General features: G+C 41.9%; 4 protein-coding genes, 1 long non-coding RNA gene and 1 other non-coding gene across 6 annotated transcripts; 1 reads left to right on the top strand and 5 right to left on the bottom strand.

The window, feature by feature from the left end:
* Positions 1–3733: 3733 nt before the first annotated feature.
* LOC142026439 (uncharacterized) lies at positions 3734–8893 on the bottom strand. The gene is made up of 3 exons (XR_012648812.1): positions 8593–8893; positions 6859–6951; positions 3734–4302 (listed from the first exon to the last, which is right to left on the bottom strand). It is a non-coding gene; the product is annotated as an uncharacterized LOC142026439 (long non-coding RNA).
* Positions 8894–9582: 689 nt separating this feature from the next.
* Positions 9583–20618, top strand: PTGER4 (prostaglandin E receptor 4). The gene is made up of 2 exons (XM_075019451.1): positions 9583–10526; positions 18467–20618. Exons 1-2 carry the CDS (start codon positions 9696–9698, stop codon positions 19058–19060), a joined length of 1425 nt encoding a protein of 474 aa, XP_074875552.1. The 5' UTR covers positions 9583–9695; the 3' UTR covers positions 19061–20618.
* Positions 20619–24146: 3528 nt separating this feature from the next.
* TTC33 (tetratricopeptide repeat domain 33) lies at positions 24147–80242 on the bottom strand. The gene is made up of 5 exons (XM_075019453.1): positions 80129–80242; positions 79217–79445; positions 46958–47039; positions 34972–35103; positions 24147–26929 (listed from the first exon to the last, which is right to left on the bottom strand). The coding sequence occupies exons 2-5, from the start codon at positions 79435–79437 to the stop codon at positions 26579–26581; spliced, it is 786 nt and encodes a 261-aa protein (XP_074875554.1). The 5' UTR covers positions 79438–79445; positions 80129–80242; the 3' UTR covers positions 24147–26578.
* Positions 80243–80983: 741 nt separating this feature from the next.
* PRKAA1 (protein kinase AMP-activated catalytic subunit alpha 1) lies at positions 80984–107208 on the bottom strand. Its single transcript, XM_075019450.1, has 9 exons — positions 107047–107208; positions 99235–99376; positions 96118–96211; positions 94248–94392; positions 92332–92419; positions 91214–91438; positions 86208–86694; positions 85706–85832; positions 80984–84213 (listed from the first exon to the last, which is right to left on the bottom strand). The coding sequence occupies exons 1-9, from the start codon at positions 107174–107176 to the stop codon at positions 83969–83971; spliced, it is 1683 nt and encodes a 560-aa protein (XP_074875551.1). The 5' UTR covers positions 107177–107208; the 3' UTR covers positions 80984–83968.
* Positions 107209–132078: 24870 nt separating this feature from the next.
* Positions 132079–135084, bottom strand: RPL37 (ribosomal protein L37). The gene is made up of 4 exons (XM_075020581.1): positions 134928–135084; positions 134044–134179; positions 133676–133760; positions 132079–132317 (listed from the first exon to the last, which is right to left on the bottom strand). The coding sequence occupies exons 1-4, from the start codon at positions 134928–134930 to the stop codon at positions 132248–132250; spliced, it is 294 nt and encodes a 97-aa protein (XP_074876682.1). The 5' UTR covers positions 134931–135084; the 3' UTR covers positions 132079–132247.
* Positions 132419–132501, bottom strand: LOC142027540 (small nucleolar RNA SNORD72). The gene has a single exon (XR_012649172.1). It is a non-coding gene; the product is annotated as a small nucleolar RNA SNORD72 (small nucleolar RNA).
* Positions 135085–144179: the final 9095 nt, after the last annotated feature.

Below are 144179 nucleotides of genomic sequence, written 5' to 3' on the forward strand. Positions count from 1 at the left end.
TCTTCTAAAATTACTACTAGGCTCAGCAGCACTGCACAAGATATCACAAGCCTGTATGATCACAGGTAAATTACTCATACTCAGTGCGATTTGAGCTTTCATCACAGTACCAAAACTGTTACAGCTGCATAGAGTAGCTGTAGCAACTGAATGTTTAGTCAAGAACACTTACATTATCTAAATGTCTCATCTGAAACGTGCACACATGTAAAATTCAGCTACAATTTAGCATGATACATACTGAAATTATATAGAAAGGAGCAGCAACAATGCCAAGGTACATAAACCAAGGTTTATCTCATGAAAAGTTACGATTCCTGTTGACATGTGGAAGTTCAGGCTGTTGCAATCAAGAGGCGTGTTTGCAAGTCTAACATTTATAATTACACAAACATTCCCCCACCCTTAATGTCAAACACACTGAATGCCTTTCCGACAGTGAGAGGCTTTCCAGCTGGTGAAGAAAACAGCATCAGGAATTCAATTTATATATTATTTAGAACTATTATCTATCTACATTTCTAAAGAGAATTGAGTTAATTTTTGTTCCAGTCTGCTACTCTACCACAGCCAGATGCTGTAATAATGGACAGGATATATAAATACCAGATCTATATATGAAGATTCACTTATAAACTGCTCAAAAATATTACTAAGCTAACACATACCTTTAATAAATGGTGAACTGTTTATTATAGAAACAAGTGGTCCAAAGTTTACTTATGCCTATTTAAAGTATATTAATTGCTAACACATCCACTGTCCATCTGTGACAAGCTTACAGTCTCAATTAATCAGACATTAGCCCTATGCAAACTGCTTACCAGCAAAACAGTATACTAAGCACATTAAATCAGCTATGAATGGGTCTGTCTCCTGCAAAGCTATTTCCACTTCAGAAGGGAACAGAGTCAACTGCAATTGCAAGGGACCAGCAAGTAACAATTCTCACACTACCCCTTTGTGTGACTTTGGAAAAGCTGTCTGGGGTGCCTCCACCTTCTTTTGTCTGTCTGATGTTTAGACAACAGCAATCTTGGATCCATGCTTAGGCCTGGAATCATCCCACGTTAGTAAGATACCTTACCAAAGCCCTTGCCTTAAGAGACTAATTGTCTAAGCTTCTATAATCAGTGGAGAGCATGACACAAATCTTCTACTGATCCATATAAAAGCTTCTCTGTATCCCTTTGCTCATGTAGAATACAGGTTTAAAAATGGAATCAAGGTAATTGGTTACAACTGTATTGCTCCAAAATAAAGAATTTAGATACATTATTCATCCCTGATACAGTCTGGGTTTTTCTCCAATAAATAGAAAACAATAATGTGTCATTTCTGAAAGCACATTCAAAGCTAGAAGAGGGGGGAAAAGGCTACAACACAGGGGGATACAGGTAGATTTGACTCACAGGCCTACTTGACTCAGACATGTATTTAAAAAAAAAACAAGAAAGAAAGAAAAAAAAGAAGTCCCATACACCACAAGGAAAACTCTGATAATAACACCAAGATCAAACTAGCCATGGAGGCATTTCCATGGACATGATTGATACTAACCATATTTATGGATTTCTTAAAGGAGTACTGCTTTTTTTTTTCCACCAGAGCAAATGATACAGATGTTCAAAATAAACATACACACCATAGTATTATATTTTATATTAGGTTTCTGACTAAGATGAATAAAATGATAAGTATTAGTTGCTGTTATTTACTGTTCAGTGAGATGGTTTATCAATGGCTGGTTTGAAAATGTCACATGCCAAATGCAAGATCTGCAGAGGCCCAAATCAGCCTGAAGTACAGACCCATACTTAGTCTTCCTTGTGGGGCTCTCAGAGCACACCCTGCCCTTTCTTCCACAATCAGTGGACCAAACTACTTGTTCTAGAAATCAGGTAAGAAGGCTGATATCCATGAGGAGCTGAACTGCTGCTTTGAATGGAACCAAATTCTGAGTAATAGGGCTTCATTGAACGATGGCAACAGAACAGCTGTGGATCCACACATCACTTCTGTTAGCCCTTCAAAGATTTGGTGGTCACTGCACTCCTTCATGCTCTCACATCAGAAAAGCTCCTGCTGCACTTCAGGGCTGACAGCCACAGAAGCTTACCAGCAGGACTGCTACCTGATGACTGATTTAAAATAAAATATCAGAGAAGACAAGAACTCAGAAGGAGTATCCCCCTAATCACCACTACTATCAGTACAGCAGAGAGCAGATGTGGGCTGGTACTATCATGACAATTCACAAACATATATTCTCCTTAACATCAGCTGCTGTAGCAGTGGGTACAGTGTCAGAAAGAAGGGTGATAGACCCCTAGCAGAACCACTCCCAACTTTGTACCAGGCTTTAAGTGGCATGTGTCTCACTACCACTGGTAAGATAGCCTTGCCCTAGAGTCAAGAGCTAAAACCAGGCACAATTGCATCAGTTCGGATCTCAAAAGAGTTTTTAAGCAATTATAAACAAGCTGAATATTCTTCAACGAGAGTGATTCTATGCATTCAGCATAAAGAAACGTTTTGTGTTATATCTGCTTTACTAGCTGACAAATGAAAGTCAAGTAGCTCTTAAGCATCAGGCTGATAATGCAACTGTTCTCAGCATAACTAAATGGCAGTAATTCTTAGCTTAGTAGCGGGACAGAAATGAGACTACCATTGAATTTGGCTGCCTTTTCCAATTCCAGCCTAAGAACATACCATAGCCTAACAGTACATTTCAGCATCTGTTAATCTGATGAGGTCAGTCTGTTGAAGTTAATTTTCATTGCCCTATCTCAAATAAAAGGAAATGGGAATCATTAAGTTACCTTTCCTGATCATTCCTTCCACACACCTAGCTTCCCAGAGGATAAACTACCCTCTGCTGGAATAACAGAGAATTTACAGGCAAGAAAACATTTCCTTAAAAATTTCTTGCAGACCTTCTTAAAAGCATTCAGCTGCAAATACAGTCTGTCATTTGCTGCAGGCTTAGTAAAGCTGGGGTTTATTCCAATGATTTTGCAGCCAGTGTCCTCTTAGTGAAAGATAACTGACTCACCTAATACATGAATCATTCCCACAAAATTAGCCTTTTTTCAATGAGCTTAAGTAGATTTTTCTAAGAATCAAGCTGCTGATTTACAGATAATATCCAGTAGTATGTTGGTTTGCATTATTTTTCTTGGTCCTGGAATCTTTCGGAATTCAAAGCTTAATGTGATATAATTCACCCCATGCGAGATTTGATTACATACAGTAGTTACATAGCGTACAAAAACTTTCTGAATAATTGCAGTGCCAAGCATTTATAAAAAGGAAAAAACTTTCCCAAAGAGCCCAGCCTGAGCATTTATTAGGAGAATTCTTCCACCAGGCAATGAATGAGCCACTGCTTTGCACTACTAATTGTTAATCCATCCTGACAGCTGGAAATGCTTTCAAGCCCAACCCCATAGTGGGCAGGATGGTACAAGAAGAAAACTTCCATTAAACTTTCAGCTGATTGTAACTCACATCTAGCCTCAAATCACATGCCCAAGCCAGCCTTCATGCTGCAGAGGTAGCATACAGCCTCAGCACATAGAATAAAGGATTCTGCCCTCTTTCCAAAGATGGTCCAGGTACCTTCACAGCAGAAAAGACATTTCACCTCAGAATTACTGACAATCTTCTTGGAGTGCTTCACCAGCACAGAAACAGAGAACACAATTTGTACAGAGGTAGTATATTTTCCAGAGAAACTTCAGTTTATTTTACAAGGAGGTGTTGAAAAAAACCCCAAAGCCAAGTATGACAACAAAGAAAGGAATGCTACAAAACCGTATCATGAGTTAAGCCACTTCCATGACTGTTAACCTGGCTGCAAAAATCATAGGTCCACTGATTTCCTCACAGGTGTCTTTGGTACACAGCTTTTAACACCTGATAAAGTTTCAACTTTCAAAACGAAATGCACAGCTTCAGTTCTTTCTTCAAAGCTACAGACTATGGCTGTTTAACACACTCCCAGGTCCCATTATCACACCTCAAGAAAAAAAAAAAAAGAAACAGAAGAAAGCCTGCCACTTCGTTGAACTTTCTGGCACACAGATACCATCACGGAATTACAGTCAGGATCCTTGGAAAGAGTCTTCAGTCTTCAGATCTCTCATGGAAAATCTGCAGAACAGCTAGGCACGAATGGGACCTGCCAGATAACTACCTCCTGTGCAATGCTGGGTTGTTTCTGCTTCCACCACAGCCGTTGACCACCGTACCTCAACACAACAAAATGAACGACCACACACAGCCAACTGCAGAAAGCTAAAACAATACAAAAATTTCCAATTGCTAGTATTTATAAAGCATATTCTAAATTTCCCTGTAAAACCAATCCAGCATATGTGCGTTCTTAAAAGATACTAGTTTACTTCAGTGAAGGTGCCACACTTTGTGCCCAAGAGAAATTTAATTCATAACATGTTTTTCTGCATAAGGTCTGACTTAGCTGTCTACTTGTAATTCATCAGAGACCTGAAATAGCCAAAATTATTTTAAGGGCTCTAAAATAAGAAAATATGTTCATGGCTAATTATTAGTCCTTTTCTATGAACTTCCCTTTTATGCTGTTGGCCTCCGAAAGTAAGAACTGCCAAACTTAAAAAAAAAAAAAAACAAAAACAAAAACAGAAAAACCAGTATAAGCAACAGTTGAGGAAGAAGCTAATTTAATCTACACTGCTCCAAAGAAATGGGTTGAAAAAAATAACTTAAAAGTATTTTAACTGTTAATGCAGACTTCGTAACTGCTAAAATAGAACTATGTACTGCTGCAGTGACAAATGTTATTACAGAGGAAAAAGTCATTCAGTGTACTATAAAGATTAACAGCATTGTTTAAACAGGAAAAAAACCCCCAAACTTCAGTAGCATGATTGACTAATATGGAACACATGACTGTGGAGTAAATTACAGAGCTGTGTTTTTTGGCATGATACTGGAGTGCAGAGGTGCCTTGTGTGCCAGCGCACCATCAGATCCCCTGGCAGGGGCAGTCTGCAGTTCTCTCCCAGACAGTCATGCAGCAAGAAGAGCGGGGGCGGCGGGGAGTGGGTGGGAACAACAACTGCTCTCGCTCCCCAGAGGAATCCCCCGCCCAGGGAAATCCCCCATTCATCAAGACGTGTTATCAGGTACAACGGAAATGTGCCAGAAGTACTGGTAATATTGCTAGTCATACTAGTAATAACCAGAACTCCTAAAATAAATTTAATACTGTTACTATCTGTGATGATTTTATATGAAAATATGTAGGCAAGAAAATATGCTTTAAAATATAAAATTTTTATCTACTTACAATGCTATTTCTATTCAAATTACATTACAGAATTCATCACTTCCTTTTAAACATTTTTTCAACTTATTCCTTGTATATTTTTTCCTTTCTAATGATTAATTAAAGCAAGACTATTATGTAACATTTGGTTCAGTCTATTTCCATTGTCTATTAATAATGATTTTATTTTGGCATACAGACAGAGTTTAGTCTAATGGTTGTCTTTTTCCGGAAAAACTTTGTGTCAAAGCTGAACAAAAATCAAGCAAAAAAGCAACAAGACAGTTTTTGCATAGCTGAATTTCCCACCAAAGGAGAAAGGCTGACAAACTGTTGAGTAAGTCAAGAATGTTACTGAACTTCAGATATTTAATGGGAGTTTGACATGCAAAATGTTTTTCAGACCTGCAGCATGTTACGAGCAGTCCAAAGTTGGCTGTATGTCCACTTTTACTGCCCGCTGAACACATAGCTCCTCTGGAAGCGGAGCTCATAGAAGCACCTCCAGAAAAGACCCATCAATTTACATACCCACATGGGCATTTTGGTGCTAAAATCACAGTTACATACAGCAGGGAGACCTTTGTGTAGTTTATTTGTCTGTATCCCAGCTGCCTGTGAGCAACGCAGGTAAGGTTTTGGAACCATCAGCTGGCTAAAGGACCTTTATAAGGGATATCACGTGGCAGCTGAGACATCCTGAATAAATATGAGCCTCTTACCACAGCACGGAAGAAAAAAAAAAGTCAAATATTTTAATTTAAAACTTTCACCAAGCTAGAAATATGACCACAGTTAGTTATACAGCTTAACTAACCAAGCTATAGTATTTGACTCATGTATTTCAGTATTAATCTTCTTACTCTGAGGCAAGTAAAAGTTTATCCTAATAATTTCCAGTGTCCACGTTTTCCATCTCGTATTTTTTAAATGAACTGAGTTTTTTTCCATATACAACTATCGCTCCAAAGCTTTTTCTTTGTGCTATTTTGACTTCTCACCTAAGTGGGTTCTGCACAAACAGAAGGTCTTTGGTGGTTACTCAATGCTACAGTGTGCAACATTGCTGCTGTGACAGCATGACTACTCATGTTGCAAGTGGGATTTCTTCAGTTTTTCAGTTCCACTTAAGTCTCTTCTTTGCTCTGAAGACTAACACTTCCATGTGATTATGCTTTTCATCTTGACTAGATGTTCTAGATATCAGAACCGTTAGTTCAAAGGGAAACTCCCAGAAGTTACTGAATTTTTCTAGTAACTCCAAAAGTTCTACACAATGGGTAGATACAGTAAGCTCACACACAACCCGTCCCACAATTCTGTGACTGATTTCTATCATATTCTCTAATTAAACAGCTAACAGTATTTCACAAAACTGATCTCACTATCCTCACACTCAAAACTGTACCTTTCTTGTTACTTCATTAATTTTCCTGGCTTCCCTGCATTTTTAATCAGTTCTTTAGACGTATCCATTGTAAGACAGACCTTATAGAACAAAAAATAGCATTGACTCCTTCACATACATACACGTGTATACGTACCCACAGAAGGATGTGAGCACCCTCTGCTATAGACTGAGTCTTCTGAAGCCACAGTTTCTTACGAGATGGTCAAAATACCTCATGAAACTGGATCTGCAGATAAGAAAAAAAGTGAAAAAAAGGCAGCAACAAAGAAACACAAATCATTTACTCTGCCCCTAGCAATTAAAAATCTTTGCACCACTTCAGGGAAGCAAGGTAATTCCTTCCCCATACTTGTAATGACTGCTGCACCTGTGTTAACTTAATCCCACATTATGGCCTCAAACACCTGAGCACCAAAGTCTCAGTGCAGGGAAGAAGGACTATTGAGAAAGCATGTGCAATTACACCACCTGAATTCAGAGCTTGCTCTGTACCTGGGTCAGTTTTCCTGGAACAGCTGGAAAATTGTTTAAAAGATAAGAAAAAACAGCCTCTGTGCTGTGCTTTCTTTTGAAAGCATTTTGAAGTGCTTATAATTTGCTTCTGACAAGCAGGCAAACTTAACTGAGCAACTTCCACTCCTACATGTGGCTTTGTGCTTGTGACAGAATGATTTTCCAATTTTGTAAAAGACTGAGAGCTGTCAATACTAGCAAAACATTAAAAAAAAAAAAAAGTTCTGCTTATTTTCTCTGAGTAGACCAGACCGCCACCACTACTATTCTTCCTTTTTATGCCTTATTTCAAAACCAACTATTTTTTCTAAGACTAAATTTTAGTTTTCAAAGCTGTTAGGTAACAACACTAAAAAGCTGATCAAATAAAAAAATCGCGTTTTTCTTCATGTCTGTTCATACAGCACTGAAAACTGAAACTCTTTGTTCTCCTTCCCACAGTACACACTCGCCCTCTCTCATGTATTTTGTTCTGTCAGTACTTTGCTGTCAGTATGCCGTGATATTATTGTGACTTTACCGAATGCTAGCAAGTCCACAGGATCACTTTCACAGGCTTATAAAAAGAGAGGGGGGAGGACAGTAAGACTGAAAAACGGTCAGACTTTTAGAATACATTTTGCCTTTCTGTCGGAGAAGAGGTTCTTGTAAGGATATGAATGCCACGCTTCGAGGCACGGGTTTTGCGTCCTTTGTAGCAACTGATGTCGCCTAACGTACAAGAAAGGGGGTTAGACCAGCTGGATCCGGGTGTCTGATCCAGTCTGACGGTGTGAAGCTTCATCCCTGACTCAACAGCACTAGGGTGGGTCACCGGCACCTTCCCCTCCAGTGGAAACACCCGTGCGCGTACCTGTTGCAGCAGTTTTTTGCGGACCTTTCTGGACTAGGGACTCAACCACCACCGCCGCCGGGGTGAACGCTGCCGCACAAACATTGCGTAAAAGCGACTGCTGTCCCTCCATCAGCCCAGCTGAAGACTGAGCCATCATGGCGAGGTTTTGCCGGCCAGTGTGACCCTATTTCCAACTGGTATGTGATCGCCTTCTTGAAACAAACAGATAAACGCTTCCCCCGATCGTACTCGCACCCTTCCTGTGTTTGGTAACCTCCCTAACAGCGGCCAGACCCAGGCGGCGGTACCTCAGGAGGTCTGCTCTTCGGCAGCGGGAGACGCCGGCCGCCCTCGCCAGACGCAGAAGCGCCCGCGGCCCGCCGCCGTGCCCTGCGGTATCCCCTCGCTGCACCTGCGCTTCTCTTCCCGATAAACGGCCCGGCCGCAGTCTCTCCCCGCCGCCCCTCGAAGGCAGCGGGGCACCAGCCCCTTCCTTCCCCGGGGACGCCGCCAGCTCACCCCCTGCACGAGGCCGCCGCGGCCCGGCCCGGTCCCCGCTCCAGGGCTCCGCGCCGGCATGTGGCGGCCCTGACCCGCGCCAGGCCAGCTCCTCGGTAAACGCGGCTCCCTCGGTCGGGGCGCCCGTCCGGCAGCGCGGCCCGGCGGGGGGGGAAGGCGGGAGGAGCCCTCGCTCCCATCCGTTACAACCGAGGGGCGGACGGGCCGAGGGGGCACAGCGGGACCCTCGGCCGGGGTGCGAGGGGGCGGCCGAGCGGGCTCCGCGCGGGCAGGTGCCCGCTGCCCGCCGCCGCCTCCTCCTCACACACACACACACACAGGCCGCCCCCCCGCCGCCTCCTCACACACACACACCGCCCCCGCCGCCACCAACGGCCGCCCGCCTCCCTCCGCCGGCAGCCCCGGGCGGAGGTGCCCGCGCCCGGCCCCGCGCAACCTGCCCTCCCCGGCGCGGCCAATGGGGCGAGAGGGCGGGGAGGAGCGGCGGGAGCTGCCCTCGCCGCCTCCGCCCTCCGCGGCGAAACTCGGCGGGAGCGCCGCGGGGAGCTAGACGGCGCCCGCGCCCCGCAAGGCACCGCACCGCGCCGGCCGGCGGGAGGGGATGAGCGGCGGCCGCCACCGCGCTCCGGCACCTTCCCGCGCCACCCCCGGCGGCACCTGGAGCCGCCGCCCGCCCGCCCAGGGCCGCCCCAGCGCTGCGCCGAGCCCTCCCCGCCGTCGGTGCGAGAGGCGGTGAGCCGGCTCGGCTCCGCTCGGCTCCGCTCGGCTCGGCTCCGCTCCGCGCTCGGGCCGCCCCGATTCCCCTCCGGGCTGGGCGGCGGAGCCTTGCGGTCTGCGCGGGGAGAGCAGCGGCGGGAGGAGGCAGCCTCGGCTCCCCCGGCTGCAGTCGGTCGCTGCCGGGCGGCACCCTGCTTCGGCTCCTTTTTGGGACTTTTTTTTTTTCTTTTTTTAACTAAAACACACCACTTCCCCCCCCCCCCTTCTCTCTCATTTGCATTTTTATTTTCACGCTAGACTACACCCTCCCCGCCTTTACCCTGCCTTTCGTTTCGGACCCGCTCTTGCCTTCCTCCGCTCGACTCCCCGGCGGCAGCGTGGGCACCATGTCCTTCGACCCCACCATCATGCCACCTGCGAACGGCTCTGCCAACGGGACCGCCAGCGGGGCCGAGGGTGGGAAGCCCCCCACCATCCCCACCGTCATGTTCATCTTCGGCGTGGTGGGCAACCTCATAGCCATCGTGGTGCTCTGCAAGTCCAGGAAGGAGCAGAAGGAGACCACTTTCTACACCCTGGTCTGCGGGCTGGCAGTCACCGATCTCTTGGGGACCTGCCTGGTGAGTCCGGTCACTATTGCCACTTACCTGCAGAACCGCTGGCCAGGAGGACCGGCGCTGTGTGAGTACAGCTCCTTCATCCTCCTCTTCTTTGGACTCTCTGGCCTCAGCATTATCTGTGCCATGTCTATAGAGAGGTACCTGGCCATCAACCATGCCTATTTCTACAACCATTACGTAGACAAGAAGCTGGCAGGGCTCACGCTCTTTGCCATCTACGCTTCCAACGTGCTGTTCTGCGCGCTCCCCAGCATGGGGCTCGGCAGATCTACCTTGCAGTACCCTTACACTTGGTGTTTCATAGACTGGCGAGCAAAGAAGGCCACCCATGCGGCATATTCCTACATGTACGCCGGCTTCAGCTCCTTCCTAATCATGGTCACGGTCATCTGCAACATCCTGGTGTGCGTGGCCCTCATTCGCATGCATCGCCAGTTCATGCGACGCACGTCCTTGGGGACAGACACCACCTCCAGCCGTTTATCTGACTTTCGCAGACGCCGGAGCTTCCGTCGGATGGCTGGAGCAGAGATCCAGATGGTTATTCTGCTCATTGCCACTTCCCTGGTGGTGGTCATCTGCTCCATTCCTCTGGTGGTGAGTAACGTTGTGCAACCCTTCTTCTTTTCCATCATCCGCACCGCTGAGCCTTTTCTCCTCCTAGTCTGTGCTTGTAGGACAGACTCCTATTTAGCTGGTGCTGCAAACTGTTATAATAACTTCAAGGCTGTCAGCATACATGCATGGTCAGAGAAGGTTGTGTTGATTTATATTTGCAAGAAAAGAAACACACTTATCCCAAGTCCTCAGCTCCTTTGATTGCTTAAAATACAGCGCCAAAAATTCTTAATCATTTTTCCACTGTTCAACTGGAATCCACACAGCAAAAATCTTAATGAGAGCTAAAAGCACTTCAAAGTTCCCTTCCAAAATTAATTTGTGATGAGTGAGGTTTGGGTCTGGCCTGCATTTCTGGATGTTTATTGTGTTTTAAAAATGTGCACACTGTTGCTGAAGGGTACAGCAGTCCTTAATGTGCGGAAGGGGGACAGAGGTCTGTTGTGTTGGCACCAGCAACACGCACAGTGCTTCACACCCAAAACCTGAACCGAGCTTCCCCTCCTGAGGGATTCAGCCACCTTATCTGGGGTAGATCCCACACAGACGTCCCTCCAGCAGCTCCCCGCTGTGGGAGGAGTAAACTCGGTGGAACCACCCGTCGGTGTAATGCTCAGTTAAATGAGAGTTGGAGGAATCTGGCCCACATAAACCTAGACATCATACCAAAATGTCAAACAAAATTACCACTAACCATTTGCTAATTTTCTGAAATGGCTGATACAATTAGTGTCATTAAATCGAACATGCAGGATCCACTTATTTCTATTCCTCCACCTTATCTCCAAGGAAGACAAAAATCCTCACCAGCTGGAGGCTCAGTTCTTGCTTGCCACCCACCATAACAAAGCTTGGCGAACTTCTCTCCTCTTCTGGCTCAGAGACATTAAACAAATATCTGGCTTGCCTTACTTGCCACCTTCCAAAATACAGCGTAGGGAGCCAAGCAGTGGTTGTCAGACAGAAGGTGTTTTTAGAAGGATTGTTTTAAGGGGGTTTGCTGTCAGTAGGGTCCTCCCTCTGTCATAGAGGGGCTACAATGTGTGTGAAATACAGCTGGCCAGCTGGGGATGTGAAACAAATCATGTATACCATGGTAAGGAAGTTTAGAGAAGTACATGTGAACAGGACTCGAGAGGTCAGCGAGTCCGTCCCCCTGTTTCGGAGGAGCTGGAATCGCAAGAGTCGGGCCAGTTTTGCCACATTACTAACATAAACAGAAGCCAGCGAAGTGTGGCTGTGCTGGAGCGCCAGCGCCCCGGCTGTCGCCGAAGGCCGTCACCCGTCCTTCAGCGTTGTCACTTTGCGTTGCGTTGTAGCGTGGCCGAGCACGGTGCGTTGCTTGACATCTGAAGGAAGTCGAGAGGTGCTGTCTGAGCTGCACACAGGGTGTCTACCGGAGGTGCACGTGCGTTAGATGGAGGAACCGCGCACAACCTGCCCTGCAGTCCAGCTGCAGAAACCACAGGGATAAGCTGACTTGCTGCACCGGGAGGCATCAGGTCATGGGGTGGCCAAAACCCCGACAGTACCGTGGGTTGACAGGACTTAATTTGATTAATCTAGTATTATAACAGCTACTTCACAAAAGAACAATATTGCGTTTTCAAAAGAGATGCTGGTAAATGCAGAGAATGAGTTCTGGGAATTAAATACAGTGTCGTAATGTGATACAGGTTATCAGCTGATGGACTTCAGCAGTCTCAGAAAAAAGCCAAACCTTATCCCGTGGAGGAGCAGCTGGAGGAAGGCTGAGAAGTCTGACTGTAAAATGCAAAATGAAATTGTTCATATCCATTTGGAGCTAGGCAGTCTTTTACAGAATATTAACAAAAAAAACAAAAAAAGGGAAGAATCAAGAGGGAGAGGTTACCAGAAAGGGAACTGGATTGTTGACAGTTAAAATTCATGAACCTGGGTGGGGCAAAACGTTTACTATTTAAACAGTAGCTAGTGAAAAACTTGTATATGGCAGAAGGTATGTGAAGGTGCAGCTGATGAAGTTGTGTAGCTCTCTCAGACCTTGACAAAGGCACAGTGTTACCTTGGGAGTGTTCATATAAGTTAGCTTTTCCCTGCTAAAGCAGCACATGTTTTCTGTATCTAAAATGAGGTAAGAGACTGTCATTTCACTTAGATGGATGACTAAGAAAAAAAAAGAAGCTTTCTTTTTAAAAAAAAACAAACACAACCACATATGTACACATCATCACAGTGTCCTGTGTGGTTAAGTTCCTTCATTGTTAAGTAGCTTTTGTAAGTCATTTGCCTCCCCCCTGCGGGAATAAGCTATAGCCATATATGCTGCTTTGTGCCATGATGTACTGCTGTGTATGCCGCTGTATTAAGCCCTTTGGTTGCGTACAGAGACTGAGGTTAAGAACTGAGATACAAACTCAGAGAAGTGACACCTTTATGCTACAAAGCCCTAGAAAGAGCCACTAGCAGAGATAAGCAAATAACTCGCGTAGATGCACCTTTTCATGACTTGTAGGAGCTTTAGGGAGCTCTTACCGAGCAAGAGGCTCATCTATAACAGGACAACCTGGCAGTCACCCAGGTCATGCAAGTGGTAAAGTGGTGGCGGCAGCAACATGATTCAGGTGCACAAAGCAGGCTCAGAGGGTGCTTTGTGACTGAAGTTTTCTGATGAGCTGACTTCCTACTGATGATTTCAGCTGAATAAACCATCACTTCGGTCAAAGCAAAGCAACTTCTGAAAGAGAGACAGAAACCTCTAAAATTTTAGAATGAACACTTTCACAACATAATAAAATAGCAGACAGAGATCCAGCTGGCTACTTTTATTAGGGTTTGACAAAAAATTTTCAAGTCTTAAAATATTAAATAGCCCTGAAATAATAAGCAAAGGCTTGCCTTGATTTAAATAGTGGTTAAAGAACAGCAAGCTGAGCCACAGTGAACAGCAGTTTTTAATAATGCAATGCTCTAGGACTCAGTTTACAAGTAGGGTTATTTAGTGTCTTAATGATTTATTAATAAAATCAGCAAAATTTTACAGTGACAACAAGTGCTGTAACAAAATTTTGGGGGATTGTGCAAAACGCTGAATGAACTTGACAGAACTGAAGGCTGATCAAATTTATCAAGGAAGGAAAAGTTGAATGAAAAATATTAGTGAAAGGAAACTTTTGATATAACCTGATGAGTTGTCAGTATGCAGAAAGTGACGTGAAAGACACAAAGAAGAATCTGACAATAGTTTAAAAATGAAATAAGGAAAATGCATAAACTGTGTGCTGTCTCTTGTCTGCACTCCACACTGGTTATCACATCTTTTAAAATACTGTGAGTTTTTAGAAAATAGAATTGGATAGAGTTAAAAGTAGGGAATAAGTTATATCAGGAGGGATTTTGTCAAGAATAGAGTAGACATTATTATCCGGTCTTTAAAAAAAACCCTAACTCTTACAAGAGTAAATAGGCACACACTACTCAAAGTCTGTAATTTACTCCAGCAGCCTGTCAGGTACTCTTAAGATTTTTAAGCGCGTGATCTTTTTCTGATCCTGACCACTGAACATTGTTGTTAAATTATGGTTAAGTGGAAAATAAAATATAATGTTTCAGGGTGTACATCCGGTCGATTGCGTGAAATAATCAGGATTTTCTAACTTAATGTTTAATTGATCTAGAAGTTTGGATTTTCTTTTGCCTTGGTTGGTTTCGACTTTGTCTTTAAATATCAGCGGCTGTCCGCAGCCAACAGCAAGGTGGCAGACATGATTTCTGAGCAATGGAGTAGACACCAAGCAGACACCAAGCCCTTGAAAGGCAAAGGTTATTGGCTTGTAGAGCTGAAAAACTTGTTCCTGCTTACTACTGTACGGTTTTTAAATTTATCCTATCAGTATGTGGGGAGATTTTGAGGGCAGGTAGAAGCTATGAAGACAATTACCAGTGAGACTGTAACTATACAAGTCACTTTATTGTACTTCATAGGATTAGAAATCATGATTTGCATCTGTAGTTAGTAAAAAGGAAAAGCAGCAAACAGCACACAGGACTCAGATCCTCCAAGTACCTATCACTTGAGCATAAACTCAGCATACCTAGGAGCTGTGTGCTTTTTGACACAATTGCAAACAAACTGTTAGTACTTCTAAGGTATGTTGCCTGAATTCTACAGCTACAAAGCTAACATACAAAACTAGTTCTTTTGAGATTTGAATTGTTCTAGTTTGCTTCTTTCTTTAATTAGGATTTCAAATTGCACAAATTCAAGCATCAGGTTAGCTAATTTAATAGTGGATTCCACTTATGCGGGACTTACTTAGAACATGCAAGGCGATATCCTTTTTCATGCTGCCTCCTACAGCAGTAGACTTGTAGCCAAAACAGGATACATACATCTTGTGCTGTTCTTGTAGATGATACATTAGTGAATGCTGTTTCACCAGTATGTGAAGAAATTATAATACTGACATTCCCACACTGATTAATTTTTACGTTATTGTGATTAAGATGTAATCCCAGCAATAGGTCTGAGTTGATAAATGCATTTGACATTCTGGGGGGCTTCTAATAAAAGACATGGGACCTTTCTGGGAAGTGGAAACAGTTTTGTACGGTCCAAAGTTCCCACTAAATAGGTCCATGTTATGGATCTTTCACCTATACGAGCTGCATTCTGTCGAAAGGAAATAATAAAGCATACAGAGATAACAAAGAGCAAGCTGCACTGTGCAATTACTGATTGTCCTTTTCAGCTACAGAGTCAGCACTTAAAGACATTTTTGTCTTTTTATGAAGTCTGCCAGGTAGACAGAGAAAGGTGAAATAGGTACCTCAATTTCATAGGCTGCTTATCAAAAGAACAATCCCACTATTAAATCACTGACGTGTAACAATAGCTCCAAGTTAAAAAAAAAAAAAAAAAAAAAAGTCAGGTCTCCGGAGTTGGACTGTGTACTTCTTCAGCTATCTTCAAAGTGTGCCTTCTGGTTCTGTGATCTGGATTAGTTGATCAGCAAATACCCCCGCCTGTCACACTTCTAATCTTCCCGGTAATGACTGCATTTAGTTGTAGGAGCTGCTAGGCGGCCTCCACTCCCTCAACACTGTCCTTTGAACTCCTGGCTCCGAGGGCATGTCCCTGTCCAGTGATCAACCGGTCAAATACAGAGACCAGCATTTACACACTTTCAGGTTGTATTCCCGTGCACAAGGAAATCTCAGTACAGAAAAAGACAAGGAGCATATGGAAAGAACGGTTGTTACGGCACAGGTTAAATCCCCCCGGGGAAATTTGACCTTTGTGTGTTTATATATTTGACCTTAGCGTACTTATACATTTGACCTTCGTATATTTAAACACTTGACCTCTTATCACTTTGGAGGGGGAAAAAATCTCACACGAGCGGTCAAGTAGGTATTTCAAGAACGGTATTTCAGCCGATGCCAGGCAACGTCTGCATCAGCTTCTTTTCCAGCTTTCCAGGTCCGGGAATCCCGACTGCCGCACTCCCGATTCAGTGCCCGCCCGCGCGTGGCTGATAGCAGCTTTACTTCCACGGGCTGGTGGAAGTTCGGACTCTCAGAACTTCTCCCCACCCGCGGAGTTTCCCTGCGCCGGCCTCTGCCGGGCTGCGGCGGCTGGCCCTCGGCGTGGGGCAGGTGGCGGAGCTGCTGCGTGGGGGGGGGGGACACCGGACACGCTGTGACCGTGGGACGGCCGGGCGGGGGACACGGGACACGGGACAGGCTGTGACCGTGGGCCTTCCGTGCCACCTAGCGGTCCGCTCGGGAAAGGGGTCCTCGAGTCAGAGGGGAGACCGGCTTCCCTGCGCGCCCCCCCCGCCCCCAGCAAATGGCGGGAGGTATTAATTCAGGGCGTTTGTTAGGGAATCATTACCAGCCAAACCGTAGGTATTGAAAAATTTTGGCCTCTGGAGGGGCTGGTCTCCTCTCAGCCAGTGATACGTGGAACGTTGTAGAGATGGACATCAGGTAGGAGGCTAATACAAAATAAATAATGGAAAAAATTTGAAGCGAGTAAAGCTTAATACAAGAAAAACCCATAAAAATAAGTTCAATATGCAGAGGAATACTCTTTGAAGTACCTGAATTGCATTTTTGGCATAACAGAAAAATAAGGCAATAAATCCGTTGTCAAAAAGGCATCTGCAGCATTAGAAATCATGAGGAAAGTAACAGAGAATAAAACTCAGATCATTATACTGCTGTATAAATTCAAGATTTTCCCATATTTTGAATTCCCTGGGCAAGTTTTGTTATCCATAAACCTAGAGAAAAGTACTGAGAAAGAAAATATGGGCAATCATCGATTTGACAGTCTGTTTGAGAGAACCTATATGCATAGGACTTCTGAAGAGGGACTCTGCATTATTTTAAACGCACGTCATTGATAGCTTTGGAGCACACTCCATCTCTGAATTCTGACAAGCTGAAAGCCAGCACATTGCCCTGCTGCAGGAAAATTTCTTGAAACAGAATTGTGAAGTTTTTCACCAGACTTGGATGGCTTCACATGCAGAACTTCTAATAAAAATGACTTAAGAGGACTGTTCTAGTTTGGCTCCTTTATTTAAGTGCTTGTTTGCCTCCTTGTCTGTAACCTCCTTGCTAGGCAAGACTTGATTTTTTTCAGGAGTCAAGGATAAGATTTTTGAAACCCCATAATTTTGCTACTAGATTTTTACTGTATCAGATAAGAAGATCATTAAGGGATTTATTTTGACTTACCTTAAGGTAAGAAAACAGCATCTTCAATTACCAATTCTTTTTGGTGGCTTTCCTAGGTCTTCCTGTAATTGGAGACTGTGTAGGTCTTGCTGAAATGGAGAACAGCTATTTGAGACTGATCAGCATGACAAACTTACATGATGCCATCCTCCTTAGCGATGCTGGAAAGATATCAATTGATATCAAAGAATTGGACAGCACCTTACTCACAGTAGCATTTACAAAAGTGGCTTCTAAACCAGGAGAGGGACTAGGTAACTATTTTTTTTTTCTTGGATTCCAAGGAAGAAGCTGAAGAAGACATGTCTGCGTAGAAGACAGCATCCTTTAGTCTTAAATTTTGTGCATGATAAACTAAAATTGCTAATTAAATAGTGACTTCATGCAGCAGCTTCAATGTCTTAAATTCTTGACCACTTCGTCAGTAGTTTTTTGCTTTTGTAAATAGAATCAAAATGCTAGCTCGTGTAGGAGAGCAGTGCACTCCCATGCTGCAATCATCTCATCATCTTGACCTATTAAAATTCTTCTACTAGCTGGGGGACCTTTCCTTCCCCCCCCCCCTTTTTTTTTTTTTAACATTTCTTTTTTCCAAACCATGCTGCAGCAAGCAAACAGTTGAGGGTATACAAACAATTCCAATAAGGACAGGTGCCATCAAGAGGCATTTCTAAATTTGGGAGTTGACAGCTCTGGACTTGTTTCCAGAGTCTAGTGCACTTAAGATTGTAATCTGTGTTTCAGTTTGTTTCTAACCAAACAATTATTAGACCTTTGCTAGAGGAACCGATTGTCCAGGTCTCCTCAGTCAGATATCTCTTTGCAGATAGCGTAGGACTCAAGGTATACCAAGGAAGCAGGATACAGCTCTACAACTTTGCTGCTGGGTTCTATCAAGAAAAAGGAATTTTTAAAAACATCAGTCAGAAGTTGGAGGTTCAAGGATTAATTATGAGGGGAAGGAGAGAGAAAGAGCCATTCCTTTCCTATCTACAACAAAGGCGGCCAATTTACAGCAGATTGATCTCTCTGATTTTTTTGCTATTTCCAGAAGTAAACTCACAGCTTTGCCAGCCTCTTCTCTTGTCGTAGCTTGCGGTAGCGAATCTTGATCTCTGCTTTGAAATGTAAACTTTGATTTACTGACGTAATTGTATAATCGTGTCTTTCTCTTCCCCCATCTCCGTGGGCAGGTCCGTGTCTTTGTGAACCAGCTGTACCAGCCGGAATCAGTGAGGGATGTGAGGCAAAACCCTGACCTGCAAGCCATCCGCATTGCCTCGGTGAACCCCATTTTGGACCCGTGGGTCTACATCCTCCTCCGCAAGACTGTGCTCAGCAAAGCCATCGAGAAGATCAAATGCCTCTTCTGCCGCATTGGAGGGGCTCGGAGACAGCACTCAGGGGGCAATTTCAACTGCGTGGATGGCCGCAGGACCTCCTCTGCTATGTCAAGTCAGTCACCCTCCTTCATCTCGCGTGAGCTGAGGGAGATCAGCAGCACCTCACAAACGCTGCTCTACCCTCCGGAGTTAAGCGAAAGCAGCGCTGGGAGTCGCGTGCCGCTTCCAGGCCCCAGTGCCAGCTTGGCTCAGCCTGATACCATGTCGGTAAGGACACTGCGCAGCTCGGAAACCTCGGACTCTTCCCAGGGACAGGATTCCGAGAGCGTCTTCCTGGTGAATGAGATCAGGTCTGGTGGCGGGGCCAGCTCTACATCCAAGGGCAGCCCGCTGCAGGTCACCTTCCCTACAGAGACATTGAATTTATCAGAAAAGTGTATATAGATAGCCGTGAAAGGCATCGACCCTGGGGATACTTCCTGGTACATTGGAAAAACTGGTGCAATAGATAGGTGTTCTGCCTGTTCGAGGGGAGAAGGGTTCAGCTGTGCTCCAAAGGGCTATTTTTCTCTTGCCATGTGATGGGTACGTTTCTTTTAGACTACTGAGGACTGTGTGGAACAGGCGCTGCACTTGGGCCCTGCCATCAGAACTGGTACAGGGCAGGTCTAGTGGGACTGGAAACGTGAACTGCCTTGTCTGGTTCTGGGACACAGGAGAGCTACTGGGCCTCTGGAAATAGAAAGACCCATCACTTTCTTTTTTCTTTCTTTCCCTTTCCAAATCTGGTAGAACTGTGTTTTCTCTCCCCATGGTTGCTCAGCTATCAAGAGTTTAAGCTTCTGGTACTAGAGCTGAATGTGAGGCAGCTGCTAGGAACTGGACACAGCTATCCTGAGAGCTGCCTGGGGCAGGATTTTAAAGTGTCTCACTAAAGCATGAAAATGTGAATTTTTACCGTTGCATATGTATCAGGATTGAAAATATTTAAAAGTCTATTCTTCTCTATGAGAAGGTTTTTTATTAATACAAGGTATATAGAAACAATTGCCAGCCTTCTCTTCCCCCAGTATTTCCTGCTGATAAGACCTTCTTGGTTTGGATTTGTTGTCCATGCTAGATTCACAGCTGATGAGGTAATTCTCTAGCTGAGAATACATAAGCACTTTCTGAGTGAAATGGGAATATGTACGCTATTAAGAGAGAAAAAGAAAACACATCCTTTCAGTTAAGAGTATTCCTTTCCAGTACATGTACATACTGAAAAGCCAGATTTTATTTATGTGCTGAGAATGTTTCTCTGTATAACACATCTGCGCCTCTCCGAGTACTTTGGCCCACAGTCTGCACACACTTAGGCACGCACTCAACTTCGCCCATCAGAGTAGTCCCTCTGCTGCCAGGGAGACTCCTTACATATAAAGTTAAGGACATATAGAAGTGCTTTCAATATCAGGGCCTAAAACTTTCAACCCCTGGTTAATAGTCTTAATATTCACTTTAGTTAAAGCATCACTGATGTAATAAAGGCATTTTTTCATAACATTTATCATTTTACTTTAAATAGTAAATAGAATTTTATGACTGTATAATCTGATACTCCATCAAATAAATGTACAAAACCATGGAAGCAGAATCATTTAAAAGTATAGGTTACATAGAACCATATCCTGGTCTTGAACCCCTTGAAAATCATTTGTTCCTAGATTTTTAATGGCAAACACATCATCAAAACCAGCTGTTAACCACTGACAAAAAGGAATTTTGTGTTTTATGTTGTAAGGGTTAGATCTTGTTCCAGAAACACTGTTTATCAAAATAATTCTGTACAAATATTTGGAGGATGTTTTGTCAAATACAAAGCATGTTATGCTGCTTAAAGTGTTTTCATGTGAATGCTTTATTGTAATGAAAATCTTGAGCCTTATGTTGATATGTTTAAGCAGTTGTACTGACCAAAGTCATTTTGGAGATCACAATTAAATGGAAATGTTCTGCTTGATCTCAGATGTTTATACAAGTCTGTCATTCAGTGCCAACTCCTCACCTTAACAAGCCTCCCATCTTGGAACGCTTTGCACTGAGCTACTGTCAAAACATACTTTGTCCTGTAAGTTTCCAAAACACCACAGCATGATCACCTTCAGCAAGAGGCAGTTGTCTTCAAAAATGTGCCCAAGAGCACCAACACAGAGCCATGAAAATTATGCAGATAAACAAACAGAAATCAAAGACATTTTCCTTTAATAGGGGAGCATTTGAGCTTATTTGCCTTGATACATGTAGAAAGTGAAGTTAAATCTCTACACAAATATTTGCAGCAGAACCCACTGTTCCACCAGTTAAGCTGGAGAACAGTATTACTCAAGTTCCTGCTGCAGCTACAGATAAAGATCTGCCTGAATTCTTTGCAATTAAACCACTTAACTATGGTCTGTTGCTTACTAGTGACCAACAAATAGAATACACTCATCGTACTTCCCAAGGCAGGAAATAGTACCTGGCAGAGCAGGAAGGTGGGACTGCCACCTGCAGATACACCACCGACACCAACACTGGTCCACACCTTTGCAGCTGGCCCAAAGCAACACACCAATGTTATTGGTACAGTATGCAATGACAGAATTCAATATCAACAGAGTATAGTAAGTATTTAAATAAGCAAGGGCTTATTATTATTTTAATTGGTATTTTATTATTATTTCTCATCATTACTGATGAGAAATACATGTATGTGGTCTGGAACAGCTTTAAGCAAGAATAGACCATCTTCAGTAGCTGATCTTCCAGCTTCCCTTAGCAAACACGTATGGTAAGCCTGAGGTGTTCTTTCTGCCCACAGCATTACTGGTCTGTCAGTAGTGGACTGGACTCGCAGCACATACCATCGACACTAACTCCCTCAGTAATGAACTCAAGGTTTCCCAACCAGCCCACAGATTACAAAGTCTCCTCAGCAACACTGGAATTGCCTGCCACAACTCAATGCCAGTGCGCAGACAAAATCCAAGCACCTCTACTGCCAAGTTGCAAACACAGATGGGTGTTCAGAAGTAGCCTGGCTAAAAGGACCAGCCAAGTGTGCCTTTTTTTTAGGGTGACAGATTTTTATGTCTCCCTCACCTGCCCAACAGTCCTGCTCAGCTTGGCACCCTCATCCATGCTGACCACAACACATCACTGAATTCTCTTCCTCAGCCTCCCTGAGCATAACAAGTCTCATAAAATAGAGTAAAAATTTGTAGAGATTAATTTGCCACATGGATGTTACAGGTTATTTTCCTGCTAGGTATTGTGAGTGAGTACTTTCCATATGTTCAAAAGGGCTTCCCTTCTCACACATTATCGCTCCCTTCCGCTCCCTAGAGATCCATATACCCCCGAAACAGCCTGTCTTCCACATCTGCATCCACCTTCCCCAGTCCTCTGTGTTCACAGAAAGTGGACCAATCTGCCATTCAAAAATTTCTCTTACCAAAATTGCATCTCCCTGACTCCATCCTGCTAGTCCTGTGACTGGCAATCCATCAGTCCGTCCTGCCCACACGTCCCTGCCCACCGCTCCACAGAACCCCTTCCACCCAGAGGCACTGCTAGACCTCCCACCTCCCTACCATGGCCCAAACCCCAGCCCCAACTCCATTTAAGCCCCTGTCCTGTGGCACAGTTGTTTCTGTGAAGATTTCTAGATCAGTTTGAATCTCTCATCAATACAATTGGGCCCAGGTTTAGGGTGTAGGATATACTGACAGAGGGCTTGGACTATAAGGGTGGGCTGTAGGGTCCTGTTTTAAATCAAGCTTATACATCTTTGCTGTCTGCAACACTGGTGCTGCCTAACCCAAATTGGTAGTATAGGCGCAATGCCAAAGCACTAACAAAATCAGTGTAATCCACTATCTTCAAATGGCATCACCCTAGCCAAGAAGCTTTCTACAAAGGTTTTAGTTCTGCTCCCAGACACAACTGCAAATCTATTGTACTTAAGGCAGATTGACTATTACAGCTACTAAATACCACTAGACCTTTCCACTCCTAGGCCTTGTTCTAGACCTGCCAGCTTTACCGGTTCTGGAAACCAAGTGGAGTCTTAATCACCTGCTTTCTGAACCCAAATAGGCAACTCATTCCCCACCTCTAATCTTTCCCTGTGGTCATTTACCCTCTATAACCCTTAGAGCTCCTGAGTTGTGGCTCTTAGAAAATCAGCCCTCAAAACCAGGCCAGCACATCTGGCAGGATCCAGCAACCATCCATGCTCACAAGCTCCTCCTGATTCTAAACTAGCCCTCTCTGGAGATACCACAGGCCAAGGACTCCACTCCATTTGAGAACACGATATTAACGTGATACCAACCTACAACAGACACAGGCTGTCTGCAACCTGCCAATAAACCAAGCCCACATGCTTCTGCTTTCCTGTGCCCCAGTCCTAACTATGCTTACTATAGTTTGATAGCTATTATATGACCTCAAAATAAATTAAGAGATCACCTGCCCTCAACACTAGTTTTTACATCCTTCCCCTTGGTTTTAGGATCTGGGTGGGACTTACCTTGTATGGCCAAGTAAGTTCCCAATGCTACCTCTAATCTTGATCCCCACACCAAGAGATATTCAGACAACTTTCAGGAACTAGAAGAGTAGAGGAAACTGTTACACTTGCCTTTTTCCCCTCCATAACTACTTTTAAAATCCAATCTCTTATGGTATTATCAAATTAGAGTCACTGTTGTGTTATCTGATCAATACTTTTTTTATCCTCTAATATTGTCAGAAAGGATTTATTCTCTCTCATTATAATCCATGTTTAAGTTTTTTAAAGACACTTATCTCCAAGAGTGGAATTCATCTGCCCTGTTTCAGCACTTGAAGTTAACTGCCCATCAGTCACCTTCAGCTTCCTTTGCAGTCAATGGAATAATTAGGCACCTTGCGAAGTTGATTCAACTCATTCTAAGATACTTATCTAACACAAGGCGTATGAATGGCCCTCTGAGGCTGTGTATTTCTTTCCAATGGATATAAAGGCATTCAAAGGGAAAAAATTGTATTTAAATATTTATTTGTAGATTTCAAATTAAGCAAAATTAATCCACTTAACCTACTGTTTCTGTTGAGACTTCCTCTTTAATGATGTTGCAACACTTTGGTGTTTTATTATACCATTCATATGGAAAGCAAACACATGGAAGCTACTGCCACTAGTGATGATGAAGAACACTAAAAACAAATGCCTGATGGCAAAGTGGGAGTGTGCTTCACAGATGTCCCATTTTTTATAACAAAGGCTTTCTCCTTTGGCTCCCTCTCATTTGGATACCCCTGAGAGGTTTAAAAGCACTGAGCACTACCTTTTATTAAACATTTTTCCTGAGATGTCTTTTTTTTTTTTTTTAACTATAACACATTAGCATTTCAGCAGAGACAGAAGCAGCCAGCTGATTAAATGAGTAACATGCTAAAGTGGTCAACGGTAACCCTTATTCTTGTTATAACCAAAAGAATGAACAGGCATCACTAAGCAGCAGAGGAGTCAGTATTTTATTCAAACAGATTCAGAAAATCCCATACATGCAAAACACGGCATGCTGTACAAAAAACAATGCTGAAATCATCATTTTTTTAACTTTTTCCAAGTTTGAGAGTAACATTGTCACAAGAACTTATCTGCTCTACAGTGCTCTACAAAACACTACAGTCTGGACAATACCTAGAATTCAGAACCTAATCTAGTCAGAATAGTACAGGGGATGGAAACAACCAGCCCTCAAATCCGGCACAGCCGTTCTGCCTGATGGTGTAGATGCACACCCCTCCATTAGATTGGCCCAGCAGTGCTGGAGTCAATAGGAATTTTGTGAATCATTTCAGTGGAAACAGATTCTATGATAACATGGACCTGTGAAAGGACAGAGGCAGTCCTTCCTGTATGAGTAAATACATAACGCTGACGCAAGTATAAAGCACAAAGAAAGAAAAGATGAGTTGGATTATAGCCACCTCCTTCAAAACGAAAACATATCTTACAGCTTCTCGCATATTTCCTTTTCTAGCCAGAGAATGTCTCTGAAGAAATCTGTCCAAATGCTTCTCATACTAACTCTTTCTATGGTTGAATAGATTGTATTAATTGTTAGGAAAAATAAGACTAAGAAATTCTTCAACTGGGACAATTTAAACTATCTATCAAACTGTATCTTAATCAAATGCCTATTCACTAAGCATTTAAGATCTACCTTTGAAGTGAATGAACAAATAAAAATGTAGCATGGTGATGTTTTACATTTCTTAATATATTTTAGTTGCTGTAATTATTTTGAATAGTCAGGAGATGTTAAAAAGTGTAAAATTTTTTGTGCGTACAGGTGCAAGAACCGATCTAAAAATTCAAATATATACAGAAATATATTCAGGAAGAACCTTGCAAAAAGTAATGAAAACTCAGTAAGTACAACATGGCAATTAAGTTTCTGAAAGGGATAATTTCTGCAAAGACTGTAAGTGTCCTCTTAAATAAAGATACTCAACTGAAAGCATGATCCAAGATAAATAATTTTTCTACAATACACTTTCTACTGGAAAAATCACTATGCTTCTCAAGCAACATTACTTCCTTTTAAAATGTGTTATTCTGAAAATAGAAAGCAGATATGAAAAATGCAAAGATGACTTATTTCAAAAGGTTTCACTTGTCTACAAAACTATTATTCAAATGTTTTTATCATGAAAAATATTATCAAAATCAAGTAGAAATGATGTGTCCCCAATCCTGAATTCTCCAGGAATTCCTCAGTTGACCTTTTTTTCCATTCCTCTTAGGAGGTGGCCATCTCTACCATTCTTCAAGACAATGAAAAAGAGCAGCCTCAGCACAGAGCAAATCAAAGAAACAGCCTGATTTTGTTTCTCTGAACTGCCTGTGTGAAGAACCAATGGCCACCTTCCCCTAAAGAAAGATGAACATTAAACAAATCTCCTACATTATGCCTCTAAGTTAATACAGTGTGAATACCCACCACAGCATCCAAAATCCAAAGAGGATAAAAAGGGAGACTCAGGCAATGCTGTCCTGAAAAACTGGTTCAACTAAGAACATACTTTAAATGGCAGGTCATAAGAAATCGGGAAAACAAATTGACTCCCTTTATCAGATTAGCGTCACTTTGAAAGAAAGGGCTAAACATAATACACTTCAGACATACCTATTTTAAATCCCACCATTTCACTTTTGGTGACGAGTGTAGCACAGCACTCAAGATAAGGAAAGGCAAGTTTCAGTCTCAGCTGAATGTTCTTTCTTCTGGTGAAACATTTAGTCATAACTAAGCATTCAGGGACTTTTTTGGTATAGCATTTCCTTTCATCTAATCAGAAAGTGTTTAACCCATTCACCTATGAAAGCAACATAAAGGTTTCTACTGATATCATCTGACTACAAATCAGATGCCAGATCTATCTTACAGACACACAAGCAAAATAATAATCCATCTCTTCTTCATAGGAAACTTCCTCATAAAAAACGTATTCTTAATGAAACTAAAGACTTCTGATAACAGAGAACAGTTCAGACTTTAAATGGAAGAAAAATAATGTTAATGCATAGAGGTTGGAATAGATTTTTAAAAAATACCTTTTTTTGCAGTTTAAATAAAAGCTTATTAATTACTGGGTAAATGTAGACATTAACTTGTAAAATTATGAAAAACAAAGATTAGATGTAGTTAAGCATTTTAATATTACATTTGTTCGTAAGATTTTTAGAATCCACTCTTGGCTTTCTTCTCCAAAAATATGGAAGGAACAACTCAGGTCATTGCTTTTTCAATTTACAAAAGAAAAATAACTTCTATTCCTTAACTTTTGTAGGCTCTCCCACTGCTTGAAAAACAAAACCAAAGCAAGCCCAATACAATAAATAACATAACTTCTTAAACCAGTATGGTAACCCGTAAGGCTGCCCTATCGCGCTCTGATGAAAAGGGTTTCATCAGGAGCTGTAGGACAATTCTCCTTCTCAGTAACAGTCTCTACTGTGCCTGAAGCAGACACAATCACTACCGTTTTAGCTGCTGAAAGAGCTTTCTCCTTCTCTGCGATAGCAGCACAGACTGCCACAATTTCATCACTTTCAAAGTCATAGTCTGGGATTGATTCTTGTGAAAGCTCCTCTTCTTTTGCCAGTGCCTGCACTGCCTCAGTCTTTGTTGCCTTCTGCTGTTCATGTAGTTTTCTTGCCCAGGAAAGGTCCTCTTTCCACACTTCAGGGTTCATTGGAAAGATGTGTAAGGATACCTGGAAACTTCGGATTGCCTATAAGCAGAATAGAGAAGAAACAAGGATTGGACACTTTAAAGCCTACATATCACACAAATTAAAAACAACCAAAAAAATTACATGTATCACTCAACCAAAGACAAAAGTGATTTTACTTCAGTCTGTCTTCAGTGGAACAATCCTCCCTCAGCTGTAAGTTCAATAGCAGCGTTACCCCCAAACAACTGTGCATACAAGTGTGCCTGAAAGTACCAAGAATGCCTGAACAAATCAGGTACCTGGCAACAAGGGCACAAATAAGAGCTTTCATGTCAAAAATAATATTGTAATTAAAAAGGTAAAAGCAAAAATAATTTTTGTTTTGATGGTTTTCTCTCCCACTTGTCTTCTATCATCAGATGCATGGGAATGCAAAAGCAGAGAGATATGGTTTAAAGAAATACAGAAAAAGGATGACTGGGATTTAAAATATCACTAATATTGCTGCTTTTAAATTAGCATGTAGTCATTTCACATACAGACCTAATACTACTGTAATCCTAGCCCTGTGATAAGCAGTTTCTGTAACAGGTTTGTCATTGCAAACACACTTACCTGAACAGTCAAAAGTGGACAAATAAACTCCCAACTTGGAGCACTGCTCTAAGAAAGAACTCCTATAATCTTATAAACCATGTAATATTAATACATTGAAGTATAGTTGATACTGTTTCTCCTATCTTTCAGCTCAATTGGGAGAAGTCTCACAAATACAAATACTCAACACATAAGTTAAATATAAAAAACCTGTGACCATCTAATCCAGTAGAAGTGATATTCAGCAATGAGAAGAGATTGCTACAGTACTGGAAAAATGCTAGACCAAGAATTACAACTGTATTGTATTTATCATTATATTAACAGTGAAAAGGTCAAGACTGACCTTACACACTCAGACTTATGTATATGTACATACAGGCATGTGTTCACATTTATTACTGTGTGGTCAGTTATGGAAATGGCCACCTGAGTGATTAAACTCTTGTGTGATGATGTACAGAAGCCTTCCTTAGGGTAGGAAAACAGTGATGATAGGGATTTGGATTATATTTGGGAAGAGTTCTAGCAACTCACATATAAAGATTTTAAAGATGTATGAACAACCATCAAATTCCATATTCTGTTGTAATTTATAAATACTTAAAGCATGCAAATTAATTTGAAAAATCAAAACCTTTCATTTGCATTGACTGAAACTGCCAATTCATCCTTCTGCTGGCACAGATTACCATACAAACTCTGCATGACGTGAATTCAGCAGACAAGAGATACAAATCAGATTTAAAAAACACTGATTATGCTATCAGTATTACTGCTGTTGTAATAGGCAGCCTTATAGTTCCAGGAAGAAAAAAAAAGTAATATTTTATTATTGGTCCATAGCCAGCTCTGAAGTGTAGGAGCATGCTGAACTTTAAACAGAGGGAGGAGTGCAGTTTAATTCTTGCAAAACAGTGTCATTTTATTCAACTTTGCTAGCTTTTAATTTCCAGGGATAGATGAGCTACAAGTAAACACTAAATGCTCTTTTTTGTACTTTTGAAAACAAAATATAAACAAACCTCATCTGCTTTGAAGCTTTCCATGAAAAAGGCCCCCTAACTAAAACCTGTCTATATAGTTATGTTCATGCACAATAAACAACCTTAAACACAGTAATCAAATATAAGGTAACATTTGGTAAGCTTAGAAGCTGCGCTGATGATTCATGCAACACAGCATAAACCGATCATCATTGTAAATCTATTAGAAAAATATTTTGTGTGACATTTTTATAAATAAGTAATAAAATACTAATAAAGTAATAAAATTTTAAGTGCTGCAAAAGATCAGAGGAATTAATTTTAAAGAAGCAATGTAATACTGAAAAATACAGAACTGTCATCCACATAAAATTTCATGTTGCCACTGTAACTGTTTCCACAGCCATTAATGTCTATTGAGACAGAAGGAAAGAAAATAACAGTGCCACTTTTAATTCTCACTCTGATGGAGATGTAAATCTCCTTCTCCAACTGCCTGTCTAGCATTACAGGAAAACGTGGTGGCACTAGGTAAACCTGGTATTTCTAGCCTTATTTTAAAGGGCAGCTGTGATCTCAGAGACCCTGCATGTAAGGACTATGGGATTTTAAATCAGTATGTAGTCACATATCTGCTTTTGCTTCTGTAGGGAAGAGTACTATGAAATCTACTGCAAGATGTTCTCACTTGCTGAATCACAATATTTGAAGAACTTGTATTTTTGAAATATTTTATGTTTCGTCTCACGATAGGGTATTCTGTAGCAAACAATCTTTCATTTGTACCATAAGCATAATCTCCTCTGCTGGCTTGCAGAGTCTTTAACTGTGAAAGGCTGTTTTGATCAGAGTAGACTTTTTATAACATGTTTTTGTAACACATGGATCTAGTAATTATCACTATACGCTGACCCCTAAAACAGGTAAGGGAGCATTTTAAGAGGTTATGCTGTTCACATCTGCCCCCAAGGTTTTTATTAGAACTTTATGCTACATCTGACAGACACTATCTGACCTATTTCAAAGGATGTCCATCAGTGAAAATACACATACATCTATAAGTAATCTTTTTCAGTGTTTAATGACCCTTAAATATGGATTTTTTTTTTAGTATTATTATTATTTTTACAGCATCCAACATTATACTTGGGGGTACTGGTGGATGAAAAGCCTGACATGAGCTGGCAATGCGCACTCGCAGCCCAGAACGCCAACCGTATCCTGGGCTGCTTCAAAAGAAGCGTGACCAGCAGGTCCAGGGAGGTGATTCTGCCCCTCTGCTCTGCTCTGGTGAGACCCCACCTGCAGTACTGCGTTCAGCTCTGGGGGTCCCCAACATAAGGAGGACATGGACCTGTTGGAGCGAGTCCAGCGGAGGGCCACAAAGATGATCAGAGGGATGGAACACCTCTCCTGTGAGGACAGGCTGAGAGAGTTGGGGTTGTTCAGCCTGGAGAAGAGAAGGCTCCAGGAAGACCTTATTGTGGCCTTTCAGTACTTGAAGTGGGCTTATAGGAAAGACAGGGACAAACTTTTGAGTAGAGCCTGTAGTGATAGAACAAGGGGTAATGCTTTTAAACTAAAAGAGGGTAGATTCAGACTAGATAGAAGGAAGAAATTTTTTCCTTTCTGAGAGGTGGTAGATGCCCCATCCCAGGAAACATTCAAGGTCAGGTTGGATGGGGCTCTGAGCAACCTGGTCTAGTTGAAGATGTCCCTGCTCATTGCAGGGGTGGATGGACAAGATGACCTTTAAAGGTCCCTTCCAACCCAAACAATTCTATGACAATATTTTATTGGAAATTAAGTCTTATTTCTTGTACTACTCACCATGATCATAAATAACTAATTTTTACAGAAACCTTTAGCATAGAGATGCTCATGAAATTTTAGTATATTTAAAGACTCATCATTACATTTATTTAAACAAGCAAAAAAAAAACCCCAAAACAAACTCACAAACAATACTTTCAGATACTTTCACTCTAGTTCAATAGTTTATATGATATAATATGAATGGTAAATATCTTCTCTATTTTAACTTTAAACTGCCAGGCTAATTTTTTCTATGCAACTTTTCTGTTGGGATTATTTCTTCTTTTCAATAAAAATTTTCTCTGGTAATTTCTTTTCAGCAAAAATAATTCTGTCTTCAAAAAAATGAGGTGAACGCTTAATATTTTCAGTTCTTATGTTTACAAAACCATTTTATTCAGTTTCTGGTGCTCTCATGTTTTGGAGAAAAGACTTGAAATATAGGAGGCAATTTTCCAGATGTGAAAGACTATTTTTGCCTCACATCTATTGGAATTTGGTCAAGTTATAAACCCGTAAAAGTCTTTGTTCCCATTTGGTAGATATCTGCGAGACTATACTAGCTTAATTCTCCTATGCTGGAGGTTCTCCACTGCAGAGAATTTATGCAGCACAGATGAAGATCTATCACTCCCAGGGGTGACTCAGCACACGTCCTCCCTGGGACGCAGTAGCCAATATGTGCCTGAGCCTGGAGGTATGAGAACAGGAATGTAATGGCCTGTGGCAACTGACAGAAAAAGATCTCCTCAGTTTTTTTGGCCCCTGGCACGCATCTCTGTACAGACCAGAGTTTCAGAAAATTTCCCATCAGTCACTGTGTGAATTTTTAAAATTGCATTGCCTCTTTTCCTTTTCATTTATGCACATAGGAAGAATAAGTATCAACTATACTAATATAATGATAAAGTTAAATATTCCATCTCTATAAAATAATCCACGCATTTTGTTGTGCTTAGAAGGAAGATTGCCACAGCAGTGTAATTAAATATTTTAATCTCATATACATCTATAAAAATAAAATCTGAGTTATTTATCCCCTCAAGTTGACAAGAACACAATCTGAAGCACAGACTTGATTGCTTTTCAACAGAAAGTCAACCATCAGTCTCCTTTGGATTACCAAAATCTTTGTTTCTACACACTTATTTTAGTAACATTTTGAAAAACTCTCAAATTCAGAATGCTATGGTAATTAGCTGGATTCCAATAAAATGCAGTAATTCCTCTCTTTACTAGTATGTAACTCCCCTCCTTACATAAAAGACCTAAAACTATTTCTTTCAAGAGAACTAAAAGAAAAGGGCTGATCTGAGGATTCATATTGTCAAGGCTTGACTCCTTTTACAAAACATAGCATCACACTTAAAAGACTGCTAAGCCACGTCCTTCAAAACTTCAAACAAAAAGCATGCACGATTGGTTCATATTTACACATCTGCCCAGTTAACTTTGCAATCTCCAGTACTTCAGATTTGACACAGAGGCCCCAGCCCACAACAGGGTAAGCTTAAATCACAGAATGGTTGAGGTTGGCTGGGACCTTCACAGGTCATCTGGGCCACCACCCTGCTCAAGCAGGGCCACCCAGAGCTGGTTGCCCATGACCACATCCAGATGCCTTATGAACCTCTTCAAGGTGGGAGACTCAGTCACTTTCAGTTGGTCTTTTTTTTTTTTTTAAATGCTGCTTTTGTTTTGTTTTGGGTTTTTTTTGTTTGCGTGTTTAGTGAAAGTGTGGGGCTTACTCTGGCTCATGGGAAGAATTGTCTAATGAAGGTATCAGTGTGAAATTGTTACTGCTTAAGCTGTCATCACCAATACAGTAAATATAATTTGTAAAAAAAACATTTACAATTAAATGAGAGAAATATTGCTAGCCTGACTGCATTTCTAGAGTGTTTACACTCACATTGCAAAGTTTACTTGGGTGTGCTCTTGCAAATTGATTTGTAGAATTTACAGAATTCTATACAGAAATAAAGTTCTGCCTGCTCACATTTAAGCATTACTGCTGAATTACACTATTTAGTAAATTCAGAAAAAAGAGCAAACAGCTTTTGTAAAAGCTAAATAAAAAGGGGCTAATTTATCTCTTTCTGTCACAAGTTTGACAAAAGCAAACCAAAACAAATCTTTCTTTGTTTGCAAGAAATGAGTATATTATGCAGCTCGTAATATAAATCAGATTTGTTTGGAAGCTGTATTTTAGACCTGGGAAACTTGAAATTAAAATACAGTAATTGTTTTTTTCCCAAGGAAAAGTGCATCATTCATTATGAAGTAATAAAAATATTTACAACAGACCATTTGACAGGATGTGGGTAGTGAAGACAGACATCGGTGGGGGACAAATGAAACAAAGAAACAGAAGCTACTCTTGAGAAGGGTAGTAATTCCCAAATCTCAAACATTACTAAAAAGCCATGACATTTATGCTTTATAAATTTTTCTTTGTAAAAAGTATAATGCAGTAAAAAATCAGAAAATCGTGGTAATGAAAGGCTAATGGGAAAAGGATAATTAAAACTTAGATCACCTGGTCAAGAAGCCTCCACAGATCCAGTAATTCTGAAATCATTTAACCTTTTAAGACTCCTCCAGTCTTAACCTTTTAAGATTCCTTAAAAAATGCTTGGTGAAAAAATTAATTATGAACATTATCCGCATTTTAGAGAAACTCCCTAAGTTCTTCTTTGTATGTGCGAACGCATTCATCAGAAGACAGTGCAATACAGAAAGGCAAAAAAGTAAAAACACCGAGTTCTAAAGCACTGGATACACCAGCAGGAGCTTACCCACCCCTGGGCTCCCTTCTCAGAGACAGACAAAAACATTAAGAGGGCAAACTACCTGGTGGTAACTCCTCCTCCCTCTCTCTTCACAGACAGTAAGGTCAATATAAACAATTACAGAGCACCTATAGTAGTGTTTTGTTTCAGATGAATAATGTGCTTTGATGCAAATCCCTAATTGTTCCGACTTAAAATGCTTTGGTTTGTATCATGGAATAGTCTCAGACTACGTAAACTAGATTCCTTTCTGATAAAGCTCAACAAGGCATTCCAAGAGAACACCTGAAGTGCTACTCTGAAGTAAAGTGAATATAATGTGAACACTGGGTGCCCAGCACTATTAACTGAAGATATCCACTCCTATTGGTGTGATGTGACTTGCCAATGTAGACAAAGCTTGTAGGATCTGGTGAGCAGACCTGGTGGTGTAACTAGTATGGGAATACTAATATCTATAATTCACATTACAGTAACTGTAGCATTTTTTATACAATAAGCAGCATCAGTTACCTAGGATCCTTGCAGGAAATAAAACTTTGAATTTCCTGAGACTAATACATTAAAAAATCTCAGACATAATTTACAGCGACAAATTCAGACACTTAAAAGGAAAAAAAAAAAAAGATTTATAGATTGTAGATCCAGACAGGACAGACCATCTACACCACAAAAGCCACGGAATGTCACCAGTTATGTGATGCAGATATGCATGGATTTATATTAAATATTTCATATTATGATACTGCAACAACAGAAGGTAGCACACAACACACCTGCAACACACAGCTTTTCTTACGTTATTCTCATCATTTGGGTTTTTTTGTTGTTGTTTTTTGTTTGTTTGTTTTTTCTAAATACTGGTCCCTACTACATTTTAAAAACAAACTGATTTTGCATGATCTCTTAGTGTCCCTCAAAAAAATCTTAATTATTTTTTTATTCTTGAAAATTTTCAACCCAAACATTGTAACTTTGCAAAAACACTCTAACATGAAAATTATTTGTATCAAACCAGCACACAGCTACTTCTATTAGAAATAAAATAAAACCATTATCTTTTTTTTATCTGAGAGCTCACAATGAATTATTTTTCTAGTGGTCTTTTGTGAACATGTCTGAATTAAAAAGTTCACTCGCTATGCTTCCGCACTAACCAGCAGAAAACTATTACACAATATTTGTTACATTATTAACAAGTGCCTAGTCTGTAGGTGGAGGGTGACCTGACATGGAGCAAGAGTCTCCCTTTGTATCACAGCATGTAGCCAAGACAGCACCACGACATACAGTTGCAGCTAGAGAAAAGATGCACTTCAGCTACTGCAGAGCATTCCAGCCTTTTTGCTATCTTATGAAGAAAAGACGCAACTTCAGCCACCAATTGGGGTCAAGGAGCCAGAGGAAAGCATGAATGAGTATACAGGATTTGCTGCACCTGAAGCAGGGGAGTAGGAGAGAGGGCAAACAAGATACTAGAATTTTATTAGCAGGCACGTATAAAACTAAGCCAGAATATCAACTGGGACTTCACATTACCTTCACCTTTAAACTATGGTGATCTGTGCTGTAGCAGTACAGTAGCCAGAATGCAGTATGTGCAGTTATGTCAACATAATTATTCTATTGCATAAAGCCACCACGTAAATATAGTATATAACACAAAAGGCTTTGAGCTAGGCAGGTCTTCCACAAGCCCAGCAAGAAAACCACACAGGGAAACACTTGTGAAAAACAACGAAGTAGAGGGAATACTGGAGATAAATAACAACCACCTTTTTCCTTGCCTACTTTCAGGTTACATAAAGATACTCAGCTACCTTGCTATTTCTGTACTTTCATTCTCTCAGACATAATTCAGAGGATGTGGTTTACAAGTTCAGTGTATTAATGTTGTTTGTTTTCCTACCAGTGCTATCTCTCCTAATCCAAGCTGGGCACGTCCCAAAGTCTGCCAGGCATCCCAGGAACGTGGGTTTCTCTGGACAGCCATTTCTGCTGCATGCACTGCTGGGAACATTTCATGTAAAGACATCAGGACCTATGACAGAAAAAGAAAAATAAGGGAAATAAGAATAAGCAAAATTGAAAACAGATTTCAGTTTTCTAGGATTACCCAGGCAACAACCATTGTTTGAATAACTAAGGACAGGTTCATCTTACCTAGCTTTTTCTAGTTTAAAAGTTAGTTGTCTAATCTCAGATAGTCATCCAGACTCATTCCATAGCCCACGGAGAGATACAGGCATGCTAGAGAATGACTCATCTGAATTATTTAAGCAACAGAAGTAAATTAAATGCTTCTGAAGGTGTCCCTCCCTCTCCCTTCCTCCCTACAAACACTACACTCTTTAAAAGCATAACAGAATACACCAAAGGACAAACACATTCAGAATTCAACACAATAAATAAGCAAGTATTGTTGAAAAACTCCTGAGTTGTACTTTTTCTTTTTAATATCAGACTGGAATCTACCAAATACAGTTGCAGTGCACATGATATAATTATAGAAACAATCCCTGTAACTGAACATGGAAACAGTTCTTAACAATGACTGCTGTATTTGGAGAGTAAGCATTCTGCAATAGCAAAGCCTAACTTAGACATGAAGTCACCTACAATGAAAAAAAAAAAGTGGTTTCTGAATGTGGAAATCTCTTTTACTCAGCAGTACAGGTTAGTGTCAGCCTGTTACCATAGTATTCTACTCCCTGCATCAAATCTCCATAACTAAGCCTATAAATCATAGTTAACAATACATAACATGGCTCAAAGCTTGCCTTATTTTTCCAAGACCACCATGAGATTGGCACATTACCTGAAGACCTGCATCACTCTGAGATCATTATTTAGACACCCACATGCTATGGTGATAGATACCAGTATAAGAAACAAATGACAACCACATTCCTACAGTATGATGAGAATGTCAACCACAAGAGTAAGACTCATGTGTGGGCAACCACTTTCATCCCAACTGACCCGCAAGTATGATGAATAATATTAGAACATATTAGAACTATTACTGAAGTTCAAAAAGCATTTATTTAAGCTTACTGTTCTATGATATAGTAAATAGACAAATATGAGTGTGGAGTAGAGGAGGATTCAAATGCAGTATTCTTGAGTATTTAATTAATATAAAGTACTTGCACAGCACTGGGGTGAGTACAGTATAAAAAATTAGTTTTACTACAGTAAGTAATCATGTACCCAAGAAACACATGAAGCATAGCTTCCGATAAACCCTTTGGATCCATGCTCCTGCTGTTTTAGTAAACCTAATTTTTTCTAAAGACTGGTCCCACAGCTTCTCTTTAATTCCATTTAATAGGTTGTACACTGGAATTTAGAAGTACCTAGAAATCTTTAAAAAACAATCCACAGCTGTATATCCTGTCATTTTGCCTTTCTTACTCAATAGTTCTCAATGACTGTGCTTTGTAAGCAAAGTTTGTAATGAATACTGTGGATTTTTCCAAAACCGTAAGTTTCAGTGCAATTTCTCTTATCTGCAGCAGATAAGCAACGTGAATTGAATCAAATTGTTACTAGTGGATAGGTGTACATTCTACCAAGTTTAAGTGATTGCACATCCATCAGCTAGCTTTTACATTAATCTCTTAATGTGTTTATTCTCATAAGAGAAAACAAATCCAAGTATACACTTACCTGAACATTTTTATGCATCCTGAGTATTCAGTATTTCTACCAGCACTTCCTACTGCAACACAATTCCAGAACAGCTACATAGGTATTTAGAAAATCTTTTGTAGTTTTTAATGAATTTTACTGCTTTGTTTACTGAATTGTGACCTCGCTAATCAAAGACGATTACTCCACTTTCATCTATTTATGACTGTTGTGTGTACTAATTTAGACAGCTGCTTTTAAAATGCTGTTCCAGATCACAGTGGTAATTACCGTGCTCCTAGTAACTGTGGCATCAGTTTCTCAAGCTACATTCAAACAAACAGAAATTTGAATGCATATATTTTGTCCAGCACAGGTGGTTTTTTTCAGTTATTAGTAAAATGACTCAGCTGTACAGTCATTATAAAAGAATAAACTTATTATGTACACTATTTTCCCACACTTTTTTTTCAGATGAAGAGATCATCAAAATGAACATACGATGGCAGACCTGAATGTGTGAAGCCTTGTCTTGGGTTACTCTACCTATGATATTATTATCAGATTAATAAAATACCTCTGCATGCTAGATACCATTGCTCCTTGAAAACAGAACCAGCAAACACTTGGTAATTCTACATCCGGAAAGTCACGTTGAAAAAGGAATAAACCACCACCAGCATAAAGTTTTCTTCTGCACAGATTTGACAAGAGGTGTTCAGTCCTTTTACTGGGGCAGTCCACACGGCCAAGACAAAACCAGACAGGAACCACATCTGCTGTAGCCTCCTTTGTCGTACAACATGTCAGTCACATGCTCAACATGCAGCCACATCAAGCATCAAATCTATGTGTATATACACATCATCCCCCAGTGACACACAGTCCAGTGTGGTCTCAATTTCACTAATATGGTAAGCACCTAAAGGGTTATTGTCACCCCTTACACGTGTGCCCCTTAGAGTGTGTCCAAAAAGGGGAGGCAACAGCCAGGTAGTAGATCATGGGAATTATAGCACTTGCCTTTATCGAAGCATAGATTTCTCATCCTGAGCTAGCTTAACATATCAGTCTAACAAAACCCCACAATCATACTTCTAATTCCATAGATAGCATTTCAAGCACAACATATACTTCAACATTTATACATACTTGAGTAATGTAATAATCTTGAGTTCTGCATGACAATATGTGAGGCTTATTTTCAAGGATGCAGCTACTCTGAAATACTACTTTCATTGCATTTCAAATCTTCTTGTATAACTCATCTCTAGTTTAACCATACCTAGAACCGAACTCCTTGCCTTCCTCCCAAATCATCTTTCTTTTATCTGTTGCGCTGTCATTACCATGACAGTATAAATTTTAATTTTCTCTTCCTTCACATAAATGTAGTCTATATTTATGGCTTGTATAAAAGCAAGGTTAATTTGCTACTTGCAAAACTCCTTCCATTGTCTTGATTATGTTCTCTTTATTGTTGGTTTCCTTGATCCCTACAATATCACACCATAATGGAGCAAAGTCCATTTGACTTAAAAAATTAGACACTCAATGAATGTTTTGTTCAAAGTCTTACTCCCACCTTCTACCATATACAACTTGATCTTCTTCTCTTGTTTTAAGAATCTGTTTTATTTGTTTCCTTTTATTTTCCTCTTTTTGAGTAAGTTACTCTTATTTTATTTGCTCCAATTTGGCATCAGCATAATGGTCTATTTTTCTGCTTCTTACAAAGGTACCCCCAGGTCTTCTTTCATTTCAGCCCATATACTTGAAATACTTGAGCTGATCAGAAAACTATTATCTTTTCATTCAGATGTGTGACTGAAACATAGATCTGGAAGCCAGTAGCAGTCTCTACACCCAATTTGAGCAGAATGCTTGCTGCTACTCTTTCCTTTGCTCAATTTTATCTCATTGTCACAGTAATTTATTTTCTTTATTAGTTTGTTTACACCTGGACATTTAACTTCAGTAACTGTTTTGAGGACATGGTTTAGTGGGCATGGTGGTCGTGGGTTGACAGTTCAACTTGATGATCTTAGAGGTCTTTCCAAACTTAATGATTCAACAAAGTTCAACAAGGCCAATGAGGTTCAACAAGGCCAAGTGCCAGGTCATGCACTTGGGTCACAACAACCTCACGCAGCGCTACAGGCTTGGGGAAGAGGGGCTGGAAAGCTGCCCAGTGGAAAAGGACCTGGGGGTGCTGGTCGACAGCCGGCTGAACACGAGCCAGCAGTGTGCCCAGGTGGCCAAGAAGGCCAACGGCATCCTGGCCTATATCAGAAATGGTGTGGCCAGCAGCAGCAGGGAGGTGGTTGTTCCCCTGTACTGGGCACTGGTGAGGCCGCCCCTCGAGTGCTGTGTTTAGTTTTGGGCCCCTCACTGCAGGAAAGACATGGAGGTGCTGGAGCGTGTCCAGAGAAGGGCAACCAAGCTGGTGAGGGACCAAGTCTTGTGAGGAGCGGCTGAGGGAGCTGGGGCTGTTTAGTCTGGAGAAGAGGAGGCTGAGGGGAGACCTTATCGCTCTCTACAACAGCTACCTGGAAGGAGGTTGTAGTGAGGTGGGTGCTGGTCTCTTCTGTCAGGTGGCTGGAGATAGGACGAGAGGAAACGGCCTCAAGTTGCACCAGGGGAGGTTTAGATTGGATATTAGGAAAAATTCCTTCACCGAAATGTTGTCAGGCATTGGACCAGGCTGCCCAGGGAAGTGGTGGAGTCACCATCCCTGGAGGTGTCCAAAAAACACATAGATGTGGCAGTTCAGGAATGGTTTAGTAGCCATGGTGGTGTTGGGTTGACAGTTAGATCTGATGATCTTAGAGGTCTTTTCCAACCTAAACAATTCTACGATTCTATGATGCTAATATATAAAGGGGCCTTATAAGAAAGATGGAGAGAGACTTTTTACCAAGGCCTGTTGTATCAGGAGAAGGGGTAATGGTTTTCATCTAAAAGAGGGTAGATTTAGATTGGATATAAGGAAGAATTTTTTTATAATGAACATGGTGAGACAGATTGCCCAGAGAAGCTGTGGATGCCCCATTCCTGGAAATGTTGAAAGGCAGGTTGGATGGGGCTTTGAGCAACCTAATCCAGTGGAAAATGTCCCTGCCCATGACAGGGGGGGTTGGAACTAGATGATCTTTGAAGGTCCTTTCCAACCCAAATCATTCGATGATTCTATGAAATAGCTATTCTGTAGAAAATAGAATAAATAAAACACACCCCCAAGGATTCCCTCCAAAATAAGCATGTTCTTTGATTTGGTTGAATTCCTTTCAAAAGAGTAAAGTGAACTCCTGTGTGGGGTGTGTTTCTTGTTGGGAGCTCTATTGTACTTAATACAACAAACTCCTGACACTCTTTTAATCCTTTAGGAACTACTTCAGTACACTTGACTCTAAGCTGCAAGGCATCATCAGCATCAATCCAGACCTGCATACAATTATATTACTTTATCTGTAATGTGGTACAATCTCTTTTCATCCAAGTTACATTTACACCAATTTCAATGTGGTTTTGGTGGGGTTTTTTTGACAGCAGAGATAATTGTCACCTTTTGCTAGTTACTGCAAAACAGTCAGATTACTGGTAAAAACAAAAACAAGCAAGCATAATTCTAAAAAGGTCACAAACCATTACAATAGAGTACTCAGATGTAACATTTCTTTTCTAAACAGATGTTTACTTTTTAGAGAAACTAATTCAGTTGCATTAAGGTATTTTTCAACAACCAGACAAATAGCATGATGTTTCACAGAGGAACTATGTGTCACTGAAAACTCCATTTAAATCACTCTTCCTCAATGTTTTAGCATCACCTTAAGAGTTTTTAGATGGCCATGCATTCAGAAAAATGCACAAATATACCCTTGTCTTTTGAGAGTATGAAGATATTAAGCTTTTACTTATCAAAATTATGCTGGGGAAAACCTTCATAGAAGAGACAATCCTACCAGCAGAATAGACCTTTAATCTATTTTGAAGCAAGCTATGACAGAAAAGGGCTATTTTGCCAAAATCACCTAAGGTAAAGATGAGGATGCGTGTGTTTGCTTATGATCACCCTTTTAAGAGCTGACACACTAAGATTCCATTTCTTTCCTGTTGCTCTTAAGGTAATTTCTCAGATGAATTTTCCTTTGCAAACTTCATTAGCAGGATGGCACTCAAGTTTCACAGTTAAGTAATTTCATTGCATATTTTTTTTCCAATTATAGTGATAGCACTTCATTAGAAAACATTCTTAAAACTAATCAAATAATTAGGAAAAAAATAATCTTACGAAGCAGAAAAAAATCTCAAGACTCTCACGCACATATATATTAAAAATGACTAGAGGGAAATGTCTTATAAAGATGTTCAGTAGGTGGATTTTCAGAACTTACTTTATTCCAACATAGACTTACCATTATCACATGCATTAAACCAAAGAAGATCCCTGTCTCTACAATGACTTAGTTTAATAGATCTAGCTTTAAAAAAAAAAAAAAATACATGAGACAGATTAGAAGAATTAGAAGAACTCAGTGGCAAAAACCCAATTAAACATAGCAACTGTCATCGGGAGACTGACCAAGTATTAAAAATCCAGGCAGCAGAATGACCCATCCCGTCCTACCCACAATATTTTGGAAGTGTTATGAATCTGAATAAGTCCTGGTTTTAGATGAGCTCAGTGGCTTGAAGCTGAATCACTATATATAGATACATTCCAAGCCCAGTGAAACTGACCCAATTCCTTCCTCCATCCAGAAACCCATTTCAAAAACACTGATGAATAAAATTCTTCCTACCCATAAGCAGTTTACATTTATCCATGGTGGAAAGCAATTACCATTGCACACACAGCACTGCTTTTTGCTATGTAGCTTTCTGGAGTTTCAACAATGTTTTGATGGTAAACTCTTCTCACTACATCCCAGCTTAAAAAAAAAAAAAAAGAAGAAGAAGAATCAGCAATTATTAGCTCTTTTGTTATAACTGGGACTTGGGATTGTGAGTCTGGTTATGTCTTATAAACCTTAAAATTGCTTAAGCAGGAAGAGAGATGGGTGGAAGTTGATATTATCTCTTCACTGACTTCAAGATTAAGAAAAGCTTTAGAAGAGGGGAAATGGAATTATTTAAATATAAGTATGATGGGTTTGGCCTACTAAAGGAAAAAAAGGAAAAAAAGGAAAAAAGGAAAAAAGGAAAAAAGGAAAAAGAAAAAAGAAAAAAGAAAAAAGAAAAAAGAAAAAAGAAAAAAGAAAAAAAAAGAAAAAAGAAAAAAAAAAGAAAAAAAGAAAAAGAGACATATATCTCAAATAGCAGCCCTGTTCAGTGAATGCAAATTGAAGATGCAGGGTTGTACAGAAACTAGATCCTCAGAAAGATGATGACAAACATCCAAAAAGCTTATTAAATGGAGATAAACCTGACTGATTGTTTACATTTATATTTACTTGTTTCTATAAATATCAGTAAACAACTATATTGTGTACTTTAGGAATCCTGTCAGTTACACAGTGTGTTATCTGAGATCTGAGGTGGAAGTTATCACTGGATGAGCAACATGAACCAGGTAAATTCTCAGAACTGCTATAGAATAGCAGAGTGCCTGATTCCCAAGAGTTTGTTATGTATCATAATGTAGTAAGTCCTTTGATATCTTTTCACCAAGAAAGAGTCCCATGTGGTCCAGCATACAAATGTTCAGACCCAAATTAAAACATTTTCTCAAAGCCTGTTCCTCCATCTTTGTAATTCAAATCAGCAATAAAATAATCCAGTCAAAGTTTAAGAAACTTAGCCAACAATGAATTTCAAGCACTATTAGCGACCGCATTAATATAGGTAGTCTTCATATACTCCTCCGAATATACTTACAATATTACTCATCTAATACTAGAATCAACACTAGGCTGTTATTGTAGTAGATTGTTTGTTCGGGTTTTTTTAAGATTGTTCTTTTTTTCCTCAACAGAAATATAGAAATGAACTGCTTGCATAAACATTTACTTGCCACTCATTGTTCTTGCAACAGAGAAGCAGTTTAGGCTGGTAATGGAATATCAAGTACAGACATTGAAGGATCTTGCATGCAAAGAATGGTTTAAGTGCACCCCTAACCTCTCCACACACCACAATAATGTTTTTAAATGGATCGAAGAGTAGCTGAGAGCAATGGAAAAAAATCTCATCAACTTTTATGGGTTTTTGAAGCAGTTGAGCAATTCCACAATTCCCATGTTTTTCTGGAAACACACTTACTGCAAGTGTCATTGACAACTGGGAACTTTAAACACTATTTCCGCTCTTCAGAAATACTGAAAGACATTTGTCCTACATCTGTTAAAATACATATCTTTAAGAACTTACAATAAATATTTACAGACTCCTACTGTGTCATTAGCATATTTATCTGAGCTGCATATTAAACAACAGGGCATTTAAAATGTTAAGTTTTCTGCTGAGAAAGGAAATACTAATGAACTGGGAAACTGCCATATAACCCAACATAAGATAATCTTAATAAATGTAGCAGGATATATAGATATTCAAGCCTATGCAAAATACTCCATCCACTGTTAATTCTCACAAGAATTTACTTCATGAGGAGACTTTTCCACACTGAAAGAAAATTAGTATAGATCATAAAGAATCTTTGTGTATCGCACAAAGTCATTCTTAACATTAATCACCTCCTCTAGTATGACTCACATACCAAGATAGTCAGATTTCCATAGGCTCAATGCTGGTCAAGCCCTTGCTGAAGTTGGTGTACAGTTCTTCCAAATCCGGAGCGAACAAAACTTTCTCATTTAGCTACACAATAATAGCTGCAGTATTTGTGCTGGTATGCTGGATTGGAATAACGTAGTCAGCTCTAAGACAGTATCATTTAAATATTAACCACAGTATTTTTTGAATGAATTACGTGTTCCTATTTTGGCAAAAATGGATTTTTACAGCTCACATTAGTGCCTTTGAAAGCAGAAAGGTATCAAATTACACATTATACTAATCAGCTTCCAGTAAGCATAAGTCATACTGCATAAAACATCTGTAATAATTATTTATGTGTACTAAAGAGATGTTACCAATTTAAATATTAGAGGTTTTGTTAAAAAGATTCAGGAAATAATTTTATAAATGCCTATTTTGTACATAAACTTTTCTTGTGTTCTCATTCACAGTATAACAGAAGTGTTATGCAATATCAGAAAGTGAAACCAAAGAGAAATAGTGCAACTGCCCAGCACTGCTCTTCTCTTCAGGAAAGGAAGCAAAGGCATGGTGGAAGCAGAGGCCCAACTTCCTTTATTCTTTCAGCTTTCATTACTCTCCAATGGTTTCATTAGACAGGCAAAGATATTTTACAAGATTAATCAGAGTCACACAGTTGGTTTCTCAGCTTCTCCTGGTCAGCAGAAAAGCTGTGTGCCTTATTCCTCCAACTCGCCTTTGCCATTTAGCCGAAATACGGGGGCTGGGGTGCCGAGTAAGCAACTACCCCTCAGTATTAGGTATTGCAGCTGGAGCACCGATTGAAGGATGTTGTAGTAAGCATCCATTTGGGTAAGTCACTGCATTATAGTTCAGATTCTGGTAAGCTAACGTAATTCCCTGTTCTCCTGTTATTTACACTGTGAAAATATTTAATTTTAGTCTAATTTCAGTTGAGTACTTGTGGAGAGCTAGCTTAATTCCTGCATTCAAATAAGACCATAATAAATGTTACAAATGAGCTATTCACTAATTTGTCCCACTGAGCATAACTGTCCTTTTCAACAGCTTTCTCTGACTTTAAGTTAAAAAAAAGAAATTCTAATTGCATAATGAAGGCTTCTTCAAAAATACCCTGGTGTTAAGGAGCCAGCATCAGAGCACATGAACCATTTCTTTCCATCCTAGAAGAAATCCTACTAGGTGGTTTGTTTTATTCAAAACAGAGTCAAATCTTTAAATGCTAGTAAAAAAAAAACTATAGGACCCATATCAGTTTCATATCTTAAAAAAATTTCTTTACTAGTGGAGTTAAAAATTAAATGTACAAATGAGCAGCTACATAAGTTAACAACCTTTACAGCAACCTGGAAAGCTGCTGATTAAAGCAGAAGTGTATTATTCTGTCTCTTCCAATAGTGCATAATTAAGATTTAGAACTCCTTGGCACATAGCTCTGCAGATGCTAAAAGTTTACATGAGAGCAGAAAGCAATGAGACAAATTTGTTGAAGAAAAATCTTTCAAGCACTTCTCAGCACAGACAAGTCCCAGGGCCAAGGCTTGCTGGAGGCTGGGAAAAGTATCATGAGGGAAGTACTGCTACATGCTTGTACCATTTGTATGATTCTTTCTCAGGCATCAACTGCTGGAAGTTGTCAGGATACTAAGTTAGACAGATCTTTCCTTTAAGCTAGCATTGATGTAAAGGCATCCAAATACAAGAAAATATTCAATGGAGGTTTACATGTTTAAGATGTTTTGTTACCATAGAACTCCAGAAGCATAATGTATAGATCCGATCCTAACCATGCCCAAATTAAGAGAAAGTACCACTGCAGAATTTCCACAAGGTTTGAACAACATGCATGAAGAGATCTTGGTTTTTTTCCTAAAAAGATATATGCCTCGTGTTTTAGAAGTTAGGAAGAAATATTGACTACAAATCTAGCCAGGTAAGAAAGCAAGGAGAACAAATGCCCGCTTTTCAGCATCCTGTAGGATACACAATGAGAGAACTGCACTAGAAAAACTCAGCAATTTAAAGTAAAAACAATTACTACCTCTATTACAAACACCATTCAAATTAACGCACCAAGTCAGAAATCAACCCTTCATACACACCCCTCCCCGAGCCTTTCCTAACAGTCTGTCTGGATCCCTTGCATACATAGGAAATGTTGACAAAACAATCCAACAACACACTTCTCCCAAAATAATTCAGAAATAAAGACCTTCAAAGCCAGAAAGTATTTCTCAAACCAAATGCAAAATCAAATAAGACCTAAACCTTCTGCAGCTATATAAAATGAAAGCCTCCTTCAGCATTACTGTATTGAAATGAGCTTTGATTATTCCATTAATTCTTTTGAAGAATCAAACCTTCTTCACTTCCCAGAGAACACTATTGTGAAGCCATGTGATAGCATCCAGAAAAAAAACAGAGCAGTCACCACACCTTGGGAAATAGCCAGCTTTGCTTCTTGGGTTTTGTTGGGGTTTCGGGGAGGGCGTGGGGGTGGGGGGCGGGTTGGGTTTGGGGTTTTTTGGTGGGGGAGGGTGGTTTGGTTTTTTTATACAAGAAAAGAATTTCAACAAAGAGTTAAAAATTAAACAATATAGCAAGCTTCCTAAAAGTTACATAACACGTTCACTGAATTACCATGGTTTTACTTTTTTTTTTCTTTTCTCATAACTTTAAACAACGTATTTCTCAGCCATATTTTGAGTAGTTATCTTCCTAAAAATAATTTTCCCCATTCTAATCTGTCCAGCTGGTTGAAAGAAGCCATACATTTCTTGTTCTCATCCTCAGTCCAAATTAAAATCATTTTTGCAGAAGAGCATTTCTATTTAATACGAAAAAAAAAAAAGTATTTTTTTACCTTTGCATACAGATGGAGACAAAAGTTTCCCAGTAGAAAGAAAATAATGGATCCTGCCATCTAAGCTATGCAAAGACACACTGAAATTACAAGCTTAATCTCATAACTTTAGTGAGGGATTGATGGCTGCAAGCTTTTTCTTCAAAACATCTTTAAAATAAAGGCTCAGATGAATTGACATCATACGTATACTCTGTTTAATGCTCTTTCCCAAGGCTAATTTATCTATGTAATACTTAATACGAAAACAGACTGGAGCATATCTTTTGCATACAGTATCCTTGTTTAAAGTTGATGGTATTAAGCCAACACTTTAGAAAGAGCAGGCAGATTTTTAATGGTCAAATTTGCAAATCTATCACAGTAAGGCTCTCCTTGCTCCTCCCAATATAATTTTTAAGTATTTCACAGTTGTTTTTTCCACATTGTAACATCCTAATTCTTGTCCTAACAAATACATTTACTGTGACTGGCTGGGATAACAGCATTATTTTAGTTCCTGTTAAAAGATGTGCAGTTGCATTGGGAAAAATGAAAAACCTAAATTGTGCTGTAGTTTACGTGCACAACAACTACACAATGTTGCATAGTATCTGTTCACAAGCACAGTGTTTTCTTTTTTAATTTCTGAACTGATAAAAGAATTGTCATGCTTTACCTGTGATTTCATCTCATAAAGCGTAGCATCCTCTGGAGTTAATTGAAGTGCTTTATCCCACTTTTGAATAGCCTCTCGGTACCTGTAGTTAAAACAATATTACAGTCTCACTATATTTAAAGATATTAGATATTTCTATTTATATCCTGACATTGTCCTAAATAAAGTGCCATGATTTTTTCTAACCATTTCCCTGTAAGACATGTTGAACTGTTTTCAGAAACTGGCTATTTGTTCTTCTGACCAAATGGATGCTAAGTACTACTGTACAACCGGCCTCAAGAGAATTTACAAGTCAACAGAGGAAACCTATGGCGAAGCAATGACTTGAAATCTTGAACTAAGTCCAATTCCCCTCATTGTCAAAATCATCCTTGGTGAGGCATAAAGAAATAGAATCTGAACCCAACATGCCTTGCTACAGTCATAATTTAAAATTTCTTTTCAGTCTGAACAGGCTGAAACATAGGAGTTACTTACCCTCTTGCATTTCTGTACTGTAAGATACTAAAGACATCTGAATAACTTTGGTATATAAATATAAGAAGGAAGTTGAAAGTAAACAACTATACTGAAATCACTCAACTTTGGGAAGGTATACAGTAGCTTCATAATATGTTGCCCTTCCCTACCAAACAGAACAAAACAGAAGAGTTGACCAAAACCAATACAAGTAGGTCTTTGTCTTGAACAAAGAAGTAAAACTTGGAGAAATGCATACTAGGGTTTCCAGAGCAGTCACATGAAGACTTTAGAAAGTTCTGAACCAATTGGGAATAGAAGAATAGATTGGAAAAGCAATGCAACTGAAGTAAAACTCTCATTATGATTCAGGTATTATTAGTTTGTAAATGACACTGATAAGTATGATGTTTAATTTGAGTGCTAAGCAAAGGCTGTTTCAATAAATTTTCACATTTCACAAGTTTAGCCACCAGCTGTGCATTTGTCATCTCAGTTCATTCCCCATGGGCAGGCATTCACACTAAAGAAAACATCACCACATTTTCTACATACATCAGCAGAAGCGTTAAGCTGTCATTTAGTTAACAAGAACTACTTTTTGAGTAGAAGACTATAGTTTTGTTCAAGACCTAGCACAGACACAGCATAATAAAACCTACATGCATAAGAAAAGTAAGGCCTCAGCTCAGTTAGGTGGTGTCATGGCTATGCAGCAAGGCACTATGTTGTGTGTGTAGCAAAAAAATTTAGAAAAAAACAATTTTGGAAAACAGAGCAAATACAGTAATGACATCAATAACCAGAAAGGAAGGAACAACACCGGCATTCTGCAAATAGAAAGATATAAGACAAAGCTGCATTTCAGGAATCTTCATTTTTACTTCTACAGAAGGAACATCATTGCTCAAACTGTCAATCTGAATGGGATAAAAACTCCTAGCAAGAACATGCTACCTCTGAAAGGAGCGCCAAATATAAGCAAATATTGCCTGAAATCCTGTCGGGTTTTGCTGCCAATTTATCAACAGTCTGCCAACAGAATATAGATGGGCAAGGGAAAAGAGGTTGTCCATTCACAGAAATGCTGTGCTAGGAGTGTTCCGTGTATGAATGCTCTCTGCCTGTGAGCCTCAGAAAGTGTGATCCAAGAGAAGTGATGACAGAATGCCGGATTCGCTTCCCGGGACTAAGGACACAATGGAAGAGGGATGGAGGTGGAAGATTTGTCTGCAGGTAGGTGCTGAACTGCCTGCTCAGAAAGACTGGCTGATGACTACCAGTTTACAGTGTGGAGATACCCACACAGCTGTGAAATAATTGATCTTCTCAGTGCACGTATTTCCTTAAAAAGAAAGTCTGATAAAACATGACTGTTCTATTCTTTTAAATGTTCAGGAAAAAAGATGTTTCCATTGTTGTTCCAGGAAAAACTAAGGACACAGTTCTTAAGAGAAACTGAGCCATGTTGCTCGCTCTAGTAATACAAATTCAGGAAAAAATTCCTTTTGATAGTACATTAATCAAAGAATCTTCTACCTCATTCTTTTGAAGGAAAAGATTATATACTGTACTAAACATCAAATGCCTTACTGAAGAAGTTGCCTGGGGATATAAGATACAGTTGTAAACTCAAGATTCCAGTAAATGTTTTATGAAAACCATAAATCTTGGCTGAAATAAGAAGTGAGCTAACACAGGCGTAGTATTGTAAAATAAATAATTTAAAAATAGTTCATTTTACTGTCTCTCAGAATCGCTTTTGACCTGAATTGTAGGACACCTTTACCATTATAAGGAGGGAGAACTAGTTTTGAAACGGAAAACTTCAATATAAATATGACATTTGCTTTGGGTTTAACTGACACATTTAATGAGCATTCCATTTGCTATTCCCATTTGTTTTCTTAGCAACTAAATAAGCTGACATACAGTTGAGTGACTAGCAGGTAGCAAGCTTGTATGCATCAGCTGAGCTGCAAAAACTGCCATGTCAGAGCTGGAAAAAGTGAAGTAATGAATTTTAGCTTAATGCTGTTCCACTAAGGTCTACCTCAGCTTCTTCCCATAAGCCTGATATGGAAAGAGCACATGTGTTCAGAACACATGCTATGGCACAGCTGATGCACAGTAATATGCATTTGAATATTATGTCTCTTCAGAAAAATGGGTATGAAACCTAGCATTGCAAAAATTAAAATAACTTGTATCAAAAGTAACAGCTCAGAAACAAGAATGAGACTCAAAAATAGCTGATCCATCCACTGGTGATGCTATAAACCTTCTTCAGAAACCTCTGACATTTATCAAAGGGCAGATTAATCCCAACCACTAGCTGGCTGGGGGCCTACTGACTGGAAAGCAGCTTTGCAGATAAAAGACCTGGGGGTCCCAGAGGACAAGAAGTTGAGTAGGAGCCAGCAGTGCCCTTGCGGCAAAGCAGCCCAACAGCATCCTGGACTGCCTTAGCATCACCAGCAGACAGAGGTGATCTACCTCAGCTCTGGTGAAACGATGCCTAGAGTCCTGGGTCCAGTTCTGGGCTGCCCAGTATGGCAGAGAGATGGACATACTGGAATGAGTCCAGCAATGGGCCACAAAGATGATTAAGGGCTTGGAGCATCTGTCATATAAGGAGAGGCTGAGAAAGATGGGACTACGCAGACTAGAGAAAGGAAGGCTCAAAGGGGACTTTTATCAACGTGTAAAAATACCCTACTTGGGGGGGGGGGGGGGGGGGCAGGTAAAGAAGATGAAACCAGACTCTTCTCAGACATGCCCAGTGACACAACAAGAAGCAACAGGCACAAACTGAAGCACAGAAAATTCTGTTTAAACATATCTCCATCATTGGAGATACCCAAAACCCAATGGAATAACATCCTGAGCAACTTGCTGTAGTTGACTTTGCTTTGAGCAGGAGTTGGGAGTAGAAAATCTTCTAGGGTTCCCTAGGATTATATGATACTAAGACGTCAACAACCTCAGTGATACATGATTTAAGATGAAATATGATTATCGCTTGGCTAAATGAAAATGAATTTTAAGCAAAATATAATCTTATAACAGACCCATTAATTTCTACATGTCTGGGATTACTGTAAAAACTTACCTAATGTAGCAGTAAAGAAGACACAGAATATTAATAATGGGCATATTTTGATTTTATAGAGTATCAAATTAATATTACCAGCAAAAGTAAAAGCCTGATCTGTATATACATTGTAACTAAGCATCTAAACTCCACTAATATAAAGCATTTTTAAGAAAAGAGTATCACATTTTGAAGTACTTAATTACTATTTATGTGAGTATAGAAATACAGTACACTTAATTTTATCTGCCCACAGTGACTTCAGTAAAATAGTACACCTCACTACAAAAAATTATACAGTTATAACCAGAATTTAATTACAATTTTCTCTTCAATGCCATAAAAAGGAATAAATTATTGAGAACTGGATACATCTGGGGTGGCTTCAGTGTAGAAGACTTGATGGATCTTGCCAACTTTTATTTAACGGCATACAAAATCCCACAGCTCCCCTAAGGTACTACAACTGCTCTCTTCAGATGTGCTACTGACCATCTGGGAGCTATACAGACTTGGCACACTTTACTACAGCTTGCTAAACGTCTGAAACAAACATCTCATGCTTACACTTCACTTTTTCAACACAACTTCTGGGAAAACAGGATCTCTTGAACTCTTAAACAAAATCCTTAAAACAAATTCATATTTCCATAAAAAATATTTAATTGGAGGCTTCTGGGTAGAAAAAAAACAAACCTTGTTCAAGTTACACAGAGATCAGTTTCTGAATGATACATATGTGTATATATAAAGCTAAAAACCATCACTGCATATCACGCAGGATCTAGAGTCCTGTAGCTTTACTCCAACATGCTTGCCACGGTTGATGCTTCAGGAACAGAGGGAATGCTCAGAGTGACACTGAAAAAATCTGAAGACATACTGAAGAGATGAGACGGTATCAAATTCAGACAAAAAGAGACAGGCCTGCAAGAGAGGCAGAGCACAGAGTACAGTGTCAAGAGAAGGGATGAGGCAACATAACTCCTGGGAATTCTTAGAGACTTGGAAGGACACTCCTACAATCAGATGTTACAGGAGGATGAGGAAAAACACAGTTAGAGCTAAGGAAGGGAAGAGGAAAACATTTTAAAAAGAATATAGCTAATTGTCAGATATTCATATCGTATCATAGAGGATGAACATGAATGGTCTGTGGCCACCAGAAACACCAGGTAGTACAATTTTAACCTAGTGCAGGGACAAATTCAGACTTTGGTGGAAGCTAGAGAAAGAGAACACTAATCAGTAATTATACAGAGTACATAAAAAGGAAAGAGAAATGAAAAGCCAAGCAGAAGCTAATTGGAGGAATACACTTCCCTTTATAAGCTTAGAGATGATGCAGGGCAGGACTGTGGGAGAAAAGATTCAAAGAACAGGTAAAAGGAGGAAACTAAAAAGAATAAAGGAGAATGAACATAACATGGCTTTTTTGTGTTTAACAACTTCAGAGTCCTCTAACCCAGCTAGGTTCTTAGACTAAAATACTTCCTCTGCTGGGGATGGTGAGTGACTTGTATGGCACTTTACAGAAGCATCCAGAGAAGAACAGCATGCAGGAACCAGCAAAAGGAAACTGTTTGCTTAAGTGCGCACAGAAAATTCTTGTCCATAGTTAGTGCCATACAGCACACTTAACCTCACTGGTAACCTTCACAAGATTAGTAGGTCTTTAAACACATGAAGTACAATAGCAAATGTTGTTCTGAAGTCTTAGCAACTCTACAATTTTTTTTTTATTGCAGACAGTTCTGATTTCTGAAACTATTGATGAATAATCATTACTGCAGCTCAAAAGCATAGATATTTTAAGGTAAATAAAGTGTCATACGTTACTTCTGATTATGCAGGGAGAAAGTTAAAACTGACTGCTTTACTATCTACTAAAACTTCCAATAAAACATTTTAATTTAACAAGCTGATTTAGGTACGGCCACACTAATCACCACAGGTGAAGAGATGCATGACAATTCTTCAATGGCACCTGACCATATACATGTTCTTGGCCCACAGTAAAGGAGAGATAAACACAAACTTGCTGTAACCACCCTTCAAGTAGGTAAACTGTACTGAATTGACCACAGGGTAAAAACAGCATGAACATAGCTAATGCACATCATTTCAAAGCGTAAGTATTCATCATACTATTCTTGCACATTTTAGATCCCTCAGTATCAGGTGTTGACATGTGGACACTAGTAGTGCATATAGTGAAAGTAAGTCTGATTTACACAGCTGAATATTTTCCTCTGCAGCAAATACAAGGTTGTGTTACAAGTAATCAGTTGAATGTACCACAAAATTAAATAGCTATGCAAGTACTTTAAAGACACTTACCTCACTTAAGAACTTCCACAGAGGAACAGATGGCAAATACCATTTCATCACATGCCAAAAGCAATTACCACCTATCATCATGCTAAATTACAAGAACAAGTTTTTAACTTAAGTTCCACTTACCATTTTCCTAATCTTTATTTCAGCTGCACATGTAAAATCAGGATTCTAGTACTGCCTCTGAGAGGCATCCTCTCTCATGTGGGCATAATACTTAATTTATTCATATACAATATGAAAAAGTAATCTCATTAAAAAATCACCCATTTCTACTTCATAATTATTTTATTGAGAACCAGGAATGGAATATATTCCAGTAAATAATTTTAACCATAAATGGCAAGAGTTAATGCAACAGTACTAGATAACAATGGGGAGTGAACAGTGCCTATATTTGAGAGTCTGCCATAAGATGTCTTTCACAAATATGTTTTATATTGAATTGTGAGCTGAAGGACCTGCTGCCTTTGACTTATTTCATACCCTTCTTTACAATCTGGTGAATCACTGATTCATGGTCCACCTCACTCAGACAGTGCACTTAGCTCTAAGGAGACAAGAAAATTGGCAACACAAATACAACACATCCAGCTGCTAATCAATTCTCTTGCTGTTAACTGAAGACCATTTTCGTTCCTGTGCTTTGTACATTGGCACTATCAGTGTGGCGATTTCAGGGCTTTGTCCTCAAGGAGGGCTTTGGAAAGCATGTATGTGCGCATGCTTGTGTTTATTCTTCAAACGTGAACTAATTATAATTACTTCAGCTCTGACTAATAGAGAATTATACAGTTGATCGACAAGCACTGGTTGAAGCAAGACCAAAGCACATATTTTTCTTTTAAAAAATCCTTTGTATTCAGGAAAAACCCAAACAAGTTGCACACTGCTAAACAAAACCTCAGTCAAACATGCCAGTCACGTGCAAAATCATAGAAACTGGGTGCTCTACAGTTTTGTTTCTGGCCTTGCTGCAGAATCTCCCTGGACCTGGCACTGCTACTTCACATTTTTTTCCTGAAAATATGGATTTGATATAAAACCTATGTAACACAGAGGAATTTACCTACCTGCAGTAAGAGTACATAATGAAGACTGTCAGAAGCTCAAAGAAATAAACTGCTAATCACAAAGACTTCCTTATCTTTGCAAGTGATCCTACAAAAATGCTCAAAAGAGTCAAAATAACTGTAATCTTATTTGACAAGTTCAGGCTAATTTTAATTATGTGTGGTAGTATTGAGAACTTTGTAGGGTAATTTTTAAGTGAGAATGGTTAACAGCACAAGTTCTCCCTACAAGCTGTTAACTTAGACACCAGGATATTATACAGAGTGGAGGAACAGAATTGGAAGAATTTATTATGCTTCCTTCAATTAAGCAGTGGTTTTCCTGGTTTAGTTTTGTCATAAAAACCACAAGACCCTACTGTCTCTGACTGCATACCTGATTAACTACAGAAATATTAACAGACTGCAGTGAGAAATATTTAGATTTTTATCATGTAAAAGTTAAAAACTACAGTATGGATAAATGTTTGACTTTAAGGAGGAGTCAAAAGAAATTAGATTATTTCTATCTGTATTCTATTAACATGAAACTGTCAAGTAATTACAAAACAGAACATAAAGGGGGGTGTAAAAATACACTGTGAAAGATCTGAATTCACCAGTGCGCAATATTTGAGAACTTCTTTACAGATAGGCAAACATTTAACCTGTATTTCTCCAGTATCTATAGTTTCAAGTTATATAACATACCTGTTTGTCTTAAACACATAGCAGAACAATCATTTTTCTATTTTAAAAGGTAGTGCTAACAACAGAGTTGTTCATACAGAGGAAATAACAGTTATATTCACATATACTGTAAGCCATATTAGAGTGCTTAGGAACAGGAATTGCCAAGACCTTCCACATCACTGAGAAATATTCTTACACAAGAGAACATTTACTATGTCGTACAACTACTGTGTTTAAGAGCATTAAAAAGAACAAATAGGAATTTTATATATAACTAAAAAAAATTTCCATTTTCAAATGCTTTGATGTTCAACATTAGTGACAGATAAGACGACAACTGGTAAAAAAATGAAACACCTAAGGAACCCACTACAGGGTCTAGAAGCTGCTCTGCAACCATCTATAACGACATGGAATACTTTGTTAAATTCCAGCCTTGCAATTTAACATAATTAAAATCAGGTATTAACTGTCATTTTATGGGCAAGAGGTCTCTAGAAAGCCAAAACAAACAGTGACAAATAGGAGCAGAGCTGTAGTTTACACATGAAAATTCAAATCAAGAACAGGAATACAAGCTCGATTACTCCTGAACCTGCCATTTCAATATTTAAGCAATAAGAACATACCATCATAACCTTGCAAGCTTCAAAATAGAAGCAATTGTATAGTTTCAGTAAAACTAATCCACTATTTTAGTATCCTAAACAAAAGCTGCAAATTAATATATATCAAGTATCAGATATTGCAATAGTTATAATATTTTAAGTATTCACAGAGAAGTAATGTATTTTTATTGCTGAAATGAAGTTTTAAATACAAAGCTTTAGTTCCTCAAAACAGTGTCAACAGGAGTTCCTCTGACAGCAGCAGGAAGAAAAATGCAGAAGAAAAACTGTTATGCTGCATTTGAAGCCATTCTGAGGTCATATTCTCGTTTTGAGAATTATTTGTTTAGACAGCCTTTAGAAACATAGTAGCAGAGCTACAATGATGGATACCATCTGTTTTCTTCTTAGTTGACTAGGCATTTAATTCTTTTAACCTTTTAATTATTTGTCAACAGGTGGCTGACACCTCTGTCTCTCTTACCTCATGTTAGTATCCTACTGGTCCTCAGAAATCAAGTCACAGAAACTAGGGCAAGAAGTCAAAAGCTGTCAACAGCACCAAAAAGTTTCTGTGATTTAGATACCAGTATTTCTTTATCTTTCTCAAAATGACTTATTACCAAAATATGATTCTCAAAGGTAGCGTTTTAACAGGGCAAAACATTTTGAGGGAGAGGATACACAAAAAGCAACAGTCTACTCACATTCTATTCTGAGAAGTTCCATTTCTTCTAGTTGACATGCTCTTGTTATCTGTACTAAAGAATATAATTCCCCTTCATTTTCTTTCCCTCTATTACTTCTGGCCTCTTTACAATGTTTGTTGATGTCAACATCACAGAGTAATAATGACAGAAGTTATATACAAAACAGAGAGAGATAAAAATGGAGGAAACATGTAATTCTCTATGGCATTTTGAGACTTAAAGGGCAATTTTAATTTATTTTTCATGAAAGTACCAATAGGTTAAGTAGACAGGTAACCTATAAACCTCCCCAAATAGCTGAAACGACTAGAAAGTATTGATGTAAAACAACTATAAAGTACCAATGCAAATACTAGTCAGCAAAAACCATCAAGTGTCCCAAAATAAGTGAAACAGATGTGTAATAAACAGTACAATCAACCTACAAGGACATAATATACACCATAATATACACAGGTAGAGATTGTATAGAGACTGGATGTCACCATCCAGAACTAAAAGAATGTATCACACACTTTTAAATCCCAAGATGACTAACATGCAAGTCATACACATAAAAGTGGCAAGAAGAGTGGGAACTCTCACTACCAGCACTACAGAGACAAGGAGTGGTGAGCCTCGGTGTCACTAGGCAAACATGTTCTACAAAGGGACAGATCAGGCAAGCGTGTGCTCCAATTTCCATGACAGAGCTAGTTAGTCACTTACAACACTGTTATGTTTCTACTGATAAGCAACCTTACAAGAACCAATAGATTCAGACTGATAATTTTTGTTGGCAGTGTGATTTTGCATACACATAATAGTGCCTACTAAAAGGCAGTAACAGCAAGAACTGTTTGAACTATCTCCTTCAATTTTTCCTATCATAACACAGCATGAAATGCAAAATAAAACATTAAAGATTCAACAGAAGATTAATATTTCAGATGTTTTTAACTACATTAATTACTGGATAGGAATACTTTAGCCATTTAGCTAGGCTTCTGAAACCTAAATTCTAAAATTAAGTCTTCCTCTTATTTTATGACTCAAATTCTATGCTCCACCTAGCAGGGAACATCTACAAAGAATATTTTGAGTTCTGGAAGAACTCCCTTTCCATCAAACTACCCATAGATTTATAACACACTTTCAGAAAAGTAAACAGAACAGACACTAGTTTGTTGCAATAATGTACACAGCTGTAATGCATCTGTGAACTGGAAGATCCCTTCTTCTGGAGAAGAAAAAAAAAAGGGAAGCAATCAAAGTTTGAAAGCTTCAGTGTTGCATCTGGAGAAAGGATCCATGCCTCAGTCATAAAAATATGCCCCTTAACATTCCTTACTACTTTCTCTCTTTAAGCATGAGGTTGATTCCACTGATTAGATAAAAATTAAGTCTGACTTGCAAAAGCTTTCTCTCTCTACAAATCCTTTTCCTGGATTTAATGAAAGCTACAACCCACAAACTCCAAGAGTGTCAATGAATTTTCTTCAGACTGAGAAATATACTCACCTTGGTGGTTTTTTCCAGTTTTGCTCAATATTTAAAATTTCTCTCTCTCAATCTCTATTTACTATCATAATATTACCAAAACTGAATAACTTGTGCAGCCTCACAATCAGTTAAAATATATTAAAAAATTACAAATTACCCAGAAAAAAAAGCCAGGTTAGAGATTTCTCCCATACTTAAGCAATGCTCATTGTCATAGTTGTTTATACCAGTAATTTACATAAAACCTTTCAGCTTTATGACAGCAACTTATTCTTTAAATTAATTAGGACATTTTAATATTTTTTATTCTAATTTTAGTATTAATTTCATTCTGTATGTCAACAACACTTCTAAAACTTTTTCCAGTATTGCTTGGAATTCCTTTCTCACTTTGAATCCCACAAAAGAAATCGGCTACTAAAACAAGTAATTTCTGAAACCTCGTTCATTCAATTCCACCCACAATACAGAAGTATTGGAATTCTGCCACGTTTTTGAAAGGCAAATACAAATATCTTCATATAAAGTTGTAGAGTCATTCTAAGTGAGTCCTCAAAAGTCATTTTCCACTCTCCTCACTTCAGTCTACTTTCTTGCCCCTGCTTTGCATGAGTATAAAAGCTTTTGCTTCTGAAACCAAGTCAACAGTCTAATTCAGATTGTGACCTGTCCAAACATAACAGTTTTTTTAAAACACCAAGCAGTTCCCCAGTGTAATTCTCCATTTGGCTACACGAACACAAAGAAGAGAGCTTTATTTAGGTAGCAATGAAACAGCTATATTGTAATGGTTTCACACAATAGCTAAACTTTAATACCTCATGTTTGGATATTGGATAAGTTCATAGTCTTTACTAAACAAGACAAATGTTGTGATAGTCATGAAACTGAATGCATTATTAAAAAATGGCATCTTTAGCAAATAGCTTCCTACCATCTTCATACTAACAGCTCTACAAACAGATTTATCAATTTGGCAGTGAGAGAAAGATGGTCTAGAAAGGGCTAAAACAAAATTTGTTTTCTATATTGAAAAATTTTTATTTCAATCTCAACATGCGATCCTACCCCCCAGACAGCTTTATTTTCTTTATTAAGACCCTATTTACATCCTTTTAGAAGTCTCAATAAATATTAATCAAATTCAGATCAGAAATGCTCTTTGAAGACTAAAAGTTGAAATATTTCACTGAACTACAATTCTATTTTAGAACATGCAATACCTCAAATAACACGTCCAGGAAAATAAGTTACATGTGAGCAATACCAGGGCAAGTTAACTCTTCCGTTTGTCAGATGGTTTCACTAACAGGCTAAAGACAATTAAAAACATCTATTGCAACATCCAAATCCACTGAGGGTGAATTTATCATCATCACAAGAGCAAATTGCCAGGAAAAGGAAAGCTTATATTAAAGCTTCCAGACAAATACAACTTCCTATGGAGAAGTCTAGACTGCAGAACTCCTTTCAGTAAGTTTATGCTATTTAACATATTTAACAGGTGTCTTCCATTTTTAACAGTAAAATAGGATTGCAGAGCCAGCTGAATACAAGCCATTATTCCTTGCCAACACCTCTTATCCAAAGAGCCTAGTTAAAGAAAAAAAAAAAATCTACAACTATGAACTGCATTTTGTCTTAACTGTTATTTCTTCATTTTTGCAGAAGACAAAAAGCTCAAGCCACAGTCTACTACACTAGATTTTTATTACCACCTGAAAGATCAAAGACAAAATAAACAACATTTTTTAAGATTTGCCATTTAGTTGCTAGAGCCAGTAAAACTCCAGAGACTAGCGTGAAAACATGTCCATTACATACTAAGAATGGCAGCCTGTAAAAACTACCAGTTTAAACTGGCTTCAAAATAGCAAACTTCAGTTCTTCATGAAAACAAAATTTCTATGAATGTTTTTCAGAAAGTAAGAAAGAGCAGAGGGATGCATTATCTCTGTCACTATATGGTATCAGTGTACCAGGCACCATACAGAAGTAGAAAGGTATGATTTTGTTTAAAACCTTTGACTTATGGTATTTAAATACTGTATTAGAAAATTGAACATGATATTGTAAATACCATGATTCTTTTCTTGAGATTGGGATGGATGCACTGGTCACCCAAATGACTGCAGTAAGAAAAATGTACAATGTCTATCACCTATTTCATACATGTCACACGGTTTATCAAAAGTACTGGGCATATACGTTATCAATTTTGTCATGTTACGACTTTCTCTGCACCTACCCCCCATAAAAAAAAAAGTCTCCTTCAGTTATGTACTGCTAAAATTAGAGAAAATAACCGCTCTGCATATAACACATTAGCACAGCCCCTTAAGAGCTAAGAGTTATTTGTTCAAGGTCCAGTGATGAAGTGAGAGAAGAATCAGACTCATTCTGAAGGAGATGAACATTTAAATAGTGTAAAAACTGAAATGTCTGGCCTGGACAGAGGCCAGCGTGGAATGAAAATACATTCACAGGCATACATTTCAAATTATAAGTGGAATATAGTAACAATAACACACAGGCAACAACTAGACAACAATACCGCATAAATGAAAGAACTTGACTCTACCTCCCTTGCTGTTTGACCACTTATTCTAATACCTGTTTTCCTGCCTATTTTGGCAAAAGCATTTGTGAACCAGATCAGAGCCAGCCACCAGAAAGAGGTTATTTTCCAGCTAGGCTTCTTCTCCAGTCCAATCACAAACTGGTACTCCAAACTGGCTCCCACCAGGGTAAAACAAAACAAATGGGACCATTGCAAAGGGATGGAAATGAGAGGGCAGGAGAGTTGGGTCACACTGACCCTGACAGAAATCTGCTTAACCAGTGATGGAACTACAACATTTGATTAGGTACTTGACCTGTAAACAACCAAAGCTAGGTAGCATGTATATCAGCCCTTGTTTTCAACTAACTCAGCCCTGATATACTTTAACAATTGCCTACAAATTTACTACACAGTTAACTTCCATGTAAATAAGCGAACAGGACAAAAAGCAGTAGAGAAAGCAAGATCCACAATAAATTAAATTTCTATTAATTTGATGACCACATGTTACTGTACAAGACCTTTGCAAGTAGTTTTTCTTGTGGTAGTACATAATGTTGTACAGTCAACTCTTAAACAATTAGCAGTCCTATAACATCAAATATTTCCACAAAGAAAAAATGAGCAGGTACTGCTCTTGATTCTCTCCACCCGCTACCTGAAATTATTCTTTCAAAAGGCCTGACTGAACAAGATGTTGTTCCTAAAGAGTTTTTATTCTGAGCCTTTACTGCTAAGCGACCTTTCCAGTTTAAGGATACTCTCACGATATGCTGTAAAATGTGGAGGACACCATTTAGGGAACTAGAAGACAAGCTGACATACATAAAGAAACCAAGATCTTTGTAACAAAACACATTGCTGTATCCTCCTACTTTAGAAAACTCCTGAAACAAATGCTGATGGGCAATTATGATCCCTTAAATTCAGTACATTTTAATTTCAGAAGATATGGACAACAGGTACACATCACGTTCAGTGAGGATCATGCAAGGGATACTGAATTACTGTCTCAAAATTAAATTCCATGAACCATAAACACAGTTAAAACAAAGGGGGTGGAGGTGAATATTATCTTCGTCAGCAACAATAACTACGCTTTGTTTAAGAGCAGCTGGACAAAGGTATTAGATGAGGAAAACGCTTTATTTTTTTCCCTGCAGCTTCCTCTATGAAGAGAAATGATATTATGGAAAAATAATTTCTAAATACAAAGGTTTTATTATTCAAGTAAAAGCAACTAGGTGTATTTAACAGTAGATCTGGACAACAAATAAAACCACAAAACTGTAACTTTAAAAAAATTAAATATGATCATATTTTATAGTATCCACATCGCAATACATAATGTCATTAATATATGGAATCCTGGACACTGTGACAGCACTACTTCAGCAGACCAAGTCTTGCAAGTGTCTGTCAAGCAAAGGATGTGGAAAAGGCCCCAGGTTGTATTCCTCTGTAAAAACCGCTTAGATTGTTAGTGTAAATTACTAGATTTTGCTAAGTCGTATTATACTATGTATATAAGTAATAGAATTCTCTACATTTAGAAGCTGCATTATTAGGATGTCTAACTGAAGTTATGGGCAAAATCTCTTAGCTCAAGTCAGAAACATGTTCTTTAACTTGCTAGATAGACTTTTGCATTAAAGTATTTGCATGAATGTCCAGCCACAATCTACCAGTATAGACCTGCTAGTAGAAATCAGTTTCTGCGGAACGGCAAGAGTGCTGGTTTTGCTGCCACCGTGTCTATTTTAAAAGATGGTCCCTGTCCCAGTCAGTTTATAACAGTAATATGCAGCAAGAGAAAAGGAATGAAGACAGTTTCAGAGATCAGCTCTGAAAACAAACAAGCCAACTGTGAGAGAAACTCACAACGGAACACTTCAACTTAACACAACACTTAGAGGAAATGAAAATGCACCAGGCACACTCCGCTCTACACACTTATTATCCCTCATATGCAGCAAAAGTTTTTAAGTGTCGCTGAGGAAAAACATCTCAACGGATGCATGGCATACACACATTAGATTCAAAGAAAAAAACAGACTGGTCAAAAGACTAAGGTAAAAAAAGGTTAAAATAGTAATGAACTCTTACTTGTGTATAATTTACAAGGCTAGAAATGCCAGCACATGTACTTTCACGTATTTTTAAATTAATTTTTCAAGAAGGTGATAAAAATTAAATGTAAAAATCTTGTTATAAATAACAAAAATTAAAATAATAAAATAACAATACTTATATTTTTATATTATTTATTTACAGTCCATTATGTTATGTAGTTCCTTATAGATCCTCAAGTAGTACCAGAGAGTTATTCTGGGATTAGATGCAAATACTCTATTTTGTCATATAAAAAAGCTGTCTGGAAAAAGTGCTAGGAAGTAAATGGAGGCAACAGAAGCAGCTAGCAATGCAAAAATTTAGAAACTATCAATTCTTACCCTACTAAGAACAACATCCCAATTTTCTGTAATGAAATGTAAAAATCAGAGGCAAGTATTCATTATTTTCCAGTAACTTCATACGCATTAGAAGGGAGAAAAAAGTAATTGGCAGGAATGACTCCTCTATATAGAGATATTAATATATACATAAAAATTAATATATGACAAAATTTTTACTTAAGAACCATTTTTTTTATGCTTCTTCAATTCCAGTAACATACTCTACATAATTAAATACAAGGGCTTTTTTAAGTAAACAGACACATTTTCGTAAGAGTTCATTTAAAAAAAACCCACTGCACAGCACGTGTCCAGTGACTACAATAGCTTTTTGCTATAGAGTTCCATAAATTATATTTTATGCATAGCAGGAATAGACCCTCTAAACTTAAATCCAAAGACAGGTAACACACAAATTATCCTTCATCTCCAAACAGGTATCAGCAGTCAGGCCCGATTCACCTCACCTAAGTTTATGTACCTCACCTCAAGAATTTACAGAAGACTTCAGTCGCCCTGTGGCCTGGCTGGCTGTATCCGCACTAGCATCCTCACGGTGCCGGGGAGCGTTCCCAGACACTGGCACCTGCGCAGTGTTACTCTGTCTTACAGAGCGGTCCTTGGCAGGGCCGTGGGCAGCCAGCACTCTCCCATGTTGTCCACAGCCACCCTGTTCAGGAAGGCAAAAGCACCACAACACAGTCCTGGTACATGTATGACGTTATCTGTGGGTTAACAGTGAGAAACAGGAACCTCCAATTTGCAATTTAAGCTCTTAAGTGAGCTGAATTATGTCAATACCTCTTTCTCCTTACATTGTGAAGAGACCTTCAACAAACACAGATTCGTATATTGGCTGACTCCGCCAAATGCCTAAAGTAATACAGGATGATATATCAGCACCAATTAAATTAGATTTTCTACTTAAGGAAAACGTAAATACATGTACGTATATAAATGCTTCCACAGTCTACAGTTGTTCCGTGAACATTCCTTCTGTTTCTATGTACAAATACATACCTACATAAAAACAGATGAATACTACAGTGTCACACTTCAATATCCTCAAGTAACAACAATTCTAACAAGAAGATACTCTCAAAATTATTCAAACTGTGTACAGTTTAAATCTACAATTCTTCTTGCACACACTTTCAGAATAATCTGCCATAAATTAGTAACACTTTCAAAACTGAGCTCCTGCTTTGCCAAATAATAACCAGTTGTTGGAAAATAATGTCTGCCAGAATAAAAGGAAAACAGCTAAATTAAAAATAAATTGCAATTTAAACAAAAAGAACTACTTAAAACAAACATTCTGTGAAGAACATACTCCTCAATGAGAGAAGACAACTAGATGCATCACCAGGAAGCAACAACTCTATCAGTAAGTGAGGAAAAACAATAAAGCTAGCAATAAAAACTACATTCAAGACAAAAATTAATGTGTTACTTCACACAACAGTTTACAGGAGGGTGTTAAGACACGGTAAAACATTCTGCACTTTTTTTTTTTAATTCTGTAGAAAGGTTATGGAGCCTGCAAAACAAACCATGCGTTCTGACTCATAAGAGAGAAGCTGCAACATGTGCTTTTCCCAAAAAATAGAGGTAAGAAGTCCGTACTTGTTCAGAGTCTTTTCTGTTTCAGCTCATGTGTTCTGCACTCAAGAGTTAAAGTTTACACACCCTTAGTCTCATTTTAGTGAGCGTATCATGTGTAAGGCATTCTCAAGGAAGCTAACAGCGAGGCAGTTATATATATATACACACAATAGACAGTAATGCTCAACACTGAAAAACATTAAAAAGTGATCAGGTATTTTGACTAGAAGTCATGACCATTTTAATCAAGTCCCTATTCATACTATACAATTTTACTTACAGTGATAAGCCTACCTATTTTCTCTGCTTTTTTGCATGACTGACCTTAAAAAACACTCAAACTAATTAAAGCTAATATTTATTTGGAGAACACTGGTATTGGTCATTCACTCTGAAAGAGCTAAGCACTATATGGAATAGCTTATTATACCTGGCATGCAAATTACATCCAAGACTGATACCAAACAGTTATTTTCCATCTACAAGGAACAGTACGAGTGAGTACTTACTACATTCTCCTAGTTTCATCATAAGCATTTTCCCGTGATTTCCCCAACACTTAATTAAACTCCACTGTGTAAGGCTTTCAGATCACTTATGGAAAAGAACATTCCTGATGCAATACACCAGCAGCCTAACAGAATTTTAGACTTTATTCTAGGAGCCAGAAATAAAAGCTAAATTTGTAGATTCCCAGATTATCTATTTAATCAATCATTTTAATTTTCTAACTCTTAAAATACATCTTTGCTTTAAATGAGGTCAGTTAGCAGACAGGGACAGTAAGAAGGCAGAGCAAAGACTGCCCAGTTTTTTGCATGTCTCTCTGTACCCGAAGCATTACACCAAAGATATATGGACTAGTGAAACAAAATAAAAAATAAATTAAAGAAACAGAAAGAAGTTTCCCACCCACTGAAAAGGTACCACACCAACAACCTGTACAGTCCAATTCAAGTCTGAGGAACTACTTTCTATACTCTAAATGCATCTGTAGTTGTAATGGGATATAATCACAGAATTGCCAAGATTGGAATGACCCTCTGGAGATCATCTAGTCCAAACACCCTGCTCAAAGCAGGGTCAGCTAAAGCAGGTTTCTCAGATTATTGTCCAGCTGGGTTCTGAGTATCAACAGGGATGGGAAGTCCACACCATTCTCTGGTCAATCTGTCAGCTTGGCCAAGCATGATTCCCCTGTTGCTAATCAATGCCAGCTACTCCCAATAACGTTCTTGTATCTCCTGTGTTTCAAAATGGTTTCCAGAATTATTTGCTCCATCACCTTCACAGGGACAGATTTTAGGTTGATGGGCCTATAAGTCCCTGAATCTTCCTTCTTACGCTCCATGAAGATTAGAAGTGACACTTGCTTTCTAGCAGCCCTCAGGAACCATTGCCCAGTTGTCATGACCTTTCAAATGCAGCTGAAGAGTCTTTGCAATGCACTCATGGATGCACCCCATCGGGTCCCCTGAACTTGCGTATGTCAGGTTTGTCTAAACACTGCATAGTCTGATCCTCCTCCAGCAAGGTTAAGTCCTCCTTGCTCCAGACTTCGCCTCTGGTCTCATGGGCCTGGGGTTCCTGAAGGCAAGTCTTATCAGTGAAGACCGAGCCAAAGAAGACACCGAGTACCTCAGCCTGTTCTGCATCCTTTGTCACTAGATTCTCTACCCCATTCAGCAGAGGACCCACATTTTTCCCAGTCTTCCTTTTGCTGCTAATACACCTGCAGAAGCTCTTCTTGTTGCCCTTCGCATCCCTCACCAGACCCAACTCCAGGTGGGCTTTGGCTTTCCTAATCCCATCCCTACATACTCAGACAGGGTCTGTGGTCTTCCTGGGTCACACGACCCTGTTCCCACCTCTTGAACATTTCCATTTTATGTTTGGATTTTGTCAGGAGCTCCCTGTACATCTACACAGGACTCCTATCACCTTTTCTTGATCTCCTTCTCATCAAGATGAACCATTCTTGAGCTTGGAGGAGATAACTTGAAAAAAAACGCAGCCAGCTCTCCTGGACACCTCTTCGCTCTAACAAAGCTCACTTCTTCTAGGCTACTCCATAATGTAACTCAGCCTATTAAACAGCTGAAATGTTTCTGCCAAATATAGCTGTTAGATCTTCTGGGAAACCTCTTTATTAACATCACATTATGTAAGTAACATCAGTTTTACTGACTGAAAATTAAAAGGCAATTTTGACACAGTGATCTTTGCCCTTTGCCATAAAAGTTGCATCAAAATGAATTATCAAGATAATCTGAAAGCAATTTTATTACTTTAGCACTTTCGTAACTCATTAGTAATCAAGTGCTTATCATAATCTAAACCTGAAAGATACAGGTAAATTGAACAAATACAAATGTTATAAAAACATGACAGAAAGGCTTTTCAACTTTATTTAAATAGGCACTATTCTTCTGCTCCATCTGCTAAACATATTATTTTTTTGGTTACACTTAACTTACCACTACACTAAAAACACTTTTTAAAGGAGCATGCCTCATCGTCTGACACCGACACCTTACAATGACTGGTGAGAAAGACAAACTCAATTACAGCTTATACAGCTAAGGAATCACAAACTACACATGCTGGCATATTAGCATCAGGGGAAAAAACAGTCTCAACTGCTAAAATGTGGAATAAGTAGCACTTGACAAAAGTTCAATTTTTTTTTTTAAATAGATGAGAAAATTAAGTAATTCGCAAAGATTAATTCCCCGAGAAAAGTAAACAGTTGCATAAAAATCGACCTATTATCTGGTCTGCTTATAGCACTCTGACATGTATTTAACTTGCTACTGCAAAAGCTAAAGGGAAGAGAGTAAAACCTCATTAATCAGACACCACGTGACACTGCTATTTATTTTAACATAGGTGAATCTCTATAAGATCAGCCAAAACATAACTGTTTCAGTTAAAAACACGATCTTCCCAAACCAGTACCAGCTTTAGAGGTGGAAGTTTTTTAGTGCAATATGGAATAATAAATAAATATCATCAAAAGCGAGGGCAGTATCAACCTTTATTTAGCAAAATTGAAAAATTAAATGCAGCTCAATAAGAATTTAAACCCTATAGCGTCGATTTCCAGAAGAAAATGAAGTATTCACATGAGCATTATTTGCACATCTTCAGGGTACATTGATAAGAACTCTATCTCCACCTACTGGATCAGCTACAAAAACGTTTGTAGTTTCAAAACAGCACAAGGGGATTGGATTGCAAAGCCATTTATATGAACATGCAACTCAATTATATTGAAGATACTAGCCTGACAGAAGTTTTTCTTCTTCTTGCTGTTAGCCCTCTACATGCCATATGTTTAAGGACATTACACTTCACTGTTTAATCTCACCTAAACCTGTTCTTAAGCTTGTGTCCATAGCCAAAGACTACCTACCTACCGGTCAAAATATACTGTAATTGAAAATTGCTGTGTTCAAAATGCTGAGGCTGAGAACATGAACTTTTAGCCTTTTAGATTATGTTGGATTTAAAACAGTGTAGGAGTATCAACACAAAAAACCTAACCTGGATTATGGTTGTTGGGTTTTGTTGGGTTTGGGGTTTTTTTCCTTAATTTCAGTGTGTGTGGGCACATCCATAATGACGTCTCAAGTTGGATAATATGCTAGCATTGTAAATGTCATATAAGAAAAACCAATTTCTCCTCTGGAATGTCCTCCATTCTTTCCACCAACAAACAGTATCCTGTTTCCCAAAAGACTCTGTGTATGTTTGTACATGTTTGTTTAATTGCTCCTTCCCACACATCAAAAGACCACACAAATGTGACACTTCTTCCACACATCTGCCTTTTCTTTCTGTTCTGACAGCAAGATCACTCATTCGCAAGTCATTTTCAAAACTGCCTACTGATCAAGTTTCTAGGTCAGAATTTCCTAAACCATGTCTTCCATAATAACAGACCCACTTGGATAATCAACCAAGTTCAAGACCTGCTTCTGGTAGTCTCCTCAGCTTTCTTCCCATCTCACAAAGAGACTAAAATATCAACCAGAAACTGTTCTCTTCAGCGCCATTTTTCTTCTATGTGTGTCTCACTCTCAGCTTAACAGGTTCATGCACACACATTACAGCATGTACAAATACTCCTCAAGCAGCTCCCACGAAAGCTGAAAACCCACAGAGGGCTGCCACCTTCAAAACAATTCACACATGCCACTCCTGAATTTGCCAATGGGCAAAGAAAGCAGGCTACATAAATTCTGACTCCCAAGAAGCCCATTCATTATTCCATCCCCCCAGGAAGCACCCAGACTCGCTTTACAAGCACAAGTCAATCAGATCTCACTCATCCACAGAAACAGACTTACTGCATACACAGAGACTAACAAAACCATGGTGGGGGTGTAACACGATCACTGCCTTCCCTTATCAGAAAAATAAGCTAACAGACTAACAAAGCATAAAGGTGGTAATCACTATTCTAGCTAGTAGTGGATCTGTTTATAAAATTCCCCTTTCATCATATTAATTTTGCTATGCACATTACCTCAAAGTCTCTTTTCCAGAAGAAGTTAAATTGAACTTACTACTTTCCATTCCTTCCTTTACCTCAGCTCTTGCTTCTTCCCCAGTGTCGTGGTTTCAGCCCAGCTGGTAACAAAGGACCACACAGCCGCTCATCCACTCCTTCCACCCCCCCTCAGGTGGGATGGGGAGGAGAATCAGGAAGGAGAAAAGAAAAAAAAGAAAAAAAAACAAAAAAAACAGAACCTCGAGGGTTGAGATAAGGACAATTTACTGGGAAAACACAAAAAGAGAAGTTACAACAACAACAGTACTAATAAAAGAATATACAAAACGAGCAATGCACAGTGCAACTGCTCACCACCTGGAACCCAACGCTCCGCCACTTTCCCCACTGAAAGCTAAGAGCTCCCCCCCAGCCCGCTCCCCATTTATATATACTGAGCATGACGTCACATGGTATGGAATAGCTCCTTGGCTAGTTCAGGTCAGCTGTCCCGGCTGTGCCCCCTCCCAGGTTCCTGTGAAAATTAACTCTATCCCAGCTGAACCCAGAACATCATCCACCCCTTAATCTGTATCATCTACATCCTGCCCAGATCCTGCATTTTCCAATTAATCACCACCACTTTCCTTGTCTTATATACATATATATATGTATATGGACACCCCACACACACACAAATAGCATTTCCTTAGTCTATGGGCCTTCCCTCTAATGTGTCCATCAATTTTATTTAGTCCATGACTTTGGGGCTCCATCTGTTCTAACAGTCCTACAGAATAGGAGAGATGGTGTGAGGTGTTGGATTGTTGCATGCTGTCTCTGGAGCTTGCAGCTGGTACCTTTGGTGCAACCCTTGCCCTTGGTCTGCAGGTCAAAGATGTTGATCTTGAGGAAATCACTGGGTGCCAGTTCAAGTTCCATCACTGTTGCACTTGGCTTGGTTTCAAAGTCCATCCTTCAATCATTTGGGTAATTCTTACAGTAATACCCTTGATATGGAATATAGACACTATAGATGCAATGACATACATTGGCAGGTTATTTAGCAGTTAACATTATACAGCCTAATTCACTGGCTATTCTCTCCCAAAATCAAATCTCCTTGAGGTACACATGGAAATTCCCCATCCTTCTGCATCACCCACCAAGTGCACCCAGGTCCTTGAGCAAAAGCAATCCCTCGGATGGGTTTGTCTCTGCTTGAAGCAGGACTAACCCAGACTGTCTTCCCTAACATAACCTTCATGCACACTACAGGGACTTTATCTCCTTCTACAGTATGTGGAAGTCTTGGTTGGGCAGGGCCAGCCCGATTGGCAGATCCTCTAGTATTAACCAACCAGGTGGCTTTTGCTAAATGTATATCACAATGTTTGAAAGTTCCACCCCCCATTGCTCTCAATGTAGTTTTCAGCAGTCCATCGTATCATTCAATTTTTCCAGAGGCCTGTGAGTGACAGGGGATGTGATACGCCCACTCAATGCCATGCTCTTTGACCCAGGTCTCTATGAGGTTATTTCAGAAATGAGTCCCATTGTCTGACTCGATTCTTTCTGGGGTGCCGTGTCGCCACAAGACTTGCTCTTCAAGGCCCAGGATAGTGTTCTGGGCAGTGCCATGGGACACAGGATATGTTTCCAGCCATCCAGTGGTTCTTTCCACCATTGTAAGCACATGGCGCTTGCCTTGTGGGTTTGTGGGAGTGCGATATAGTCAATCTGCCAGGCCTCCCACTGTTTATATTTCAGCCATCGCCCTCCATACCACAGGGGCTTTAGCCACTTGGCTTTATTAATTGCGGCACAGGTTTCACATAACCTGCATGACGATGTCCATGGTCAAGTCCACCCCTCGATCACGAGCCCATCTATATGTTGCATCTCTTCCCTGATGGCCTGAGGTATCATGGGCCCACTGAGCCATAAATAGCTCACCCCTATGTTGCCAGTCCAGATCCACCTGAGACACTTCAGTCTTGGCGGTCTGATCTGCCTGCTGGTTGTTTTGATGTTCTTCAGTGGCCTGACTCTTGGGTACACGAGCATCTATGTGACATACATTTACCACTGGCTTCTCTAGCCAAACAGCAATAACCTGCCACAGAACAGCAGCCCAGATGGGTTTACCTCTGCGCTGCCAGTTGTTCTGCTTCCATTGCTGTAGCCACCCCCACAGGGCATTTGCCACCATCCATGAGTCAGTATAGAAATAGAGTGCTGGCCACTTCTCTCTTTCAGCAATGTCTAAAGCCAGCTGGATGGCTTTCACTTCCACAAATTGACTTGATTCACCTTCCCCTTCAGCAGTTTCTGCGGCTTGTCGTGTAGGACTCCATACAGCAGCCTCCCACCTCCGATGTCTTCCCACAATGCGACAGGACCCATCAGTGAACAGGGCATATTGCCTCTCATTTTCTGACAGTCTATTATTATACAGTGGGGCCTCTTCAGCCTGTGTCACCTCCTCCGCTGGCGACATTCCAAAATCTTTGCCTTCTGGCCAGTCCGTGATCACTTCCAAAATTCCTGGGCAATCAGGGTTTCTTATGTGAGCCTGCTGTGTGATCAGTGCGACCCACTTACTCCACGTGGCATCAGTTGCATGATGTGTAGAGGAGACCCTCCCTTTGAACATCCAGCCCAGCACTAGCAGTTGGGGTGCTAAGTAAGAGGAGCTGTGTTTCAGTACCAGCCACTTCTGAGGCAGCTCGAACTTCTTCATACGCTGCCAATATCTCTTTTTCAGTTGGAGTATAGCGAGCCTTGGATCCTCGATATCCCCGACTCCAAAACCCCAGGGGTCAGCCTTGGGTCTCCCCAGGTGCTTTCTGCCACAGGCTCCAGGTAGGGCCATTCTCCCCAGCTGCAGTATAGAGCACATTTTTAACATCTTGTCCTGCCCAGACTGGCCCAAGAGCTACTGCATGAACAATCTCCCACTTAATTTGTTCAAAGGCTTGTCGTTGTTCAGGGCCCCATTTAAAATCATTCTTCTTCTGGGTAACTTGATAGAGAGGGCTTACAATCAGACTGTAATTTGGGATATGCATTCTCCCAAAGCCCACAGCACCTAAGAAAGCCTGTGTTTCCTCTTTATTGGTCAGTGGGGACATAGCTGCTACTTTGTTGATCACATCCACAGGGATCTGACATCACCTGCCTTGCCATTTTATTCCTAAAAACTGGATCTCCTGTGCAGCTACCTTGACCTTACTTTGTTTTATGGCAAAACCAGCCTTTAAAAGGATTTGAATTATTTTCTTCCCTTTCTCAAAAACTTCTGCTGCTGTGTTTCCTCATACAATGATATCATCAATTTACTGCAGGAATTCTAGAGCTTCACCTTTTTCCAGTGGAGCCTGGATCAGTCCATGGCAAATGGTGAGGCTGTGTTTCCACCCCTGGGGCAGACGATTCCAGGTGTACTGGACGCCCCTCCAAGTGAAAGGAAACTGTGGCCTGCACTCCACTGCCAAAGGGATTGAAAAAAACACATTAGCAATGTTAATTGTGGCATACCACTTGGCTGCCTTTGATTCCAGTTCATATTGAAGTTCTAATATATCTGGCACAGCAGCACTGAGTGGTGGCATGACTTCATTCAGCCCATGACAGCCTACTGTTAGTCTCCACTCCCCATTAGATTTCCACACGGGCCATAGGAGATTATTAAAGGGTGAGTGAGTCTTGCTGATCAATCTTTGGCTCTCCAATCGGCAAATCAGCTTATGGATGGGAATTGGGGAGTCTCGGTTGGTGCGATATTGCCACTAGTGCACCATCATTGTAGCAATTGGCACCTGTTGTTCTTCAACCCTCAGCAACCCCACAACTGAAGGGTCCTCAGAGAGGCCGGGCAAGGCAGACAGCGGTTCAGTTTCCTCCGTCTCCAATGCAGCTATACCAAAGGTCCAATGATACCCCTTTGGGTCCTTGAAATACCCCTTTCTGAGATAGTCTATACCAAGGAAGCACGGGACCTCTGGACCAGTCACAATGGGGTGTTTATGCCACTCATTCCCAGTTAGCCTCACTTCAGCTTCCAATACAGTTAGCTCTTGGGATCCCCCTGCCACACCAAAGACACAGATAGGTTCTGCCCCTTTGTAACTTGATGGCATAAGGGTACGTTGTGCACCAGTGCCTACTAGAGCCTTACATTCCTGCGGGTCTGATGTTGTGAGAGACTGAATTGTTATCTTGAGCTGTTTGTCTCAAAGACTGTTAGGTGTGAGAGACTGGACTGTCATCTCAAGCCATTCATCTCAAGGATTGTTTGATGTGAGAGACTGAACTGTAAACTATTTATCTCAAGCCATTTGTCTCTGGGATGGCCTGTTTAAGCAGGACAATCCTCTGTCCATAAGGATGATTACCAGGCCACTGAGGCATCCAGGGGAGGAAACAGGCTCCAGCCGATGAAGCATGCAGGAATGTGGAGACTACCATTCTCATGGAAACTGTAGTCTTTGAAATAAGATACTGGTTTCTAGTGTTGATCACACGAAGGTTGTGTGATAGACGAAACCTGCAGTGTGTGAACAGTGCATGAACAGTACGTATGTGCATGCATCATCAAACTATGCCCTATAAAAAAACGTGGAGACAAGCCGTGGTGTGCACTCACCACCAAAGAATTGAAGACTAAGGACCAACAGGACACCGCTGGATCCATGTTGGTGACTATCCTTGCAACTCTATCCTGACTCCTTGCTTGATTTCTGCCTCTTCTTCCATTCTATCCCATCACTACTATTTTCTACTTTTGATAATAAAAACTCTTTTGGGGATACAGCATTTGACCTCGTTTGTGTCTTAATCTCACTCCTGGGATCATATCAAAACCTCCCCCGACATTGGATCAGGACAGATGTGCCAGGCCATCGAATCCACACTGTCCAGTAGATCCAGTTGTCCCTTTCCTCGACCTGGCTGGAGGGAGGGCCCCTCTAATCCTGGTTAGAGTATCTGTTACCCACTTTTCACAAACATGAATCGGAAGTCCCCTCAAGAGGATCAGAAAAGAGATCAGCCCTTCTACTCTGTCTGGAGGACTGCTCATGGGAAACTGGAGCGGCATTTTTCCAAGAAGAATCCTCTTTTCTGATTGCTTTTTCTCGCAACTCCCATACCCGTGCATCTAGGACTGAGGTAGGTTCTCCATCCCACTTCCTCATGTCTTTTCCATGGTCACATAGGTAAAACCACAGGTTAGCCCATCATGTGTACTTTCTATCTCCTCTCTTGGGCAGAGGAATGCTTACTCCTAATAGCTGCAATGCAGGCCTGTACAGGTGGGGAGGAGGACATATCCACTTTGAATTGCTGGAACTCCTGGGACAATTCCTCTACAGCCGAGACACAGGCCCGAAGGGAGGAAGGGAGACTTCCTTTGTATTGCAGAGTTGGACAGACAGTTCGTCCACTGTTTGTCCATAGCCTTCTTTCCAGGACATTACTGCCAATGAGTTGGCATAGGTTGGTGGTGCACTTCGTAGAAATTTCCACCACATGGGTTGTGTGCATTGGACTTCGTCTGGATCTGTGGGTGACTGACCATTTTCCAGATCATTATAGATCACCTCCAGCACGGCTAATTCCCTCAGGTACTGGATACCTCTCTCCATGGTGGTCCACTTGCCTTGGTGACATGTAACGTCATCCTTTAAGAGGTATCTTTCCTTCACACCTGACACAAGTCGCCTCCAGAGGCTGAGGACTTGTGGTTTTCTCCCAATCGCCTTGTCAATGCCCCCTTCCCTAGACAGGGATCCCAACTGCTTGGCTTCCTTACCCTCTAATTCCAAACTACTGGCCCCATTATCCCAGCATCGGAGCAGCCAGGTAACAATGTGCTCACCTGGGTGGCAGCCAAAATCTATTTGCATGTCACACAACTCACTCAGGGATAGAGATCGGGTGATTATTTCAGGTTCTGCCTCTTCCTCCTCACGATGACCCTGGTTCACTTTCATCTCTCACTAAGCAAACTGATTTCTTTGTGTGTTTCTTCTTCTGTACAGGGGCAACTGATACTGGCACAGGTTGGTTCTCTGGTTTAGCTGCAGTGCCCGTTGCCAGGGTTGGGGTAGCCGCAGTGCCCATCACTCTGTTTTCCCTCTCTTCCCCCTGAGGGTGCTGCCTAATATCAAGCAGAGTTTGGTAAATACTGGCCAGAGCCCGCCACAGTGCAGTAAGTTGTGCATCTCTGGCATAGCTGCAGCATTTTCCTTTCAAATATTCTACCACTTCATGAGGGTTCTGTAGCTGTTCGGGAGTGAAGTTCCAAGCCACTGGAGGTGAGAAGTTCTGTAGATACCTGCCTATATCCTCCCACATGCCGTGCCACCCACGAATATCCAGCTTTGGGGCAGATCTCTCAGCGGTATTCTTAAGAAACCTTTTTGTAGTAGTCCTAAGCAAGGCCTGAAACATATTCAGGAGACATAGCACTAACAGCATGCTGGCTTGCGCATCCCAAGGATATTCAGAATTCTCAAAAGCTGTTGTAATTAGCCAGAAGGAGAAAAAGGAGGTGAACAGATGGGGGGAAGTATCCCCCCCGACTTCCCCATGGATTAGGTGTGATTACCAATAAATTCCAATGGAACGCACCCGAAGTATGGAAATTATATCACTGCTGCATACAGATACCAGCTTAACCTCACAACCAGTGATGTAATCATTTCATAAGTCGACATTGCCCAGTATAGCAAAATGATAATCCCGATCCCTGTCCCACAGGTGATAAGCGTAACTGCAGGCAATACATAGAGCATATAAGAACTTACACAACACCACCATGTGAACAAATGAACCAACATTGTGACTAGCATCTATTTAACTAAGAAATGCATATAACAAATTTGTTTTAACACGCTCTGGCCAGACCTGTCATTATCTCAACCCTTCGTGCCCCATGTTGGGCGCCAAAAAGGACTATCATGGTTTCAGCCCAGCCGGTAACAAAGGACCACACAGCTGCTCCTCCACTCCTCCCACCCCCCTCAGGTGGGATGGGGAGGAGAATCAGAAAGGAGAAAAGAAAAAAATAAAAACCAGAACCTCGAGGGTTGAGATAAGGACAATTTACTGGGAAAACACAAAAAGAGAAGTTACAACAACAACAGTACTAATAAAAGAATATACAAAACGAGCAATGCACAGTGCAACTGCTCACCACCTGGAACCCAACACTCTGCCACTTTCCCCACTGAAAGCCAAGAGCTCTCCCCCCCAGCCCGGTCCCCATTTATATATACCGAGCATGACGTCACATGGTATGGAATAGCTCCTTGGCTAGTTCAGGTCAGCTGTCCCAGCTGTGCCCCCTCCCAGGTTCCTGTGAAAATTAACTCTACACCAGCTGAACCCAGAACACCAAGTCTGTTTTCTTTCAGGATACCCTTCTTCTCTCAATGCCACAAATAACACCAACTAAGTCACCACCTCAGTTACCCTCTAGTACTTAGTCTTTGCTTTTCTTCTGATTTTCTTCAGTGGAAGAGACACCATCCTTTCACCTATATGCTACACAATCCAACTCAAATCTTTCTTTAACTGTTTCTATTCTTTGATATTTCAGGAAACAATCTACATGAAGCATTTAACTATCTACATGAGTCTGCTTATGTTGTACTAATGTATATTCAAGAAATAGACCACATAAGTCTGAAACACAAGTACAGCAACCACTTTCCACCAGAGAGAATAAACATTTCTTTCAGTCTGCTTCCTTGAGTTCCCTGCAATGGTATGTCAACTATTCCACCTGTCTTAAGTAATAAAAGCCTCCCACTGTGGGTTTAGCCTCTAATCTACATGAAATTTTTTTTATTTTTTTTTTTTTTAAGAGAAAGATCTGCTTGAAAGTTAGGTACCTGACAGCACTATATTACCATAATTGCCCAAACTGTACAGAGTGTGCCAGAGTAACTGATGAAAACTACAATTTCAAGTTAGAATTTCTGTTGAGCCTCAGATATAAAAGCATTAACACAAAAGACTGTGATAAGCCTCCCAAAAGCTGAACTTCAACTTCCTGTTACTTGTTTCTCATACCTGTTATAAGCCATTCAGTGTTTCTCAGTAGCTCTTATAAGCACTTCTGATGAAATATAGTTTTCACTAAATTCATAAAAAACCCTTATGTTGCTACTTATGGATGGGTTAAGCTTTTGTGTTGTTTTCTAACTGACAGATAAAGGAAAACTCAATCTCTAAGACCAACTTAAGATATTAAAAGCACCAAAAACCACCTACTGCTGAAAATAAATATGCAGCACTATGTATTTCCCCGCCCTAAACCACATACACAACAGATTATTTGCTGCTGTTCAAGAGATTTATTGCACTTTTGTCCTGATTTCAGCTGGAATAGAGTTAATTGTCTTCCTAGTAGCTGGTATAGTGCTAGATTTTTTAGTTTGGTATGAGAAGAATGTTCATAACACACTGATGTTCTCAGCTGTTGCTACGTTTAGTTTAAAGTCAAGGATTTTTCAGCTTCTCATGTCCTGCCAGCAAGAAGGCTGGAGGGGCACAAGAAATTGGGAGGCAACACAGCCAGGGCAGCTGATCCAAAGTGGCCAGCAGGGTATTCCATACCATGTGATGTCACGTCTAGTATATAAACTGGGGGGAGTGGGGGTGGGGAGATCACTGCTCAAGGACTAACTGGGCGTCCATCAGCAGGTGGTGAGCAATTGCATTGTGCATCCTTTGTATATTCCAATCCTTTTATTATTACTATTGTCATTTTATTAGTGTTACCATCATCATTATTAGTTTCTCCTCTTCTGTTCTATTAAACTGTTCTTAACTCAACCCACGAGTTTTACTTTTTTTTCCCCGATTCTCTCCCCCATCCCACTGGGTCGGGGAGGAAGTGAGTGAGCAGCTGTGTGGTGCTTAGCTGCTGGCTGGGGTTAAACCATGACAACTTCACGTAATACACAAAAACAAATCAAAAAGAGAACACCAAAATCCACAAAGAAAAGATACACAGCATTCAAAGCAAAATACAAGGAAGGCAAAGATAGATCAGAAGATGAGACAAATAAAATAAATCTCTGTTTAATATATGTAAGTACACTAAATATTAGTGAATACCAGATGTAGAAAGAAAACATTTAGAAATACTTCTGTTTTCTCAAGCTTAAAACCACAATCTGTATATCCCAAAAAGGACAGAATAGACCTACCTTTCTGTAGACCACTGCATGATTTATTTCCAGCGTTAAAAAGAAAGATGTTAATAGACTCTTAATTTGTGTATTCTGTGTTTTCAACTATTAATGTAACCAACTTATGCATTAAAGGTATTGATTAATACAATGGCAGCATGCTTAAAACCGATTTAGCTATTTGGTTTAAATTTAAAGTCAACTTTAAAAGGCTTCAAAATTTTATTCAGGAATTACAGAACTCAGGAACACAAAAGGATGTAAAGAAGTGAATCACTGCCCCCCTGAACAGTGTCACTGTTTGAGTAAACAGTAAAAAGAGGAAACTGTATTTAAATATTTGAAAATAAGCCTTTTCTCAAAGACTTTTTGTTTTTGTTTTTTTTAAAATCAGACCAGACCACACACACAGTGTGTTTATTATCATATATAAGCTTGCCTGCTTTATACCTCTAAGTTGTTCTCTCCTTCATATTGCCCTGGAAACCCTTTTTTAGGATAAAATTTCTCAACACAAAAAGTTTAGCATCACAGAAGCGCATATTGACTTATTACGGAATTGTTTCTACCAGGAAAAGAATGTTATCTCTGATCTGGGACAATGAATAAAGTGGAGATGCTCACAGAAGTAAAGTTAGGATACAGATTTAGACGTCACGCATTCTGAAGATTTTAAGTGGACTATTCTTGGAACTGTTCCCCCCGCCCCTTCAGAAAAGATCTAGCCAAATTATGTAGTTAATATGTAATTTATAGTCCCTCCTTCCCGCTTCTAACCCTGCCCTACTCCAAAGGTAGTTTCTGCTTGAAGCGTAACAGGACAATGAAAACGCTTTTGCAATATCCTTCCAAAATCCCTGAACTTTCAAGACTCAGTCCTGCTATCAGAAGACGTTCAGAGCAGCTACCTGAACCTGATTTTCCAAAAGCATTAGACAGATTAACAGCACATTAGCTGCTTTGCAGTATTTACCTAGGCACTGCACACATGGAAATAAGCTTACTCTTAGTAAAAGAAAAAACACATTTACAAGAGAAAGCTACCAGAGCAGCTAAAGCATTACTTACACTGTGGGTTATCTTACTGTATCTTATTTACCCTTTCAATTCTCAGATCCAACCACTTTCTCATCTACCTCCTTCTATCATTTTTTTGTTACGTGAACACACAAAAACGAGGTGGAATTTGTTACATGAACACACAAAAACGAGGTGGAATTTGTTACATGAACACACAAAAACGAGGTGGAATTTGTTACATGAACACACAAAAACGAGGTGGAATACAGACTTCATACAGACAGCTGCTAACACCACCCATGGAAACAACGTATTTAGTACCAGACAATAAAGGTAGAATGAAAGAAATGATCACTTTTTCAGTGATGAAAAATGCGAATGCAGCTGCTAGCAAACTGCCTAGTGTTTAGAGATGGGATTAAAATATCATTTAGCACTTATTCAGTCAATGAAAACGAGTAAGATAATATTAGTACCTCCTCTTTTCTGCCAAATTTGCACCTTCATCCTTCAGCTCCTTACTTTTCTTTACACAGTCTTCGACAAGAATTTTCTTTCTTCTCTTGGTTGCATGCACCCAGTTAGCAGCATCATCATCAGCCAGATCCTTGTCATCTGCAGCTTCTGCTTCAAATTGCTGAGAAGTAGCTTTTGAAACTTTCTCACCAATCTTTCTCTTCCACCCAAAAGAAGCCATTTGCAGAACTAGTCAAAAACGTATTTTCAGTAATTAGGTTTTAAGTACACAGAAGAAAAAATACACCTCGCACATCTCGATTCTCAAACAGTAATATGTAACAGGCTGCCACTCCCCCCCCCTAAATTCTGCCCATTAGCTTCACCAGAGATGTTAGTCAGGCAACTATTATTTTAAGCCCAGCTGGAAGATGTTCTCTAGCAGGGAAAAAAAAAAAAAAAAAAAAAAGCCAGAGCTCTGACACAGCAGAAAGCCTTAAAACGTTGAAGCCAATACACCAGAAAGCAGACACAAGGTAAAAAAGAAACGACTCGGCCCAAGGTGACCGACGCACCACGGCCATGGCCCCCGCCCCGCTCGCCTGCGCGCCGCGCCGGCCACGCAGACCTCCCGCCGCACGCCCCGAAGCCCCTTCGGCCCGGCCGCCCGCCCGTGGGGAAGCTTCCCGGCACGGCCGCTCCCCAGCCAGCCAGGCAAGCAGGCAGGCACCCCCGGGACGGGCGTCTTCGGCGGGGCACGGCCCCAGCCGAGGGGCGGCCAGCGGGGCCGAGGGGCGGCCAGCGGGGCCGAGGGGCGGCCGCGTCCTGCGTCGGCTCCGCCCCGGCCGCCCCGCCGGGGAGGCCCCGGCGCCGCCCCGCATCCCCCCCGCCGCTCGAGCCGCGGGCAGGGCCCAGCCGCTGCGGACCGTTACCTGCCGCTCGCCGCCGCTCTTCCGGCTGGAAGGCCCGCGCGACCCTTAACCCCTCACCCCGCCGGCAGGAAGCGGAAGGACGAGGCGGCAGCGGCGGGAGGGGAAGCGGAAGGGAAGGAAGGGCGCCGGGGACAGCCGGGGCCGCCCGCGGGGCACGCCGGGAGCTGTAGTTCCTCCGGGAGGGGCCTGGGGGCGAGCCTGGCTGCCCCGAGGTCCCGGCTGCGCGGTTCGGAGGATTCCGGGCGCGTCAGGTCGCCCGGGTGGGGACACGCGGCTTCTGTGGTCACCCCTGCTCCTGACGCTCGGGGGGCCGGCGGGAACGGCACCCCCGGCCGCTCCTCTCAGAGCGGTCACCTCCGTCCCCGGCGCCGGGCGGGAAGGGGCTGCCGGGAGGAACGACCAAGGGTCGTTGAGGGTTCTCCCCCCCCTCCCCGCCCCCGCAGGAAAAAGGGTTTAAAAATCGCTCCCTCGTCCCCGGGGAAAATCACAAGAGCGGTGGTGCACGACGAGAGCAGAGCGGAAAGGAAGATGCGAAGTCAGGCGAGCCGCCCCAGGGCAGGGCCAAAGGGGGCTCCTGCAGCGAGTATCCGGCGTTCCGTCCACCTCGAACTCCTTTTCGCAGCAAGAGGCCTTACGGGATCTAGGGAAAACGGTCAGTCAGGGGCCAGGCGAGCGGAGCTGGCGGCCCAGCCTGCCGGCCCAGCCGGGAGCGAGTGCTGCAGTCACCTGTTGTCATGTTGCTGCTTGTTCCAAAATCGCGATTGCTGCCGTTTCCAAAACAAGCGTTAACAGTCCTTGTCAATCTGTAACATAACCTAAGGCTACAAGACAGCACGCAGACGGTTTCAGACAAGATGGTTCAGCATTTCATGTTTACTTAGGTTTAAGTTTTGAAAGTTTAAAAAGTTACACAGTTATAAACAAGCACTTTTGCCATTCAGCTTTGTCAAAAGACATTAACAGAGGAAGTAGGCACATCTTTGTTCAAGAACAGGACTTTGTATCTTACAATGGTAATCAACCAGCAAAATAAAATTTATTTCCAAGGTTGTATTAAACGCACGTATCAAGACAAACATGAAAGTTGGTTGGTTTTGTTTTTTTAAATATTGCACCACCAAGATGAATTTTTATCCATTACCTATTGACTTACATTGCACATGGACAATCAGGTTCATCCATGTTTTTGAAAAAAAAAAAAAATACAATACAAAGGCAAGATAATTCAAGGTACTCCAATGGAGTAAGCTTGGGAATATAGAGTAACATACTTGACCAATGTGTGTATTTGCATAAGCTGCCTCCTTACAACCCTGGCAGCTTTCTTGGTGAAGTTCTGCTCACAGCCTATTGGCAGATACTAGTGTGGTCCTAAAAAAAAGGTCTGCAAGATCAGCAGGAACATGTGAAGAAAGCAGTTTCAAGAGCAAGATCTACAAAGCATAGGAAAGTCACACACCAGACAGCTGTTCTGGGTTAAAGTAGGTTGTCAGGCCCCTTTCTCCCTCCCTCACCCCCTATAAAAATCTCAGTTCAATCAGAAAACTTTTGGCCATCAAAACTGATTTATCATGCCAGTAAAATTTACTTTATTTAAAACTAAGCATACAGTACACTTCTGCCAGAAACTTACTTTAACCTCCAGATAGTAAGACAAAGGAAAAACCATGGTGGTCTTAATGCAAAGAGGGACAAAAAAGTATATAAAAATTAAAAGCTGTATATTAAAATTAAATGCACCTTGACACCTTGCATTTGTGATCAGCATTACAAGGAGGAGACATCATTTATACTTGGTTTAACATACACAAGAGTGATCCCAAACCAACTGCAGATGAGGAATTACCACAGTTAAAAAAGCTGTGTGTTTGTTCTATTTGTACAAGTGCAATATTTAACAATTTCAAAATAAAAGGGTAACAAAAATGAACACACTGATTTATTCAGTACATCAGAACCAATTCTTAGCAAGACTCAAAACAGGACTTAAATGTAGGATTTGCAGCTGGTCCCTCACATTGACTTCTCAATCTCAGGAATTTAAACCCAAAGCTTTATCTAAGGAAAATCTTCCACCTTGCATTACAGGGACCGTGCATGACACTTGAGGATAAAGAACTGAAGTTGTAACTTGTACCTACATACTAGACAGACCACACAATCGCCCAGCTCAGGACACAGTTACAGCAGTTCTGGGACTTAAAAGCAGCTTTGTTTCCTTCAGATTCTGTGCATGTTTGTAACAGATGAATTTCTGGACTGAAGCCAGCTGGCCTGGATTAAACTGTTCTTACATTTGTAACTAGCAGTTTTCCATGGATGAAATCTCAGTCATTGGCAAGAATCCCCATCCATTTTAAGAGTCCAGCTTTCACTGTTCATAGTAATGTCTTGACTTCCAGTCTCTCCCTGGGAGAGCAACCTTTGAAACTGAATAGGTCATTAAGTTTATTTTGAAGAAAACATTAATTCTTGAATGCAAAACTAAACATTTTATGACATCTAGTTTACTGTTTATGCCTATTAGTGCTAGATGAAAATGGAACTGTGGCTAATGATATCCAATTTGCAAGTAAATGTTTTTATGCAAGTGCTAGCTGGGATTTTAACATACAAGGTTCCGTTTTCTTCCTGAAACATTGCAAAAAACATAAATGCAGAAGGATTTATATTATTGGTAATTGCAATCTACTGTTGAAAACTTTTTGAATATTAGCACTCAAGTTTCCGTGATCAGTTTTCAACGTTCAACTGAAAAGTTGGACTATTTAATTTCACAATTAATTTAAATAGCAAAGTTTGCTATAAAGGTGGCCTCAGAAAACCTAACCTATACAGGTAGTTTCAACTGCAAAGTGAATTCTACATAGTATATGCTAAGTTAACATGTGATAAATAGCTGTATCAAAGTATTAACATATGTTTTTAAAAACTGTCAATTTCAGATTCTGGAATAGCATGCAACAGCCCTTAGGCTGTGCCCTTAACTACATGCACATGTTTCTAAGGAAAAGGATCCTCAACCTGCAGTAGCAGTGGGGATCTGCTGTGCTGCTACCACACTAAAGTATACGCACAGATCTGGAGCTTGCCAACAGTTCTCCTTCACAGAGCAATATTTCATTTTAGCCCACGGAGTGCCAAGTCTTCTCAGCATTAAGTCTCTCGCCATTGTTGTGGACTCAGTTGTTCTAGTCACAGCCCACAGAATTTCACCGTTAGTGCATTACAGAGCACCTAACATGCCTTTCCAACTGGTTGGATTTGTACACATTTAATCAAATTTATCAGTTGTTAAAAGTAGTACCTTCTAACACCTTAAACTATTCTTTACCATTTACTGTCAAGTAAGGGGGAAGAAACACAGCAGGTTTAACACATTACTGTTAGAAAACAGATGTTGATAGTTCTGACCAACTGAGGCACAACTGTAGGTGGTGACCAACAAGTCATATTTAGGTCACTGAACTAGTAAGTGTACATTTACTTACAGTGCATCAGATGTATGTATTACCAGTGAAAAAAACAAAAAGGTCTGTCTAACTTAAATGTTATATGCAGCCTAATGTGCGCTCAATGTAAAAGATTATGAACACTGCCCCAAGGGCATGTGATTTCCTGTACCTGTATTATGCTATTGGACAGCAGACAATCAGAATTCACTCCAGCTTCAAAATAATATACTTTAACTGCCCATAATCATTTTAATCCCTGTGCAAATCGTATTCTGTGGCTAGCTTTTTCAGCCTCTTAGTTAATTTAACTTGATTATAATTGGAAGCATCTGACTATGATTTAGGCATGCTTATTGCTATGAAAGAAATAAGCCCATCTTCAAAATTATTGTGCAAGTATTTTAATAAGATTTGCACACATCTCAAAAAATTCTATTGTATGACTCCCTGGTCTTGGAGTTAAGTCAGCTGTAGAAGAGTCAAGCGAAGAGCTCACTGATGAGGTAAGGGATGTATCTGCAGATTTTCCTTGCCCATCAGCATCTGAATCTTTTTGACAGGATCTGTAGTTGCTCACAGAACCTGATCTCTGTGGAGTTGCAGTCCCAGACTTTGCTTCAGTAATTTCATCTGGGGGGCAAGGGGAGAGAGGAAGAAAATTAGGTATCAGTATCAAATCAGTTGTAGGACAGCAAACATCTTCCCCTTCTCGCACTTCTAAACCTTGTTTTTTAAAAATCTGATTTATTCATTTATGTATTAATCAAATCTGGCTCAGCTCTCCAGGCTGCATCCCCTCCCAACTTCTTGCTCATCCCTGGCCTACTCATTGGGTGAGACAGAGTAGGGAAAAAGACTAGATATTATGCAAGTACTGCTCAGCAACAGCCAGAATACTAGTGTGTTATCAACACTGTTTTAGTCACAGATCCAAAACACAGCACTATATAGGCTGCTATGAAGAAAATAAAGAAAATAAACTCCATCTCAGCCAGACCCAGTACAGCAATGTACAGTCCAAGTCAAATTTAAATGCCTAGAAGCTAAGCCTTATCTTCACTAGGAAATGTTACTCACATGCTTACTTCAGACCTAAATTAATGTTTAAATTTGGGGGTGAGGCTCCAAAGGGAGTTTAGATTGATGCAAATCTCACCTCTCACAGTGTTGAGGATTAACCTAAAAATGTGAAATGATCTGATTCTTTCTATGCAAGATGTTCTTTGTATATATTAAGCTGACAGTCTAAAGACACTTAATCATTTGTAATCAGAAAACAGCTAGAATTCTTTAACCAAGGACATCCTGGAGTAATTGGGCCTTGAGGAACCTTGAAGAAGAAATAAAGACCGATAAGAAGAGAACGCCCTGCCCCAGAAGGCTCAGAAAGTTGAGTAACTGATAATGGGCATGATGTCAGTGGACATCTGCAGTAACTGCGGGAAAGGTAAAGGCAGCAGGGGGAGATCACAGCCACCGACTCAATTCAGGACCTGAAAGACTTACCCCACAACACACTCCTTGAGCATGCACTGCAGAATAGAAGAACACTGTACCTTTAATTCGAAGTGCAGAAAACCTTAGCCCAACAGAAATGGTGGCAGATAAGTGACTACCAATAATGATTTTGGGAAAGGACTTTGGAAACTAAGTGGGTGAATCTGAAACTGTATAAATTGCTTGCTTGTTTAACTGTAGAGTGTGCTAGCTTTGTGGAATTATCACCTAGCACCCATCTTTGTGCAAATATGAAATAAAAAGTGTCTCTCCTGAGTGTGTGATTATTGGCTTGTTGAACACCGGGTGACAAATCCACTTTTTGGACAACAGCAGTCCTGTCCCCATTTGCACTAGTGGTATTAGTACTGGTGCAAACACAAAATGTAGCCGTTCAGGAGTTGATATAGCTGAAAAGCTATTATTTAAGGGATAGAGCAGCTAATCATCTGATCACAGGAACACTAGACCAGGAAGGAATAAAGAAACACTAATACAGATCTAGATTGACTTAAACTAATAAAGGGCAATACTTACTTCACTCATAAACAAGTAAATTAAGACATGTTTGCATTTAGAATGATTTCCTGTACAACTCCATTAACTTATTTAAGTCTTCACATACCATCAATGCTACGAAAGTCCAGTAGGTATGTTCTGCTGTCCACCTGATACAACTGTAGACTCATTTTGGAATATGCACTTGTTATTGGATTCTTCCTTCGAACTCGTAGATAGTATGGATTTACAACCTAGTACAAAAGAGATTTGAGTTAGTTACCAGAACTGCTTGAAAAACAGTGCATATTGATTTTGTCATTTCAACTCACTGCTGTTATCAAGTGATTTCAGGCTTACCTGTTGGAGTTGCGATTTTTTTTTGTTTGTTTTAGGCAACAGAAAAACATTCCTATAGCCTCAACAGAAAAGTTAGACATTAGCAAGACCTTTTTTTTTTTTTCCACCTCCCCTAAACCCTTCCTGCACAGCAAGCACAAGCAGACAGCACAGGCACATGAGATTATCTTCCAGTACAGAACAACAGCTTCAGACCTCTAGGCTATGTAACTATACAGCGCAAACAAAAATTTACTGTTGTCTGTTGTAAAAATCCTTTATTCTTTTACCTTCCATTCATAATCCAGTTGTTTAATTGCTCGACAAACTTCAGCCATGATATCATTTGGTCGACTCTGACTCCGTATTCCCAAGTGCCACTTAGCTCTTCTTACACCTTGGTGTTTTGACTTCTGCGGATTCAGCTCATCAAGAGTGTGGCGAGGACGTGGTGCTTCAGCTACTAAAAATGGCACTCTTTCAGGATGAGGGCGAGACAGATGGTGATCATCAAGAAAAGAATCTGGTGGGCTTGTAGCCAAGTAGAAGTCTTTGGCCTCGTTCATTATTCTTCTGTTATCTATAATGAGGTGATAAGCAACTGCCAAAGGGTCCTGATGATTTCTGCTGTATAGACAACTTAGCACTTCCTCTTCAGTGCATTCAAACTTCTCACACACTTCTTTTAAGGCTTCATCATCAATCATAGTAGAGCTGTATGATGGGTCTTCAGGAAACAAGTATTTTGGAAGGTCCTGCTTAAACCATTCATGTTCCCTAGAATTAAAAATAAAAAAAGTCTGAGTGTATTTATGCAAAGCAAACATTTTTAATATTAAACTCTTTTAAAAATAAAATTATTTGTAGTCTGTACAAAAAGAATCACAGTTGTCAGTCCAAGTCCACTTCTGTGCAGCACAGACAATAAAACAGTATATCACAAGGAAAGTAATCACTGCCCTCACAAGATTTTGCTAAACATTTTGCAGGAGACTGAAAAAAAAATGCTCTTTCCTATAAGTTTTTCAACTACCAGAGGTCCAAAACTATCTTTGTATAACTCATCAACCAGCTTTTTATAAAAACGTTTTTGGTTTTGTTTTTTTTTTTTACTGCCACTATGTTAATTTTGAGATATTTTCAACTGAAATTCTTATATACTACCCACTTGAGTTGCCCCTCCCCAAGTACACACATAACAATACATAAAAAAATTAAGAAACATTGATGGTGAATAATTTTTTGGTAGATGTTTGGACACGGATTTTTGAACATCACATCACGTGCTCCCCAGCCCAAAGAAGCTGCCTATTATTTTTTCATTCAGAACACCCCCAGCTACCTCTTCAGGACTTAAAGGGGTTGAGGGAAGCCATGGAAGGGTCAGTCTGTACTGGTATTCATAAGAGGGAAACGGAAAGGTACAGAAGGAACCAAACACTTACATTGCCCAATCATACAGAAAAAATAAGATTGTTTTGTATGCCTAGACTAAGCTGCTTAACTAGCCAAAGGGTATGGCATGACACTAATTTTGAAAGTATTCTAGCCTATAGCATAAAGACTTGCTACAGATTTAAGAGCAGTTATATGGCTGTTGCAGTTTAACCCCAGCTGGCAACTAAGCACCACACAGCCACTCGCCCCCCGTGGTGGGATGGCAGGGAGAATCGGAAGGGTAAAAGTGAGAAAGAAACTTGCGGGTTTCTCCACAGCTGATACACAGGCCCATATGGAGGAAGCAAGATTCTCTTCAAATTCTCAGGGTTGGTTGGCCAATCCATCCACAGTTGGTGCCTCCATGTCTGTCCAGCTCATTATTACCAGGGTGCTGGCATATGACATCAGTGCACTTCGTACAAACTTTTGCTACATAGACTGCACGCAGCAGGTTTCATCCAGGTCTTTGGAAACCTGGTTGTCATCCAGGTTGCTATGGATCACCTCCACCACAACTAATTCCCTCAGATACTGGATGCCTCCCTCAGTGGTGGTCCATTTGCTTAGGGAATTTGCAAGATCTTCCTTGAAAGGATACCTGTCCTTCACACTTGATAGGAGTCACCTCCAAAGACTCCTGCCCCTTTTACAATCCCTTTGTCAATGGCTTTATCGCTAGCAAGGGATCCCAGCTGCCAGGCTTCCTTAGCCTCTAATTCCTGACTAGTGGACCCAATACCTCAGCATCGGAGTAGCCAGCTGAGAATCTGCTTGCCTGGTTGAGAGCCGAAATCTTTTTGCATACCTAGCAGCTCACTTAGGGATAGGGATCTGGATCAGGTGGTTTCAGTCTCATTTATGATTTCAGTCCCTCCCTCTTCCCATTCCTGTGACTGCTCTGCTGCTGAACAGGCTGCCTATTCTGATTCTCTCTCCTGCTCCCTCTTAAGAGAAGCTTCTTCATCCCTTACTCAACAAGTTGACTTCCATTTCAATTGTTTCTTTTAATTATAGGACCAACTGATACAGTTGAAGGCCAGGTCTCTGGCTTCACCACAGTATCTGTTGGTATGTTTTCAGATCAGAGACCCTCTCTTCTCCTTGAGGGTGCTGAAAAGTATTGAGCAGTGTTCAGGAGGTACAGGCCAGACCCCAGCACAGTGAGCTAAGTTGTGCCTCTTTGGAACAGCCAGGACACCTTTTTTCCAAACATTCTATCACTTCATCAGGATCCCACACTCATTTGGGAGTGAAGTCCCCAACTATCAGAGGTGACAAGCTTTCTAGATACCTGCCCATATTCTCCCACAGGCCTTGCTACCTGTAACCACACTGCCATGGTGCCTGGGTGATATTCCTAAATAGCTTGTCAACCTTAGAAGTAGTCAAAACAATATTCCTAAGAAATACCAGTAGAAGTATTTTGACCGTCCAACGATGTTCAAGATACTGAAGTTATTGTAACAAGGGAGAGAACATCACAGAAGGTGGTGAAGGTGCCATTCTGTATTTCCTCCACAAAAAAAACGCTCTCAGACAAAAGAAGTATAATCGTTAATTGTCTCCATGAGGTGGTACCCGGAGTACAGTAATGGCTTCAGTACAGAGCCCAAATACCAGATTAAGCTGAAGGCCAGTATTTTAGTAATACATCTCCCAGGCAAAACATCACTAAGCACTACAGAGCACGGCAAACTGCAAAAGCCAAAACCAGACTTTAACAGGTACAAGAAAAAAGAGAACACGGCACAGATCAGACAAACTGATATTGAGAACAGATAAATCAGTATCATGACCAGCAACCGTTAACAGATATAATAATTATAAATTCCATCTAATACACTCTGGTCAAATCTGTGATTATCTTAAACCCTTCGAGCCCCACACTGTGCACCAAAATGCACTGTCATGGTTTAACCCCAGCCAGCAACTAAGCACCACACAGCTACTCACTCACTCCCCACCAGTGGGATGAGAGTAAAAGAAGAGTAAAAGTGAGAAAGAAACTTGTGGGTTGAGATAAAAACAGTTTAATAATTAGAAAGAATTTTTTTTTAATTGTAAGGAAAAGAAGAAAAAAACAAAACAAAACAAAGAGAGAGGAAAATAAAACCCAAGACAGACAAGTGATGCAAGTGACAATAATTGCTCACCTCAAACCGATGGATCCCCAGCCAGTCCCTGAGCAGCAGCCAACCCCCACCAACCTCCCTCCCAGCTTTCTTTATATGCTGAGCATGATGTCGTATGGTATGGAACATCTCTTTGGTCAGTTTGGGTCAGCTGTCCCAGCTGTGTCCCCTCCCAACTTCTTGTCCCCCCCCAGCCTGCTCACTGGTGGGGTGGGGTGAGGAGCAGAAAAGGCCTTGACTCCCTGTAAGCACTGCTCAGCAACAATTAAAACACCAGTTCATTATCAACACTATTTTCAGTACAAATCCAAACAGCCCTATACAAGCTACTAGGAAGAAATTTAACTCTATCCCAGACACTAACTCTACCCCAGACAAAACCAGTATGATGGACCATTGTCAATGTGATCCTGAGAACCTGCCTCAGCACAAATGTACTGAGCAAAATACACTTTCACCAGAAGCAGCAGTTAATTTGGAAGCAGAAAAAGCTCTTCCTACGCCACTACACAGCACAGCCTTAGCTGGATGACTGAACCCAGAGGAGTATTTTGTTACTATTCACTGCAGTGGGCGTCTCTCCTTGCATGCACACACAGAGCCCCCTAGAAATATTAAGGTATTCAATTAAACTCAGTTTGTCCTTTGAACTGTGAGGCAGCACGTCTTATGGCTAATAGGACGGAACTGTTTAGGATTCAAAATTCATCCATGCTCTGTAACCAACATGTTTTAACATTTTTCACACCACTTCTCTTCCAGACTTATTTAACATGACTGAGATAAGCTAAGTTCCTATCCACTCAAGTTTTACAATGCTTAGTTCTCACAGTGCTTTGATTTCTGCAAGGAAGTACTTCCCATTGTAATACACTAGCAAGGGATAAGCGCACCACGTTTTTTGTTCTACTGAAAGAACAGGAACACTGCTGACTTCCTAACTTCCAACCCTAAAAGAAGCAGCATTTTCACTAAGGTAATATATCAGAGCTCTCTCCTTGAGCTTCTTACAAAGGAAACAGGCAAACCTAACTAAGGTGCTGCATAAAGTACAGCTCTATTGGCTACCAAATTTTTTTTTATTCGACCCACTGTACACTTGTCAAAGCAGTCACCTCCAGAATCTCCTCTTGGAATCTGCAGCCATGATGGCTATCTGTACCTACAAGCTTTAACTTATCAGTCAGTATTCAATGCAGTAATTATCATTCATACAAATTCATGCCAGGGTTTTGAAGCTAGAAAGTACTTCTTGCATGTGGAATATTCACAGTCTTAATAGATGATTTTTCAGAGTCTGAAGAAATATGAAGAAAAGCAGTAGTTATCAGATTAAAGAGCCATAATCTCCTCCCAGACATTTACAGTACAAAATAGTGGTTCTTAACATCAAAGACTTTTTTTACCCAGAGAAGTCAATACAGTGTACTTTTTGCAAACCATTCTGCAGCTAAACAGCTTTGCTATAGCAGTCTTAAACCTAAAGTTTCTCAGAATTTCTGTATGTAATGTGTATAATTTGTTTTACTGTAACCTCCAATAGATACTTCATTGGCCACTGGAGATCAGAACCATCAAAGCTAAAGCCAAACCGCCAGAAGTTGAATTTTTCATCTCAGTCTATAAAACATGGGAAAGATGTATGAATGATTTCTTTGTCATGTGTATTTGCACCGAGACTGTAATTCCAGCATCCTGTGATCAGACATCAGTTAGCGTTTTACCTAATGTCTCTGATGGTTGCTCTCTTCATTGGATCCACTTGCAGCATGTGCTTCAGAAGACTAATTACAGATGAATTCAGGTACTGAGGGGTATAAAAGATACCATCACATATCTTCTTAAAAAGCGTTGGCACGTGATCATCATCAAATGGAAGCGTTCCACATAACAAAGCATAGAGAATAACCCCACTGCTCCAAATATCTACTTCTGGACCTGCATATAATCTGGAAAAAGTTAACTATTAGCGATCTGTGTTTAATATATTTAATTACATTTTTTTTCCTCTTTCTTACATTGTATCACAATAATCAAAAAGTGTATGAACTTGGGACAACTGATCTGCAAGTACGATACCATTTCAGTTCTATGCCATGTCTCCCTTGAACTTTAGTGTCCTTCCCCTTCAAATATGTAACAGGGCGCAAGTATATAGTTTTTCTCTCTACTGTACAACAATAATCCACAAATGCAATTTCAGACAACAGCTAACTGAAAGAAACTTGCACCTACTGCTAAGAAACCCTGTGTTATACATTATTATCACTGTTTTAGTGGAATCTGTGCAAAGTCATCGATTCCCCAAAACTGGGAGGCTGACAAGTTTAAGACAAGTCCATATAGCAGAAATTGTCACATTCTGTTCTACTGCCTGAAGAGAACAGACATTTGGCCTTAAAGCAACAAGAGGCAATATTAGGATAGTAGCTGAACATAGCAGATTTGACAATCATCGAGTCCAAAAAACAGGGAAGTTGCCTTAAGACTGAGTATCTACTCTGCAGCAGATCTTTCACTGCTACTCAACTTCACAGCAGACTTTGCCCATAATTCTATCCATACCTTTACTTCCAAGATCTGAGCTGGAAGTGCGATTTTTAAACCAATTCAGGCACACTGGATTTGGGGCATTAAATATCACCTCCACCTTACAGGAACTATTCAAAGCTAGTTCATAGAAGCCTTAAATACACATTAAAAACTATCAAGACAATTAAAAGTTCAGCCCACAGTTTCTCAGCATCAAGCTTGTCAATCAAACTAGTTTTGTAGTCTTTACAATCAAGCAGCAAAATGACTTAAGTACATGCAGACATGTATCCAATATAAAAGAAACTACCTTCCTGAAATTACTTCTGGTGCAGCATAGTTAGGGGAACCACAGCTTGTTCTTAAAAATTCTCCATCTGACATCATATTTGATAGACCTGAAAGTGTATAAGAGTAACTACTAAAAATTCAGAGCACAAAATAATTTCACACTGCATATACCACCTAGAACAATTCCCTAGTAATTCAAATCAGAAAATTAACAAGTTTATCTCAGTAAAGAAATAACATTGTTTGGAATTACTGAATTTTTTTATACGAGCATGCCACATACTCCTCCATTTAGTTTACCAGAAAATTGAGTAACATCAATTTATTATTGTACACAACCTAAAAATATTTGATAACAATATTCATTCCAAGACAAAAACCAGTTCAATTTGGATGACACAGGCATGACAGAGAACAAAGTTGCTTTAAGGGAGATTGAGCAGCATAGCAAGATAGGATTTTGGTCATTAATAAGAAAGTCTTAAAAACCACATTTGCTTCTAAATGCCAAAGTGGAAGATGCTACAACAGAATTGCCTAAAATTCTGTAAGAGATTATATAGAATAAGGGAAGTGAAAATTTAGACACCTACGCTGCTCAGCTGATTCCTGAACCACTGCAGTTTAGTAGTTTGATTGTAGATATTCTGAGAGTAATTAAAGTGTACTTTAGAACTAGGCCATCTTCACTCAGCAGCCCTCAGTATAGCCTAGCATCAGTAAAGAACTACCACTTCTAGAACAGCTGTGGAAAACATCTTTTGATTTCCTCTGTGGAAGCTGCATGATCAGAACTACCATAAGCCAGAAAACTCTCCAAGAAGGAATTATACCCTTTTATGGGATGGGGAGTGGATGGGGTGGGGGGGACGTGGGGGCAGGAAGAAGATGAAAGTACAGCTTGGGTAGCTTTCATATTCTAATACACAAAAGCTTTTATTAAGCTCTTGTTTAATACACTAGCCATGATTAACTGAATGCTACAGCTTTGCTGAAACTTAAGTTACAGGAAGGTGGGGTTTTTTTATAAGTTACTGTATTTCATTTCTTCACCACATAGGCCATTTCACCCAAAGCATTTTCTATACAGAAGTCAGTACAACTCCCAGTGCCCACATACTTGAACACCACATTTTTAAAATATTCTTAGAATACTCTGCATTATGTAGCGCCTTTCATCAAAGTGCTTTAAAAGGGCAGGTATTATCCAATATGTCTACAAGAGATGTATCATCATGACATAGCAGTATGGGTACCTTACTATGCTTATATGGTGAGGTCTCCTGATTCAGATAGTTTCAAGCTGCCGGTCTTCTCAGCAGCTGTGTCACTAACAGCTAGTATAAACAATTAAGCATTCTGATTAGTCAGGCAGGTATATAGCAAAAAAGCCCAGAAGTCTACAAGATTAACACTTCTTATTTCACCTTTTATGCTTTAATTAAATTTTTTTAATCACATCTTTGGAGTTTAAGTGAATTTAGAGTATTTTAATAGGAGGACTAGTGTATTTTACTACAGCAATATGTGAACTATAACAATCATGATGAACTGCCCTTGCACTGTACTTCCAAGAGAGCTAAGTATCTATATTTTACACATGGTAAAACATGCAATAGGAGTGAGTTCTGAAGTGGAAAGGTCAGGAACTAAGTCTATTTAGCATTTCACAGAAAATATTCTTAAGCAAAACCAAACAAATCAGTTCACAATTTCATCCAGTCAAATACCTGAAAAGAAAGCTTGAGAGGAAAACAAGTTCTACGCATGTGCAAAAACATAATTTTGCTTTACATTCATACTCTTCAGGTTCTTGCATTGTGTCCCACCACCAGGATATTCAAGTATACACATCTTATTAAATATTTCCCATAGTAATTATCAGGATCTAAATAACACCAGAAATGCGATCAGATATGAAATAGAAATGCTTACCAAAGTCAGCTATCTTGGCATTCATGTGTGCATCGAGCAGCACATTTTCAGGCTTCAGATCTCTATGTACTACCATATGCCTGTGACAGTAATCCACACCGGAAAGGATTTGCTGGAACAGACGTCTACTTTCCTTCTCATCAAGCTAAGACAGATGAAGGTTTTAAACAATTATGAGACAGCAGAAGATAGCTTGGTTTTCATTTATATAAATTAAAGGAAATTTTCCTGTGACCTAAAGTTATCATTTATAGTTTCGATACTTTATACAAGCAGATTATCAGAACTTGTAGCAGAAAGCTTCATAGTTTACATCATCTTGTGTGTACCACAGCTCTAAAATGACTAAAATAAAACATACCCACCAACTCAGAAAGTCACTGAAATTTCTCAATCACACTTTTGAAATTGGTTAGGCAGATGTTACATATGCAGTAACTAGAAACATTAGCACCCAAACATTGACTTTGTCTAAGTGGAATATCAGTGAAACTTTGACATTTAAGCACAACCTAGGATTTAAATTGACAAAAGCTGCTGACATGCAGCACAGAAGTAATAAATTTTAGATGCTATTTATGCTATTAGCAGCTAGCCCCAAACAGCACACTTAGTTGGGCATTTCCTATGAACATGCCCTAATCCATGTCAAAGTTTGTTCTAACAACTAACTAAAAGTATCTTGGCTTGTCAAAAGTGACTTCAGAGCTTCCACAGAAACCAATCTACTACAAGAGGGTAATGAGGGCACAATGGCAGCTTTCCAATAATGGGTTATACTGAAGAAATAGCTTTCAGCTACTCCAGCCGGATACATAGCCATCCAGTTTGTACCCAGTAATTGTAAATTAACATATATCAGTATCACCAGAGAGCAAAAATGCTATAACGAAGTCATACATAAAGATCTGCAACATGTTAACATATAACCCTTCTTACTTTCAGAACAAGATGTAGTCATAAAGTAGATTTTAATTGCTAACAGCAAAATTAATGCTGAATATATAAAAAACAAACCTTCATTTAACAGAGTGTGACTGGTAGCCCCTGCTCCCAGCCCCTGGTAATGTGGTTAGCATAACTAACGCCATTTTATGAAGCAAGCAACCATGCTCTGTGACCACAAGTCATGTATTCATGCCCTTTCCCTCATTATCAGGTCCTGAAGGTCCTGTGAACCAAGTAGACAAACCAAACAGATTTCTTCTTGCCATCCTCACTGGTCTCAAGGTTCCTGGGCGCCAGGCTGACTATGCCCTTCCTTACCGGCCTTGAAGGTCCCAGGCACCCAGCCAGCCAGGGGCTGGTGATGATCCCATCCCAGAAGAGGGAAGTGTAACAGCACCCAGAGCACTGTCCGTAAAATCGACTGGTTACAAATCCTAAGTGGGGAACCTGGACCAGAACCACTGCTGGACAGTGAGACCTGTGACCCTGCAGTGGCCAGGGAGACCTCCACTGTCCTCTGCTTCCTCCGAGGACTGAGCGAGCGACTCGTGTTCTTTCATATGATTTTCGACTCTAGACTGTGACTGTTATATTGAGACAGCAAGCCATGTATTACGATCTGACATGATCTGCAGAGGGTCTAGGTGATATCGTAAATTGTATTATAAATTCTGTATTGCGCTACTTATAGATTTTACTACATTGATTCTGCCTGTAGAAATCCTCTGCCATTCTAATCATCAATTCCGTGCTACGCTAATCATAATACCCTGTCAAGAAAATAAAGCTTTAATCATATCATTCTGCCAAGGATCCCCAAAAAGAACCTGTCTGTCCTCCCAGTGTCAGATGACACAGGAATGTTGCAAAAGTAGTTAACAGAATGCAAGTAATTGATTTGTAGAGGTAGACTACTACTTACCCTTCCATTTTTACAGATATAATCAAACAGTTCTCCTCCCGAAACATATTCCATCACCATGAAAATGTCAGTTGGTGTACTGATGACTTGGTACCTGATAAGAGAAGGTATCTGTTAGTCTACACACTCAGTAAAAGATGTTAGTGACATTTAGTTAAAACCAAAGTTGTGCAAAGAATCAAATAAAAGTATACTTTAAAATATTTATCGGCCAATTTTCAGCTACTGGAATGACAGTATTTTTCGGAAGCTATTCCCTCTCCTTTCACTATGTGATGCCATCCTTGCTAAGACTAGCAGGAAATTCGTATTCCCCACCAGAAGCATCAGCCTTTTTACTTTCAGAGGACTAAGCTTAGTCCAAATGATTGCTATGAAACTATTTACAGTGCTGCCTCACCGACAGCTTGGTGCAGCGAGGAAGGAATTCAAAAGGACTTTGCTAGCACCTCAAAAATACACACTTTTCAACCTTAACGTGCAAAAACCCTGACTTGCCATAAATAAAAAGTGTACTTCAAGACTAGAAAAAAAATTGTTCTTCATAATCATGAATTTCATCTTTTACAAAGGGACCTAAATTTGTCATTAGTATTTAAGAGTATTTACACTCTGGTTATTATATCTTTATCATTCTACTTCAATTAAGTTAAAAAAAAAAAAAAAACACCCAAACTTTGAAGTTTCGAAATAACTAGTTTATGGCCAAACTCCCTATTTAAAGAGATTTTGAGTTTGTTCTACATATCTGTACCTAAAAGTTGTTTAATTTTTTACTCTCACAGCAGTCAGAAGTGATCAATTTTTAATGGAACAAGAAAATGAACACTGGTAACACTTTAGCCAAAATTCAGATATGATATTCAGAAGACAGGAGGTAGCAATTGGATAAAAATGAATGTATCAAGGTACTAGGGTTAAGCATGCAAATATCCGATTTGTAATAAATAACTGAATTCACACATACACTACAGAACTGCAACATTCTTCAAAATGCCAATTCCAAGACAAAGGAGAAAACAGACATGCTTCAGCTTACTGAGACAAGTTATTCTTCAACTACAGAGACAGCAGTGAGTTCAGACTATCCAGGTGAATGTGTGTGTGCACGTAAACCTGTGTGTATCTATTTTAACAGCTTAGTATTATTGTGTAACATTTCAATAACCTCAATAACTTTCTGAGGCAGTTATCAACATGAGATCTTCGAAGTTAGTTTTCGCAAAAATCTAGCCCAAAATGCTTTACCTTTACTGATTTTCTCTCTAATACCATGGTTGAAAGTACCTCATGTACTTAAGTATCAGCAACATTGTGAAGCCACGGCTAAGACAATACTACAGAAATAGTATTTTAATCCTTTTAACCCAGAAGTTACATCCGAGCTTCTCTACAGTCAGCTCATTTTTCTGGTTACGGAAAAGGAGGCTGTGGAGTAGTTACATACCTACAATATAAACAAGGCTATCAAACCACACAGCATAGATGACCAGAATGCAAAAAGAGGCAATTTTATGCAGGAAAACAAGATGCATTATATTGCTAGAGGTCAAAAACCACAAGAGGAGATGCTCCAAAAGTTTTCATTTAAAGCATGGTATAGAAAGAAAACCTTACTGCAACAGGCTTGCAGTTGTATATACTGCTAAAGCCATGTATGAAATTTTTCATAAAGTACAGCATTGTTCCAAATTAGACATTGTGTAATTTGTAATATTAAGCTGAAGCACTAATAGTTCTACTAGCACGAGCAGCATGATCCCAAGTTACCAGCAAGTCTACCTGCATAACAGTACCAATTACACCTCGGACACTACACATAGACTAGTAACTCTTCTGCTTTAGAAATGCAGGCTGACCAACTGAAAAGTTCTGGATCCATCAATTTTTTCATCATCTCCTACACCTTGTCCTTTCTCTCCACATGCAGGAGAAAAAATTCTCCCCACAATTCCCTGAGACAGGAACTTGTCATCTGACACCTGTTAAGCTGACTTAACAGTTTAGCAACACCACAAGTACACATTCCTGTTCCATCCCCCCCCCCCGCCCCGTATCTTGGCTGGTACACTGACACTTCCTTTTTTCTTTTTTTTTTTTGGCTACAGGTATGTGCTTTGGACTCGTTTATGAACTCTTAACTGGCAGCACTAGCAATTTCGCAGCTCCATCAGCTCAATGGTCTTCTGAAAACTAACCCACTGAAGAAGTTAGTGAGTTATCTTACACAATCCAATTCAGCTTCAGTGCAAGAGCTATTGCCAAATTAAAGGGAGTGTATAGGGATGGCATCTGTCAGTGGCAGGAGGGTCTTAAGACAATACTCTGCCAATAAAAAAAACTAATACCAACACCATGATTAAGACAGTGAAAGTCACCCACACTCTGGAGCTGCAGGTTAACTTTACAAGAAATTAAAGTCAAAAAAGTCAGTGGCATTTATAATTTATTTCCTCAGACCAGATATGAGGGGTCTACTCTGGGACATATTTAATTGTGCTCTGAACTCCACTAATGAACTGTTGATCAACTTAAGTAAACACTGTAAATACCACATTCAGACGATCGGTAGCAGCTATATTGAAGAATTCTGAACTATCAATCACATTTAACAAACTGCACATCCTTAATTCAGAAAAATTTTGCAGAGTGCCATCTACATTGGAAAACCATAGATCACTGACCAGCACATCACTAAAAACATTTCAAGTAAGAAAACACAAGAAACTTAACTATAGAAATGCCTTTTACAATCTTGTTATTAATAGCTCATTTTCTAAGCAGAAAAAAGATCAAATATAACCAGAAAAAGAAAACCAAAGTAGCAGCTAAAAACAGAGGTGGATGCCACTAGAAGTATCTATCACATCATTACCTTTTATATACCTGTCCAAAGAATTTGTAAGCAAAGATCTAATAGAAGCTCTCCAGCCTGCAGAGAAGATCAGTGTGTGAAAACACATTACAGAGGACACTGAAAAGGGCTGCATACTTGGAAGCTGCTACTTTCCTGACAAGATACTGCTAGTAATATTGCCCTTTAAACATGTTTCAGTTCGGTGAGAAGAAAAAGAGATTACTGCTTAAATATGTTTGATTATAGCAAGCAAAACTTACAGCTTAATTATATGAGGATGCCTGAAGAGTTTGAGGTTCTGAATTTCCCTGCGGATTTTTCCTACAACATCAAGGCTGCGAATCTTCTGTCGATTCAGGATCTTCACTGCAACTTTATGCCCAGTTAACTCATGTTTGCCAACTGTAAGAAACAAGGAAGTATTTAGTCAGCATTTTCAATTGCTCTGTAAAGACATGAACTTGCCCATTTTGGCTGTAGCCAAGAAATACAAGTTAGGATGTCAGCATTCCACATATCCCCATTATCTTTCAGAAGGTTGAAAACCAGATGGCACATCATGTCTTCTGCCCTACTCCAATTTCTCCCACAACTCTATCATTAGAAGATGAACAGGATACATAAGAAAAACCTTAAACCTAACCCTCAGAAGTCTTGCAGCATGACTACATTTTTTCCACTATTGCAAACAAAGAAAGCATATCCCAAAACACTGCCATCCTTGATAATTAGGGAGACCATTTTCTCTCCCCACGTAACTCACTCCAAGCTTTTGGCTCACTCGGTAAACCACTCAGACATGTTTTCCTGCAGTTCCTCTACTTTATCTGCATGGATCACTAACTGCAGAAATCACTGCTATCCTTCCTTCAAGAAGCCTGTTTCAGCAATTTACTCTCAGTTACCACTAAGAATATCTGATCAGTTTACTTGAAAAAAAATTATTTATCTGTTCTTGGAGCAGTCTGACCCTACTGCACCACAGTCTGTGCAGTAAACACCAAAGCTTTGTTTTCTAAAATAAGTGGCAAAAGCTACAGGAAATGCACAAAATAAACTGCAGTAGTACCTACAAGAAGCAATGCAAATGTGCAAACTCATACATTCCTCAGTTTCTTTCCTACTTCTAGAGGTGTTTCATTTTTCTTTCAACAGAGGAACTCAAAAGGGTAAAATATTTCCTAGACAGTTACCACTCTTAGAAGTCCTTAATTTTGCAGGTGCTATTGGAAGTAGCCACAAGAAAGTTGCTAAGAATGTTTTTCTGAAACCCAATACTGGATCACAGATAAACCACAGAAGGTAAGTATCTCTTCCACTAGAAGACTCTGCAATCTGCATTGGTTTCTGCATGCAGTGATTGTAACTACAACACTTTCCTTCGCCACCCTGATACCTACCTTTTGAAGATAAACCAGATTCCAGGGACACCTACATGGTTCATCCTCATCCACCTGAATGGACATTGCTAACAGACCTGTGCTGAACAGATTACACACTCATCTGGGTGCCTCTCCTTGAGAGCTTATCTAAGCCCCAGGCTTCAAGCTTTATTTAAATATATCCATGGGAAGCTGTGATAAATGGTAGTGATCCACAAAGATATGTCTGCGTGCAAGAGATAATTTGGACAGAATTAGCAAACACCTATCGATCTGTAAATCTCATTCCCAACACAAGACTTCCCTGCTGCCTTCTGCCTCTATATTGAGCTAAAAACTAATGCAAGTGAGAAGAAATTCGTAGCAGAGACACAGAGATACTGATAAGCATTTGAGTGATTACTATTACAACAAAAAGACAGCCACTGTGTAAATAAAGCCATTTGTCTAAATTCCTGTATGGAAGTAACTAAGTAGTGGATTACCCGAGACCCTGAACCATCACAATGTGGCGGAGAGATGCCTTTTGTACCTGAGAATACAGAAAAGCTCCAACTTCAAGATGAAAAAACCCACACTGCCTCAGTCAGAGAAACCATTAGCTAAAAGCAGCTACAATAACCAAGACACTGGACAGGCACATTTGCATGGCTGAGGAATGCAGGACAAAGCCCACATCCATCACCAATTCTAGACAGACCACAAAGCATTGGTAGATGAGTGCATAGTATTGGTAGATGAGTGCATAGAACTGAAAAATCATGTCACCTATGAGAATTACTTGCTTTCAAACAGTTCTACAATTAAAGCAATCACATCCCCTTTGTTTTCTTCAGTTCAAATGTGATTGGAACCCAACAAATTATATCACCTATGTTCAAACCCTAAGGAGTAACAAATCATTAACATAAAACATTAGAAACGTAACTATTCCACTTGAATTACAAAGTCTTTGCCTATCAATAATGTGAACTGAAGTACGCCAGAAGTATCTGAAAAAAATCTTTGATCAGTAAGTTAAAATTTAACATTAATTTTGACTAGTAAGAAACAGTTTCTTAGAAACTAACCAAAAATCAGCTGACACATGAATTTGCATCTTCCTTTGCTTTACAAAGAAGGTGTTTAATTTAGTGTCATATATTTGAGCAATTCTACAGCTTAGTGTATAAATACTCAGTTCTGACATACATTGTGTTATAAAGCCTCACTTACCAGCCAATTTGTTTCATTTCTGGTTTGCCAGTCTAACTTAGATGAAAACAGGAATTTCATTAGAACTCAGAAAAACATCAGAAAGTAATTTATTAGCTCCAACAATCTGTGTGCAAGGCACATAAGAAAATAGTTTTTCAAAACACATTTTTCATTCAAATTAACTAAACAGTAACATTTGCAGTTGACCAAAACCACTTCTACCTGCCACAGCTTTCAAGATTGTGTGCCTCAAGCCTTGATTTTATTCACTGACTGGGAGAAAACAAGGTTTTCTGCTTCTGCAACTCTGTTTGCCAACTGTCAATAAATTATTGTCATGAAAACACTGGTTTTGCACAGGTGCAAAAAGATCCCCAAAAGCCTGTTCACTTGCTTAAGACACTTCACATTGAAGCACTATTTTCTTCAGTAATTTTTGTCTCCCTTTTTCAATTCAATTTAAAATTAGAACGAATCTAGCTTTTTAAGATACAAGTTTCCAATAACCATCTCCTTCATAAAATAAAACTGGTTTATTCGATATAGTTCAAGGTATCTGTTATCAGTAAAACAGCAGACTAACTGACGTACTTAAGAAGACCACAAAGGCCTTGTGAAATAAGATATCCTTTGTATACACAATGCATGCCCTGCTAACGACCAGGCCCCTGAAGAACTAAAAGACTGATAAGAAGGGAACATCCTACCCCAGGAGGCACTAAAAGTTGAATAATTGCTAACAGCCATGAAGTCGGGAAAGATCTTCAGTAACTGGGGAAAAGGTAAAGGCAGCAGGGGGAGATCACGACCACCGACTCAATTCAAGACCATTTGTGCATTTCGCACACCAGGTAAACAACCCCACTTGTGGGACAACATAACAGGTAACAGACTGCAGACTACTTTTGAATTTGGCATAAAGACAGAACTTAAAGCAAGACCTCAGAGGATAACATCATGTAGAAAAGTAAGCAGCCAGTGTTGCCATTCCACAACCTACTTTGTACTACCTCTTGACAGAAGTTTTACCTACAAGAAGGGAAGGCTCACAAATTATAACTTATCAAAACATATTAATGTTACTCACCCTAATCCTGAACCAGCTATCAGTCCTTCAAAAGAATAACTGCAAAAAGAAGTTCACTTTACAGACTTAGTATTTCCCTGTATTTCTTTATTCTCTGATAATACCAATTGCCTTCAAGCTTCACTATGGCTACGCATAGCACCAAGATTTCCAAGAGGGTGGCAAGAGTCTCAAAGCAGCAGTGCCTTAACTGTTGAAGTGCAAGAGCAACAGTCTCTAAACTTAGTCCAGCAGGTCTTCAATTAGAAAATGAAACTGTTTATCAGGCCATCCAGAGTAAATACAACATTCTTATGAAATCATAGAATCATTTAGGTTGGAAAAGACCTTTAAGATCATCAAATCTAACTGTCAACCCAACACCACCATGGCCACTAAACCATGTCCTGAAGCGACTCGTCTACGCGTTTTTTGGACACCTCCAGGGATGGTGACTCCACCACTTCCCTGGGCAGCCTGTTCCAATGTCTGACAACCCTCTCAGTAAAGAAATTTTTCCTAATATCCAACTTAAATCTCCCTTGCTGCAACTTGAGGCTATTAACTCTTGTCCTATCACTAGCCACCTGACAGAAGAGACCAGCACCCGCCTCACTACAACCTCCTTCAGGCAGTTGTAGAGAGCGATAAGGTCTCCCCTCAGCCTCCTTTTCTCCAGACTAAACAGCCCCAGCTCCCTCAGCCGCTCCTCACAAGACTTGTGCTCCAGGTCCCTCACCAGCTTGGTTGCCCTTCTCTGGACACGCTCCAGCACCTCCATGTCTTTCCTGCAGTGAGGGGCCCAAAACTGAACACAGGACTCGAGGGGCGGCCTCACCAGTGCCCAGTACAGGGGAACGATCACCTCCCTGCTCCTGCTGGCCACACCATTTCTGATACAGGCCAGGATGCCGTTGGCCTTCTTGGCCACCTGGGCACACTGCTGGCTCATATTCAGCCAGCTGTCGACCAGCACCCCCAGGTCTTTCTCTGCCAGGCAGCTTTCCAGCCGCTCTTCCCCAAGGCCTGTAGCGCTGCATGGGGTTGTTGTGACCGAAATACATGTATGGGTCATTAAATTTGTATAAAAAAGAGCTGAGCAAACATATGTTGCATTTAATGAAACAGTTCTGCAATAGGCCAAAAAGTCAACCCGAGGCTCAGAGGAAAGCAGTCTTTAAAAGTACGAGCTTAACAAATATTTTCATCAACATAAAAACACCCACAAATTAATGCTGTACAATGGCATATTGCTGCACAACACTTGATAGCAAACTGATCTTCACTGTCCATTTCCATGTCTCTTATCACTGCCTTGACTAAGACAAGCTATTTACAGCAGTTCTGCAGTCTGTGCAGACCAGGGTTTTAACCTAGGTCTATACACTGGAATAAATACTGTGTATTTACAACCTTAAGTGGTATCCCTCATTTTCTCAGTAGAAATCACTGGAAGCCTGACTACTCTTCCTTTTATGAAAGCTAACTTTATTTCCAAAAGTACTGGGAAAGCACTTGGTTTCAGCAGCAAACACCAGCAGTGTTTTTTGGTTTGGTTTGGTTTGTTTTTTTAAAAAAAAAAAAAAAATAAAAAATTAATTAAAATAGGGATAGATGTTTTACACTGAATCCTGGTAAAATTCAAATAAGAATGTGTCTTACATAATTCAGTTAGGTTCAGTACTCTCTTCTACCCCACAGCTTTTCACTTCTGTGGCATTTTAGCTTTGCCTAGATACTGGCTAGAAACAGCCATCTCCTCCATGCCTGTCCATCTGAGGCACAGTCCAGGGAATTGAGTCGGTCAGTAGTTAATTCAGGCTAGTACAGCCAGATGAACAGTTAAACTGGAAAAACATCGCATCAGTAACAGTTACCTGTGAGGGTAAAAGGGTAGGCAGCAGGGTGAATTCATCTGACAGCTACCTTGACAGCAGGAGACCTTTAACAATTACTAAGGAAAGCACTAGTTTTCCAGTTCAATCTTTTCAGGCTGCCACTGCTGTTAAAATTAAAGGTGCACTTTCAAGAAGTCGTATGCCTGACTCCCTACATCACGTGAGCTCAAGGAAAACCCTCACTGAATTTAAAAAATGAACACTTTTGTCACAGTTTTTCCACTTTATTGTCAATTGATGAAACTATATCAGAGTCACCAGAGAAGGAAGATGATGAGAATTACAGGAAAACAATCACAGATCTGGTACTAAATGAAGAAAATGTATGCTCAGGAGGAAAACCAGTGCATCATACATGAATATGTCCTTTGTTAAGTACCGCTAAAGCAAGACAAAACTAATACATTATATCTTCTAGGGACAAGAGAAAAAAACAAAACTTAAAATAATTTGTATATGGAAACAGAGCATTAGTCCATGAACACTAACACTTGCTTCCAGATCTTAAATAAGGTGTTCAGCATGGAGAATGATGCTGCAATTCACAAGGCTGCTTCTTCCCCATTCTTAACAAAAAGCTATGTTCATACATGCATGTGTACTCTTCACACAATCAACTGTTACAAAGCAGCCTAAAGGAACATCTAGCACAAATCAGATAAGGCAGACAGAGGGGTATTATGGAAATAGAGCAATAATAAAACTGGCAACTATTTTTTTTTCAATTAAGTCTTTCAAGCTAACTGTATTTCATGAAATATTAACAAGTGACGTTCAATAATATATTAAAATTCTAACAGTAGCTCCACAAATTGGCTATCTTTCCATGTTTCAACTTCAGACACGTTTTTGCCAATACAGGTAAAAACAGCAGCAATACACCAACAGCACTGTTTGAAATCTAAGAGCATATTAGAACATTTATGGGTATGCCAACCTCAGTTTTGTGCAGTGCACTGGGGTAAAAAAATACCCAAACAAACCACATCTTCGACTTCTCCCCTCAATCATGTAGTCCCTCCGTGATGAAAGAGAATCTGATGACTGTCTTCAGCCTCTTCTCATTTCTTCTCTGTTTAAAGAGGTGCTAAGTTCCCAAGGAAAGGAAGGGTACTCCAGCTGCCAGTTGGGGGTCACTGCTCCAAGAGGCTGGAGGTGGGGGTGTCACTTTATAAGCCTGCCTTGAAAAGAGAAGACTCAAAGGGCTCTACTCTCAATTTTCTGCTGCTTTCCTAGATAGTTTTTGAGACAAATATACTCCTGTTTTCTATACATTCTTCAGAACTCGCCAATAGTTGAAAGAGCTTGTACAGAGAACATAAAATAGAAACATCTACACTGAAAAAAGGTATCATGTTAAAAGTCAGTTAGCACATTAGATACAACAGGATAACGACGAGCAATCAAGAAGTTAAATCAGGTGTTTCTTACTGGTTATAACAATGAGCAATCCACTAGGTTAACCATAAAAAAACCTTATGAAGAATACAACCTGAGTCTAATCTAAATCGTTTGTGAAAGGATGTTCTCAATGTGCATAACCCCAATATTTGAACAATTCTTGCAAACAACACAGCAGGAACAGTGCGAGCTAGTGCACAGTTTTTCCACCTGTGGCGGATGGCATCAAGGGAAAGTTTTATTTCTATTTTATTTCTACTAGGCTTCAAATTTGCAGCATGGCATCTGCAGCCCTACTGGGAAAAGTTTTTAAAGTCTGAGCTGAAAAAAACTTTGATAACTGCCAGTCAACTAGATTTAGCATAAAGTCTTTCCGTATCTGTGCGTCAGCCGTGCCACCAGTTAATCCAGTAACCCCAGACTCGTCTTTTTATGCCTTTTTCTTCCTCTCGAGGGGGGGAAATCTTCCCTTCCTTATAAGGACAAGTGCTAGTATTCGTGCAGCAGCATGCAACGCACAGACAGCTCAGGAACTAAGTCTCGCCTACTTCCGTTACGCATCCGGTGCTCTTTTAAATAAACGCAGCCTCATTAGCTCCCAGTAATTACTTCCGTAAACACGGACCTGTTTCTCGCCCGGCCACGACTTCCCGCTGCGGGACCGAAGTCCCAGCCCCGGCAGGCCGGCTCACACACACCTTCTCTTGCCCGCAGGCGGCCGCAGCCCAACAGCCGCCGCCCCCGCAGGACCGCGCTCGGCCGGCCGCCCCCACCCCGCAGCCACGGCGGCCGGGCCCGAGGGTCCCGCTAACGGCCCGCCGAACGCCTTCCGCCGGCTGACCTCTAGCCGCTCCTCCCCACCCCCCGCCCGGTGACTCACCCGCCCCGGCGGGGACGGGCGGGCAGCGCCCGGCAGCTCACGCTTCCCGGCGTCGCCCCCGGCGAAGCTCAGCCCGCCGCAGAGCCCTGGGCGGGAGGCGGAGAGGGGCCAAGCCCCGGCGGCGGCGCAGGCCCCCGCGGCCCCCCCCCCTCCTCCGGCGGCCCCCCAGCCGCCGCTCTCCGCCGCCCGGCGGGGCCGTGCCGCTCCGCTCCGCGGGGCAGGCGGCGGCCCCGCTCCCCGCCGCTCACCCTTGACTTTGCCGAAGGTGCCGACGCCGAGCGTGTCGCCCAGGATGTAGTGCCCGATCTTCACCCGCCCGTGCTCGTGCTTTTGTTTATCCGCCGCCGCCATCTTGAGCCACGGGCCGAGCCTGCGCATAGTGCCCGCCCGCGCCGGGCCGGGCCGGAGCGCCGGCGGGGGAGGAGCAACCACACTGCGCCCGCCCGCACCGAAACCCGGAAGCGGACGCCGCACCTGGCCGCCTTCCCGCCCTCCCCGAGGACAAACCATGGCGGTCGGGCGCGGGGGGAGGTCCGGACCGGCCTGGCTCGGCTCGGCTCGGCCCAGCCCGGCGGCGTCCCGGGGGATGCGGTTCCTGCCGGCGGGGCGAGGCGGCGGGGTGGGAGAAACAGCCCCCAAAGGCCGCGGAGCGGAGCGAGGGGCCGGGAGGCGGCCCCGGTTTTACACCCACCCACCCGAGGAGCAGAGGGAGCTCACCCCGGTTCCGGGACCGGGGGGGAAAGCGGGCGCAGGACTGGCTCCTCGGCGCCGGCGGCGTTTTCCCTCAGCGCCGGTGCCGTGCGAGGGTTTGGCCTGGGCTCGGCGGTGTCGGGGCCGGCGGGTCTAGAGAGACACCGCCTGGAAGCTGAAGCTGCCTCGTGTTGCCTGCAGGCTGGCGCCGCCATCGCCTCAGGGCCTGTGGCCGCCAACGGCGGGCAGCTGGGGCTAAGCGCTTCCCACAGCGCGGGTTGTCGCCCTTGGCGCCGAAGCGAGGAGATGGAGGGAGCGTACACGTACTTTTAATTAAGTAACCGCGCTGTTGCCATGAGATCGCTCGGCTGTGTGCACCGGCGCGGCGGCGGGGTGCCGTGCGATCTGCTGGGGGGCCCGGGCCCGCCAGCGGGGAGCCCGCGGCGGCTCTGGCTGGGCCGGCAGCTGAGTGCCGCAGGCAGGCAGGGCTTCGGGCGCTGGTAATGCCGTGTGTTGGGTGCCACGGTTTTAAGGTCCGTTCAAGACGCAGCTGTTTGCTGATGCTCGGCTCTGCCAGCGATGCCAAGGCGGCTGATGACCAGCAAACCCAGTTTGCGCAGGGAGCATACTGTTGTTTCCAAACCACCCGTGCTTGGCCATGAAGAAAGGTCTGTCACCGTTCTGAGATGAAACGAGCTGGTGCAGCCGTGTGTCCACCTCCCCGCTGGCTCTGACAGACAAAAGCAAACCTGTCCAGTCCTTTGTTACAGGAATTCAGGAGCGTAAGCTGCCGGAAGATCAAGTCTACTTAAAAATGAGTATTGGCATCCTATGAGAGAAAACATAGCCACCCTCAAAAAATAAGACCTCTCTAGTCTCCATTTCCAATCAACCTTGCAAATGAAGTCTGTCAGTTCTCCTTCCCCTTCCCCCCTCCTCTTCCCTTGTCCAAACCCAGACCCTGTTAGGGGACTATTATGGAAGGAGTAGGACCCTCTTAACTCCTACTACCTTGACCAGATTATTGATACCAAAAAGCCAGTCGAAGAAACTCTAAGACTCGTTTTGGAGTTTTAGAAAGTAGGCTTTCTTTATTGCAGCGCTGGATACACGGGATAATTGCACCTAGCATGCATGCCACAGCTTCAGCACAAACAGCTTATATGGAGTAACTAATTACATATTAATCAGATTAGTATGCATATTCATAAAAATTATTGTAACTGATTATCATAGTACTGCCTACATCCAATCATGCGCAATGAAGAATTCGAGTCGAAGGGCTGCTTTTACGACCACCGACTCATTTGAGATTCTGTTGGCTGCCCTTGAAGTCTTTGTTCTTGTCCTTGTTTGATCTTGAAACTTAACCCAGTTTCAATCACATGTGGTCAGTTTCAACATTGTTATCATCTACCGTACAGGAACATCTAGTCGTAAGAGCAAAAGAACTGCAAAACTACTGAGTAACTACCTCTACTAGTTAATTGCTCGGCTATACTTTTGTCTATTGTTTCAATCATAGTGTTAGTACAAGATTTCTCATAATTATTTACCAAATCTCACTTTTACAGTCATCTAGCAGCAAGCCAGTTTCCACGGTTGGTACAAAATATTAAAACCGACAAAATATTTAGACATACCATGCAGAATGTATGGAAATAATGCTATCGAGATAACCTGTCCTCCAGTTTGTCCTGCCAACTAATTCATTCACATTGCATTTAGGCCCATAGCCTTCCTTCCATTCATGCTTTGTGTATTTTCTACATACCAAAGACCATATTGTTTTATTGTTCACTACAACCAGGTTATTTTTTAATTGCTTTCCAACCCTGTCTTCAAAGAAACAGATGAACCTGGATAAGTGGCAATTGGATGGGTATTTTTGCATGGAAAGATAGATCATTGATGGAAGAGGAAGGTTGCAGGCAACTCTCATCCCTTCATCTCCTTTCCCCAGTTCTCCAGACTAAGTGAATGATATCAGCTAAAATGCTTTTTCTTGCCTACCCTAAGCACAGCCTCTGAATGTGTTTGCAAATAGATAAATACAGAAACAATATAAAGATCTTTTAATGTGCAGACATCAGGAAGTTAAACATTTTTTTTTTAGTAACAGACCTAAATCTGATTCAGAGAGCATTCAGTATTACTTATATTACAGTCATTAATTTAACAGAAAGTTGGAAAACAGAAATTCTGGTCCATGGAAAATCTTTGTATTTTAAAACATCCCTCTACCCTAATGGGTTAAAAAATTAAAACCCATTTGTTCACTACTATGGAAGAAAAATTCTGAAAGATATCATAGGAAATATAAAGAATTTTTTTTTAATTTGATAAAACCAAGTAATTTGTTCAGCCAGTGCCAAAACATAGGCTGGTAAGCAACGTAGGGACTACTTATAATATCTACCCTATTCAAATTTGCATGACATGAAATAAAATGACATTTTAAATGGAAAATGAGTCAAAACAAGGAAAGTAAAACTAATACGTAATTTTTATTTCAGTAATTTAGAATTTTAATTTCAAACATTTTCATGAGGATCATCTTTGAGTGGAAAATGTGAAAAGCTTTCAGCCTGCCCTAATTGACTGCTATAAAGCTTTAAGAGAAACATAATAAATTAATGTTAAAAGATATGCAGAAAAAGCAGGTACTAGTGTTCCTCAGTAAGCCTGCATTAATGTGTAAAGGTGCCAGATTTTTCACTTCCTGACTTCCGCATTCAGATGTGTTAATTATGCCCTTTCTGAACATCATCTAAAGAGAAGTATTCCCACAGAAATGCCAATTTGAATCACAATTCATGCTCAGCATCAGTAGGCTTGCAAATCATGTTGTTGTACAACTTTTTTTGTTCTAATTGGAGGAGGAAAATAAATAGTACAGGGATCTCACAATTTCTCTGTAGCAGAACCTCATGTGTTCTGCTACCGGACCCATCGGTTCCTAACAGCCTCGGCATATGTACAGAAAGAGCATAAAGGGGAGACAAGCAAACATCAGGCTTTGTACCCATCTGTATTGATGGGATTTCCTACAGTTCTGCTTAAATGGAAATGGCATCCCCTATTTTTAAGGAAAAACAGAACAAGTTCAGAGCTATTAGCTTCCACAAACATGGCTTTTAAATGACTTAAATTTCCGTTCTAAAATAAAATGAGGCCTTAGCTTTAAAAATGCTAACATTGAAAGGTATTTGACATTGACTAACATAAACTCACCAACTTTTTACTTTGTGGCGTATTTTGTCTACCAACAGTCTGGCTTCCATATCCCACAGCAGAAAAATAATCAGCGTCAGGGCCAGACATTGTTTTATTGAAAATGTTTTCTGTAGAAGGTCAGTTAGTAGATTCACGTCTGAGAAGCCTTCAGTGGTGCCACAGAAGAAACCACAAGAGAACCAAGAACAATTGGCAGGAGTCACAGAAATACAAACCCAAATGTGAATAAAAACAAAAGGTCAGTTCCAAGAGTTTAATGCTGCTCAGTAGGCTGTGTTTGAACCAAGTGATAGCTGGGACCATATGCAGCTACTTGAGCCCACAAAAAGCCTGAAATAGTCTACCAGTATTTCTAAGATGTATGGGGAATATATAGTAAGAATGCTCCTATTCAATAAAATAGCTGAAAACACTTCCTGTAACCATATCTGAGTGGACGATAGGACTCCAATCCTCAAAATTACATTTTGAATTCTAAAGAGAGGTCAGACCTTTATAGGCCCTAGTCTGTAACAAACGTGACAAGGCATGCAAAAGGCTGCATGGGCTTTATCCCATATTAGCGCGTATCATAGTAAAAACAACATACAAGCTGAGACAGCTAACATTTTATTCTTCAGTTATTGATCTTTTGGGAAAGTACATTATTCCAGTCAGGTGGGAAATCCGGTTTGAGTTTGGGGGTTTTTTTCTTTTCTTTTTTCCCTTTTTCTCCATCTTCCTGTAAAATGCTTGTATTTACAAAACAAGGTGATCTAATACTGAAGCAAGATTCCACGCCACTAACTGGTCAGTGATTGCTTTTGCTTTCCTCCAGGCTATTGTAGACTGGCTAAGTTAAGTCCAGTACAGAAGAAGGGCAATGTTTAAGTATGTCTGTAAAAGTACTTAGCAAGGGTTACCGGCTCCAAGTTAGGGACTGTGTCTAATGCCTTAGAATTGCAGCATTTATGTTAAGTGTCTAAATGCCTAAATTTTGTATAGGTTCCTATCTATGGCTTTGTGGAAAAGCTGTTCTGTAACACTGTAGGAAAAGCAGTGCATGCGAGAAGTAGCAATATGAATGTATATCAAAACTTAGTGAATCATTTTCTGAATGTTATACAATCTGCACAGGCATACTATTTCAAACCTAGAACGCCAACTGCTAATTAAGGCAGCATGAATATGAACCAACACATGGAGTGCCACTTGCTATGCATGCTGTCCCATGCATGTCTTGTTGATCTCTAACTACGTGGATTCAGACAATAAAGGTCTTTAATATGTTGAGATTACACATACACGGTTTTAGATTGGCTTTATTGCTTTGATCACTCTGGAAAACAGAGAAGCATAGATAAAGATACCTACAGACTATCATATAGTAATGGAAACCAAAAGTTTGAAATTAAATCTGTCCTTATCACCATAAAAAGCTACCATATTTTTCTATTTCATCTCCCAAATCAAGTGCAAAACAGATATCTAAAGAATATCTAAACAAACTTCTACCAAAAAAATGAAAGTTGGAAAGAATAGATTTTCTACCTCATGTTGTGACTTCAAATGATTTTTGTTTGTCACTTCAACAAATTTTCTCAATTTTCATCAGTTGTATTTCTGATTGTTTTCTTATATTCTTGTATGCATATTTAAACTATATTTTTTCCACTGCTTTAACTGAATGATAGACGTAGCTCCCTCTATTTCAGAAATTCCAAATAATGTTGCACTTGTGATGGTAACCAATAAACAGCTGTTAACAACAAGGAAGTTGTACTTTTAAGAAGCAGCTAAATATCTGACAGCTATTCCCTTGAGAAGTACTAGAACAGTTTGCTCTTGTACTGCTTGACTCAAACGGGGCCAGATTTGCCACCAAGTACAAGAGAATGACAAGAAATAGTTTGGCTCATTGTCTTTAATATAATTTAAATGTTTGACTGAGGTTTGCCCATTTGGATACTTAAACAAGCACTTTAATTAAATATCTCAATTCATGTTTGTATTGCCTAATTGGCTCTTCTGGATAAAGCAGACAAATCACAATACCTACGTTACTGGGTGCTAACAACTGTAAAATTACACAAGTTTTTTAAGCCCAATGATAAAAAATTATTCAGCCTAATGTTAGATCTTTGGCTCTAAAAATCTTGTACATCAAGGCATAAAGAATCTGATTTTCATTTTACATTACCTTTACTATACACTACACAAGCCTTATCATGGTTGATTTCATCTAGTTGCAATTTAAATTAGGTCTATCAGGTCTTTTCTTTCAGATCATGAAATGAGTGGAGAGATTTATCTCAGGCTGACCTATTTCTCCTAGTGGCCAACATGACTATATCCAGCTTCCTGGGACTGGATGGTGAATAAATACTAAACTTAAGCTCTAGAATTCTTTAGAGCTCTTGCAGTTGGCACTTTTCCTTTCCAGTAGGATGCTGTCATCCAGCTGCTCTGGGGTCTTGATATTAGTACCTCATTTTTCTGAGTTCTTTGTTTTGGGTTTGTGTGGCAGGGTTTTGGTAGCAGGGGAGGGGGCTTCGGGGGTGGCTCCTGTGAGAAGCTGCTGGAAGCTTCCCTGGCTCCAAGTCAGACCCGCCACCGGCCCAGGCTGAGCCCATCAGTGACGGTGGTAGCACCTCTGGGAGAATGTATTTAAGAGGGGGAACTGGTAGTGAGTAGTGGGATTGGAATGTGAGAGGAACACCAATGCAAGACAGCAAAGTCAGTGAAGAAGGAGGGGAGGAGGTGTGCTGGAGGAGGTGGATGCCCCCGCAGCCCATGGTGAGATGGCAGGCTGTCCCCCCCCCAGCCCATGGAGGGGAGCGGGGGAGCAGATGCCCACCTGCAGCCCGGGAGGACCCCACGCCGGAGCAGGGGGATGTCCCCGAAGATGTCCGTGACTCCATGGGAAAGCCCGTGCTGGAGCAGTCTGTTCCTGAAGGACTGCAGCCCATGGAGAGGACTCACATTGGAGAAGTTCATGGAGGACTGTCTCCTGTGGGAGGGACCCCAAACTGGAGCAGGGGAAGAGTGTGAGGAGTCCTTCCCCTGAGGAGGAAGGAGCGGCAGAGACAACATGTGATGAACTGACTCCAACCCCATTCCCCGTCCCCCTTGCACCACCAGGGGAGGAGGGAGAGAGAACCGGGTGTGGAGTTGAGCTGGGAAGGAGGGAGGGGTGGGGCGAAGGTGTTCCAAGGTTTGGTTTTACTTCTCAGTTTCCTTGTTTTGATGTGATTGATAGTAAATTAAATTGATTTTCGTTTTTTCCCCAAGGTGAGCCTGTTTTTTGCCCATGACCATAAGTGGTGAGTGATCCCTCCCAGTCCTTGTCTAGACACATGAGCTTTTCTTTATATTTTCTCCTCATCATCCCACCAGGGCCGGGGGCAGGGAGGAGTGAGCGAGCGGCTTAGTGGTGTTTTGTTACCAGCTCAGCTTAAACCATGATAGTGTCATGGGCTCAGACCTCCTCAGCCAGAGAAAGTGTCTTACTACCTGGTGGTCCTTGGACTTTTCATCCCTCAATGTCTGGAAGTTCTTAAAGATTAGGTTTTAAACAGGTCCAAAGTACCCTGTGCCAGTCATTATAACTCAATGAAACAACATTTCCTTATGGCTGGAACCTGTCCCTGATTGTCTTGAGCACCATGCACCATGCTGAGCACACACAGAGACCTATTGCTCTCTTTATGTAAGTGCTTTCCTGTGAATTCAACATTGAAATCATGTTTTGTCCTCTTTGAGTCCAGCTTTGTGCTGAGATCGGCAAACATCTCAGCCGTTTTGATCTCCACAATTGCTACGAATCTGCTTTTGGCCATCAGTGGTGCATCCACTGCAGTTACAGAGTGACGTTTTGCTGTTACCCAAAAAGACAGATGTTTTCCACTCCCTTGGTGAAGACTGGGTTCATGTCTACTCACACACAACTCGGAAAAGGGAGGGATAGCATGCATGCTGCCAGAGAACTGAAGATTTACGTTAAGTATTCTGAGCTCACCAGGAGTCAGCTGTAATTCCCATCAAGAGGAAAGGAGTTGAGCCAATGCTGAAGGCTTAGGCAGAAGCTGAGGCAGACCGTATTCACGAATTGCTATAGCTCACCACATCATCTTGTTTTTTGGGCAGATCCCAATAATAAGTAGTCATTAGACAAAAACTACTACCAGGTCCAATTCTCAGGTAATACTGAAACAAAATAGGAAGAAGCAATTTTGCATATTTGGCCATCTGACATGGAGAGAGATGCCACAAGTTTGGGAACATCAAGTCCTAAGTGTCTCACAGAAAACAAGGCAGCTGGACACAAGGCAGAGTCAGCAGAGAAAGTTTGCCAGCTGTTTTATTAGATCACCACTCCTAATGCTATGCATGCCTCACCAGTGCCAGGTCCTGTATGTCTAGACATATCACCAGGGGAAAGCATGAACTGCAGTCTCCATTTTGTTGGGAGGACACTCTTTCACCCTGCTAGACAGAAAGGCTTGTCTGTGGCACACTCTCTCCTCACTGTTCTGCCACACCTAAGGAGACAAGCTTTATATTCATGACAATAAATTCAAACCCTTATCCTCTGGTGTGTTTTGGAAACCAATCTAGTTTTTAACTGGAGTCTCAGGAGTTTAAAATTGCATTGCTGTCAGTGGAGCCAAGCAGCTGTCTCTTTCAAGAAAGAAAAAGAATCAGAGAAAATGGTCCTAGCTTTGTCACAGAAATAACAAGCAGCCACAGTTCTGCAGATGCCTCCTCTGAGACGCAGTGATATGAAGTGGGATGATGTTCTTGTAGCTTACCTTGAATAGTTCTCAAATAGTCGAGAGCTTTGAAGCAGGATGAGATGTCTTGTTAGAAACCACAGACATGAACAGAATGGCATTTGTCATAACTTTAAACAATGAGACTTATGTTCAGCCAATCTGCTTGGGCTCAGGAAAATTAGGTCTTGGTTGCTCCCCTATAATTGCAACATAGCTAAAAAAGCTGTTTTCTTCCCTGCCTCAGGTTCCTCATCTGTTGATACTGGCCCTAATAAGTCACCTTTATTGGCTCTTTCAGACCAAGATACCAAGAATCGTGGTATTTTCCTACAGTAATCTCATAGAGTGGTATTTTTAGGAGAGCCTGAACTACTTCAATTCTGGTCCTGCTGCAGTTAGTCAGCATTTCACTGGTAGAAGTGTTAGCAGTTAGACAAACAGGAATTTGGTTGCAGCTGTCAGAGAGTGCAGTTACGCTGGTGCTGGGAGGGTTTAGAAATCCAACTCATGCTGTCATTAAGAAAAGATGAAAGGAAAAAAAATAATAAAGCAAACAAGGAATCCAGCTGCATGTTTGTTCCCTTACATGGAGTTCATAACATTGGCAGCAGCAAAATAATTAACGTAATTGATTATGCATATGTCACCAGCAGGAACAGGATTAATATGATAAATTTAATTATCGACCTTCACGACTTCCTCTCTTCTCTTTCCTGTTCTGAATCCCTGCTATACATAAACACTCTTGTTAGAAGAGCTGTTTTCAAGCTACAGCTTCTGACTGTTGTATGGCCCCTGGAAGACAGATAGAGTCACATCGGTCACCACATGCCAAGAGAAGAGTAAAAAGCAAGTTTTGTTAGTTAAATCAGACCTCCTCTCTAATTTTTCCCTCTCCACAGTGTTATAATCTGATTATTGAGATCAGCAGTCATGTCTTCCCTGTCCCTGCCCAGATTAGAGGAATCTGCCCTGGCTCAGGAGAAACTTTGGATCTATGAGCAGGATTCATGCTGTGGCAGTAGTGGATCCCCGCTCAGACATCTCTGCTGCAGTCTCCACACATGAGCCTGAGGAAATAGAAGTAGGTCCCTGGATGTTCCAGTGAAGACAGGGCCCTGTGCAAGCTATCTCCAGCCCTGAGCAGCACAAGGAGTCCATATCCAGAGTTTAGGATTTAAACTGAACAAAACAGACAGTTGAAGGAGGAGTAATAAATATTTAAGGGACAATGTGTACAAGAACTTGCCATTGAGTTTATTAGTGGAGGTAAGTCTCAGTCCTGATGGCATTTAAGGTTATGCCAGCTTCTTTCATGGCTTCAGCTTTGAAAATAGTCAAGTCCACAGGTGCTAGAAATCAGTTCTGCCAAGGTGTCACACCTTGGTCAGTCATAAAAGACCAGAGAGGCCCTAGATGGGGGCAAGGAACAAGAAGCATGGTCTAACAGCACTAGAAGTCTGCTTTTCTAGTGCTCAGCTAAGCCCTGAGCTGAACCGCAGTCTACTGGCAACACATACGGAAGCACATTTTCCCTCACTTGTTGCTTCCCTCAGGAAGCATAGTTGTGCTCCAAGCAGATATTGGAAACAAATCTTTTTTTCAACAAAGCTGATGTGAAACTGCAATACAGTTTCTCTGCACTAGGCTACCATCTCTAGACGTTTCAGGCTGTTGAACTGCTAGCAGTTTTCGCCTTAGTCTAGTTGAACCCTTCAGAAAGACAGGTTTCTTTTTATAGATGCATGTGCGAATGTTAATCATGAAACAAAGGCTTCCTTGTAAAACGTGATAGATCTGTTGTCCTGGGAAGCCGAGAACAACATTTTCAGTCCAAGGAACAAAATGACTCAGTATTTATTTTAATGGATTACTTTTTGCATGTGCATTGCATTATTTGATGCCCTGAGTCCCCCGGCAGCCTCTAATTGCCATGCTTAGCGTACGGCTGCCTTTTTCTGCAGTCTTCCCTTCTTTTGCAGGGAAGTAGGAGTCCTTATACTTCATGATACTCACTGCCAGGTGATGCACCTGTAATGCAGCTGTTACATGGACATGCTGTAGCTGTGATGCAGATGTCCACGCAGGGTTGTTGCATATCAAGAGCTCTCTACAGCAGAGTTTAGTGATCCTATTGAGCAACGTAACTAGACCAACATACCACTTTACTCCACTGAGATGTTGTAGAATTGTTTCAATGTGGGCAGTTTTATACCTGACTTTGCTGCTCGAGTTTTCTGCAGAAAATACAAAGACTTTAATGCAGAAGACTTAATAGACACTGCCAGCTGCAGTGAGAATTTAGTGAATTCATTCATTGATTCATTCATTCACTATATTTGCCAGATACTTAATACCAGTGCCAGACAGATCCTTACACAAGTAGCAATGCAGGCACTTAAGAATATGTAACAGAACATCTCAGGAAGACTGCCTTTAATCAGAACTCGCAGTGCACTGAGTGCTGTTACCCACTAGATACTCTTCAGAGTGCCAGATTGGTCCAGAGATTTCCCTGACTTCTCCTGACTATTTGAATTAGTGACTTATGCTATGTTTCATCTCTATGGCTGACTGCACGGGTACTGCTTAAACAGGGATGCTAACAGGGTGTCTTGTCATCTCCCTGCAGAACACCGTGGCGGATGCAGTGCACTATCTCCAGGCACCATGGCATCCCCTCCTCCAGCCCGCCTCGCACACGGCTCCAGGAGAGAAGAGCCCCAGTGCTGGCCGATGACCATCAACCCCCCCTTTGCCTGCAAAGCGCCGATCGCCCATTTGGGTAGATGAAAGCAGGCTGTGAGGAGGCTGCACAGGCCCTGAAGCTCCTCCAGTGATTTGACTTTCTCCCTGCTCAGGTCTACGGCCTTGGTTTGTTCTCTCCCAGAACTACAGGCGCCATACTCCAAGGCTGTCTGCCTTCCTCCACCCTCCCAGAATGAAAACATCTCCGTCCATGGGCAGAGCGCCGGAGAGCGGGGCAGGGAGGCAGGCACCAAAAAGAGCACTGCCAGGTCGACTGCCATCCTCCAAGAGTTTCCAGAGCTCAGTCTTCACCATGTAAATGTCTCTCCAGGTGCGCTCCCTGGTGCCAGAGGCAGTTCAGTTCCTGCCCGTGTCTTTTGGATGCTTCTTCCTATGGGTAACCTCAAGACCCGGAGGCACCCGGGGCACGGAGCACCCAACAGGAGGCAGAAGGACCTTGCTTTCTCTCTGGGGAAGCAGCAGCCAGTGGATCTCAGTCACTGCTGCATGGGAGAGGACAGAGATGCTGGAGCCAGCCCATCCGTGGCTGCCCGCTTTCCCCTCTTCTCCCAGGAAGAGACCTCCATCACAGACCCGCGCTGGGCAGAGCACTGGAGAGCAGGAAGAAGGGCTGGCATTAAAAAGACGAGAGCTGAGGGCCTGCCGAGCCGGCCTGGGGGCTGCACACCTGTGGGCTAGCGAGCCCTGCCTGAGGAACGGGGCAAGGCGGCCATCTTCTTTCCTGTCCGGCGGCCATCTTCTTTCCTGTCCTGAAACGGCACTGCCAGCAGTTCCCGCCCATGAGCCTCCAGGCCAAGCTGAGGTTTGACAGGGAAAAGGCTCCACCTTCTTCCCAAATCCTGCTCTGATGGCTCACAGAAGGCAGGCAGAGACGCTGGGGCTGCTTGGGGCTGTGTCCCCCCACCGCCCTGCAGACTCCAACCGGGGGCGGCTGGGCCCCATCCAGCCCCAGCCCAGCTCAAGGGGCGTCAGGAGCTGAACACAAACACCCTTCTGGAAAAGGGGGGGACCGCATCCTGTGGCGTCTCCACAGCGTGTGTGTGGTGCGCCCACCTTCAGCAGCAAATGGACACCCAGGCCTTGGGGCTGGAGGCAGCCATACGCTTTGATTCCCCTACGGGTAGACCAAGGTCCCCAGGAACGAGCTGTGTGCTGCCTGTGACCCCCCATGAGAGCCCAGAGGGCTGGCCAGCAGTGCTGGGGTGTGGGGAGAGCCCGTGGAACTTTGTCCTGCAGCCGCCAAGGGAGGCATGAGGCGTTAACAAATGAACCCTCTTGCCTCATGGGCCTGGAGATGTCGGCCAGCCAAAGCGACCTGATGGGGCCCCGGGAGGACATGGCCTCGGCCTCGGTGACTGGCGTGGAACACTGATGCTGAGCATCAGACAAGAGACGGGATGGAGTGGACGGTGGCATCGCAGTAATGCCAGACACATGTGCGAGCGCTGTGGGTGAGGAAGGGCCATTGTGGCATTCCCAAGTGATGGATGGTTCTGTTGCCACCGAGGGATGGACTGCAACATCTCCAAGCAATGGACTATGACGTCGCTGAGCGAAGGATTGTGACCACGTGTCCGTCGCTGCTTACATCTGGGTGCCGAGGCTTACGCAGCCAGCTCGTGCCAGCGCTCCAGCTGAGCGAGTACGCGAGGTTGGAGCGCTGAGCAAGGCTAGTGCTGGTGCTGAGGTCGTGGTCAGGGAGTTCTTCACTGCAACTCTCAGTGCCCGACCCCAGAGCCATTGGAGGATTTTCCCCAGCCCTGCCTGGTTCAGGCAGCTGGGGCACCCAGGAGGTGCGCTTACAGTAGCAGAGGTGAGCTATGCAGGGAAACCTCACCCTGGGGAGCTGGGAGGGTTTCCTTCTTGAGGGACCTGGATGTTTGTCATGGTTTAACCCCAGCCAGCAGCTAAGCACCACACAGCCGCTCACTCTGCCCCTGGTGGGGTGGGGGAGAGAATTGGAAAAGTGAGAAAACTCGTGGGTTGAGGTAAAGGTGGTTTAATAGGTAAAGCAAAAGTCGCGTGCGCAAGCAAAGCAAAACAAGGAATTCGTTCGGCACTTCCCATGGGCAAGCAGGTGGTCAACCATCTCCAGGAAAGCTGGGCTCCATCACGTGCAGCAGTTACTTAGGAAGACAAACGCCATCACTCCAAACGCCCCCTACTTCCTCCTGCTTCCCCCAGCTCTAAATGCTGAGCATGACGTCCTATGGTCTGGAATACCCCTCTGGTCAGTTGGGGTCAGCTGTCCCAGCTGCGTCCCCTTCCAACTTCTTGTGCCTACTCGCTGGTGGGGTGAGGAACAGAAAAGGCCTTGACTCTGTGTAAGCACTGCTCAGCAATAATGAAAACATTACTGTTGTTATCAACACTGTTTTCAGCAAAAATTCAAAACATAGCCTTATACTAGCCACTATGAAGAAAATTAACTCCTCCCCAGTCAAAACCAGCACAGCATTTCTTCCACCCCTCCCTGGACCAGCGAATAACTGCGGCCTCTCTTCTGTTTCTAGCGTGACACCGGCTGCTGCAGTGCCAGGGAGCGGGAGCGGCTCGACATTCCCGGTGAGAAAAGCTCCCCCCAGTCACCACAGCGCGTGGAGACCATGCACACGGAGCCGGAGAACCGCTGTCCAATATGCCTGGACAGCTGGGAGGAGGCCAGCTACGTACTGCCATGCCTCCACCAATTCTGCTACCCCTGCATTGTGCGGTGGACTGACAGCAAGACTGAGTGCCCCCTCTGCAGGAAGAAAATGAGATCCATCTTGCACTCGGTGCGGGCAGACGATGACTTTGAGGAACATGTCATCCCACCACCTGCAGCACCACCACTCGTCATCCACCTGAGAAGAGGAGCCCCCGGACAGCCAGCCGCCCACAGCCTCCATCACCCTGCAGCACACCAGCCACCAGCTGCGCGGCCGCCGCCTATAGCTCCAGTGGGCGCCTTCCATGCCTACGTCTGGGCATCCATCTTCCGCATCTACCCCGCCGTCCTCCATCCCCTGCTGCCCTGGCTGCAGCAGGAGCTGGGGCAGCTCTTTGAGGATGCCCAGGAAGCAGCAGCAGCACAGAGCCTCATCATATCCAGCCTGCGCTACTTTGGCCTGGATGAGGAGGCTCTGATCCAGCTGCTGCAGGCCTCCCTGGGCAGGCGCACGAGGAGCTTTGCCCACCAGCTTGTTGACACCATCACGCGCCGGTGCAGTGGAGAGGCCCGATGCCGGATGGGCCTCGAGGACGCCCAAGCTGCCAGGGGCTGGGAGGACCTCAGCAGCCCCCTCAGCGCCCCTGTTGCCATCCACAGGGAGCAAGAAGAGCAGCAGGAGGACCCAGAAGAGGCTGCGCCCAGGCCCTCCACTCACAGCCAGGGCAGCCAACGCTCCCCCGGGAGGACCCGGCGAGCCCCAAGGAGGAAGGCCGGCAGCCCTGAGGACCCCTCCCAGACCTGCAAGAAGCGACGTCACCATCAGTGACACTAGGATTATGCCTCAGCGGCCGGCCAAACCACAGCCGGGCTGGCAGCTGGGGCTTAGGCTGGTCCCCAATAGATCCCAGACCCCTAAATCTAATTGTTATGCCGTAAAAGAAAATAAAGGAATGAAAACTGCAGAAAAAGTCTCAAGTATTACTAACAACGTAGATGGTGTTGCCATCTGCACCTGTGCTGCTTTCTTCCCCTTTTCCTGGTGCTACTCCCACCGTTTCCTCGCAGGTCCGCTGGGCCCTACTACCTCCTCCACCCAGAAGCCTTGCAGACTCGGTATAGAGCCTGCAGTCTGGTACGAGCAATGGCAGTGCCATGTTCCTGGGCTACGGGACTCAAGGGATGGGGTGCACCCACTGTGGGTCCTGTTACTCCATGGGGCAGAGGAACGGGGGCAGGAGATGGGATGAGGCTTAGGCCCACGGAGGAGCAGAGGCACAAGCCTCAGGGTCTGGACTTTACTCTTTGCCTGTCCAATAACCCTCAGGACTGAGAACTCCACCAGTGCATGATCACTGCAGCCTAGGCTGCCTCCAATCTTGACGCGTCTGATCAGCTCGCTCACGTTGGTGACCAACAGGTCCAGTAACACGTCCCCTCTGGTAGGGCTGTCTATTACCTGGCTTAAGAAGTTATCCTCGATGCACTCCAGGAGTCTCCTGGATTGCCTAGAGCCCGCTGTGCTAATTTTCCAGCAGACGTCAGGGTGGCTGAAGACCCCCAGCAGGACGAGAGGCTGTGCGTGTGATGCCTTCTGTATCTGCAGTAGGAAGGCTTTGGCAATGGGCTCCCCTTGATCGGGTGGCCTGTAGTAGACACCAGCCACAAGGTTGCCTCGGCCTCTAATTCCTACCCATAAGCTTTCAACCTGCTTGTGGCTATTCTTCAGAGACAGCTCTTCATAATCTGACCATTTCTTGGCACAGAGGGCAACAAGGGCTTTTACAGGTCCTTTGAAATGACTCGGTAGCCAGGTACTAGTGGCACGCTTTAGGGATTAATACAAGAACCAAGGCTATTGAGCATCTTCACCCACGGGAGTGATGGGACAGCATGCACTCTCAGCCAGTTTGAGGATCTATACACACCTGTGTGGAGATTTCCAGTGAGCATTTACTGTTAGCTGTAAACGCTCCCAAAGCAGGGAAGAAAAAATAAAAAAGGAAGTTTGTGCGAGGGGAGAAGGACTGTTTGAACCACACGAGCTGAGGCAACCAACCTCACACTTGTCCAGACAAAGAACCCAAATTCAGTGCCCCAGAAAATGTTTCAGTACTCCTAAAATCAAAGTATGAGGCTTCTTAGAATGTGTTTGTGAGCAGGACAGTAGCCTTAGTGCCATCCGGTTGCCACTGGTTGTCAGAAAAGAGGAAAACTGCACAGAGTCCAAAGGGCCACTGAAGGATGAGTTCAGATTTCTGGCCAGTCTTACTCAGCTCTTCACCTTCAGTGCTCAGGGGTATTTCCATCGGGTCAGCCACTGAAATGGAGCCACCATGGAGCTTTACCAGCCATTATGGCTGTTCCCAGAATAAAACTGTGAGGAAGACAGAAGAAATAGTTTATCCAGTTGCAAATTAAGAACTCACTAAAGTACAATTACTCAAAGTAATCAGACTTCAGGAATTGTGTTTGCCTGAGAATGTTAAGGTTAGCAAAGTGTTCACCTTGAGACTGCTTGTTCACAGGGGAGCCACAGCATGGCAAGCCCTCTCTGCCCTACAACGCAAGGGGGCAACGCTGGCAACTTCCCCTCCTCCTGTACCTTGGCATGGGCTGCTCAGAGAGGTTATCCAAAACCACACCGTAACACCTGTACCAACAGCAGCCCGCTGGCAGTCTTCATTCGGTATTCCCCACCAGGACGTCCACCTCAGCACTTCAAACAGCCAAGACACAAGCAGAAGAGAGCTGGTAGCATCTTGCAACACGCACCTCTGAAAAGCCTGTACTAAAGCTGCAGGTACACTGTGTGGTAGCATATGAAGGTATTAGACATCTGCATACGGCTTGCTGACTTTTCTGGTCTAGAAGGCTGCATTAATAATGCTTCTTTTGAAAGAGTACGCTTTAGCTGTGGTTTCAGCTATGACATTTGAAGTTATCTAACATGGCCTTTTGGGTCAAAAGTGAGTGAACTGTGGCCAAAACTGTGTTTCATCTTGCTGCGCTATGGTTTCTTTAGCAGGTAGTGTCAAAACTGCTGTTAAAACCTCTTCGATTACGTGCACGTAATGCACCACGCCAGATCAAACCCTGTATGGCCTCTCGCCCTAGGGCCAGCTGTCTTAGGAAGCAGTCATTTACTACACCCAAAGATGTTCTCTCTGCCTTTCACTCCTGAGAAGTCAGTGCCCCAGCAGTACGAATCCCACTGATCCTCCACGCCCCACCTCTCCGAGACGTCCGTTGTATCAGGGTTTGCCTGACGAGGACCGCAGCGCAGCAGCCAACGGCAGGCGGCTCAGGCGGCGGTTGGCAACAGGCGGCCGCGGTGGGCCGAGGGCGCGCGGTTCCGTGTTCTGATGGGCTGAGCGGGGCAGCTCACCATGTGTGGCCAAAGGTCAAAGGACGGTCGTGCTCGCAGGGCGGGAGGAGTTACTCCCCAAACGACCCCCAAGCCCACCGACCCTTTTCACGGAGGTTCGGGAAGCACAAGCCGCACCTGACACCTAGTTAGGCCAAGGAGTTCGAATGCCTCCCCTAAAGGAGGGGTGAGGAGATGCTAAAAGGACGCACACTGAAGCCCCACGCGCACGCCCACTGGAACTGGACCCCTCGGCTGACTGGACCAGCGCCGCACCCGGGACCGGCGACATCTTTCTCTTCTCTCTTTCTTTTCCTGTAATCCCTACACCTCATCCCCTTAGACATAAACCGTTGACCAAGTCTGGGACTAGGAGCGGATCCAGCTGCCCCTGGGCTCTTCTTTGCAAGGGAGTCTAGAAAGCAAGGGGGTCTGCTCTGAACCTCGGGACTCAACGGGAGGGCTCTCCTTACTGTATTCCCTGAACCCATTCCCAAATAAGCAAGGCCTGTAGTATGTGTTTGGCGATGTATGGTTAGCACATGTCACCCAGTTTACTGACCTAGTTTCATGCCAATTCTTGTTGTAAGCATACCAGTTTTTGTTGTGAGCATGCCAATTCTTGTTGTGAGCGAATAAAAGTTGAGTTTTGTCAGTTAAAGGATCCCTGGTGTCATTTCACCTTAATCCTGATCTGGCAATCAGCAAACTTGAGTCGTCATCATTTGAGATGAGAAATTGGGATGTGACACCTCTAAGTTTTGCCCTTACTCCATCACTTAATTTTGCACGTGCCAGTCAACCGACATTAGCAGTCTAATTTGCTTTCCTTATTTATTGCAACTGTTCTTTTTATTTCTCTTTGGGTATTTCCTGAGGTGCATTGAACCCTAGCTGTATCCACTTTTTAGATCACATCAGTCTGAACTGGGTGCTTCTCTGCCCCTCTGCTTCACATGGATCTAAGACCTTCCTGTCTACATCTCATTCAGGCACAAAGACTTTGGATTTCTCTGTGTCCCTGGCTTCACATGTGGAATTGACAGTGTTTCAAGGAATGGAAGTTTTCATCCTCAGCGGCAGCCAAAACTTACCTGCCTCAGTGATATGAAGATGGACCAAAATAACAAGCTCTGACCCTGTAGCCTCTCAACTAGATGTTGCATGATGCCTGCTGCTTTTGTACCCAGCAGCAGTTTGTAATTTAATTTCACAGGCCCAGTTACCCAGGTCTGATAACAGAATCTCCTGCTAGCACCAGCTACTTCTTGCTGTCTTTTACACTCTCTGCTGCCTCCAAGGTGCACTGTTATCCCAGCTGTAGGATAGGTCTCATCTAGGAAATCCAAACAGTCCAAGGAGGGCATAGTTTGCAGAGGACTGCCACAAGAGAAGGGTGTTTCACTTACAAGGCACCGAGGGATTTGGCCTTGCCTTTTTGAAAGGGCTCCAATCAAAATAATTCTCTTTCCCTGGAAATAAAGTGAGCTAGGAGCATGCTACAAGTTCTCAGCCTTTTAAAAAGAAACGCTGAGGAGCAATAGAGCCATGCCATCTGGCACACACAGGTTGTTAACAGGTTGGTCAAGAAAAGAGAAGGATCTCTCAGGAATTAAGTCTGAATGCATTGTGCTAAACACACTCTCTCTACTATGTATCCTGAAGGAGAAGATGCTGCCATACAGGACAGCTGGGCAGAAGGGAGTCTAGCTTCCGTCTCTGTTCAGCCACCGTTTCCCTCCATGCGCTTGGCCTTCTGATAACCACAAGACTCCAAAGGAAGGTGATGCCGACTTTCATTAATGAATATAAAGCCCCTGAATAATTGTGTGGTTTAGTTCTTAAATGCTGCATTTTAACTCCTGCCTGCACAACGGGAACCTGTGTGCCTTCTTGTAAGTCCTTTATTTTATCCCAGTTAGACTGCAGGCTCTTATGGCTGGGTTTCTTTTTCTTTCTCTATGTATATACATTTAGAAAAGTGCAAAGCAAAAATCTCTTCTTGAGTCTTTGGAAGTTGGAATTTACTTGCTTTTATCTACATGTTTTTATGGACATAGCCTATGCCAACTGCCCCATTGAGGAGGAGTTTATACACATTCTGAATAAGACGAATAGCATCACTTAATCAAGTTATTTGACATTTTGAGTAAAGAAGCCTCCACATGTGTAGCATAAGGCCAAGACCACAACGGTTCTCATTTAGGGCTCTGATGTAGGGGTCGGCGTTTGGAAGATCTCACGTTGTCACGGAAAGTTAGAGGGTTAGTCGCAGCCTTGTGATGTACCTGTAACCCCACCTCCCCTTGTTAGTATAAAAGGAATTAACTGCGCAATAAAAGCCGGAAGTTGGCGCTCACACTGTGTGTGTTATCTGTCTCTTTCCCTGGTCCGGGCCGACCAGTGATCTAAGCGTGGCACCTTGATATGTAGCGAATGCTACATAGTGGTGACCCCGACGTGATCGGTTGCCATGGCGACGATGGAACTTGCGCAAGTGATTAAGGTGTTGAAAGGGTTGGCTAATGAGGTGGGTGCCCGAGGAACGATTAGGAGGGGCCCCACGGGCGAATGCATCCAATGGGTGCTGCGCCGGGGAGGGATGAGTTCTCCCACAGAAGTTTTTAGTCCCCCAAATTGGGGAGTGGTTCGGGAGATGTTGCTTCAGTCGACGCTCGAGGGTGAGCACGGCGCTGCGGAACGATTACGAGCTTGGGACGTGGTGGAGGGGGTAGTTAAGGTGGGACAAAAGGCTAGGGAGTGCAGGTCGGCGGCGCGAGCTATCCTGTTTGCGGATGAAGCGCCGGTTCGAAAACAACGGGGGATAGTGCCCCCAGAGACGGTGGGACAAGATCAGACGGAGTGGGTGGTTGTGGAGCGGGGCTCGCGGAGCGGTTCCTCTCTGACTGATAGCGTGGACTCAGAGGGTGCGGCGGAGATAGGGGTTTTTCCGGTGGAGACGGTACCTCCGAGACTGGATGGGCCTTCTCTGCGGCGGGCATGGGAGGTGTTACGGCAGGATCTTCTGAAGGAGTTGCGGGAATGCCTCCTGGACTGGGTTCCAGGCGGGGATGTTAAGGGGGAATTGTACCGTCAGGTGAAGGAATGGGAGGAAAGAACGCCCCCGGAGGGGGAGCTCAAGAAGCTGAGAGAGTTAAAAACTGTAGTAGCGAGGGAACCACCCCCCGGCGAGGGAAACCAGGCGCCTTTGCCGGGAGAGCAGGCGGAGTTTCTGCCTGCCGAGCCTATGCAGGTTGACTCTGTGCCTGCTGAGCCTTTGCCTGCGCAGGCTGAGCCAGTGCCTGCGGCGGCCGAGCCTTTGCCTGCGCAGGCTGAGCCAGTGCCTGCGGCGGCCGAGCCTTTGCCTGCGCAGGCTGAGCCAGTGCCTGCGGCGGCTGAGCCTGTGCCTGCGGCGGCTGAGCCTTTGCCTGTGGCGGCCGAGCCTTTGCCTGCGCAGGCTGCGCCAGTGCCTGCGGCGGCTGAGCCTATGCCTGCGGCGGTCGGGCCGTTGCCTGTGCGGGCCGGGCCGTTGCCTGTGCGGGCCGGGCCGTTGCCTGTGCGGGCCGAGCCTTTGCCTGTGCGGGCCGGGCCTACTGAGCCTGTGCTGGCTGCGCTTTTGCCTGCGGGGCCTGGCCCTGTTGTGCCTATTCTTGCTGCGCCATCAACTGTGCCATCTGCCGCTCCTGGGCCGGAACGGGTTAATCCTTCGGCTGGGCCCTTCCGAAACTGGCGCGCGGTACCAGCAGCTATAGACTCCGATTATTCCGATGAGGTGAGGATGGATAGTGCGATACGGCGGTCATCAAGAAGCGCGCCACAGAGACAGGCAAGGGAGGGACAGGACGCCTTACAGAGGCATTGGAGGGGAGTTAAAAAAAAAAAAAGAGAGAGAGAGAGAGAGAGAGGCATTTCACTGGAAAGTCCTTGAGAACTTAAAGAATGCTGTGAGTCAGTGCGGAATCCACTTACTGATAAAGCCAGTAAGTGTATGTAGAACTTGCTTTAGGTAAAAAGTGTGTTAAGCATACTTTGATTAAACATAGCATGAGCGAGGGTATGCCTGTGTACAAACACGTGAAGGGCTACTGAAATGGGTTCCTAGTCGTATGATTCGTCCTGCCTTAACCTCGTAGTGTTTGAGTTTTCTTACAGATTGCTGTTATCCTGTCCTGGCTTATGACACCTTGGGTATCCGGATGACATCCCTCTCAGAGTCCATCAATACGTGCCTTTATGGGATCCGACTGTCGGAACTCGCAGCCAGGAATCTAGGTGCCTCGGACATTAAGCCTTAACATCAGCACACCAACGATAAGCCTTATAGAGTAATAGAAGTAACTCTTTCCAAGTCTTAACTTTCAATCTACCTCTTGTGTGAATTTCTATAAAGGAGCTTTTTGCTCTCCAGGGTAAATGGGACATTTACGGGTGTTTAAGATAGAGTGTTTTAAAGTAGTTGTAGAGATATGTTTCTACTCATGGCACTTTATATAGTTATTTCTTTGTGTGGAATTGTTCATAACAATAGAAGCCAACTCGTCATGGGGAGGGGAGAGATGTAGGGGTCGGCGTTCGGAAGATCTCGCGTTGTCACGGAAAGTTAGAGGGTTAGTCGCAGCCTTGTGATGTACCTGTAACCCCACCTCCCCTTGTTAGTATAAAAGGAATTAACTGCGCAATAAAAGGCGGAAGTTGGTGCTCACACTGCGTGTGTTATCTGTCTCTTTCCCTGGTCCGGGCCGACCAGTGATCTAAGCGTGGCACCTTGATATGTAGCGAATGCTACACTCTGAATCAAATTTTAATATAGCAGAGAAGTGCAAGAATACAGTGTAGTAGTTACGGCTGTGTATAGGAGAGTAACTTACTCTGAAGAGAGGTCTTCAAATCATTGTCATCAATCCAAAAATGAACCTTTTTTATGTAAATCCAAGAGGAGAAGTGACTTAACACCCTTCTGACCCCAACATTTTCTTCTTAGAGCATCTCATGACATGTTAGGACCACCTCCCCTTTCCAAGGGTCACAATAATCTAGTGGGTGTTTTTTCCATGTGTCACTGGGGAAAAAGTAACTGGACTGGTCTCTATACTGCCCTCACAATACAGCAACAGTGGAGGTAGTCTTAATTTATAGGTAAAGTAAAATTAGCACCACTTTATGCTAGCACACTGGATGGTGGAAACAGCTGGGAGTCCGAAAGTGTGAAGCACCTTGTCCAGCTCTTCCTGCTGTGGAGTCAACAATCTCACACTGATGGAGGTGTAGCTCACCCACCATATTGGGTTTCCCAGTTCACACACACAACCTATCTAAAAACCAGGTACTGTTATTTTTATGTCTTTACAGGATACAACGGTACTAGAAGTCTAAATTACCTTTGAGGGACTGGTTAGTTGCCTGATAAGTATGGCTCGCTATGCATTGAACAGCTCTGTTAGGTCTTGTCATCCTTTCAATATGAACCAACACAGATGAAATACTGCTCCATGGCAATAAGCAGAATTCCCGCCTACAAGTTGGAGACTGAAAAAGAGTTCTGACCCTCAAGTCAAGCTGACAAGGATCCTTTTTTCTTTTTAAGCTCTGGCATGCAGTTGCACTTTTAGAGCTAGACGTACCGAAGCTGATCAATCTTCCACCACCGCAGTCACCTGAGCACCTGCCTTTGAGAAACCATCTGGTACAATTTTGTCTAAAAAGTGAGACTTGCTACACTGAACAATATGAAATGTAGTAATTTCTGATGTAATTTAGACTATACCATCTAACTGTGCCATATGTATCAGTCTGAAGAATGCAAAATCAAACATATTACAGACTGTGTATGGCAATAGTTCTATACATAAAGGGGCTGAACTGAACTACCAGTGAACACTATGCAGAGGTTCAATTCTAACTGATAACTCTCTAGTTAAGATGCCTGTAACAAGATCTCAACAAAAGATTATATACTGAAAGAACACTGAGGCAGTCTAGCTTTCAACATTTAAGAAAACACTACAAAGAACTGAAGTACTTCAGAATCCATACCCAGCAAAGCTTTTAGTCCAACTATGACTGACACGTGAGCTACCCGAACTTTTCTGAACAGGTCTAACACAAACCGAAATTAACCAATTTCCTGCCCCTCACCAAGAGGTTTAAAACAGTTGAAAATGCAGTGGCTGTCAAATCTCTCATCCACAAAGTTCATTCCTGCTGTAGGTAAAATTCCCCCTGAAATGAAGTTTGTAAGTTTTCAAAGTTGCTGCAAGCCACTGCAAGTTTCAGTCACTGTTACCTCAATTATGTTATGTATTTATACAAATGCTCATTTTTCAGGAGCTTAATTCATGCTAAGAAGCTAACGTGTAGCAGCAGCAAATAGTTAAACAAGCACTTGCCTTTGCAGTATTGCACCATGTTTGCGGGTCAGCATTAACAGGCTGCTCAGAACAAAAATCCCACACTACACAAAGATCATGTAAGACTGCATAGCAAAAATAAAATACTTGCTGTACCACTGTCCAACTGCACCATTGTTCAACAAGTCTTTAGAGCCTTGCTGACCTGTTTTGAGATGCTTTGAGGGGTTATTCTCACTCTGAGAGTAACAAAAAGATACATGTGTGATTACTTCCTCCTATAAGTTTCCCAGTAAATCAATAAACCCCCCCCATTTCAGATGCACTCTTGAGCCCTGGGAATACATGGATATGTAGTACACGCGAAGTGTATTTTAACAGCTTCACCACTTGCTTTCAGACTCTCAGAAGGACCAGCTGAAAGCAGAGTAAATACAGTCCATTTGCTGTATCCTGAGAGAACAGCAGGGAAAGATTTTTCTTTGTTTAGAAACAGCCCAGGTAGGTACACTCAAGTATCCAAAAGCATTAACTGCATTTAAAAATGAAAGAAAGTGCAGTCAGGTGCACTCGAATTTCAAACCTAGCTGAAAATTTTTTCAGTGATTTGCACAAGTTGATATGTTAACTGCTGAGCCTTCAGTACTGACAAAGCAGTATGCCACTTCTGGAAGTTCATGATGAAACCAAAGGAATCACAGCAAGAACAGCCTCAGAAGCTTAAAGCGTTTTTTTGGGGTTTTTTTAGTATTTTCTCTTCAAGGGCATCTGAAAATCCTCTAAACCCTTGCAGTGATTACTGCAATTCCCCAAACTTTGGTAACAGCATCTTACAATCACTTTTTTAGAGCTGAGTTTGAAAGCCAGCCGAGTAGCCCAGTATCACACCACACAGGGTACAAAATCGGGCATCAATGCGTAATTTGCACATACCCCCAGGTGACTGACTTCTGTACCGTACCACCTACCATTTATTGTTTACACCCAGCATAGTTAACTCAAGATATTTTTGTGTGTCAGCTTTCCACACCGATCTCCCCAGACCCTTTGGGCAACTTCTGTCCCAAATGCAGATCTCCAATCCCTCCGTGCCTGGCAGCATGCGTGCTGCAGACTTGGGCATTTCTTTTTGCCCAAGCAGCTGTGACCCACTGAGTAAGCACTACTTTTGCAGGACTTCCAGTGCCCCAGAGCTGGGAAAAACAGCCAAGACTGGAAATCTCTGTTTAACTATTCCATCCCAGAACAGCACATGCAGCCATTATTCAAGTCACTATCTTTAAGATAAAATTCTGACTGTCAATGCTAGGGCACAATGAAACTCTGAGGCAAGCAGGATAAGTCCATAGAGCCAATACTCCATTTCTCTTGCAGAGAGCTCTTCCAAGTAGCACATACAAGCCTTTTTTTAGTTTCAGCACAGAGATAACTGTCCTTTTCAAGACAGAGGTACTATCAAATGAAAAGTCAGTTCAAGGATTTTTTTTAATGAATCGCTCCAATGCACACCATCAAGAAACTGTGTGTGTAAATACATGTATTTTCAAGGAAAGCTTCATTTCACTGAAGTAAAACACGTATAAAAGTGACACATTTTCTAGATAAGACCATTTATTTTAACAAATAGATGAGTCTTTACGATGAACTGGAGGCTGCAACAGCTGCTCTCTTGGGCTTCGGTGTGGTTCCCTCACGGAATCCATTCCTACAAGCAGAAATATTGTTACCGCTTTTTGAAAGTATGATTCCTGCTCCAGGTTATTTTCTGACAAGAAGTATTTTAATTCAAGTTCACTAGCTTTTTTCAGCTTATCTCAGTAATGCACTGAGATCACTACGGAGTTCATATGTTCAGACGTTTTTAATAAGAAACACCTTATTAACAAGTTTTTGGAATAAGCAGTATGGTTTTCGCTCTATTCTGCTGAAGTAAATTTGAGTTCTTCAAACAGGAAGATTTCAGTAACTGAGCGAACACTGCAAGACTGCATCAGATACAGCACACCCGCTGAAGGCAGGCCTTACTTTATGTTCCTACAAGCAACTCAGCAAAAGATTTCATGTTGGTGAAGTGCATGCCAACTTCTTACAGAAATCCTCTATGCCTTCAACCAGAGGTTAAGAGGGGCATGACAGAAGAAGAGTCAGCCCCAAGCTTGCTTTTGGATATGACATTTCCACTTCAGCAACACCCAGTGGAAAGCAGGCTGTAGCTGCACACTGTAAGCTATTTTCTGGCTGCTGCTGGCAAAGACTGTGCTCACCAAAACAGAAAGATGAATGGATCTCTCAACTACACCCAGCTCTGGGACTTCAAAGACTCCTACTTTTCAGTATTAAATCCAACCTACATTTTTCCAACAAGACTCTTGAATTACTTGGTGTTTTTCATTCAGCTTTCTTGTGTATTAGGCCAGAAGCTATAGAGCTCAATTTTAGAACATGGAGGTCATACGAAGAAATTCTTAATGAGTTTTAACAGTACAATATCCCCACCATTACATCATAAGTACAACTCAAAGCTTTGTAACAATTTTTAGAATTTTCACTCAGAATCTGATGTTAAAGCTACTTACTGCTAACTGAAATCCAAGTAAGAGAGTGACTACTGAAGTTATTCCAGTTCTGAACTATTTTTTGTGGGCAAACGGGGACTGGAATGCACTTCAAGGCTCGCCTCTTACAAAGCCCCATGCTTCAGTGCAACCAGCAATTTAATTGGCTCACAAATAGAGGCAATACTACACAAAGTACATCTTTTAAAATGTGGGCATTTTATTACAATAAACTTTGTGTTCTGTACTATCTACACTTAACAGAAACATTAGAGCTTGTTATATACCCTATGTGTTAACAGTGAGAGAGATTTTTTTAATCCTCAAAGGAATATGCAGCCAGTTATAGAAAGCATCATTCATTTCACAATATTTTTTAAGAAGACCGACCATACCACATTGACTGTACTAAATAAAAAAAAGAGTTAACTTTGAGTGATGAATTTTACAATGAAGTGGTATCTATGCAGGATTCCACACCATGCTAGTCTGTAATAAAATGTTATACCTGAATCGACGGTAGACCTTTTTCAGGTGCCTCATACGACCAGTACCAGTGGTGTTGCGTCTTTTAGCCTTTGCACTCCAGTTATCTAAAACATACAAGTTACTGTTACACATCTGCACCGAATAATTGTTGTACATTACATCTGTATAGCACAATTATTCAATGTGAGAGAAACAAAAAAAAAAAAATTAAGTCACTTTCCTTTTAGTAATACTGCCCATTAGCTAAAATAGTTAAATCAGCATTAATTTGAAAAAAGCTCCAAACACTGCAAAATAACACAGTATTCCTCCAAAACTCAAGACTACTGAAGAAGACAAAGAAACACAGATTTTTAAACTCAAGTCAGTTAAAACTTTGTTACTTACACTTTCTCTTACGCTTAGCAGGGTAACCACATTTCCCACAGGTGGATTTCTGCAGATGGTACGCCTTGGACCCACATCGACGACACAAGGTGTGCGTCTTATTTCGCCGCTTACCAAATGACGACGTACCCTTCGTCTGAAAAGCATTTCAAGACGTGGCACGTTAGAAATATCACTAGCACTTGCAAGTCACGGCTAAGAGAAGAATAAGCTCCTCAGAAAAACACGCACAAATCCACAAAGTCCAATAAACACGTCAGAGGCACACCGAACTCTGAAACACCAACTCAGTTTCGCCTACAGGTCGCTCTCATTTTTAGAAATCATTTCCTTACGACTCTCGCCGCCATTCCCTATCCCCCCGCCCCCCCGGGCTGAAATAAAACAAAACCACCGAGCGGTTATCCCCAACTCCCTTCTCATCTCCCCCACCTCACCACCGATAAATAGCAAACCGCTTTTTCTTGAAGAAAGGTTATCTGCAGCACGCAGGTCAGCCGCACACTCACCACAGGAGGCTCCGGCGACGGAACCCGCTCTCGCTACGTTACCGCGCGGCTGCCTCAGCCACAGGGCCAGCGCCGACCCGGCCCGGCCCGCAGCCAGCACGGCGCAGACCCCGAAGCAGGCCCCAGAAGCACCCGGGCGGCAGCACGGCCCCGCACCCCCACCGCGGCCTCCCCGCCCGGGCCCGCCGCCAGGCCCTCAGGCTCAGGCCCTCAGGCTCAGGCCCCGCGGAGGCCGCCCCGCCGCCGACCCCGGCCGCAGCAGAGCGCAGGGCCGCCCCGCGCCCCAGAGGAGGCCGGCGGCCCCGCAGGGCCCGGCGCGGCGGCGGATGGCGGCCGATACCCCCCGGTACCCGGCGCCCGCGCCCCAGCGCTCACCATCTTCCGCGGCCGCCAGCACCAAAGAGGCCGAGCCCCGCCCCGCTTCCGCTACGGCGCAGCCAGCACTTCCGGGGGCGGCGGCGGCGGTGGAGGGCGGCCCGGCTGCGGCCTGCCTGTGCCCGGGAGGCCTCTCCGTCTGGTGGCCGGGCCCGGCGGGACAGACCGGGCCCCCGAAGGCCCCGGCGCCCCGGGTGAGACCCTCGGGGGCCCCGGCCCTGAAAGGTCGGTTGTTCCCGGTGACACCGCCCCAAAATGGTGGGTGGACAGTCGCAGTGTGTCTTAGGCCGTGGTCCGGCTGCTCCTGCAAGTAGCGGCGGAGCGTTCGTTGCCCGTCAGTGAATGTGTCTCTGCCTGGTAAAGGAAATGCTTAACGTCCCTGACGAAGCTGCCGTGCCGGCACATCATTTTTAGCTCTAAGGCTGCTTCTCTGCAGTAGTGCCCGTGCTGCTGCTCAGAGGTGCCCACGGCTCCGCTTCAGGCCACAGAGTCAAGTCCTGGCCCTACTTACGCATTCAGGGAAAATGATTGTCGGGAATGAAACTCTGGGACAGGGTGCTCTTGGCTGTAACACGTATTTTCAAAGGGAGATGACTTAAAAAACAGGCAGCCCTTCCTGCACTCAGTCTCTGCTTGTCTGTGTCCTCGTCCCCCCTCCCAGGCCTCCCACACGACGTGGCAGTCTGCCTGCAGTTGAAAGCATCGCGTGGACGTCTTGACGCAAAATCGGTTTTTATTCGCATTCACTAGGCATGCCAGCTGACCACATGTCTTCGGTAGACTCACAATCTATACACAATTTTATCTTAGAAGAGTTAATTTCGGGGAGATAGCATGTACAGAGAGAAATCAAAGAAGTTCGTGTTTATCTTGTCACCAATACCTTGTCATCTCAAAGTCACAAACTGATGATAAAGCCAGTTTATTTATCCTTGATTGTAGAATTATATAACCTTGTCTAACAGCTCTTGATAGAAGTATGTATTTATCTGGCAGGCTAGATTTCACTCCTTCTGCTTCTGGTTTACAGACTAAAAATACAGTTATTCCAACATACAGCTGTCTTGGCCTGCCACAAGCCAGCAAACTGTGAGGAAACCTCCCACAATGAACGTGTGGACAGTTGAACCCCTGTAACAGGGAGCTTGTTGTCCAGAAAAAGGGATCGTCCCATGGCACAATCCCCAAAGCAGTGAAGCTGTGTCTGACTGCTGCATTTTCACTCCTGGACAAACTAGCCTTATATGGTTGTCTCAATGTTAATTTATCCTCACTTGTTTCCCTAGCATAGGCTCTCACTGAATTCCTTTGGTGCTAATTTATGTGCTGGGAGTCTTTTGACCTCTACTACAGTTGAGGGATGGGGCAAAAAGCCATTTTGACTTTAGCTGCATTGTTTCCAGACACATAAAGGTGCGGCCCAGGCTGTTCACCCAGCTCTTTCATCTTGGTTTTCAATTTCTATCATTGAAATAACACCTAAGGCAGAGGTCTTTGCTCATATTCATTTTACCTCACCTGAAAATCCAGGCATTTACTCCATCCATGGTTCTGCTGTAGTTAAAGGAGAGAGAGAAATGGTTCCAAAGGGTAAATCATCCCATCTTAAATTAGGTGTCTAAAGTAGGCTGGAAAAATCATCCTTGGGAGGAACCCTTCTCCTTCCATTAATTCTAACAGGAGCCTAGACAGCACCCTTAGGCTAGACACATAGATGGCTGAAGTGAGGTAAAATTAATTTTGCCCTGACTTACTTAATGAAAATATTTTTATAGCAACTCTGTCTTCCTTGCCAAAAATCAAAAGAGAAAATTCAGTGTCCTATGGATGAAATGCCATACAGAAAAAAAACAAACAAACAGTATGAATACATCCTACAGGCTGGACTGGAGTCATATTTCTCCCAGCAACCTCGCTGTGTGTCTTTTAACTAGTGCCTCCTTTCCTCTTTCTTTCTTGTGAGGTGTCTGAAATCTGGAAGATGCTGTGAAGACATTGGACAGATGCCATGGCAACAGCCTCTAAAGGAAGTATGTTGGTTTGGCTGCCTGCAAGGATATGTTGCCAGAGGAATTATTCTTGTCCTTTGTGGGATAAAAATAATCTTTTTCACTTAAATGTCTTCAAACCTGTTAGGAAAGAAAGATTTTTGGTGTCATCATGCAGTTGCCTTCAGTATTCAGGAACTTTTAGGGTAAAGAATAGGCAGAGCTGTGGCTGACCCAGTACCATCTCAGAAGCTCTTATCCCCCGTGCAGGTCATGGGTGAGGACAGAGTTCACCACTCATAGTGAACTCCAGCCTGCTCAAAACCCACAGACTCATGTACTGGCAGCTGATGAGTGGCACCAGCCTAAATTCAGCACTGGCTAATTCACCGTCCTTTGATGCATAGGAAGTAGTCCAGAATTTAGAAGGTGATGCGTCTGGATTTTAGCACTGTCTTTTTGATGTAGGAAACAGCAGTCTGTCACTGCAGCTGGTGTCCCATCACAGCTTCTGCACAGCACTTTTGGTCCAGCCAGATCTGGTGATGGGAAAAATTCTTTGTCGTGCCAGCAAACTCTGATCCTATTAAGCATCTAGATCAGGGTTTACTGAATGGTGTGGAGGCAAGTGCCTTTCCATATCCCCTAGCACCATGTTCTGCAGCCTGTCCGATCTCATTGGTGTTGAATAGCTGAATCAAAATGCAACACTGGGTATGCCAATCCATTTTTCTTTCCATTCCTCTGGGGTACAAGCCCCGCTGCCTCAAACTGATCCCACCCAAGGCCCATAGACCTTGCTCTGCCCTGGCACTTCACTGGGGAAGAGGAGAATCACCCACTTCCAGTCCCTCCCACAACTAAAGCAGAGCAGTCTTAGAGGTAAGTCCAGCTCAGGGATAGGGAGACCAAAACCAGGGCTAGCTAGGCAGTAGAAAGCAAGGTGGGTATGAGCACCTGATAACCCCAGTGGCATTTGTTTGGCACGGGTTTGGTGTCATGCTGCTACATAACACTGTCACCAGGGTGCAGTACAGCCATACAGTCCCTGATGTTACCATGGTGGGATTTGCTCCAAAAAATACAGTAGTTGTACCGGTTCTACAAAACTTGAACACTGCTGAAAGGACTTGTGTGTGGCAAATGCAAGACTGATATCCAAGCAATTTCTGTCTAATATCATCATATGGCATCACTTACCTGTGCGCACGTGCAGTGCCCTTTGCACAAGCGGGGATGACTTCAAGGGATAGGAACACTGAAGATTCAAGCTTCCTGTATACTAGAAGCTAGTTAGTGCCTGAAACCAATCATCCTCAGAGGTGCAGACAAGCTGAAGTCTTTATTTCTAAATGTCATCTCTTAGATCAAAGGAATGCCTTTCAGTATCCTCTTGGATATTGATCACTTTGACCTAGGTAACAATGTCTCAGGAAGGCTGCAGGAGAACTGAGGAATTCAAGGGCAAAGTTTTTGTAAGGGTCGGTCTGGATGCCTTTGTTCCTGGATATGGTCTTGATTTGCAGAGGTAGACACCTTGGTTGGAATTAGTGGGGAAGAAACTACACTGAGTATCTGTTATGAAGCAGCCACAAGAAACATAACTTCACTTGTATCCAGGTTCTTCAGTTTGAAAATTTCTGTGTGAATTTGAACCAGAAACACTGGTCACCACAAGATGACAGTATAGTTCAGCTAAAACTTATCTCCTAAACAACTTGGTAGAGGCTCTCTGCATGGTAACAGTAAATTAGGTTAATGAATTGAAAACAATATTATCTGTACAATTCTTAAGTATATGAGCAAACAGCAATACTTATGAAAAAGGCTGTTACATCCTGCTAAGAAACTCATAAGTATAATCCAAAACGCTTTCTATTTGTTTAAGATGAAAATGGATAGAAGAAAATTAAACAGCTGTCACTAGCTTATGAAATTGCTTGTTAAAATGTAGTGGAAATGATAAAAAAATTATAAAAACTGTTTGTGTAACAAAGGTTATACATTGTGTCTAAAATGCGTTTGGTACTGCTGTTTCCTGTAGGTAGTCCTGAATGGGAAGGGAAGAGCCACTTTGTCACAACTATATACTCTTTCCATGCATTCAGACTCTTCTTTTCCATAAAAATCAGTACAAAATGTGACCTCAGATGTAGCACTTAGAAATCAATGCCAGTGTTTAATAACAAAAATCAATTATTCAAACTCACACTAAAGAAAATCTCGAAGTGTTTTTGTCAATACTGAATTAGAAATTTTCATAGCCTTTCTGTTTATGATGGTATGAACAGGTTCATCATCACATAACATCTCTTCTACAATTCTCATGAGCAGTGCTCGTACAGGTAAGTTACCATATTTTTTTATTACCACACCCTAGCATTGGACAGAGAGACCAGATAGTAGTCTTCAGACCACTGGCAAATGCTTGGAGGGTGGCACTAACACTTGGTAGATCATGGTTGAAGCATGAGTACCGTCACAAGCAGCAGGAGCAAGAGCTGCCTACTCATTTCCTCAGCTGCCTTTAACCTTTACCTTAGGATATCTGAAGTCGGGGGGCTCCTGGGTCCTTCCCCACCAGAAACCCCACTAAAATCTTTCTTCATTGTTCCATCTAGCTAGGGGAACAGGAGCAGCATATCTCTGTACAGCAGACGTAGCTACAAAGCTGGGACGCACCTGTTGTGCAGTGCAACAGCATAATTCAGAATTTTAAAACTTCCCTAGGTTTTTTTTAATGCATATAATTGGATACATTACAGGGTTGTAGTGCATTGTTGCACCAAAGCAGTACATCTCAGAGGGGATTTCACTGGCTAGCCTCAAGTTTGCAGAGGTGGTTGCGCAGCAATTGGGCTGAGCACCAGAAGAGGTGCATCAGAGAAAGCCACAAATTCCTTTACAAGGTGACAGCCATTTTTTTCTCAGTTGTATAACAACTAAATATTCTTGTCTTGTTAGTATTATTTTGATAAAAAACAATCTATATTGATCTTGTTTTGTTTGATACTGTTGTCTTAAACCTTTGTTTTGTTATTCATGTGCAAGTGTGTGGACACACAAGCCTGGAACAAAATTTTCACTGGAGATGCACAAAAAGTATTTGAGCCATCACGCTCTGGAATTGTAGCCTGCATTGCATTACAGGTGGAAAGGCCCAGTTTCTAACTATGTTCCCCTTACATTGCAGCAGAAAATATTTTAGTTAGTCATTAGGAGAATTTTTGTACCATTACAGACTGCAAAGCACGGGACTGAATTTTCCTTCAGCTGATTCTGGAGTTTTTGAGAAAAGACTGGGCAAATGTTTGTCTGAAATGGCTTAGGTGTAGCGGATCTTGTAGTGGGAAGGCAAATACGCTGGATGATCTTCTGAGGTTCCTCCAAGCCATACTTTTGTGATGTTGTCATTTTATAAGAGGCCTCTAAGTATAAAGAGACTGTATGTCTAATCTCCCTGGCTGTCGTGCTCTCAGACAAACGCATTTGACCAATTTTATGCTTGGAAAAAAAGGTCAGATCTTCGTGTATTCTGCCTTCAAATTTTTGTCTGCTTTTTCCATAATGATAGTTGGCCAAATAAATGCTATGGCCTCTACCTTACAAGCTTGCCCTGTGCTGACAAGCCTGCATTTTAAACATCCATCCTTCCCCAAGCTAATGCAGGTCTCTGTCTTTCATTTACTGTATTATTCTAAAGCACATTAAACCCAAAAGATTTATTATTGAACAAAAGAAAAGCAAATGTCACCCAGTCATGTGTATATATGTGTTTATCTCTCTCTGCAGGCACATACACATGGATGGTACACACTTCACAGTACTAGCAATGTTTTCTTTCCCTTTTTGTTTACTAAAAAGATTATCAAAGCTTGTCTGATTCGTAGCTAGACAAAGCCTATACCTAAGCCTAGACATTATGGCTGAAATTTGCTAACTTGGTTTGAAGGTCTGACAAATTATAGTCAATGTCTCAAACATTTGTTAAAGAACTTTAGTGGAGGAAATGGCCTCTGTAAAACTGCTGGAGTTTTGTGAACAGGACAGTGTGGCTGGAGGAGAGGGCCCCACAGAGGGTGGGACCGCGCTTCTCCAAAGCCACAATTCCATATCTTAAGTGACCAGGAGAAGGAGCACAGCATGTGTGCCTGGAGGAGGAGGCCCCACGGAAGATGGGACTGTGCTTCTATCTTAAGCGGTCATGTCAGCAGAGAAAAAGAGGCAACTCCACAATGAACCCCCTCCAAAGCTCACCGACCGATTCCAGAGAACCCCGGGAACAGGAACTGCGCATGTTGAGACCATCAACTAACACACTATGAAAGAAGGGAGAATGAGTTCTCAGTGTGCGCCCTCCGGAACTGGATCTCTATGCTGGCTGGACCAACGCTGGACCCAGGACTGGTGAAACCCTTTTCTTACCTTCTTTCTTTCCTTCTTTCTTTCTCTCTTTCTCTCTCTCCCTCTTTTCCTCCTCTCTTTTCCACAGTCCCAGCACCTTATCCTTTTAAACATAAACCATTGACCAAGTCTGAGACTAGGAGTGGATCCAGCCACCCCTGGGCTCCTCTTTGAGAAGGAGTCCAGAAAGCAAGGGGGTCTGCTCTGAGCCTTGTGACTCAACGGGAGGGCTCTCCTTCTGACACAGTTTCATGTTCCTTTTTCCATTTCTTTTTCTACACCTCCCTTGTCTTTTCAAACAGCGGCTTAATGACATGTTGCAAGATTCATATTGATAAGTTAATATCTACTTGGGCAAGGTTAGCTAGGTTGAATAAAAGTTGATTGTTGTTTGAACTCCCCTGGTGTTGTTTCACCTTAATTCTGACAAAGGAAATCCACGAACCCAAGTTGCTCCAACTTTGGGATGCGACACTTGGAAGCCAAGTCTCTAAACATGACTTACAATGTCAATTCTTTTATACTTCCAAATGTTCTGGTATGAATGATACATGTGCATGCTCTTTGGAAAAGAGATATAATTTCAACTGGTTAAAAAAAACCCAAAACTTTCCTGCAGAAATGTTGACGTCTTTGCCAGAAGCTCAGGAAAGGAAGCTATCTTAAATTTAAAGTTAGGTTCAAACAGTTGGCTATCTTACCCTCTCAATTTTCTCACTTTTTATGTGGAATTACACAATTGTCTAGGTGTATCTCTGCCATCACATGCTCTCCATGTGTTATTCAGCTATGCTTCAAGTGCATATGTGAATGATTTTATCTTTAGTAAAACTATGTGAATGATTTTACTTCTCAACAGCTATTGCTTAGAATATGACTTGATGTTCTCCCAGAATACTTCTGGGTAGCTGGAGAAATGTACATGCATGCCTTATGGTTCTGTGCTGGTTTTGGCTGGGATAGAGTTAATTTTCTTCATAGTAGCTAGTATGGGGCTGTGTTTTGGATTTGTGCTAAAAACAGTGTTGATAATACAGAGGTATTTTTGTTACTGCTGAGCAGTGCTTGCACAGAGCCAAGGCCTTTTCTGCTCCTCACCCCACCCCACCAGAGAGCAGGCTGGGGGGGCACAAGGAATTGGGAGGGGACACAGCCGGGACAGCTGACCCCGACTGACCAGAGGGGTATTCCAGACCATAGGACATCATGCTTAGCATATAGAGCTGGGGGAAGAATAAGGAAGGGGGGGACGTTCAGAGTGATGGTGTTTGTGTTCCCAAGTAACCGTTATGTGTGATGGAGCCCTGCTTTCCTGGAGATGGAGAACACTTGCCTGCCCATGGGAAGTGGTGAATGAATTCCTTGGTTTGCTTTGCTTGCATGCGCGGCTTTTGCTTTACCTATTAAACTGTCTTTATTTCAATCTACGAGTTTTCTTACTTTTATGGTTCTGATTCTCTCCCCCATCTCATCAGGGGGGAGTGAGTGAGGGATTGTGTGGGGCTTAGTTGCCGGCTGGGGTTAAACCATGACAAGTGTTTCTGTCTCCAAACATAAGCAGGTAATTCAGTTTTACAAGACCAGTCCATGTTTGGCACCTGTTAGCGTTAAAAGCATTGGTACAGCATGTACGTGGTACAGTACATTTTCAAATTTTCCCTATATGTTGCAATTAGAAGTATCCAAGTGTGTGAATAAATACAAAGCTATGCACAAAATGTGCACTAGGTAAATATAAGGTGTCTGATTTTCTTTCAGAAATATGTATTTACTTCTCACAAATACTCTTCATATATTTCAATTTTTACTTTAGATCTAACACTCAGGGAAAAATACCTATGTCTGCGATAAAGTGGAAGGTCAGAATAGAAAACATTGGAGAAAACTGGGGCACTCATGTTTAATCTGAAAACCAGTAAAATAACTCTAATATGTTATTTGGTACTTATTTACTTTATCTCACATCTCACTTCAGGCACCCTAAAGAATTTACATTTATCTTGCCCAGATAATGAGCCATATTGACCCACAACGAACCACAAATGACTGCTTTCTGTGGTCACTCTGTCCCTTCTCTAGAAATAAAATAGCTCACTTTAAAGCAGAACAACGTGCACTTGCAGAGCACTCTTTAACCTGTATGGAATATTGGAGTTTGCCTTTAATATTCAGATGCGAGACACAAATTGTAAGAAAAAAAGGTGTTGCAGTGGAACAAAGTGAAAAAATGCAAGTTCTATATTTATTGAAGATACAGCCTATTTCCCCAGGTAAGATAAGTTCGCCTTCCTTCATCAAAATCACTGTTGCATTTTATTATTTTCACCAGCTGAGAATGTTCCCTAAGTACAACTGCTTTGCTAACAAAGGTCAGCTCAACTCTGCCGTTCCAAATGTTATCTTCTGTTTATTCTGGAATATGTTTTCCCTGTATCAGGCTTTTTCAGCTTTGCATTTACTGGAACTGAGGCATACTTGCTCCATCAGGGAACTCCCCGAACACCCATGCACGATTTCCCTCTTACACTATTTCACTTTAGCAAAAGCAGAGGACAAAACTGTGCTTGGCCTTATCAGTGTGTGCAAAGAGGACACAGAAAAGATATGGAGCTTTTTGAACTTTTTCTTATTTGATCACAATGTGGAGGTCCTGATACTGTGGGCACAAGACCTAGGTTAGAGTAGCACATGCAGCACAGCCAGTCTTCTGGAGGGGAAGGCTGTGCATCAGCTGGCAGGGCACAGGGAGGTGCTGTTACTGGTCTGCCTGCCAAGACAGCAAATGTACAGAAAGGTTTTCCAAAATGTCCAGTTAAGTGTCCTCTGTGACACTCCCATTATTGTGATTGGAACCACACCT

The sequence above is a fragment of the Buteo buteo genome, chromosome Z, assembly GCF_964188355.1.
Source record: "Buteo buteo chromosome Z, bButBut1.hap1.1, whole genome shotgun sequence".
NCBI classification, from domain to species: Eukaryota; Metazoa; Chordata; class Aves; order Accipitriformes; family Accipitridae; genus Buteo; species Buteo buteo.

Bases quoted from the DNA above. Each gene is read 5' to 3' on its own strand.
- PRKAA1 (XM_075019450.1), bottom strand. From the start codon at position 107,176: ATGCGCAGGCTCGGCCCGTGGCTCAAGATGGCGGCGGCGGATAAACAA. The intron at 96,212-99,234 runs GTAAGTTTTGCT...TTCTCTTATCAG, and splicing joins CATCCTCATATAATTAAGCT to GTACCAAGTCATCAGTACAC. The intron at 86,695-91,213 runs GTAAAACGCTAA...TTTTAATTCTAG, and splicing joins GCAACCATCAGAGACATTAG to GGAACATGAATGGTTTAAGC.
- RPL37 (XM_075020581.1), bottom strand. The intron at 133,761-134,043 runs GTAAGTAACAAA...TGTATGTTTTAG, and splicing joins TGCTAAGCGTAAGAGAAAGT to ATAACTGGAGTGCAAAGGCT. The intron at 132,318-133,675 runs GTATAACATTTT...TTCTGCTTGTAG, and splicing joins AAGGTCTACCGTCGATTCAG to GAATGGATTCCGTGAGGGAA.
- TTC33 (XM_075019453.1), bottom strand. From the start codon at position 79,437: ATGGCTTCTTTTGGGTGGAAGAGAAAGATTGGTGAGAAAGTTTCAAAA. The intron at 35,104-46,957 runs GTAAAGCATGAC...TTTCTGTCATAG, and splicing joins TTTATGAGATGAAATCACAG to GTCCTGATGTCTTTACATGA. The intron at 26,930-34,971 runs GTAGGAAAACAA...TTCTGCTTATAG, and splicing joins GATTAGGAGAGATAGCACTG to GCAATCCGAAGTTTCCAGGT.
- PTGER4 (XM_075019451.1), top strand. From the start codon at position 9,696: ATGTCCTTCGACCCCACCATCATGCCACCTGCGAACGGCTCTGCCAAC. The intron at 10,527-18,466 runs GTGAGTAACGTT...CTCCGTGGGCAG, and splicing joins TCTGCTCCATTCCTCTGGTG to GTCCGTGTCTTTGTGAACCA.